Genomic DNA, 144,179 nt, shown 5'->3' on the forward strand with positions numbered 1-144,179 from the left:
ACAATTGATTTCCCCATGATTGTGGAGATGAGGCGTTTACAAGTAACCTCATAATCTGTTGATAAATAGAGGAAGGTAGGTTGAGTCGACCCCATTAGCCTGGCTAAGTGTTTGGGAGTATGTTGATTTGCTATCATTGACTGCATTGCCTTACTTATTCTTACTTGATACCGGATAAGTGGTGTGAGTCTAGTGTCCATTGCAGGCTGTGTGCTAATTAGGTCTAATCGTTGAACTACGAGTATGTTAATGTAAGGGGAAAAAGGTAAGAATTAGTGGTCCCACTGAGTGTCGGTGGATAGGGAGGTTGAGGTCTGTTCTTTATAGTTTGTCGGGGTTTCATTGGTTCAGGAGTTGTCTTGAATGTAACTGTTGTTTTCTGTGGGTCCTTAATTTCTTAGTGTTGTATTAACATGGTAATGGGATACGAGCATGTTTATGTCAGAACTGTTTAAGTATGGGTAGGATTTAAAAGGTGTTAAGACTGTACCCATCTGTTTATTCGGTTGATTTTATATCGTGTTGCATGAACTAATATTAGTTGGCCTATGATGCTTACCAGTACGTGTGGTGTACTGATACTACTCTTGCTACATTCCTTTTTGGGTTGTAGATATGTTTCAGGTTATTGCTTGAAAGTCTCACTTAGTTGCAGTGGCGAAGATCTTCCTACAACTTCTCGGTATCTCTTACTCCAATGCAGAAGTTTTGTAATTTTATTTTAAGCCTATTCCTCTATATGGTATAAGCTCTTGTACACGTCTAGACTAGATCCCGGGAAGTTGTAATTTTCTACAGTTTTAAAGAAAGGCATTTATGTTTTATACTTACTATGAATTATTGTCTGCTGTACTTTGTCAAATGATTTATTTAATGGGTTGGTGTGTAAGGGTTCACCTACCAGGAGGTAATCAGGTAGGCACCCGCACGATCCGTAATTCGGGTCGTCATAGATTTCCTCTCCTCTGCCACATCAAGGTAAGACCATTCCTATGATTCTTAATCAGTACTAGTACTAAATACATGATTCTTAAACAAAAACAAATTTCCAGGGTAATCCTTCTCATGCAATAAAAAGTTAGGGTTTTGGTTTTCTTCATCACCATAGAAAACTAGTTTCTTGAATCTGAGTATTTACAGGCATGTAGGATTTCTATCTACACGTGGGATCATCATTGTTCTTCGCCACGCCACGTTAATTCATGAAAATATTATTTCTCATCAGAGTTAGAGATTTATGTCTCATGTCACGATAAACCTCATATACAAGTCAGTTATATATATATATATATATATATATATATATATATATATATATATATATATATATATATATATATATATATATATATATATTATCATGCTCAATCATGTTTCAGTTATTTGTATTCATCAATATCATTATGGTTATCATGAATCTGTTCGTAATCTATTTATATCGTGTTTTCATTGCCATTGGTTCTCGGATACAAGTAATGATCCCATATTTTTCCATTTTATGAATTTACATGTTTCCGTGTTTCATGAAAGTTATATATATTTATACATATTTTCATGTTAAACTATTTACATATTATGTTTATGAAATTCATGGGCTTTCAAGCAAACCATGTTTATGTTAAGTCTTTTTGGGAGTAGCATAGATTTATCGAGTAGGTTTAAACACTTGACACTACATACGCCAACATAGGATAAGGATCACTTCACCCAGTTAGGATGATACCTTCATATTTATTGATTGGTTCCATTCATGCCATGTTCATATCTCATACCCCGGCAAGGTATGAGATTGTTTTGCTAGCCAGGCCAAAGACCAAACTCCACGTGCTCACATAGTGATTTCAGTTTGTTGGTTATACTAAGGCTCTCCCACTTAAAAATGTTTTACTCATGTTACAGTATCATTATGCCAGATCATGATCATTTCCAGGTTTTAGTTACAGTTTACAACTTCAGTTACAACTTACTTTTTTACAGCTTCAGTTGTAGTTTATAGTTACATTTTCAGTTTCATATTACTTCATGTATCCATGTTATTGATTTGGGTTTCCCATTCCCCGAGCACCCCACTTATTTCATGCAGTTGCTTTACATACAAGTACAATTCCAGTGTACTTACGTCCTTATTTTCCAGGGCATTCATTTCACGATACAAGTGCTGATTTTTAGGATGATAGATCTACTCATTAAGACATCATCATATCAGCTAGTTGGTGAGCCCCACTTACTTCGGGGAATTGTCTTTACTTTCCAATAATCATTCCATGTTAGGTAGTTAGGTATGCTGGGGGCCTGGTCCTAACAACAGTTCAGCATTCAGATTTATGTTTGAGGTTTCATAGACTAGTCAGTATGTCATGTTAGGTATTCAATTATGTTCAGCCTTGTGGGCTACACTATCATGTTTCCAGACTAGTTTCGCACTTATGTTTTAGAGCCCGTTTGGATTGGCTTATAAAGTTCCTTATAAGCTGTTTTCAACTTTTTTGAGTCTTTGGCTGGCCAGCTTAAAGTCATTTTGTGCTTAAAATAAGCTCAAAAAAGTAATTGGGCCCATTTGACTTAGCTTATCTAAAGCAGCTTATAAGCCAAAAAAATAAGTTAGACTACCCCAACTTATTTTTTTTAGCTTATAAGCTGTTTGCAGCTTATAGACATAAGCCCATCCAAACAGGCTCTTAAACGGTATTTTCAGTGTTATTATGATGTCACGTGTTTTATTCAGACTATTCATGTTTTAACTTATATTCCGCATTAGTACATGTGCCATGTTGATTTAGGAAGCCATGTTGTTGCTCGGTCACATGCAGTCAGGAATCGAATGTCGTGTTACATTCAGGCCTAGTTTCAGGGCGTGACAAAGCTTATATCAGAGCACTAAATTCAAGTGTCCTAGGGAGTCTATGAATTTGTGTCTAGGGAAGTCTCCTTCATGTGTGTGTGCATGCCACACATATAAATGGTTGACTATCAAGGCATTAAGGACTGTTTCACTTCTTTCTACTTTATATCGTGCCATGAAGCTTAGAGCAGTAAGTAACAAACGCTTCCTATCAAATTCCGTACATATAGAATGCGCAAGGGATGAGCAAGAAATTCAAGGTCCAAGTGAGGACGTTACCCAATGGGGAATGATTGTGAAGTGTGTTATAGTAACAAATGAGACTTGAGACGATATTAATTGTGAATAAAGTGCATGTCGCCCGAGAAGGGAATATGGTATAAAGGATTCGGAAGTTGAATAATAACGATGTACGTAAGGAAGAAGAATAAGAAAATTCTTGAAGAGAAAGACATAGATATAAGTAAAAGAGTTAAGTCGGCAGGTAACTTAAATCATGGAGGATCTCAGGGAGGTGGACGCAGACATTTTCTTAATAGGAAGTCATCACGACCTGCTCGTGCACCAATCCCGGGGTATAAATATAATTAGAAAGGTCAGTTTAGCCATAAACAGAGTTTTAGAGCACCAGGCTCTCAGTCAAAGGACGTTGTAGTGCAACAAGTGTGGTAAGAAACACCAAGAGGTGTGTCGTTCGGGCATAGATGGATGTCTTTGGTGTGGCCAACAGGGTCACTATCTGAGGGACTACCCATCAGTGAGACAAGGTACCAGATGTAATGTGGCTCCAGCTCCTCATAATTCTCACGCCCAAGCAGGGTGTGTTGTAGCTAAGTCTGGTAATACAGGCAGAGGTCAGACCGTTGGTATGCTTAAGCAGGTCATCAGGTTTCAGAGGCATCCCCAGATGTCACCCAGGTAAGATGAAGATAGATCTAATGTAAGACTTCATGGGTTAACATGTTACGTATTTAGCCCAGGGGGCATAAACTGCCCATTATAGTTTTGAACAGATAATAGACTAAGGGCAAAATACCTAGGTCAAAAATGTTTGATATTACAAAAGATATGTTTTTCATACGACTCATGCACAAGACTAAGAAGATTTGATGTACGAAATGAGAACCAAAAGTAGACAATATTGAATTTCAGGAATAATATTTTAATTCTTTAAAGTTTATTCAGATCAAAACTAGAAAGTATTGACCAAAAAAAGAACTACAAAGTATTACGTTTGTCAGTTATTGTAAGAAGTAGATTTTATTAGGAGATAAGAAAATGGAATGGTTGCCTCTTAGGTTATGTGAGTAAGTGGTTACCTCAGTTGTGTATAGTCTGATATGATTTTGATGTGTATTGAAAGTTCGGGGTTAGGTATTCCAATCTTTTGTTCAGGACAGACAAAAATTTCCCTAAGTGTGATCCATGTCTTTTCAGAAGACATAGTATATGACCGTAGAATAGGGCCGGATGATGAGGGAAGTTAGAAATAACCGTATGCTTTACTTTAGTTATTCAGAGCAGAATAAGAGAACATTATACTAGCAGGTAAGTTTTGAGTAGATAAAGTGAAATAAAAATATAAGCAGAGCTAGTAGAGGTACGAATTGATTTCCTTAATCAGGTTAACACTAGTGAGTGGGTAACAGTTTGAATACACCGAATGTGTGTTAGAAGCTGAAGAGTTTAAGTTAAACCCGAAGTACAGTGATAGTAGAAAAATAAAATCAGCTAGGTAGTAACAGCAAACTACAGAAGAATAGCCTTTAAGAGTTATCAAAAAGAGATATCCCTAAGACTGACAGTGTGAGCAAAGTTAAGTTGTTAAAACAAAATGTTCCAGCTATGAATACGTTAGCACCCCTTTCATTTAAGTAATTCAGTTTTTCCCAATAAGGAAGATTGCTCAGAAGTGAGTCATCATCAATGATGTGAAGTAAAAAAATTGTAAAAGATAAGAAAAGTTAATTAGATCCCAATGAAAGAGAAGGATTCGCAAGTATTAGACCTTAACCTCTAAGGGAGTGATGTGTACATCGTCAATAAGTCTAGTTGAATATTTGAAAGCTTGAAGGGTTAGCATGAGATATCAATAATCTCTGTTCAGTAATAAGGGCAAAATGAGATAGTCTTCATAAGGAATTTTCCACGCACGAGAAACACGAAGTGATTTAGAATGATCGTCGATCGACTTGTGTCAAGCTCAGTTATTTTAAACTAGGAGATCATAGAAAAACTATGAGATCATGCCAAGTCATTTGTTACAAGGATTGTGCCATTGCACGAGACTCCAATCTTCAGGGTGCTAGTGAAAGACTTAGCGCACAACAATACTATGAGTATTTTCAGTAAGTACCTCAAAAAAATCAAGTATGGGAAGTATAGCTCATGTTGAACAAGAAAATTAAGGTAAGGGAAGTACACTGCTTATCTAATCTTGGAGTTCGACTCTTGGACTCAAATGAAGGTGGAGGTGTTGTTTAAAACAGAGCTCAATCCTCCTCACGACTCAATTCAAGGGCTATGGTGGCACCTACACTGTCCCACCGATAGGCGAACCTGTCACGACCCGGTTAGGGGCCATGACGGGTACCCGATGTCACGACCCAACCCCGTAGGCCGTGACTAGTGCCCGATCTGGGCACCCAAACCCATCTATCAAATGCATTCAAGTATATAGCAGAAGCCGTCAAGGATATATTCTAAATTTAGATAATTTCCAGAAAAATTTCAGCAGAGTTTCCTTTGTTTTACAGACTATCCAAAATAACCCTGCGCACAGAAAATACCAACAAAGGCCACACCGGCCAACAAGGCAACATGTAAACATATGCGGACCGGCCGCCGCGGCGAATGGGGTCGCCCAAACACATCATATACACACATCTGTACAGAAAGACCCAACCCACAAACATGTCCACAGACCTCTAAACAGACCGACAGAATCATATGACAGGACAGGGCCCCGCCGTACCCAAATAATCAGATATACAGAAATATATACATAACAAAAGATGTATGTACCAAAAGTGGACTCCGGATCAAAAGGGAGTACTCCGAAATAGCAGAAAGTGGAGCCTACAGTGATGGATCACCTGTGTCTGTACCTGCGGGCATGAAACGCAGCCCCCGAAGAAAGGGGGTCAGTATGAAAGATGTACTGAGTATGACAAGCATAGAGTACAGAAATATGAGCCATAACTGAAAACAAACAGGATACAAAGGGGAAATACCGAACAGTATATCAAAATTTGTATCAAAACCATATATACGTAATGCAAACAAAATCATGCAAAGCTCAGGAACGTGGTCACCCCTCCGACGCTGGTGCCACACACAGCATAACACCGGAAGGTTCAAATCTCCATACATCCCCGAGCACACATATCAGCATAGCATATCACCAGCCATATCACAGCATAACTCCAAACGGAACCCGGCCCTATGGCGAGGTCTCGGGAACCGTAACACAGCATACGACCGAATTTATCATAACGCGCACGAATCATTACCGGCCCGGGAACCGGTGAACGAAGTCATAATAAGGGCACGAGCGGAGTCGTGAGCAAACAATGCAACTTATAAGTCAAAACACCTTTTTAAACTTGATAATATCATATGCTAACTCATTAATCAAATAGTTCGAATAACTAGTCACTACGGGGTTCGTTTCACAAAAGTATTTCCAACATAGTATTTATGGTTCAAAATATAGTTTAGAATATCGTGGCAGTCAAACATTATTTTATGATAACCAAATTCATAACCAAAAGTGTTTAGCCGACATTAGACAAGAATGGGCATAATAGAGCAAACAAAGAAGTCTCGATGCTAGCGGGCCCACCGCGGGTCAAGTCGAGGTGGCGGACATGAATCACAGATCTTTGGGGTCTATGGAATCATACATGGAAGTCTCGAGGCAACTTGATTACATTTACAATATAATATGAGTTTTATAATTCAATTCAATTGAATGAATAATACTAAATTTCCAATTCGGATTTCTAGGAACAGAATTTCCCTCGGGGCTCCAATATCAACCTAGTATACCTAAGACATGCCAAAAGAAGGAATGGGTAGCCTTACATACCTTATATGCGTCTTACGCTCGCCCGAAACTCAAGTCCCGTTTCGCTCAGAATCTGCAAATGGCCAAAGTTACCAATTAGGGATTTCAAGGCTTAAGAATTCACTTAACCTCATTTTTGTCTACCGAAATTTCGGCAGCATTTCCCCTATATATATAACACCCCGAGACTTAGCTCGGCTCCATATACAACAACAACAACAACCCACAATATCACAAACATCACAAGTCATAACAAAATCACTCTAACGTCAATATTCTTTCTTTCTACATAATTCAACAACTTCCATCCAAACTTCACAACATCAAACTAACATCCACATTATCATATTCTTTTACTCATTCAGAGTTATTCAAACACATTCCAATAATATCCCAAGCGATATACATGAATTTAACCAATCCGCTAATTTCCATATTCTATTCAAAACTTCTACGAATGCAACAAAACTTCCCAAATCACATTGTCTTCCTTCCAAATTTATTAACAACAACCATAATCCACATTTAATGTCTTACTTCCACAATTATATAAGAATATACCAAAAATCATATAATTTCCCATAAACACCCACAACCATTTTCAATACCAATTCAACTCGTTAAACGTTCATTTACGTCATAAATGCCACAACGACGCAATTAACAAACTAAATAAAATCAAATTCATCTCCTTCACCACAACATGGCTCACGACCACTTCATCACACACACACACACACACACGGTTTCACACACACACTCCAAAACTACGCAATTCTCATCTATTCCCAATCCTTATAATATTCATACAAGTTCCTTAACACAAAAGTGGCAAAATCCTTACCTTTTCTTGAAATTCCGACTTGCCGCAAACGTGATTCTTTCGCCAAACAAATTGTATCACGTCGGAGAGCGTCTTGAACTTACTACAAATATAAGAAGAACAAGATTTTTAGAATCAAAACAAGGCTAGGAAATTTTTTTTCTTTCTCTCTATGAGGTTCGGCCGAATAGGTTCAAGAACTCCAAGATGAGTTTTTTTTTTTGTTTCTTGATCCTTCTATAGATAAACATGGATATATGCATTGATTAAGTGGTCACATGTTGATCACTTGACCACTTAAAATGGGGCTTGGGCCAAGCCTCTTGGCCGGCTACCCCCTAAGGTTTTGGCCTCAATTTTCCTTCAAATTTTTCTTGGCCCAATTCGTTGAAATCTCGTTTTGTAATTCCCGAAACTAATTTCTGAAATTCCAAATTTGCCCTCGAACTTCCTCCATATTCCCACACCACTATTTTTCATAAACAACCTAGACATATTAACTAAAATCAAAATATTGCCTTATAACATACAAGTCTTAATTATTTTCACGATTTCCAATTATGCGAAAACACGGGACATAACATTCTCCCCCCCTTTAGAACATTCGTCCCCGAATGTTAAATTACTCTTATAAGGTCTTATGAGCATAACGGGGGAGTCCCTCTCTTGCAAGTAGTACACATAATTCATCCCTTGATTAATACAACAAGTTTAAAAAAAAAATTTAGATTACCTGTGGGCGTAGGAAACAAGTGGGGATATTTCCTCCTCATCTCCTCCTCCGACTCCCAGGTCATCTCTTCCCGGTTGTTGTTGCGCCATAGGACTTTAACAGAAGGCACTTCCTTTGTTATATCCCGATCCAGAATAGTTATAGGCTGTTCTTCATAAGACAAATGCTCCGTTACCTGAATGTCATTTACTGGGAATATTCTGGAAGGATCACCAATACATTTTCGCAGCATGGACACATGAAATACCGGGTGCACTGCCTCCAAATCGGATGGTAAGTCTAGCTCATAGGCGACCTCGCCTATCTTCTGAATGATCTGATACGGCCCGATATACCACTGGCTTAACTTACCCTTTTTACCGAATCTCATAACACCCTTCATAGGCGTCACCTTCTGAAATACCCCGTCGCCAATCTGGAACTCTAATGGTCGACGTCGTCTGTCTGCATATGCTCTCTGTCGACTATGTGCAACCAATAATCGCTCCCGAATAAGTTTTACTTTATCCACTGCTTCCTGGATCACATCTGGCCCAATTAATTTGGTTTCGCCCACATCGAACCACCCAATAGGAGATCTGCATTTCCTGCCATAAAGAGCTTCGTACGGTGCCATCTGAATGCTGGAGTGATAACTGTAATTATAGGCAAATTCAATAACCGGCAAATGATCATCCCAGCTGCCTCTGAAATCAATAACGCAGGCCCGCAACATATCTTCTAGCGTCTGAATAGTGCGCTCGGCCTGCCCGTCGGACTGAGGATGAAAAGCTGTACTGAGGCTCACCTGAGTCCCTAATCCCTCCTGAAATGACCTCCAGAAATTTGCCGTAAACTGGGCACCTCGGTCAGTAATAATAGATACAGGGACTCCGTGAAGTCTGACTATCTCTCTGATATATAATCTAGCATAATCCTCAGCCGAATAAGTAGTCCTGACGGGGAGGAAGTGGGCTGATTTCGTCAATCTGTCAACAATAACCCAAATAGAATCGTACCTGCGTGGAGTGCGTGGTAACCCAACAACGAAATCCATATTAATCATCTCCCATTTCCAGGCTGGAATTTCCATCTCCTGTAATAATCCACCGGGCTTCTGATGTTCAATTTTAACTTGCTGACAATTTGGGCACTGACCAACGAACGCTGCAATATCTTTCTTCATACCGTCGCACCAATACAAACTTCTGAGATCATGATACATTTTAGTGGAACCAGGATGAACAGAATACCGTGCATTATGCGCCTCGCCCATGATTTGTCGCCGTAAGCTTGCAACATCCGGTACACAGAATCTGCCTTCATATAATAATACCCCTTCAGGAAAAATTTCAAACGGAGTCTTTTATTTATTAAGAGCCACATCTCTGTACTGAACCAGAATAGGATCCTCAAACTGTCGCTGCTTTACTTCTTCTATAATAGATGATTCAGCAACTGCACGAACAGAAATCACAGAATCTCCAGAATCTGCCAAACGAACTCCAAGGCTGGCCAACTGATGAATTTCACGAACCAAATCTTTCTTACCAGGTGGTACATCAGCCAAGCTGCCCATAGACTTGCGGTTAAGTGCATCCGCTACCACATTGGCTTTCCCATGATGGTACAGAATATCAACGTCATAATCTTTCAATAATTCAAGCCATCTTCTCTGCCGCAAATTTAGTTCCATCTGCTTAAAAATATACTGGAGACTCTTATGGTGTGTATAAATATCAACATGGACCCCATATAAATAGTGCCGCCAAATCTTCAAAGCGTGAATCACCGCGGCCAACTCAAGATCATGAGTGGGATAATTCTTCTCGTGCGGTCTGAGCTGCCGGGAGGCATAGGCTATAACTCGACTGTGCTGCATCAACACACAGCCTATCCCAATACCAGAGGCATCACAATAGACAACATACCCGTCTGATCCTTCTGGAAGGGCTAAAACTGGAGCTGTAATTAATTTTTCTTTCAACATCTGAAAGCTGCGCTCGCAGGCATCAGTCCACTGAAAGTTTGCTCCTTTCTGAGTAACCTTCGTCAGTGGTGCCGCAATAGAAGAAAATTTTTCCACGAACCTCCGATAATATCTGGCTAACCCCAGAAAACTGCGAACCTCTGTCGGTGTAGTAGGCCTGGGCCAATTCTGTACAGCTTCAATTTTCTGCGTATCGACCCGAATACCATCTGCTCCGACAATATGCCCCAAGAATGCCACAGAAGTTAACCAGAATTCACATTTGGAAAATTTAGCATATAATTTTTGTTGCCGAAGAATACCAAGTACTGTTCTCAAATGATCTGAATGCTCCTCTGCTGATCGTGAATAAATCAGAATATCATCGATAAACACAATCACGAACATATCCAGGAAAGGCCGAAATACCCGATTCATCAGATCCATGAATACCGCTGGAGCATTAGTCAGCCCGAAAGACATCACTCTGAATTCATAATGCCCGTACCGGGTCCTGAAAGCAGTCTTCGGGATATCTGATTCTCGCACTCGCACCTGATGATAACCCGAGCGCAAATCTATCTTTGAAAAATATTTAGAACCCTGCAACTGATCAAACAAATCATCAATCCGGGGGAGGGGATATTTATTCTTTATAGTCACCTTACTTAATTGCCGATAATCGATACACATTCGCAGTGACCCATCTTTCTTTCTTACAAATAATACCGGCGCTCCCCAGGGTGATGTACTCGGTCTGATAAAGCCTTTATCTAACAGATCTTTCAGCTGCTCTTTCAATTCCTTCAATTCAGCCGGTGCCATTCTGTACGGAGGAATAGATATAGGCTGCGTATCCGGCAACAAGTCTATAGTGAAGTCTATCTCCCGTTCAGGCGGAAGACCCGGAAGCTCATCTGGAAACACATCTGGGAACTCACTAACAACCGGAACAGACTGAAGAGTAGGCTTCTCGGCTGTAGTATCGTGCACACGAACCAAATGATAGATGTAACCTTTCTGAATCATCTTCTTAGCCTTGAGGTACGAAATAAACTTACCCCTCGGCGATGCCGTAGACCCGAACCACTCTATAACTGGTTCCCCTGGAAACTGAAAACGGACTACCTTTTTCTGGCAGTCAACATTAGCATAACAGGAAGCCAACCAGTCCATACCCATAATGACATCAAATTCCAGCATATCTAATTCTATCAAATCAGCTTTAGTGCAGCGATCACATATAGTCACAGAACAATCCCTGTATACCTGCCTCGCTATAATACAATCCCCGACCGGGGTGGCTACCTCAAATAGCTCTATAGGCTCAGACACTATCCCAATTTTACTAGCAACGAGCGGGGAAATATATGATAAAGTAGAACCATGATCAATCAGTGCATATACAGATCTGGAGAAAATCAGTAATGTACCTGTGACGACATTTGGTGAAGCCTCCTGGTCTTGGCGACTGGCTAATGCATATATGCGGTTCGAGGGACCGCTAGAACCTGAAGCACTGCCACGACCTCGACCGCATCCCACCGGTGCAGGCATACCTCGCCCCGCAGGGCGTGCAACTGATGGAGCAGATGATGAACCAGCGGCTGATCCCGTCGGCTGAGCTACACTACCAGAACCGCTCACCAACGGACAATCTCGCATAATATGACCCTGACCACCGCATGAAAAACAGGCTCCAGTAAGTCGATAACACTCTCCCGGGTGCGATTTCCCACAATGGGAACAACGAGGCCTGGGTGGTCTGGGCTGGCTGGGACCTCTGGCTATCTGTGACCCTGATGCTCTGGAGCTCTGATCGGCCCCAGACTGTCCTGCACTGTCAAATCTCCTACCGGTTGGCTGTGTACTCCGGCCTGACGGAGGAGGATGTCTGCCTGACTGCTGCTGCTGAGGCTGTCCGCCTCGAGAATCTCCAAAATAACTTGCGGATCTGGCCCTCTTGGGCGGCCTCCTGTCCCGATCTCTGCTGGAATAATCAGCTGTATGTCGGTCCTCTATACCCAGGGCATAAGCCTGTAGTCGGGCAATATCCATGTCTGTCTGCAATGCCACCGCCATACAGCCATCAATCAAATAGCGGTCTAACCCCATCACGTATCTGTGCATCCGATCGGCCATATCTGCTACTATGGCTGGTGCATACCGGGCCAAAGAATCAAACTCCATATTATACTCACGGACACTCCGACCCCTTTGCTGCAGATGCAAAAATCGGTCAACCCGCGCCCGCCGTAACTCTGGGGGCAAAACGTGGTGAGTGAAAGCAGTCATGAACTCATCCCAAGTAGCTGGGGTAGCACCCTCACCCCTGGATAGTTCCCAGGACTCATACCAGTGAGCAGCAACATCCCGTAGTCTATGTGAAGCCAACTCAACAGACTCAGTCTCTGAAGCCCTGACCAAATCTAGTGAGCGCCGCATCCCCCGAATAAAGTCATGGGGGTCCTCGTCGGGTTTAGACCCGAAGAACTCTGGAGGGCCACATAATAGAAACTCTCGAACCCTCAGGCTGTCACGCCTGTCGTCATCATCATCATCTCTCCGCCCGCGTCTGCGAGCCTGTCCCGCTACCAGAGTGGTCAATAACTGCACAGCCTCTCTCAGTGTCCTGTCCTCCACCCCTGGCTGAGGAGCTGGAGGCTCGGCTGCAGGTACTCGGGCCCCTGGAGCTGCTGATGGACCTGCTCCAGGCCCCGCCGGTGGTGGTGTAGCGGATCCCTCTGAATGGGGCACAACCTCGGGAAAATCATAAACACGAGCCCGGGTAACTCGCTGTGCCTGACTAGTGCCTGCCATCCCTGCCTTGCCCTTCTGGGCCGCCGTTGCCTTCTTCGGAGGCATCACTGCAAACACAATAACGAATCAGATCAAAATCATCCTAATAGCACAGCTCTAACGCACGATCTAAGATTCCAAAGAAAGGTAACACCCTAAATGCCCTGTAGCCTCCTGTTTATAGATGTGGTGCACAACACACCGATAAACAAGACTCTACGAGACACGGCCTGTAGACATTCCGAGGACAGACTGCTCTGATACCATTTTTGTCACGACCCAACCCCGTAGGCCGTGACTAGTGCCCGATCTGGGCACCCAAACCCATCTATCAAATGCATTCAAGTATAAAGAAGAAGTCGTCAAGGCTATATTCTAAATTTAGATAATTTCCAGAAAAATTTCGGCAGAGTTTCCTTTGTTTTACAGACTATCCAAATTAACCCTGCGCACAGAAAATACCAACAAAGGCCACACCGGCCAACAAGGCAACATGTAAACATATGCGGACCGGCCGCCGCGGCGAATGGGGTCGCCCAAACACATCATATACACACATCCGTACAGAAAGACCCAACCCACAAACATGTCCACAGACCTCTAAACAGACCGACAGAATCATATGATAGGACAGGGCCCCGCCGTACCTAAATAATCAGATATACAGAAATATATACATAACAAAACATGTATGTACCAAAAGTGGACTCCGGATCAAAAGGGAGTACTCCGAAATAGCAGAAAGTGGAGCCTACAGTGATGGATCACCTGTGTCTGTACCTGCGGGCATGAAACGCAGCCCCCGAAGAAAGGGGGTCAGTACGAAAGATGTACTGAGTATGTAAAGCATAGAGTACAGAAATATGAGCCATAACTGAAAACAAACAGGATACAAAGGGGAAATACCGAACAGTATATCAAAATCTGTATCAAAACCATATATACGTAATGCAAACAACATCATGCAAAGCTCAGGAATGTGGTCACCACTCCGACGCTGGTGCCACACACAGCATAACACCGGAAGGTTCAAATCTCCGTACATCCCCGAGCACACATATCAGCATAGCATATCACCAGCCATATCACAGCATAACTCCAAACGGAACCCGACCCTATGGAGAGGTCTCGGGAACCGTAACACAGCATACGGCCGAATTTATCATAGCGCGCATGAATCATAACCGGCCCGGGAACCGGTGAACGAAGTCATAATAAGGGCACGAGCGGAGTCGTGAGCAAACAATGCAACTTATAAGTCAAAACACCTTTTTAAACTTGATAATATCATATGCTAACTCATTAATCAAATAGTTCGAATAACTAGTCACTACGGGGTTCGTTTCACAAAAGTATTTCCAACATAGTATTTATGGTTCAAAATATAGTTTAGAATATCGTGGCAGTCAAACATTATTTTATGATAACCAAATTCATAACCAAAAGTGTTTTGCCAACATTAGACAAGAATGGGCATAATAGAGCAAACAAAGAAGTCTCGATGCTAGCGGGCCCACCGCGGGTCAAGTCGAGGTGGCGGACATGAATCACAGATCTTTGGGGTCTATGGAATCATACATGGAAGTCTCGAGGCAACTTGATTACATTTACAATATAATATGAGTTTTATAATTCAATTCAATTGAATGAATAATACTAAATTTCCAATTCGGATTTCAAGGAACAGAATTGCCCTCGGGGCTCCAATATCGACCTAGTATACCTAAGACATGCCAAAAGAAGGAATGGGTAGCCTTACATACCTTATATGCGTCTTACGCTCGCCCGAAACTCAAGTCCCGTTTCGCTCAGAATCTGCAAATGGTCAAAGTTACCAATTAGGGATTTCAAGGCTTAAGAATTCACTTAACCTCATTTTTGTCTACCGAAATTTCGGCAGCATTTCCCCTATATATATAACACCCCGAGACTTAGCTCGGCTCCATATACAACAACAACAACAACCCACAATATCACAAACATCACAAGTCATAACAAAATCACTCTAACGTCAATATTCTTTCTTTCTACATAATTCAACAACTTCCATCCAAACTTCACAACATCAAACTAACATCCACATTATCATATTCTTTTACTCATTCAGAGTAATTCAAACACATTCCAATAATATCCCAAGCGATATACATGAATTTAACCAATCCGCTAATTTCCATATTCTATTCAAAACTTCTACGAATGCAACAAAACTTCCCAAATCACATTGTCTTCCTTCCAAATTTATTAACAACAACCATAATCCACATTTAAAGTCTTACTTCCACAATTATATAAGAATATACCAAAAATCATATAATTTCCCATAAACACCCACAACCATTTTCAATACCAATTCAACTCGTTAAACGTTCATTTACGTCATAAATGCCACAACGACGCAATTAACAAACTAAATAAAATCAAATTCATCTCCTTCACCACAACATGGCTCACGGCCACTTCATCACACACACACACACACACGATTTCACACACACACACACACTCCAAAACTACGTAATTCTCGTCTATTCCCAATCCTTATAATATTCATACAAGTTCCATAACACAAAAGTGGCAAAATCCTTACCTTTTCTTGAAATTCCGACTTGCCGCAAACGTGATTCTTTCGCCAAACAAAATGTATCACGTCAGAGAGCGTCTTGAACTTACTACGAATATGAGAAGAACAAGATTTTTAGAATCAAAACAAGGCTAGGAATTTTTTTTTCTTTCTCTCTATGGGGTTCGGCCGAATAGGTTCAAGAACTCCAAGATGAGTTTTTTTTTTTGTTTCTTGATCCTTCTATAGATAAACATGGATATATGCATTGATTAAGTGGTCACATGTTGATCACATGACCACTTAAAATGGGGCTTGGGCCAAGCCTCTTGGCCGGCCACCCCCTAAGGTTTGGGCCTCAATTTTCCTTCAAATTTTTCTTGGCCCAATTCGTTGAAATCTCGTTTTGTAATTCCCGAAACTAATTTCTGAAATTCCAAATTTACCCTCGAACTTCCTCCATATTCCCACACCACTATTTTTCATAAACAACCTAGACATATTAACTAAAATCAAAATATTGCCTTATAACATACAAGTCTTAATTATTTTCACGATTTCCAATTATGCGAAAACACGGGACATAACATTCTCCCCCCCTTTAGAACATTCGTCCCCGAATGTTAAATTACTCTTAAAAGGTCTTATGAGCATAACGGGGGAGTCCCTCTCTTGTAAGTAGTACACATAATTCATCCCTCGATTAATACAACAAGTTTTTTAAAAAAAATTAGATTACCTGTGGGCGTAGGAAACAAGTGGGGATATTTCCTCCTCATCTCCTCCTCCGACTCCCAGGTCATCTCTTCCCGGTTGTTGTTGCGCCATAGGACTTTAACAGAACGCACTTCCTTAGTGCTTAGTCTCCTGACCTGCCGATCCAGAATAGTTATAGGCTGCTCTTCATAAGACAAATGCTCCGTTACCTGAATGTCATTTACTGGGAATATTCTGGAAGGATCACCAATACATTTTCGCAGCATGGACACATGAAATACCGGGTGCACTACCTCCAAATCGGATGGTAAGTCTAGCTCATAGGCGACCTCGCCTATCTTCTGAATGATCTGATACTGCCCGATATACCGCGGGCTTAACTTACCCTTTTTACCGAATCTCATAACACCCTTCATAGGCGTCACCTTCTGAAATACCCCGTCGCTAATCTGGAACTCTAATGGTCGACGTCATCTGTCTGCATATGCATTCTGTTGACTCTGTGCAACCAATAATCGCTCCCGAATAAGTTTTACTTTATCCACTGCTTCCTGGATCACATCTAGCCCAATTAATTTGGTTTCGCCCACATCGAACCACCCAATAGGAGATCTGCATTTCCTGCCATAAAGAGCTTCGTACGGTGCCATCTGAATGCTGGAGTGATAACTATTATTATAGGCAATTTCAATAAGCGGCAAATGATCATCCCAGCTGCCTCTGAAATCAATAACGCAGGCCCGCAACATATCTTCCAGCGTCTGAATAGTGCGCTCGGCCTGCCCGTCGGACTGAGGATGAAAAGCTGTACTGAGGCTCACCTGAGTCCCTAATCCCTCCTGAAATGACCTCCAGAAATTTGCCGTAAACTGGGCACCTCGGTCAGTAATAATAGATACAGGGACTCCGTGAAGTCTGACTATCTCTCTGATATATAATCTAGCATAATCCTCAGCCGAATAAGTAGTCCGGACGGGGAGAAAGTGGGCTGATTTCGTCAATCTGTCAACAATAACCCAAATAGAATCGTACCTGCGTGGAGTGCGTGGTAACCCAACAACGAAATCCATATTAATCATCTCCCATTTCCAGGCTGGAATTTCCATCTCCTGTAATAATCCACCGGGCTTCTGATGTTCAATTTTAACTTGCTGACAATTTGGGCACTGACCAACGAACGCTGCAATATCTTTCTTCATACCGTCCCACCAATACAAACTTTTGAGATCATGATACATTTTAGTGGAACCAGGATGAACAGAATATCGTGCATTATGCGCCTCGCCCATGATTTGTCGCCGTAAGCTTGCAACATCCGGTACACAGAATCTGCCTTCATATAATAATACCCCTTCAGGAAAAATTTCAAACGGAGTCTTTTATTTATTAAGAGCCACATCTCTGTACTGAACCAGAATAGGATCCTCAAACTGTCGCTGCTTTACTTCTTCTATAATAGATGATTCAGCAACTGCACGAACAGAAATCACAGAATCTCCAGAATCTGCCAAACGAACTCCAAGGCTGGCCAACTGATGAATTTCACGAACCAAATCTTTCTTACCAGGTGGTACATCAGCCAAGCTGCCCATAGACTTGCGGCTAAGTGCATCCGCTACCACATTGGCTTTCCCAGGATGGTACAGAATATCAACGTCATAATCTTTCAATAATTCAAGCCATCTTCTCTGCCGCAAATTTAGTTCCATCTGCTTAAAAATATACTGGAGACTCTTATGGTGTGTATAAATATCAACATGGACCCCATATAAATAGTGCCGCCAAATCCTCAAAGCGTGAATCACCGCGGCCAACTCAAGATCATGAGTGGGATAATTCTTCTCGTGCGGTCTGAGCTGCCGGGAGGCATAGGCTATAACTCGACTGTGCTGCATCAACACACAGCCTATCCCAATACCAGAGGCATCACAATAGACAACATACCCGTCTGATCCTTCTGGAAGGGCTAAAACTGGAGCTGTAATTAATTTTTCTTTCAACATCTGAAAGCTGCGCTCGCAGGCATCAGTCCACTGAAAGTTTGCTCCTTTCTGAGTAACCTTCGTCAGTGGTGCCGCAATAGAAGAAAATTTTTCCACGAACCTCCGATAATATCTGGCTAACCCCAGAAAACTGCGAACCTCTGTCGGTGTAGTAGGCCTGGGCCAATTCTGTACAGCTTCAATTTTCTGCGTATCGACCCGAATACCATCTGCTCCGACAATATGCCCCAAGAATGCCACAGAAGTTAACCAGAATTCACATTTGGAAAATTTAGCATATAATTTTTGTTGCCGAAGAATACCAAGTACTGTTCTCAAATGATCTGAATGCTCCTCTGCTGATCGTGAATAAATCAAAATATCATCGATAAACACAATCACGAACATATCCAGGAAAGGCCGAAATACCCGATTCATCAGATCCATGAATACCGCTGGAGCATTAGTCAGCCCGAAAGACATCACTCTGAATTCATAATGCCCGTACCGGGTCCTGAAAGCCGTCTTCGGGATATCTGATTCTCGCACTCGCACCTGATGATAACCCGAGCGCAAATCTATCTTTGAAAAATATTTAGAACCCTGCAACTGATCAAACAAATCATCAATCCGGGGGAGGGGATATTTATTCTTTATAGTCACCTTACTTAATTGCCGATAATCGATACACATTCGCAGTGACCCATCTTTCTTTCTTACAAATAATACCGGCGCTCCCCAGGGTGATGTACTCGGTCTGATAAAGCCTTTATCTAACAGATCTTTCAGCTGCTCTTTCAATTCCTTCAATTCAGCCGGTGCCATTCTGTACGGAGGAATAGATATAGGCTGCGTATCCGGCAACAAGTCTATAGTGAAGTCTATCTCCCGTTCAGGCGGAAGACCCGGAAGCTCATCTGGAAACACATCTGGGCACTCACTAACAACCGGAACAGACTGAAGAGTAGGCTTCTCGGCTGTAGTATCGTGTACACGAACCAAATGATAGATGTAACCTTTCTGAATCATCTTCTTAGCCTTGAGGTACGAAATAAACTTACCCCTCGGCGATGCCGTAGACCCGAACCACTCTATAACTGGTTCCCCTGGAAACTGAAAACGGACTACCTTTTTCTGGCAGTCAACATTAGCATAACAGGAAGCCAACCAGTCCATACCCATAATGACATCAAATTCCAGCATATCTAATTCTATCAAATCAGCTTTAGTGCAGCGATCACATATAGTCACAGAACAATCCCTGTATACCTGCCTCGCTATAATACAATCCCCGACCGGGGTGGCTACCTCAAATGGCTCTATAGGCTCAGACACTATCCCAATTTTACTAGCAACGAGCGGGGAAATATATGATAAAGTATAAACATGATCAATCAGTGCATATACAGATCTGGAGAAAACCAGTAATGTACCTGTGACGACATTTGGTGAAGCCTCCTGGTCTTGGCGACTGGCTAATGCATATATGCGGTTCGAGGGACCGCTAGAACCTGAAGCACTGCCACGACCTCGACCGCGTCCTACCGGTGCAGGCATACCTCGCCCCGCAGGGCGTGCAACTGATGGAGCAGATGATGAACCAGCGGCTGATCCCGTCGGCTGAGCTACACTACCAGAACCGCTCACCAACGGACAATCTCGCATAATATGGCCCTGACCACCGCATGAAAAACAGGCTACAGTAAGTCGATAACACTCTCCCGGGTGCGATTTCCCGCAATGGGAACAACGAGGCCTGGGTGGTATGGGCTGGCTGGGACCTCTGGCTATCTGTGACCCTGATGCTCTGGAGCTCTGATCGGCCCCAGACTGTCCTGCACTGTCAAATCTCCTACCGGCTGGCTGTGCACTCTGGCCTGACGGAGGAGGATGTCTGCCTGACTGCTGCTGCTGAGGCTGTCCGCCTCGAGAATCTCCAGAATAACTTGCGGATCTGGCCCTCTTGGGCGGCCTCCTGTCCCGATCTCTGCTGGAATAATCAGCTGTATGTCGGTCCTCCATACCCAGGGCATAAGCCTGTAGTCGGGCAATATCCATGTCTGTCTGCAATGCCACCGCCATACAGCCATCAATCAAATAGCGGTCTAACCCCATCATGTATCTGTGCATCCGATCGGCCATATCTGCTACTATGGCTGGTGCATACCGGGCCAAAGAATCAAACTTCATATTATACTCACGGACACTCCGACCCCTTTGCTGCAGATGCAAAAATCGGTCAACCCGCGCCCGCCGTAACTCTGGGGGCAAAAAGTGGTGAGTGAAAGCAGTCACGAACTCGTCCCAAGTAGCTGGGGTAGCACCCTCACCCCTGGATAATTCCCAGGACTCATACCAGTGTGCAGCAACATCCCGTAGTCTATGTGAAGCCAACTCAACAGACTCAGTCTCTGAAGCCCTGACCAAATCTAGTGAGCGCCGCATCCCCCGAATAAAGTCATGGGGGTCCTCGTCGGGTTTAGACCCGAAGAACTCTGGAGGGCCACATAATAGAAACTCTCGAACCCTCAGGCTGTCACGCCTGTCGTCATCATCATCATCTCTCCGCCCGCGTCTGCGAGCCTGTCCTGCTACCAGAGTGGTCAATAACTGCACAGCCTCTCTCAGTGTCCTGTCCTCCACCCCTGGCTGAGGAGCTGGAGGCTCGGCTGCAGGTACTCGGGCCCCTGGAGCTGCTGATGGACCTGCTCCAGGCCCCGCCGGTGGTGGTGTAGCGGATCCCTCTGAATGGGGCACAACCTCGGGAAAATCATAAATACGAGCCCGGGTAACTCGCTGTGCCTGACTAGTGCCTGCCATCCCTGCCTTGCCCTTCTGGGCCGCCGTTGCCTTCTTCGGAGGCATCACTGCAAACACAATAACGAATCAGATCAAAATCATCCTAATAGCACAGCTCTAACGCACGATCTAAGATTCCAAAGAAAGGTAACACCCTAAATGCCCTGTAGCCTCCTGTTTATAGATGTGGTGCACAACACACCGATAAACAAGACTCTACGAGACACGGCCTGTAGACATTCCGAGGACAGACTGCTCTGATACCACTTTTGTCACGACCCAACCCCGTAGGCCGTGACTAGTGCCCGATCTGGGCACCCAAACCCATCTATCAAATGCATTCAAGTATAAAGAAGAATCCGTCAAGGCTATATTCTAAATTTAGATAATTTCCAGAAAAATTTCGGCAGAGTTTCCTTTGTTTTACAGACTATCCAAAATAACCCTGAGCACAGAAAATACCAACAAAGGCCACACCAGCCAACAAGGCTACATGTAAACATATGCGGACCGGCCGCCGCGGCGAATGGGGTCGCCCAAACACATCATATACACACATCCGTACAGAAAGACCCAACCCACAAACATGTCCACAGACCTCTAAACAGACCGACAGAATCATATGACAGGACAGGGCCCCGCCGTACCCAAATAATCAGATATACAGAAATATATACATAACAAAACATGTATGTACCAAAAGTGGACTCCGGATCAAAAGGGAGTACTCCGAAATAGCAGAAAGTGGAGCCTACAGTGATGGATCACCTGTGTCTGTACCTGCGGGCATGAAACGCAGCCCCCGAAGAAAGAGGGTCAGTACGAAAGATGTACTGAGTATGTAAACCATAGAGTACAGAAATATGAGCCATAACTGAAAACAAACAAGATACAAAGGGGAAATACCGAACAGTATATCAAAATCTGTATCAAAACCATATATACGTAATGCAAACAACATCATGCAATGCTTAGGAATGTGGTCACCACTCCGACGCTGGTGCCACATACAGCATAACACCGGAAGGTTCAAATCTCCGTACATCCCCGAGCACACATATCAGCATAGCATATCACCAGCCATATCACAGCATAACTCCAAACGGAACCCGACACTATGGAGAGGTCTCGGGAACCATAACACAGCATACGGCCGAATTTATCATAGCGCGAACGAATCATAACCGGCCCGGGAACCGGTGAACGAAGTCATAATAAGGGCACGAGCGGAGTCGTGAGCAAACAATGCAACTTATAAGTCAAAACACCTTTTTCAACTTGATGATATCATATGCTAACTCATTAATCAAATAGTTCGAATAACTAGTCACTACGGGGTTCGTTTCACAAAAGTATTTCCAACATAGTATTTATGGTTCAAAATATAGTTTAGAATATCGTGGCAGTCAAACATTATTTTATGATAACCAAATTCATAACCAAAAGTGTTTTGCCAACATTAGACAAGAATGGGCATAATAGAGCAAACAAAGAAGTCTCGATGCTAGCGGGCCCACCGCGGGTCAAGTCGAGGTGGCGGACATGAATCACAGATCTTTGGGGTCTATGGAATCATACATGGAAGTCTCGAGGCAACTTGATTACATTTACAATATAATATGAGTTTTATAATTCAATTCAATTGAATGAATAATACTAAATTTCCAATTCGGATTTCTAGGAACAGAATTGCCCTCGGGGCTCCAATATCGACCTAGTATACCTAAGACATGCCAAAAGAAGGAATGGGTAGCCTTACATACCTTATATGCGTCTTACGCTCGCCCGAAACTCAAGTCCCGTTTCGCTCAGAATCTGCAAATGGCCAAAGTTACCAATTAGGGATTTCAAGGCTTAAGAATTCACTTAACCTCATTTTTGTCTACCGAAATTTCGGCAGCATTTCCCCTATATATATAACACCCCGAGACTTATCTCGGCTCCATATACAACAACAACAACAACAACCCACAATATCACAAACATCACAAGTCATAACAAAATCACTCTAACGTCAATATTCTTTCTTTCTACATAATTCAACAACTTCCATCCAAACTTCACAACATCAAACTAACATCCACATTATCATATTCTTTTACTCATTCAGAGTTATTCAATCACATTCCAATAATATGCCAAGCGATATACATGAATTTAACCAATCCGCTAATTTCCATATTCTATTCAAAACTTCTACGAATGCAACAAAACTTCCCAAATCACATTGTCTTCCTTCCAAATCTATTAACAACAACCATAATCCACATTTAAAGTCTTACTTCCACAATTATATAAGAATATACCAAAAATCATATAATTTCCCATAAACACCCACAACCATTTTCAATACCAATTCAACTCGTTAAACGTTCATTTACGTCATAAATGCCACAACGACGCAATTAACAAACTAAATAAAATCAAATTCATCTCCTTCACCACAACATGGCTCACGGCCACTTCATCACACACACACACACACACGGTTTCACACACACACTCCAAAACTACGTAATTCTCGTCTATTCCCAATCCTTATAATATTCATACAAGTTCCATAACACAAAAGTGGCAAAATCCTTACCTTTTCTTGAAATTCCGACTTGCCGCAAACGTGATTCTTTCGCCAAACAAATTGTATCACGTCGGAGAGCGTCTTGAACTTACTACAAATATGAGAAGAACAAGATTTTTAGAATCAAAACAATTCTAGGAAAAAAAATTTCTTTCTCTCTATGGGGTTCGGCCGAATAGGTTCAAGAACTCCAAGATGAGTTTTTTTGTTTTGTTTCTTGATCCTTCTATAGATAAACATGGATATATGCATTGATTAAGTGGTCACATGTTGATCACATGACCACTTAAAATGGGGCTTGGGCCAAGCCTCTTGGCCGGCCACCCCCTAAGGTTTGGGCCTCAATTTTCTTTCAAATTTTTCTTGGCCCAATTCGTTGAAATCTCGTTTTGTAATTCCCGAAACTAATTTCTGAAATTCCAAATTTGCCCTCGAACTTCCTCCATATTCCCACACCACTATTTTTCATAAACAACCTAGACATATTAACTAAAATCAAAATATTGCCTTATAACATACAAGTCTTAATTATTTTCACGATTTCCAATTATGCGAAAACACGGGACATAACATTCTCCCCCCCTTTAGAACATTCGTCCCCGAATGTTAAATTACTCTTAAAAGGTCTTATGAGCATAACGGGGGAGTACCTCTCTTGTAAGTAGTACACATAATTCATCCCTCGATTAATACAACAAGTTTAAAAAAAAAATTTAGATTACCTGTGGGCGTAGGAAACAAGTGGGGATATTTCCTCCTCATCTCCTCCTCCGACTCCCAGGTCATCTCTTCCCGGTTGTTGTTGCGCCATAGGACTTTAACAGAAGGCACTTCCTTTGTTATATCCCGTATTTTTGAACCTCGGAGCATCTGCTGGGGTGGGGCCCACATACCGAGATTTTTTTTGGAACATCTGAAAAGTCATATGAATCACATATGTAAAGTTAAACACAACTCATGAAGTACCTTTGGACCAAATCAAAGTGGAAACCCTCCAAACGAATATTTTTAACAAAACGTTTTCGGGTGACCTGACTTTGGGGGGCAAAAACTGTATTGTAAGTTTGGAATTTCGAAAATACCTTGAAATAGAAGTTGTAGATAATTGAATTAGCTTTCCATCCATAGGTCGTGGGTTCCCAGGTGACGTCGATACAAGGAGATATGAACGTTTTAAGGTCGAAAGGTCAGTGGGCTAGGCCCAACTCGGGACCAACCGAGTTGGCCCAAAAAAATGAAAAAAAAATTCAGGCCCAAGTGAGGAGCCATTCGGACATGGTCCATAAAAAGGATCCAAGCCCATGGAATTAAGTCATGTGGTCAATGAATAAAAGACCACTTAATCATCCAAATTCCATAGAACTTTCAAGAGAAAGAATAGGAGGAAAAACAAGAACAAAAAGAGGGCATTTCGGGTTTGGCCATAGAAAAATCACCCCTCAAAATCTTGCCTCTAAAATTATTTTCTTGTTGAATTCCTACTAAATTAAGTGTCCTCTACAACTTGGTGTAATTGTTTTGGAAGAAGGAGCACTTATTTCTTCAAGTTGACAACTTGTTCAAGTGAAGAAGTTTGTAGAAAAAGGTAAGAATCAATTCCTTTTTCTTATGTTATGAAGGTTTGTTTATGTTGTGGTTTGTGGAAATGAGTAGAAATTATGGAAATAAGGAAGTTTGCAAAGTGGGTATGTATATATATATGTAGCCATGGGTGTATATATGTTGTATACATATATGAGTTGAATTTTATGTTGCATTCTAGTTGTGGTTATGATGGAAATTATATTGGGAATGAAAGTTGAATGAATTTTGGTTGAAGTTGGAATGTAGATGATTATGTCACTTTAGAATAATTTTGTGATATTATGGAAATGAAGTTGTTAAGCTGTGAATTATGATTATGGTTGATGAATTTGGAAGTTGGAAACTTGTTATGAAATTATATGCCAAAGATTTGATGTTTTGCATAAGTTATGCTTTTGGCGGAAAAGTGTATATCAAGTGTATATCCTAAGGGAAATGGTATGAGATGTCTTTAGATTTATATGGTGATGATCATGATGGTTGTTGAATATGAAATTATTGATCTTAGTTGAAAGTTGGGTTGAATTGAAGATTATGTCAACTTGTGAGAAAAATGACTAGTTGAAGGATATTTGTGTTTTTAATGTTCATTGTTGATATTGTTGTTGTCGTTTGGGTTGTTGTTGATGATTTATAGCCGAGTTGAATTCTCGGGGTGTCATATGTATAGGGGAAGTGCTGCCGAAATTTCGGTAGCCAAATATGCTTAAAGTTGAAATAATGGCATTAATAATTCACAATTGGTAAACTTGACCAATTGCAGTTTTTCGACGAAGCGGGAAGTGAGATTGGAAAGGCTTAAGGAGCGTGAAAGGTATGTAAAGTAAACCCAATTCTTCCCTTGGCATGCCCCTAGTGTGTTAGGGTCGGATCCGGGCCTCGAAGGACCTCTTGGCCCTCGGAATCCGCAAGACAAAATTTCAGTTTTTCCTTCAGTAGAATTGAACCATTTTGATACGTTTTTTTCTGAAATTATGCAATTTTGCTCTAAATTATTCAGAAAATCATAGAATGTTTGTATAACCTTTTTAGGTGATACTTATATGCTTAGAGGGCACAATTTGAGCCCGCCGCCTTGTTTGTCCCAAGGCGGGCCCGCTATTTACGGTTTTGCCCCTAATGTGTTAAAGCTTCCTTTTTAAGCGATTTTTGAAAGAAATGTTTTAATTACCCTACTAATCGCTCAACGAATATTATTTTAAATATTCTGTTAAATATTATAAATTATTTTGACACTCGGAATGACTTCGGGAAAGTTATACTTCTGTAATTTATTATGATATCCGAAATACATTTATTACGATTCCGTCCGACCCCATTGGATTTGTTTGTCTTCGATACGCTTCATCGAGTCTTTGAAAACATTTATTATATTTTTAAATTGCATTAGTCTCTCACTACTCCACTCGTGGATGTCCCAATGTTTCCCACACTGAGCCCGGGCCAGGATATGTTGTCAAGCGTAATTCTCTGCATTGTTCGCCGCGTCCCGGTGTGAGGGGGCAGGTATACGCGTACATGGGTCTGTGGAGTATGATGTGCCATGTCTGCCTATTCTGATCTGATCTGTATGGCCATTTTGATATGACATTATATGATACGGGGCCACGCCCCTTTTTCTGATTCCTCTGTATAGTGGCACCAGCGTCGGGAGGGTGGCCACATTCTGTCTGCCGTGTCCCGTGTCAGGGACCGGATATGATATGATATGACATATGTTTCTGTACGCATTCTATCTGTTTTGGAAATATGCATTTGACACTCTGGATTCTGTACTCATTTTCTGTAACCATTATGATTTGACTTCTGTGATTCCGCTTTACATATTCAGTACATATTTCGTACTGACCCCCTTTCTTCGGGGGCTGCGTTTTCATGTCGCGCAGGTACTGACGACAGGTTCGCTGATCCACACGTTTAGGATCCTATTTCTGCTATTTGGGGCGCTCTCTTCTACAGAGCCCATCTTTTGGTACAGTCTGTCACTGCTATCTGGATATGTACTTTGTTCAGGGTATGACGGGGCCCTGTCCCGTCTTATGATTATGATATGTTCGGTAGAGGTCTGTGGATACATCTGTGTGGGTTCTGTACATATGTTTGGGATATTCTGTTCTGTGATGGCCTTATTGGCCTATGTGTGCCAAGTCTGCTTTTCTGCTAAGTTCTGTAGCGACCACTAATATTATTATTATATTATTATTCTGTTAATATGCTAATTTGGGGTATCGGGTACGTATAGGTGCCCAGCTCGGGCACTGGTCGCGGCCCACGGGGTTGGGTCGTGACATCCTTAGTGCGTAGTCTCCTGACCTGCCGATCCAGAATAGTTATAGGCTGCTCTTCATAAGATAAATGCTCCGTTACCTGAATGTCATTTACTGGGAATATTCTGGAAGGATCACCAATACATTTTCGTAGCATGGACACATGAAATACTGGGTGCACTGCCTCCAAATCGGATGGTAAGTCTAGCTCATAGGCGACCTCGCCTATCTTCTGAATGATCTGATACGGCCCGATATACCGCGGGCTTAACTTACCCTTTTTACCGAATCTCATAAAACCCTTCATAGGCGTCACCTTCTGAAATACCCCATCGCTAATCTGGAACTCTAATGGTCGACGTCGTCTGTCTGCATATGCTTTCTGTCGACTCTGTGCAACCAATAATCGCTCCCGAATAAGTTTTACTTTATCCACTGCTTCCTGGATCACATCTGGCCCAATTAATTTGGTTTCGCCCACATCGAACCACCCAATAGGAGATCTGCATTTCCTGCCATAAAGAGCTTCGTACGGTGCCATCTGAATGCTGGAATGATAACTGTTATTATAGGCAAATTCAATAAGCGGCAAATGATCATCCCAGCTGCCTCTAAAATCAATAACGCAGGCACGCAACATATCTTCCAGCGTCTGAATAGTGCGCTCGGCCTGCCCGTCGGACTGAGGATGAAAAGCTGTACTAAGGCTCACCTGAGTCCCTAATCCCTCCTGAAATGACCTCCAGAAATTTGCCGTAAACTGGGCACCTCGGTCAGTAATAATAGATATAGGGACTCCGTGAAGTCTGACTATCTCTCTGATATGTAATCTAGCATAATCCTCAGCCGAATAAGTAGTCCGGACGGGGAGGAAGTGGGCTGATTTCGTCAATCTGTCAACAATAACCCAAATAGAATCGTACCTGCGTGGAGTGCGTGGTAACCCAACAACGAAATCCATATTAATCATCTCCCATTTCCAGGCTGGAATTTCCATCTCCTGTAATAATCCACCGGGCTTCTGATGTTCAATTTTAACTTGCTGACAATTTGGGCACTGACCAACGAACGCTGCAATATCTTTCTTCATACCGTCCCACCAATACAAACTTCTGAGATCATGATACATTTTAGTGGAACCAGGATGAACAGAATACTGTGCATTATGCGCCTCGCCCATGATTTGTCGCCGTAAGCCTGCAACATCCGGTACACAGAATCTGCCTTCATATAATAATACCCCTTCAGGAAAAATTTCAAACGGAGTCTTTTATTTATTAAGAGCCACATCTCTGTACTGAACCAGAATAGGATCCTCAAACTGTCGCTGCTTTACTTCTTCTATAATAGATGATTCAGCAACTGCACGAACAGAAATCACAGAATCTCCAGAATCTGCCAAACGAACTCCAAGGCTGGCCAACTGATGAATTTCACGAACCAAATCTTTCTTACCAGGTGGTACATCAGCCAAGCTGCCCATAGACTTGCAGCTAAGTGCATCCGCTACCACATTGGCTTTCCCAGGATGGTACAGAATATCAACGTCATAATCTTTCAATAATTCAAGCCATCTTCTCTGCCGCAAATTTAGTTCCTTCTGCTTAACAATATACTGGAGACTCTTATGGTCTGTATAAATATCAACATGGACCCCATATAAATAGTGTCGCCAAATCTTCAAAGCGTGAATCACCGCGGCCAACTCAAGATCATGAGTGGGATAATTCTTCTCGTGCAGTCTGAGCTGCCGGGAGGCATAGGCTATAACTCGACCGTGCTGCATCAACACACAGCCTATCCCAATACCAGAGGCATCACAATAGACAACATACCCGTCTGATCCTTCTGGAAGGGCTAAAACTGGAGCTGTAATTAATTTTTCTTTCAACATCTGAAAGCTGCGCTCACAGGCATCAGTCCACTGAAAGTTTGCTGCTTTCTGAGTAAGCTTCGTCAGTGGTGCCGCAATAGAAGAAAATTTTTCCACGAACCTCCGATAATATCTGGCTAACCCTAGAAAATTGCGAACCTCTGTCGGTGTAGTAGGCCTGGGCCAATTCTGTACAGCTTCAATTTTCTGCGTATCGACCCGAATACCATCTGCTCCGACAATATGCCCCAAGAATGCCACAGAAGTTAACCAGAATTCACATTTGGAAAATTTAGCATATAATTTTTGTTGCCGAAGAATACCAAGTACTATTCTCAAATGATCTGAATGCTCCTCTGCTGATCGTGAATAAATCAAAATATCATCGATAAACACAATCACGAACATATCCAGGAAAGGCCGAAATACCCGATTCATCAGATCCATGAATACCGCTGGAGCATTAGTCAGCCCGAAAGACATCACTCTGAATTCATAATGCCCGTACCGGGTCCTGAAAGCAGTCTTCGGGATATCTGATTCTCGCACTCGCACCTGATGATAACCCGAGCGCAAATCTATCTTTGAAAAATATTTAGAACCCTGCAACTGATCAAACAAATCATCAATCCGGGGGAGGGGATATTTATTCTTTATAGTCACCTTACTTAATTGCCGATAATCGATACACATTCGCAGTGACCCATCTTTCTTTCTTACAAATAATACCGGCGCTCCCCAGGGTGATGTACTCGGTCTGATAAAGCCTTTATCTAACAGATCTTTCAGCTGCTCTTTCAATTCCTTCAATTCAGCCGGTGCCATTCTGTACGGAGGAATAGATATAGGCTGCGTATCCGGCAACAAGTCTATAGTGAAGTCTATCTCCCGTTCAGGCGGAAGACCCGGAAGCTCATCTGGAAACACATCTGGGAACTCACTAACAACCGGAACAGACTGAAGATTAGGCGTCTCGGCTGTAGTATCGTGCACACGAACCAAATGATAGATGTAACCTTTCTGAATCATCTTCTTAGCCTTGAGGTACGAAATAAACTTACCCCTCGGCGATGCCGTAGACCCGAACCACTCTATAACTGGTTCCCCTGGAAACTGAAAACGGACTACCTTTTTCTGGCAGTCAACATTAGCATAACAGGAAGCCAACCAGTCCATACCCATAATGACATCAAATTCCAGCATATCTAATTCTATCAAATCAGCTTTAGTGCAGCGATCACATATAGTCACAGAACAATCCCTGTATACCTGCCTCGCTATAATACAATCCCCGACCGGGGTGGCTACCTCAAATAGCTCTATAGGCTCAGACACTATCCCAATTTTACTAGCAACGAGCGGGGAAATATATGATAAAGTAGAACCATGATCAATCAGTGCATATACAGATCTGGAGAAAATCAGTAATGTACCTGTGACGACATTTGGTGAAGCCTCCTGGTCTTGGCGACTGGCTAATGCATATATGCGGTTCGAGGGACCGCTAGAACCTGAAGCACTGCCACGACCTCGACCGCGTCCCACCGGTACAGGCATACCTCGCCCCGCAGGGCGTGCAACTGATGGAGCAGATGATGAACCAGCGGCTGATCCCGTCGGCTGAGCTACACTACCAGAACCGCTCACCAACGGACAATCTCGCATAATATGGCCCTGACCACCGCATGAAAAACAGGCTCCAGTAAGTCGATAACACTCTCCCGGGTGCGATTTCCCGCAATGGGAACAACGAGGCCTGGGTGGTCTGGGCTGGCTGGGACCTCTGGCAATCTGTGACCCTGATGCTCTGGAGCTCTGACCGGCCCCAGACAGTCCTGCACTGTCAAATCTCCTACCGGCTGGCTGTGTACTCTGGCCTGACGGAGGAGGATGTCTGCCTGACTGCTGCTGCTGAGGCTGTCCGCCTCGAGAATCTCCAGAATGACTTGCGGATCTGGCCCTCTTGGGCGGCCTCCTGTCCCGATCTCTGCTGGAATAATCAGCTCTATGTCGGTCCTCCATACCCAGGGCATAAGCCTGTAGTCGGGCAATATCCATGTCTGTCTGCAATGCCACCGCCATACAGCCATCAATCAAATAGCGGTCTAACCCCATCACGTATCTGTGCATCCGATCGGCCATATCTGCTACTATGGCTGGTGCATACCGGGCCAAAGAATCAAACTCCATATTATACTCACGGACACTCCGACCCTTCTGCTGCAGATGCAAAAATTGGTCAACCCGCGCCCGCCGTAACTCTGGGGGCAAAAAGTGGTGAGTGAAAGCAGTCACGAACTCGTCCCAAGTAGCTGGGGTAGCACCCTCACCCCTGGATAGTTCCCAGGACTCATACCAGTGAGCAGCAACATCCCGTAGTCTATGTGAAGCCAACTCAACAGACTCAGTCTCTGAAGCCCTGACCAAATCTAGTGAGCGCCGCATCCCCCGAATAAAGTCATGGGGGTCCTCGTCGGGTTTAGACCCGAAGAACTCTGGAGGGCCACATAATAGAAACTCTCGAACCCTCAGGCTGTCACGCCTGTCATCATCATCATCATCTCTCCGCCCGCGTCTGCGAGCCTGTCCCGCTACCAGAGTGGTCAATAACTGCACAGCCTCTCTCAGTGTCCTGTCCTCCACCCCTGGCTGAGGAGCTGGAGGCTCGGCTGCAGGTACTCGGGCCCCTGGAGCTGCTGATGGACCTGCTCCAGGCCCCGCCGGTGGTGGTGTAGCGGATCCCTCTGAATGGGGCACCACCTCGGGAAAATCATAAACACGAGCCCGGGTAACTCGCTGTGCCTGACTAGTGCCTGCCATCCCTGCCTTGCCCTTCTGGGCCGCCGTTGCCTTCTTCGGAGGCATCACTGCAAACACAATAACGAATCAGATCAAAATCATCCTAATAGCACAGCTCTAACGCACGATCTAAGATTCCAAAGAAAGGTAACACCCTAAATGCCCTGTAGCCTCCTGTTTATAGATGTGGTGCACAACACACCGATAAACAAGACTCTACGAGACACGGCCTGTAGACATTCCGAGGACAGACTGCTCTGATACCACTTTTGTCACGACCCAACCCCGTAGGCCGTGACTAGTGCCCGATCTGGGCACCCAAACCCATCTATCAAATGCATTCAAGTATAAAGAAGAAGCCGTCAAGGCTATATTCTAAATTTAGATAATTTCCAGAAAAATTTCGGCAGAGTTTCCTTTGTTTTACAGACTATCCAAAATAACCCTGCGCACAGAAAATACCAACAAAGGCCACACCGGCCAACAAGGCAACATGTAAACATATGCGGACCGGCAGAAAGACCCAACCCACAAACATGTCCACAGACCTCTAAACAGACCGACAGAATCATATGACAGGACAGGGCCCCGCCGTACCCAAATAATCAGATATACAGAAATATATACATAACAAAACATGTATGTACCAAAAGTGGACTCCGGATCAAAAGGGAGTACTCCGAAATAGCAGAAAGTGGAGCCTACAGTGATGGATCACCTGTGTCTGTACCTGCGGGCATGAAACGCAGCCCCCGAAGAAAGGGGGTCAGTACGAAAGATGTACTGAGTATGTAAACCATAGAGTACAGAAATATGAGCCATAACTGAAAACAAACAGGATACAAAGGGGAAATACCGAACAGTATATCAAAATCTGTATCAAAACCATATATACGTAATGCAAACAACATCATGCAAAGCTCAGGAATGTGGTCACCACTCCGACGCTGGTGCCACACACAGCATAACACCGGAAGGTTCAAATCTCCGTACATCCCCAAGCACACATATCAGCATAGCATATCACCAGCCATATCACAGCATAACTCCAAACGGAACCCGACCCTATGGAGAGGTCTCGGGAACCGTAACACAGCATACGGCCGAATTTATCATAGCGCGCACGAATCATAACCGGCTCGGGAACCGGTGAACGAAGTCATAATAAGGGCACGAGCGGAGTCGTGAGCAAACAATGCAACTTATAAGTCAAAACACCTTTTTAAACTTGATAATATCATATGCTAACTCATTAATCAAATAGTTCGAATAACTAGTCACTACGGGGTTCGTTTCACAAAAGTATTTCCAACATAGTATTTATGGTTCAAAATATAGTTTAGAATATCGTGGCAGTCAAACATTATTTTATGATAACCAAATTCATAACCAAAAGTGTTTTGCCAACATTAGACAAGAATGGGCATAATAGAGCAAACAAAGAAGTCTCGATGCTAGCGGGCCCACCGCGGGTCAAGTCGAGGTGGCGGACATGAATCACAGATCTTTGGGGTCTATGGAATCGTACATGGAAGTCTCGAGGCAACGTGATTACATTTACAATATAATATGAGTTTTATAATTCAATTCAATTGAATGAATAATACTAAATTTCCAATTCGGATTTCTAGGAACAGAATTGCCCTCGGGGCTCCAATATCGACCTAGTATACCTAAGACATGCCAAAAGAAGGAATGGGTAGCCTTACATACCTTATATGCGTCTTACGCTCGCCCGAAACTCAAGTCCCGTTTCGCTCAGAATCTGCAAATGGCCAAAGTTACCAATTAGGGATTTCAAGGCTTAAGAATTCACTTAACCTCATTTTTGTCTACCGAAATTTCGGCAGCATTTCCCCTATATATATAACACCCCGAGACTTAGCTCGGCTCCATATACAACAACAACAACAACCCACAATATCACAAACATCACAAGTCATAACAAAATCACTCTAACGTCAATATTCTTTCTTTCTACATAATTCAACAACTTCCATCCAAACTTCACAACATCAAACTAACATCCACATTATCATATTCTTTTACTCATTCAGAGTTATTCAATCACATTCCAATAATATCCCAAGCGATATACATGAATTTAACCAATCCGCTAATTTCCATATTCTATTCAAAACTTCTACGAATGCAACAAAACTTCCCAAATCACATTGTCTTCCTTCCAAATTTATTAACAACAACCATAATCCACATTTAAAGTCTTACTTCCACAATTATATAAGAATATACCAAAAATCATATAATTTCCCATAAACACCCACAACCATTTTCAATACCAATTCAACTCGTTAAACGTTCATTTACGTCATAAATGCCACAACGACGCAATTAACAAACTAAATAAAATCAAATTCATCTCCTTCACCACAACATGGCTCACGGCCACTTCATCACACACACACACACACACGGTTTCACACACACACACTCCAAAACTACGTAATTCTCGTCTATTCCCAATCCTTATAATATTCATACAAGTTCCATAACACAAAAGTGGCAAAATCCTTACCTTTTCTTGAAATTCCGACTTGCCGCAAACGTGATTCTTTCGCCAAACAAATTGTATCACGTCGGAGAGCGTCTTGAACTTACTACGAATATGAGAAGAACAAGATTTTTAGAATCAAAACAAGGCTAGGAATTTTTTTTTCTTTCTCTCTATGGGGTTCGGCCGAATAGGTTCAAGAACTCCAAGATGAGTTTTTTTTTTTGTTTCTTGATCCTTCTATAGATAAACATGGATATATGCATTGATTAAGTGGTCACATGTTGATCACATGACCACTTAAAATGGGGCTTGGGCCAAGCCTCTTGGCCGGCCACCCCCTAAGGTTTGGGCCTCAATTTTCCTTTAAATTTTTCTTGGCCCAATTCGTTGAAATCTCATTTTTGTAATTCCCGAAACTAATTTCTGAAATTCCAAATTTGCCCTCGGACTTCCTCCATATTCCCACACCACTGTTTTTCATAAACAACCTAGACATATTAACTAAAATCAAAATATTGCCTTATAACATACAAGTCTTAATTATTTTCACGATTTCCAATTATGCGAAAACACGGGACATAACACCCGAGGCTATCCACCGAGCACCACTCATTCTATTACTTATCATACTCATTAGGCGTACATTCATTAATATAATACCCAAATCATAGGAAAACAATTTTTCATTTGGAAACATAATTACTTTTATATGCATAAGCCCTTCGGCTAACAAAATAATAATATAGGTACATTAGTAACATTGTGAGACCATACTACCCACACATGCATATCTACGAGCCTCTACTAGAGTGCTAGACATAGGGACGGGACAGGACCCCATCGTACCCAAAATACACATATGTATACAAAAGAATAATCAAAGGAACCTCCGGAACAATGGAGTGCTCTCAAATCAGCTACTAGCTCCTACGAGTCTAGATCAAGATCACCTCCCTGTCTACCTGTGGGCACGAACACAGCGTCCAAAGAAAACGGACGTCAGTACGAACATTGTACTGAGTATGTAAGACATGAATGAAATGAGCATAATAGAAGAATCATAAGCCGTAGGAGAAAGATATAACCTGCATGAGTTTTATAGGTGAGTACATTTCATACGTATATCGTATATTTATATAGTCATAGTACAGGTATCATCATAGCACATATATCATCGCATGATCATCGTCATCATCATCGTTAGCCCGCGTCCGGGTAACCATCATATGCCGCCCACTAGTGGAGATCATGCCCGTCCCTCTAGGCACGGTGTAAACATAGCAGCCCGCCTTAGCGGTGACATGCCCGACCATTTAGGCACGGTGTAAACATAGCAGCCCGCCTTAGCGGTAACATGCCTGGCCATTTAGGCGCGGTGGAATCGTATCGTCGCATAATCATTCATAAACTTAACATTACTGCATATCTCATAGACATATCAGGACTTAGCATCACTATACATTTATCATCAAAATATACAATAGGACTTGGAGGCAACTATGGTTATGTCGGGGTGACATAAGGTCGTGAACCCCCGATTCTATTATGGAATAATCATCAACACCATAGCTCACCTTAGAGGAACTAACATTTTAAGGTGAGTGTACACAAGGAAAAGCATCAATCGGGCCCTACTTAGAATCTTTAGCTTCAAGGACATCTTACTTTACTCTAGGATTCTTTATACATAACTTATCATCACCATCATCTTGCTCGTCATATCTCTTTTCTTTATCTCATACATATATATAGCTCATTACAGTCATAGATGCATAGTTCCTCTATTTAGGAAGGTTATGGAAAATTTAGAAGATTCATACCATAGGAGTCATGCCTTAGAAAGAAGGGACGAGCCTTACATACGTCTTTTGTTTAACAGTTTTATCGCTTGATCGTTCTCCTTCGATGCTCGCGTTTCTACCTTCAAGAGGATTTACATTAACGTTAGTTAATCGATTAGAAGAACGTGTTACTATTTCTAGGGAAAATTGGGCAGCATTTCCTTTGTTTCTACTACTTTCCCCATATTCTATATCAACTCCCAAACATTGATAACAACATTCACAATATCACAAGCAACAATCATCATCCATCTATATTATCCACACTTCACAATTTCACTCCAATTTCTCCATAATCATGGTCATAGTTCATTATTGCATTTTCTCGCATATAATACTTATTCCATGTTCTCAATGTCATTTATAGCAGACTTATAATCACAACATACCAATATTCATAGTTCACCCCAAACTACTACTCAACAATGACACTATTCACACATCCATGATCCATTTCCTATATCTTTCTACAATCCAAGTGTTTCAACTTTTCAATACCTTAAATAACATGTAAATACCATAAAACTTACCTTTGACGGTGTAGGAATGGACTTTGGATGTAAATACTTCACATGGAGAAAACCCCACTTCAACACCAAAGAGATTCTTAGTGCCCACAAACCCTAAGGAGGTACTTTTGCACTAGATTCTACTAATTCTTGGTGTTTACTCCTTGATTTCCCTTGGATATATGTTGAAATGGTATGGAGAAGGTTCTAGAGGTTTGGAGAGAGTTGGAGAATGAGTGAAATGAAAAATGAGGACTTGGGGTCTCCTTTTTAAAAAAAATCAAAAGCTTCCCGATGAGGATTATGGGGTACGATCGACGAAGCTTTGATCAGGTTGACGGAACGTCGATCTGACCATCGAAGTCGTTAAATTTCCAGTGAGCAACCTTTCGTTTCCTGTCATTCTACAGTGAGAAGGACGATTCGTCGAACTGATCGACGAAGCGTCGATCTGCTCCGCCGAATGGTCTTTGTGCTAAATAAATTCTATGGCACAATCAATGAGGCATCGACCCGTCCGAGGGTACAAAGAACGATCGTCGAACCCCCCTTTCGAAGAACTATAGTGAAGTTTCATTTGACAAACTTTCCTCCCTTGCCTCAAATGTCTTTGGAATCTTAATTAGAATCATTAAGCATCCCTTCTTACTTGTAGAGACATGTACACCTTAACTTACGTTAGTCTATTCACCGCTCAGCAACCCAAAATTCCGAGGTGTAACAAAACCATCCCCCAAATTGTTAAATCATGTACAAGGAAAAGCGGAAAATAAATAATCCAAACATTATCCTATAGTCTAAATATAAATAAAAGGAAATACGGAGGTGTAACTTAGTCTTTACAACCCAAAATCTGGTCTAAATGATAAAAGAGCACTAATAAATCTGATACATGCCAATGCTAAATACAAACTGTCTGTACAAGATGAACAGAAAATAAATAAGAAGAGAAGTGTTGGGGCCATGAGTCAGCCATGTAGCTCGCCCTAAAACTCTCAGATGTTGTGCTCGGGATCAACCACGAGGTCTTAAACTCGAACACGGGTCTATATTTGTACTAGAAAAAGTGCAGCAAGTGTAGGTCAGTATAAACCACTAGCATGATGTATGGAATGAGAGAATGCACATGAAGGTTTCATAATATCAGCTCAATATCAAGGATGATTCCACTTTTATAACTTATAAGAAAACATGGAGTGTTGAATGCAAATGAATCAATGGGTACACGTATCAACCAAACATGACTATCATAGCCCATAGAAGCAACATTCAAACCAACCTAGTCGATTTATCCCCACAACCAATGCTTGTGGGCCTAACATGCTTTCCCCGTCACAATATCCTATCTTGCATAAATTTCCCAAACAAGTACACTGGTACCCACCAGGTGTTCGTCACTACCACCAAGGTGCGACCCCCTTTCACACCCAATACTCCTTCAACATTTATAAACTACATACGTTCTCTAATAAGAGTCTAAAGTGTGAACCATAACCTACCTCGATGTCGACTGGGAGCTACGAGCCCTTAAACCTGAGCCTTCCCCTTCCACAATTCCTCTAAACGTGCAAAGTCTATCAAGATATGAATTCTACATTAATACATGATTCTAAAGATAACCATAAAGCCATAAACAGATTCGGGTCCAAAAAAGGTCAATCAAAAACCCCGTCCCAAACCCCAAAGGTCAAACAATAATTTATCATGAGTTCAAGTTCAACAAGGTCAAAATAGCTCTACAAGGTCGCACGAATCCAACAATATGCATATTGTTATACTTCTAACCAAAACCCATAAACGAAACTAAAATAGCCAAACTCGAACCCCAGGGGAAAAACTGGAATTTTAGTTTAGAATTAGTTTACCATAGTATAATTAGTCTAAAATCAGAAAATCATGCAAAACTAACCATGGATTGGTCTCCAATTTGTCAAAATCTACAATTTCAACCTAGGGCCAAAACCCCCAAATTTTCCCTACTAAATCATGATTTCTAACATGGAATTTCATAATAATCGATGATATAAAGGTAGAAGGAGGATTAGAAACTTACCCACTAGAAGAATCTTGCCAAAATCCCTCAAATCTCCTTAAATTGAGGTCTCAAGCTCCAAATATATGAATGAGAAGTCAAAACTTGAATTAGGGAATTTAATACCTTCTGCCCAGCGATTTTCGTGGCCTAAACCCTTGCATATGCGGGCCATCTTTGGCGGCCTAAGCCTCGTAGATGCGAGGTCCACTTAAATCCAGAAGAGCCGCAATAACGGCCCAAAGAGCGCAGAAGCGCTTCCTCTCTTGCAGACTTCCCCTCGCACGAGCGGGCTTAGTCCCTCAGTCAAAACACCGTATTTTCAGCCCACCTTATGCAGGTGCGAGCCAAATCCCACAAAAGCTAGACACCATAACCAAAAAATCCAACTCAAGTCCAAACTTCGATCCAACACCCGAAACTCATCCGAGACCTTCTAGACATAAACCAAATATACAAGCCAGACCAAAAACATGCAATGAACATTTTCGCACACTGAAAACATTGATCCAACATCATTAAGACACATTTATTCTACAAAAAGGCTCTAACTTTCTCAAAAACCAAAACTTAGCAACCAAACACCCAAAATCTTTTCGACCCCCTCGAGACACAAACCAACTACTCTGCTGAGCCAAATATCATGTTCTGTACCTAATGGAACAATCAGAATTTGATTCCGGATACATTTACCCAAAAGTTAACTATTGGTCAAAGCTTTTCCCAAAATCAAAATTTAAGAATTCAAAACTTAGGTTTTCAGTTCGACACTAATCTTATTGCCTCGATAATCGCGCCACCTATCCCCACAAGTCAAATATGCCAAAATAAAGCTAAGGGAAGGGTTGTTTAGGGTAAAATAGGTAAAATCACCAAAATGACCTAATGGGTTGTTACACCTCCTTAATAGCCGAAGTGAAAGAAAAGTAGTTTAATGGTCCCCACTTATTGCAGTTGAAAGAGGGAATCTCAAACATAAAACAATTGCTTTCAAACAAGGGGGGATGATGGTACTTTAAGGTACCAAGTCTGGTTATGTGTTCCATATATGGATGGACTTAGAGAGAGGATCATGTCAGGGGCACACATATTCAGGTACTCTATTCACCCAGGTTCGACAAAGATGTATCATGATCTCAAGGAGATTTATTAGTGGAACGACATGAAAAACAATGTAGCAGATTTTGTGGTCAAGTGTCCAAACTATCAGAATATTAATATTCCCGTGTGGAAGTAGGAGGTGATAAACATGGAGTTTCAGATTAATGAATGTGTATTTCTTAAATTTTCACATATGAAAGGTGTTATGAGATTTAGAAAGAAAGGAAATCTTAGTCCTAGTTATATCGGACCTTACAGAATCTTATGAAGGATTGGTTAGGTAGCTTATGAGCTCAAGTTTTTGCTAGAGTTTGTTTCTGTGCACCTGTTGTTTTATGTGTCCATGCTAAAAAAGTGTATGGGACACCCATAATTAGTTGTTCTTATTGAAATGGTCACATTTAAAGATAGCCTAACTTATGAGGAGATTCCTGTGGCTATTCTTGATCGTCAGGTTCACAAATTGAGAACTATGTAAGTTGCCTCAATAAAGGTGCTATGGAGAAATCAGAAAGTCGAAGAGGCTACGTAGGAAGCTGAAGAGGACATGAAGTCCAAATATCCACAATTGTTCGAAGAACAAGCAGAAAATGTTGAAAATAACTAACTTTTACATTCAGACATCTTATTATAGCATTCACGTTTCAAGTATTCAGACCTCATGCTATAATCTTCATGTTACTAGTGTCCAAGCAGTTAAGTAATAAAATAGTTCAGTATTCATTCAGTTTAATACTCATTAAATTCAATATTATTTCAGTTTAGTATTCATTTAGTTCAGTATTCACTCAGTTCAGTTTTAATTCAGTTCAATGTTTATTCAGTTCAGTATTCATTCACTTCAGCATGTGCATTCAATCAGTATTCTTACAGTCTAGTATTCATTCATTTTAGTATCATTCAGTCCAGTATTCGTGCAACCCTAACCTTAATGCATGTAAGTTTGACCATGAGAACCATGGCCCATCATTCTAGGACGTATGATCCCAAAGGGTAGATATTGTAAAACTTCATACTTCCGAACAAAGATATAGAACCATGGAATCAGAAGAGTAAAATTTTTCTAAGTGTTATGAGGCAGAGGGAGCTCAAAAATGAGACAAATCCTTGCTCGATGGGGAGCAGTGTATCCAAAACGCGAAATCAGAAAATTGACTAAGTATGGGAAATCCAGGGGAGCTCACTGAGTGAAGCTCATAACGAGGATAGAGCTCGAATCCAGGCAACCCCTCGCTCACCGAGCCAACGCAGCCTAAACCCAGTCTTATAAATTCAACACTTAACCCAAAAATTTATTTTTCAACTTCATAGAAAAATCCTTGACATGAAATTTCCTCTCCTCTCAACCTCCCACATCAAGGTAAATCCATTCCTGTGATTCTTAATCAATACTAGCACTAACTACATGATTTATAACATGATTCTTAAAGAACATAGGATTTCCAATTTAATCCTTCTCAATCGATTCAAAGTTAGGGTTTTTGTATTCTTCGTTAGAGAAGCAAACTGGTTTGTTGAATTAGAGCTTTTATAGGTATGTAGGTATTCTATCTACGTATGGGAATATCATTGTTCTTTCCCACACCACTTTAAATCAAGAATACTGTTTCTCCGTAGAGTTAGAGAATTATATCTCAGTTCACAATAATTCTCAGATACATGTAAGTTATATATATATATATATTATCATGCTTAATTATGTTTCAGTTATTTGTATTCATGAATATCATAACTATTGTCATGAATCTATCTGTAATCCATGTATGCTCGTGTTTGCATTTCCATGAGTTCTTAGATACAGTTCATGAACCATATACATATATACATATGGCTGAAGTGGTGAAAACACCCCTAAACTTGGCAGGAATTATTACATTAGTCCCCAAAATATTGCCAGACTTAAAAACCCCCTTAATATTGGCAAACTGAATTTAAATTCACCCTATGTTGCCATTTGCACAGCAAGAAAATGCCAAGTGGATAGCGCGTTGATTCACGTTGCTAAGGTGTCCTAACACAGGGGTGAATTTAAATTGAGTTGGCCAAGATTAGGGGTGTTTTCACCACTTCTATATGTATATATATATATATATATATATATATATATATATATATATAACGATTTTCATGAATCTATCTGTAATCCATGTATGCTCGTGTTTTCATTTCTATGAGTTCTTACATACAAGTCATGAACCATATACATATATATATATATATATATATATATATATATATATATATATGTATACACACACATATCTTAATGTTAAACTATTTACAAATCATGTTTATGAAATCCATGGGTTTTTAAGCCAACCAGGTTCATGTTCGGTGTTTCTGGGAGTAGAATAGTTTTACTGAGAAGGTTTAAACACCTAAAACTACGTATGACAATGTAGGATGAGGTTCACTCCACCAAGTTAGGATGATACCTTCATGTTTCTTCCATTCATGCCATGTTCATGTCTTATACCCCGGCAAGATATTGGGTTGCTTTACTGGTCGGGCCAAAGACCAAACTTCACGTACTCACGTGGTGATTTCAAATTGTCGGTTATACTAAGGCTCTCACACTTAAAAATGTTTTACTCATGTTACAACATCATCATGCCAGATCGTGATCATGTCCAGGTTTCAAATATAGCTCACAACTTCAGAAACAGCTTACTGTTTATAGCTTTATTTACAGATTACAGTTATAGTTTCAGTTTCATTTTACTTCATGTATCCAGGATATTTATTTGGGTTGCCCATTCCCCGAGCACCCCACTTACTGTTATTTCATTCAGTTATTTTACATACAAGTACAATTCTAGTGTACTTATGTCCCTATTTCCCGGGTCCTGCATTTCACGATACAGAACTAATATTCGGGATGACGGATCTTCTTGTTAGTACATCATTGTATTAGCTAGTTGGTGAGCCACACTTACTTCGGGGCATTGTCTTTACTTTCTAGCAATCATGTCATGGTACATAGTAAGGTATGCTTAGGGCATTATCCCAACAACATTTCAGTATTCAGACTCATGTCAGACATTTCATAGACTAGTCAGTATGGCATGTTAGGTATTCAGTTATGTTCAACCTTGTAGGCTACACTATCATGTTTTAAAATTATTTCCGCACTTATGTTTTAAAACAGTATTTTTAGTATTGTTATGATGTCACATATTTTATTCAGACTTTTGATATTTTAACTTATGTTCTGCATCAGTACATGTCCTATTTTGATTCAATAAGCCATGTGATTTCCTCGGTCACATGCAGTCAGGCACCGAGTGTTGTGTTACATCCAGGCCTAGGTTCGGGGCGTGACAAGTTTGGAACAGTTGAGCGTTAAGATGGTACAGGTGGGGCTGTTTGGAACAGTTCCTTAGGTGTTGCAAGGGATGTTGTAATGCTTAAATTTGTTGGGCTCATTTAATGAAGAGTTCAGGAAAATTCCTATTGGGTAGGTCGTGGTGTTTCCTCCCTTGAGCAAGGAGCGATTCTACACTAAAATACTTGTGTTGATTTACTTTTCGGTTCTTTTGAGGCTAGGAATAAGGTCCAAGTGAATCTGGAGTAGTCATCTACTATAACAAACATGTACTTTTTTCCACTCCTTTTTTATACTCGCATAAGTCAACTTAGATCCATGTGTAGCAGTTCCAATAGTCTGTTAGTGTTAACCATCTTATTTTAGTTGAAGTAGGACTTAACGTATTTTCCTCTAGCATATGCATTACATACTTTTTCTTACTAGTTGGAGGTTGGTAATCCAAGAACCAATTTCTTTGCAATAAGTTTGTTTTGTTGTGAGAAACCTGCATGTCCAAGCCTCTTGTGCCATAACAGTGATCTGTCTCATATGCACTAAAACTGATGACAGCCTGTTTCCTGAAAAGACACATGATATCTGTTGTATATACATGCTTGTATCTCATTCCTCTAGGAACCAACTTTCTTATTTTTGTGTTTGAAACTGAGCAATATACTGATGTGAAAAGGACCTTATTTCCTTTATCACACATCTTGGAAACACTTAGCAGATTGTGTTTTAAACCTTTGACATAGCATAATTTCTCAATGGCGTGTGAGTGGGACCAATTTTTTAAATCCCAACTATGTTTCCTTTCTTTCCATTTCCAAACCTTACATTCTCTCCTTAACATGGTTCCAGAGAAAGGAAGTTCCTTTTGTCTCCTGTTATATGTCTGGAACAAGTGTTGTCCATATACCACACATTGTTGCTTTCCTTTATTTGTGATGCAGTGTCATTCACATTGTTGTCCAAGTCACTAGTGGTTATTAATGATAGTTTTTGATATGATGTGGGCTTCTGTTTGATCATTAAGTGCTGGTCCTCTTTTTCTGATGTGTCCTCGCTTGCTACTAGGGCCCTTTTTATAGTTTGAGTTACTTTCTTGGGAGTCATTATTTTCGCAGGTGCCCGTTCCATAACTTGTTTCTGACATAATTCAGAATTGCCTTTGTCTGCTGTTTTGGGAGTTATTTCTACTTTTTAGAGGCCTCTAAAGGGATTGGTTCTTCTTTCTCAGACTTCTGTCCTTTCTGAGTTTGGATCTTCATCCTCTTTTTGTTAGTGAAACATAGGGGCCTTGTAGTTGATAAATATTTTTGTACTACGGGAAATGCAGTCATCTTTCAAGGTTCTAGCTTTTGTAGAAAGATCTAGCTTTGATACCACTTGTTAGGATCGAGCTACTACCTATGCAATCAAAGAACCAAATTCTTTGAGCAACTATGCAAGAAGGTAAATTGTGGAATAAGTAAATCAACGCAAGGATTTTTTGGTGGAGAACTCCTTGCTCAAGCAAGGAAAAACCCACGACCTATATCGTGTAGGACTTCCTATACTCCACTAAATCACGAGCAGTTTAAGTTTACAATGACTTGTACACCTAAGGAATTGTTCCTAATAGTTCCGCCTCTACCCACTTAATAGTCAACACTTCAATGACTCTACCAGTCAAAGAAGTCCCTTACAAATTGATACAAACACCTATTACACAATACTAGCAAAGGTAAGTAGATGGAACCACAATTTGAACCTAACTATTACAAGCAAAGAACTGAAATATAAATCTTGATAAGCTCGGGTTCTTTGTTGTTGGTTCTGCTAAAGACTAGGATTTGACGCTGCTCACTCTTGCCTTACATTGGAATTGTATCTTGATTGTGGTTAAGCTCCAAATCTTGTTCGTGCTACACTTATATAGAAGTATCTTACTCCTTGACTTGTTGAATCCAACAAAGTATTGGTTTCATAATTGTGCCCGAAAACCAATCTTTATTTGACTTGGATCTTCCTTCTTTCCTTGTATGCGCGTCGGGTTCTCCTTTTCCTACTTTAGTGCTAATTCCATATATTGTGTCTATGGTAATATTTTTATAACTTATAATCCAACCTTTCATCGAATAGGAATGAGTCAATATTCCAGTTTCTCCCAGTTGACGTGAAATTGCTTTTCAACAGTCTCCGATGTTGCATGTTGAAGATCAGTTCCTTCGAGCAGTTCTCCTGGTATTGTGACTACTTCACTGAATCCTTTAGGGATCTGTTTGGACTTCTAGTTCTTCAATGCCTTCCTTATATCACCCTTGATTGTCTTTAAGTACATTGGTTGTCAAATTATCAAAAAGAATATTTTAATCTTAGCAACTATTATTAAGTCAGCAGCTACTCAACATTAGCAATGTCTTATTTACATTCCTAGCTGATTGTAGTAGGTGTTGCTTTGAGTCTATAAGGGACTTCATTGACTGGTAGAGTCATTGAAGTAGAGAGAGAGAGAGAGAGAGAGAGAGAGAGACAACAAATGTGAGAATTGGTAAGGATGAGAGAGTTGGGACTAGGATTGTTTGAAATAGTTCCTTAAGTCTACAAGGCATTGTAACATTAATAGTTGCGCGAGTTTAGTGGGGAGTTAATAAAATTCCTACAGAGGTAGATTGTGGTTCCTCCCTTAAGAAAAGAGTTTTCCATGCCAAATTCTTGTGTTCATTTACGTATTCTGCAACTTTACTTGTTGTATAGTTACTCAAACAACCTGGTTCTTTGAGTGCATAGGTCGTAGCCAAACTAACATGTATTATTTTGATTTTTCACCAGGTTGCTCTAGTTCTATTTGACCCGGGTTCCACTTATTCATACGTGTCCTCATATTCTGAACTGGTTATGTCATATAAGCTAGTTTATATTCTTGTATATGTTTCCACCCCTGTTGGTGATGTGATTATGGTAAACTGAGCCTATCGATCTTTTTTTATATCTACTCATGGTTGTTACTCAGCGGTTGATCTCTTATTGTTGGATATACTTGATTTCAAGGTGATCCTCAATATGAAATGGTTGTATTCTAGTTATGTGACCTTAGACTATCGTGCCAAAACTATGGGTTTGGCTATTACAAGTGTGCCTTGTGTGGTTTTGAGGGGGCATGTAATTTGCCTCCAATAATGTGATATCATTTATAAAGGCACATTGTATGGTGGGTAAAGGTTGTCTAGCCAATCTTGCTTATATTCAGGATTTTGATGTGGAGTCTCCCATTATTGACCCAATACCAATACTTAGAAAACTTCAAGATATATTCCCTACCATTTGCCTTGAATTCCATCTGATTGTGGTATCGATTTTCATATTGATTTTATAACGGACACACCCAATTTTCATTATTCCATATAGGACGGCACCTGCTTAGAAGGAATTTCAAAACCCTTACAAGAACTATTAAGCAAAAAACTTGTTAGACCAGGTGTCTCGCCTTAGGGTGTTCCTACCTTATTTTGTGAATAAGAAAGGATGCTCCTAGCTTTGTAGATCAACATTTCCCAAACCATGTTTGCAAACTTAATAAGGCCTTATATGATCTCCAACAAGGTCTTAGAGCTAGGTTTGAGAAATTAAGTTGAGAAACATTTGAAGAGGTATTTGTTGTTTTAAAATTAGATGATTCTCTATTTATCTCTCCAAAGGTGGTCACATTCATTGGTTCTTGTTTATCTTGATGATCTAGTTATCATATGGGAGTTCCATATTTTTTATTTAGGCTCTCTGTCATGTCCCGAACCATGGTCTGGGTGTAACACGGCACTCAATGCATGAATTCATGTGACCAAGTGAAACAACTGGCTGGCTGAACCAACATGAGGTATACACTGATGCGAAATATAACATATAAACAAAATGAGATAATGAAATGTGTAACGATAAATCATAAATGCGGAATACGTCTAAAATGTAAGAACGTAGCCAATATGGCAACCACAAAAGCCTGCTAAATACGGACTAACTGCAACTCTAGTTTATGAACCAGCTAAAAAGTAATGGAGTACTGACTGTTTCCTGGGACAACATCCCCGGCATACCTGACCATCTAAATATACTAAAAATACTGAAAATACAGTAAATAAGATAACGCCCTGAAAGAACTGGGGTTCACCAAGCAGCTGATACGAGAATCCTAGGGAGCAGATCCATCGTCCTATAAATCGTTACCTGCATCGCTAGATGCAGGCCACGAGAAAAAGGGAGGTCAGTACATTTGAATTGCACTAGTATGTGAAACTAACAGAAATAATAACTACTTGTGGTGTGCTCGGGAAAGGCAGTCCAAATCATTAAACATATACTGAAACTGAACATACTGATAACTTAACTGAACAAAAGAAGCAAAGTTATAAGCACTTCCCGTTCTTAATATGGAATCACCTGTTTAACTAAATTAATTATATGTGACCTCAGGCCCAATATAAGTGCACAAATCAGTGTCCTCGGGCCCAAGTATACGCTACATAAACTGTGACCTCGGGCCCAAAATACAAGTGTTCAACATTCGATAATTTATGATAATGAACAAAGAATTATACTATAATGCAAAACATTGGAATACTAAATATTATTATAATGAGACATGTATTCATGGATTGATTTTGGAGTTTAAAGCATTAACTGTTTGCATTAGCAGACTGAGTTCGTTACACCCCGGAACATTTCGCGTTACCAAGACTGTAGACAGCTTAGTATGAGCTCAAGGGAGAGCAAAGTTATACAGGGATCAGGGATGAAGATTATATGATCTGAGTATAAGAATATATATATATATATATATATATATATATATATATATATATATATATATATATATATATATATATATATATATATATATATATGACATTTGGAGACAGTATGGAGTAAATCAGTTAACACGTTACTTGATGAATAGCCCTCATAACCGTAAGATAAGGTGGGGCTCACATGTCGGAGTTTTATAAATGACATATGAAAAGTGATATGAGTAGTACATGGGAAGTTGAGCAAGTCTTAAGAAGGACCCTTAAGCCAAATATGTGCATACGCCCTCCAAAAGGATGATTTAAGGATACGTTTTCAGATAATCTGACTTGGACGGGCCAAAACGCTATTATAAGTTTGGAATTTAGAAACACACCAAAAATAAAAGTTGTATATAATTGAATTACCTTTCCAACCATAGGTCGTGGGCCTGCATAAGATATCCGGATCAAAGGTTATGGCTAGTTTAAGATAAAGACTCCAAGCTGCCAAATGGCTTCCGCGGGTCCCACTTGAGAATGTCGGTGAAACCGACTTAGGATGGGTATAAATACCCCTTTACCTCTATTTTTTTCAGCATTTTACATTCTCAATAGCCCTAGAAACTTCTCAACACAACCCCCAAACATATATAGCCCATTAAATCAAGAATTTAACAAGATTACACCAAACTAGTCCACGAAAGGGGATTTTTCTTGCTTCTACTTGATGTTGTGGTAAGTTTGGTCTTAAAGAAAGTTGTTTTGGCTGAATTTATTCAAGTATAAGGTATTTGCTTCATCCTATCACTTATGTTGAGTTGATTTGAAGGTTTAGCAAGTCTTAAAAGTGAAAATAGTTATGGAGGAAAGGTCATAAAGTATCGTGTTGTAGTTGTTCTGTTTATGGACTGTTTTGAGCATGTTGTGGCCATGTGGCTGGGATGATTTACATGAATAGAGATGATATCTAATATTTTTGGTGTGTGGTGAGATTATGCTCCTTGTTTGGGAAGAAAGGAAGTGTATATTGTTGTTGTATGTTGAAAACCATCGTGTGGGATGTTTTATAGAATATATTGGCATTGATAATATTGTTGTTGATGTTGGTATTGTTGTTGTTATTGTTTGTTGCTGAATTGTGATTTCGGGCTAAGCATATAAACAGGGGAGATACTGCCCGATTTTCGGCAAGATATAAAATAGTTTGATTTGAAACCTTAGCACAAGTGTACAACAATGAGTGTAATGATAGTCGAATCCACTTAAATATAGATCGACGAGCTTGGAAAGACAAGCGTGTAGTAATTAGAGTAAGGCGACCGAAATGGTATGTTAAGGCTCGTCCCTTTCTTTCAAAGGCATGATTCCTATATTATGATTCCATAAATTTTTCCATGACCTCCTTGTTTTTAAAAGTTATAAGTTCATGACTCATAAAGCTTCTTATGATGTTAAATAAAAAATGTTCTATGATGATTGTGACGCTGTGGCCTATGATGTGATGTTTACACATATAAGGCACAGTTGACATGGGGTGATGTTGTGGCCTATGATGTGATGTTTACATATATAAGGCACATTTGATAGAGGGTGACGTTGTGGCCTATGATGTGATGTACATATATATATAAGGCATAGTTGACAGGGGGTGACGCTGTGGCCTATGTGGTGATGTTTTAGAGGTGACGATGTGGATTATGTTGTGGCATTTCTATGATATATGTGTTTTCTTGATATAGCCATACTGATTCATTTATCTTGCACATTTATTGACATGTCTAAAATGTCTTCCATGATTTTATATACATGTTGATCTCATGCCTTACAAACTTAGTACATCGTTCGTACTGACGTCCCTTCTTGTGGATGCTGCGTTCATGCCCGCAGGTGTAGATAGACATGACGAGGATCTTTCATCGTAGGCTGCTTTCAGGTAGCAGTTCTGATTGGTGAACTCCACTTACTCCTGGAGCACTGCCGAATATGGATGTATATATGTTTGTATGATTTTTGTTCAGGGCATGTCGGGGGCCCTGTCCCGATTTGTATACTTCAGTCATGTTCATAGAGGCTTTGTAGATAGTTCCTGTGTATAGCTTAGTTATGTTCTGTCAGTCGTTATATTGGCGTCGTGGGTCCATTGGACATATATTTATACATGATATTACGTTCATATCTAGCCTTAGCCTTATTTTGTCATTCGAGACATAGAGAACACAAGTTATAAGTTGGTTCGCTCGGTTTTCGTAAGGTGTCGGGTGCCAATCACGCCTTACTAAGGGTGGGGTGTGACCAAGTGGTATCAGAGCAGTTCTATCCTAGGGTTGTCTGCAAGCCGTGTCTAGCAGACTCCTGTTTATGGGTGTGAAGCCGGCCACATTTATGAACAGGAGGGTGCAAGGCATTTAGGAATGATTGACCTTATTTTCTCATCTTAGATCGAGCGGGAGAGCCAAGTCACAGGAAATCAAATTCCTTGTACTAACCCTTGATTTCAGCGGAAGAATGGTGTTGATAAAGGAAGTGGATGATGATATTAGGATTACAGAGGTAAGTCACTTTGTTCAAATTTCATCATCAAGATATGCATCTTCTATGAGAATAAATTGGTCATAATCAAGATAAGCTGATTTTACAGTAATGCAGGGGGAATTAGTTACGTGTATAATTTAATAATAAGTTCAGTTGTAACATTGCAGACGACAGAAGTTGAAGGATACAGTACAGAGGTAAGTAATGGTAAAAAGGATTATAAGTCAGATGTGGTAAGAATGTTGCAAGTATTATTGAAATGTATAGCCAATGAATGGAAGAGAAAGTACCAGGGAAATATAAAAGGACGATTGATAAAAGTTCAAGTATATTTTGAGTTGTGACGTATGAGGTAAGTTTCGTCATCTTTGCATTTCTGTTCGATATTGAGAACCCTGTAAGGCTAAGGTGTGTTGTGCATGAATATATTTGACCCTGTGAAGCATTGCATGTATTTTCTGGGCTGCGTGCAGGTCTTGGATAGTAAGAAATATAAGGGACACTCTGCTTAAATTTTCCTAAAATTTAAGGACAAGGACCAAAGATTTAGGAGATCACAAAGATTATACGTCTATGATTGCTACAGATTGGTTAATGGGAAAGTATGGGACAAGATGATATTGAATGATAAGATGAAGATGACATGACAAGTGGACATTGCCCATTAGTTATTGCAATAAAAAGTACTCTTCCGGCTGGACAGATAGTTGGGTATATCATTATTTCGAGTATCCCTGGGATTATTATGGGCACGATTTGAGATTTAAAATTATATTTTTGGGTAATTACAAGTACGGAACTTGAAGGATTCGTAAGTTAAAGAACAAAAGCGATGAAATTTTAATTGAGAATGGCAATGGAATACAACACCATAAGGTAAAACCTTTAAAGGGGGAAGTGAGTAAGCTTGAGTACGAGCACAAGGACTGAAATAATATGCGGTAGATGTTGTATTGGGAATGGATTATAGAGAGAGTTTGAATTAAGAATTGTTGTGGAAATAAGATTAACAAAATTTGAAGGCAAGTCAGCAAATGAATAGAGTAACTAAAGAGTATCTTTTGAGACTGGACTGAAAATAATTCGTGGGGAAGAAAAGAAATTTAACGATATTCCAGTGGGGAACTTAATGTCCACAAAATGGGAAGGATATGACAAGCAAATAAAAGGTAATGCAAGGGAGTTTTAAGATGGTCTTGGTGTGAATGAAGAATGGTTTATGAGGAAGATGATTAGTAGTCAGAAGGATTAAAATGGGTTACATTCGAGGTTTTGTAGGAACAAGGTCTATTGGGGGATTCAGGGAAAGTCGACAAATGAGTTCTGATGTGGCTTAACATAAAGAAAAGGTTTTCACGACTAACTCAAAAGAAATGATTTGTAGAAAGGATTACAGAATTGATTATATGTTAAGGTTGAGTTAAAGAATGTCATAAAAATATGGGTCGTTCCTGTCATACTTTAGGATGCTGGACATATTAAGATGGTTTTATATAATTTAGATTAGTGAATTGGGGTTACTTAGTTCCTACAGATCGGGAGTTGTCGGTAAAACGAAGTATAGTCAAAACTTATGTTTTCCATTGATGCAGAGATGATTACGTTGAGCAGAGCTGTGACTAGTTAGAGAGTTAACACTATCGCAGAGCGAGGGTTACAAGAGTATAAAGAGGCAAGTTATGAGATTTAAAGGTCAGTACGATAAAAATGAGAAAGATATGAGCTATTGGAGTACATGAGGTCATAATTGGTTCAGACCACAGCTAAAAGGCCAGAAGCGCCGTGGTTCGGTATCCAGGTACGTTAGTGATTTCTTCATTGGCATGTTTTCCGACTTATGAGTTTCAAGAACAAAGATATTAGCTACAAGAGTAGACAAAGGTTTGTAAACCTATGGTGTTAGTAAATTCATTAGAAGGCTATGAAGGGTATGAGCGGATTTAAACACTTAAAGTCGGGGAATGGACGACAAGATTTTTGGAAGAACATAAGTAAATGTAGGAAAGAGCGAGTAAATAACCAATGGAGACATGTTATGGTGATGGTACGATTAAATGTGATTTGTTAATGGGAAGAATGACTCGATAAGGGGATGCACCAGAGAATTGGATCAGGGACAGAGTGCAAAACTAGTTTAAACATTTGAGGATGAATGTTTCTAAGGGCGGAGGGATGTTACACCCCGGAAAATTTCGCATTACCAAGACTGTAGACGGCTTAGTATAGGCTCAAGGGAGAGCAAAGTTATACAAGGATCAGGGATGAAGATTATATGATCTAAGTATAAGAAGATATATATATATATATATATATATATATATATATATATATATGTGTGTGTGTGTGTGTGTGTGTGTGTGTGTGTGTGAGACATTTGGAGACCGTATGGAGTAAATCAGTTAACACGTTACTTGATGAATAGCCCTCGTAACCGTAAGATAAGGTGGGGCTCACATGTCGGAGTTTTATAAAGGACATATGAAAAGTGATATGAGTAGTACATGGGAAGTTAAGCAAGTCTTAAGTAGGACCCTTAAGCCAAATATGTGCATAAGCCCTCCAAAAGGATGATTTAAGGATACGTTTTCAGATGATCTTAATTGGAGGGGCCAAAATGCTATTATAAGTTTGGAATTTGGAAACACACCAAAATTAAGTTTGGAATGAGCTTCCCAACCATAGGTCGTGGGCCCTCATACGATATCGGGATCAAGGATGATGACCATTTAAAGATAATGACTCTAAGCTGCCAAATGGCTTCCGCGGGTCCCACTTGTGAAGGTCGGTGGAACCGACTTAGGAGGGGTATAAATACCCCATTAACTTCATTTTTTCAGTATTTTACATTCTCAATAGTCCTAAAAACTTCTCAACACAACCTCCAAACATTTATAGCCCATTAAATCAAGAATTTAACAAGATTACACCAAACTAGTCCACGAAAGGTGATTGTTCTTGCTTCTACTTGATGTTGTGGTAGGTTTGGTCCTGAAAAATGTTGGTGTGGCTGAATTTATTAAAGTATAAGGTATGTTCTTCATCCTATCTCTTATGTTGAGTTAATTTGAAGGTTTAGCAAGTCTTAAAAGTGAAAATAGTTATGGAGGAAAGGTCATAAACTATCGTGTTGTAGTTGTTGTGTTTATAGCATTTGTGGCCGTGTGGCTGGGCTGATTTATAAGTATAGAGATGGTATCTAATGTTTTTGGTGTGTTGGTGAGATTATGCTCGTTGATTGGAAAGAAATGAAGTGTATATTGTTGTATGTTGAAAAACATCGCGTGGGATGTTTTACAGAATATATTGGCATTGATAATATCATTGTTGATGTTGGTATTCTTGTTGTTGTTGTTTTGTCACGAACCAACCTAGGGCCATGACGAGTGACCGAGCTTAACCTGCCCGATAACCCAACTTATGTTACCTGTACTCAAACATGGCATTCAATAGGGTTTATTTAACTAAGTCTGAAAGCTGTAAATAGAATACCAAAGTCGACCTGTAACTCAAAACATCCCAAAACATATTTATATATACATGTAACGTATCACAATGCAAGCTAACGAGGCCGCCGATACTTCTGTACAACAAAACAATGGCCGGCTAGGCCAAACAGTATCCATGACACTCACGTTGTCCGCAGACTACTAGAAGAGCATGACCGTGCATAAGTGATGGGACAGGGCCCCGTCATGTCCATAATGTATACACACAATTATACAAAAACATGAACAGTCTCCGAAGCGAGTGGAGCTGTCTGACTCTCGATGCTGACTCCTCCTAGGTGGCTGGATTGTCTGACCGCAACCCTGAACCTGCGGGCATGAAACGCAACCCCCCGAAGAAAGGGGGTCAGTACGGAATACGTACTGAGTATGTAAGGCAGTACTGAATCATAAAACAAGAAAAAGCGTACCAGTAAGCAAGTTTAGAAAGAAACTCGGGAGTAACCTAGAACATCATTCTGAACCATGCCATATGGTCCCTTACAGAAATTCTAGCATACACAATATAAATATAGAATATCCTACTCGTAGCCGCTTCCGGCTAATAACACAATAGTCCCTTCGGACGGCCGCTTCCGGCATAATAACACAATAGTCCCTTCGGACGGCCGCTTCCGGCATAATAACACAATAGTCCCTTCGGACGGCCGCTTCCGACATAATAATGATGGCCCCTTCGGGCAGCCTCTTCCGCCTTAATAATGATAGCCCCTTCAGGCAGCTGTTTCCGGCTTAGTAATGATGGCCCCTTCGGGCAACCGCTTCCGGCTTAATAATGATGGCCCCTTCGGGCAGCCGCTTCCGGCTTAATATCACAACCATGTCAACACAACTTAATCCACAAATACCCACACAAAGAGATGATGCTATGAAATGTAAACATAAATCGTAAATGAAATGAAATAGTAAAATCTCGCACCCCCTTCGGAGTGGTTTTGAAAATCAAACTTTATGTTTCCTTTAGTATAAAACTAATTTCCTCGAAATCATTAGTAAAACCATATACACAACTCAACTGGCACCTTATGGGTGTTCCCTTCGGAACAGAATAAGAGCGTATATATATATATCGACTATTATCCATCGTATAGGAAACTGAAGAGGGGAGCTCAATCACTTAAGAGTTCTAACATCAAGAAGTGAATAAGAATCATGAAACGCACTCAAGACTTATGAATAGGATTACCCCAAAGCTCATATCCTTCATCACTTAAATCTAAGACATGCTAAAAGAAAGAAGGGACAACTTTACATACCTGTTGACGACTAATCGCAAAACCATTCGCTTTGTCGCTCTTTTAGCCTAGTTAACATAAAGGTAACGTTATCGTCAGTAACTATACTTTCTAGTTCGTAAATCCGTAGCCCATCACTTTATAGAACTTGTTCTTTAACCTATACATTCTCGTTTAGGGTTTTCCATTAGTTAAGGGCTTAACGAAAATCGGGCAGCATTTCCCCTATATATTTGCCTAACCCGAATTTCCGATTGCCCTCCTGTTGACACAGAAATACCAACAACAACATAGGGACATAATCATATCTTCAATTCTTTCAATTCAACAAGAATAACAACATGTTCATATCAACACAACTTCAACCTTAACTTTCTAATTCTTTTCATTTCTTCACCATATAATCCATGACAACAACAACAACTATAATGCAACTTAAAATTAATTTACCACGCCTAATTAGAACATCCCCCTACACGGCTCAATTTACATTTCAACACCAACATCTACAACTTCTTATATTCACCACATATCTACCAATTTATACAAGTTTAAATTGTGTCCAAAATGTGTATAAAAAAAGATCAAATATTACCTTAATCAACTTGGCTTCTTAACCTTGCTAATCACTTGGATGCTACACAATTTCACACCTCAAATTCTTTTTTTCTTCAACCTCCCCCTCGGCTAGAAATCTCCCATGGCTGAGAGAGTTTTTTTTTTCTCTTCTTTTGCTTTGTTCTTGCTTCAACAACATGAATGATGTTTAGAAAGTCATTTGATGGTGTATATATGATGCTCTCCATCCCTACACGTGCCCCCCTTATGTGGCATGTATTTTTGTTTTTAATTTTTAAAAATCGGGTGGGGCCCACTTCATTAATTAATCTTATTTAATTTAATTAATTACAATTCCCCCTTACTAATATAATCACAATTAATTAATTCCTAATCTCCAATAATAATATTTTTACACTAAATAAAATTTATAAACAATTAATTCTAATTTAGAAATTAAAATTAAGGGTTTCTATTCCGTGTCCGAGAAGGGTTCCGTCTTTAACTCGCGTCGATCCTTTTGCGAATAACTCAACGTATAAAAATACGGGGTATAACATGTTTGTTGCTGAATTGTGATTTTGGGCTAAGCATATAAACAGGAAAGATGTTGCTCGATTTTCGGTAGGATATAAAATAGTTTGATTTGAAAACTTAGCACAAGTATATAACAATGAGTCTAACGATAGTCGAATCCTCTTAAATATAGAACGATGAGCTTGGAAAGACAAGAGTGCAGTAATTAGAGTAAGGCGACCGGAAAGGTAAAATTAAGGCTCATCACTTTCTTTCAAAGGCATGATTCCTATGTTATGATTCCATAAATGTTTCCATAACCTCCTTGTTTTCAAAAGCTAGAAGTTCATGACTCTTAAAGCTTCTTATGATGTTAAATGAAAAATGTTCTATGAAGATTGTGACGATGTGGCCTATGATGTGATGTTTACATATATAAGGCACAGTTGACATGGGGTATGATGTTTACATATATAAGGCACAGCTAACAGGGGGTGAGGCTGTGGCATATGATGTGATGTACACATATATATAAGGCATAGTTGACAGGTGGTGACGCTGTGGCCTATGTGGTGTTATTTTAGAGGTGACGATGTGGATTATGTTGTGGCATTTCTATAGATATGTGTGTTTTCTTGATATCGCCATGCTGATTCATTTATCTTGCACATTTATTGACATGTCTAAAATGTCTTCCATGATTTTATATACATGTTTATCTCATGCCTTACATACTTAACACATCGTTCGTACTGACGTCCCTTCATGTGGACGCTACGTTCATGCCTGCAGGTATAGATAGACAAGACGAGGATCTTTTATCGTAGGCTGCCTTCAGGTACCAGTTCTGATTGGTGAGCTCCACTTCTTCCTGGAGCACTGCTGAGCCTGGATGTATATATGTTTGTATGATTTTTGTTCAGGGCATGTTGGGGGCCCTGCCCCGACTTGTATACTTTAATCATGTTCATAGAGGCTTTGTAGACAGTTCCTGTGTATAGCTTAGTTATGTTCTGTCGGACGTTATATTGGCGTCGTGGGTCCACTGGACATATATTTATACATGATATTACGTTCATATCTAGCCTTAGCTTTATTTTGTCATTCGTGACATAGAGAAAACAAGTTATAAGTTGGTTCCCTCTGTTTTCGTAAGGTGTCGGGTGCCAATCACGCCTTACTAAGAGTGGGATGTAACAAAGTGGTATCAGAGCAGTTCTGTCCGGGGTTTGTCTGCAAGCCGTGTCTAGCAGAGGCCTGTTTATGGGTGTGAAGCCGGCCACATTTATGAACAGGAGACTGCAAGACATTTAGGAATGATTGACCTTATTTTCTCATCTTAGATCGTGCGGAAGAGCCAAGTCATAGGAAATTAAATTCCTTGTGCTAACCCTTGATTTCAGCGGAAGAATGGTGTTGATAAAAGAAGAGGATGATGATATTAGGATTACAGAGGTGAGTCACTTTGTTGAAATTACGTCATCAATTTGTGCATCTTCTATCAGAATAAATTGGTCATAATCAAGATAAGCTGATTTTACAGTAAAGCAGGGGGAATTAGTTACGTGTATAATTTAATAATAAGTTTAGTTGTAAGATTGCAGACGACAGAAGTTGAAGGAAACAGTACAGAGGTAAGTAATGGTAAAAAGGATTATAAGTCAGATATGGGAAGAATGTTGCAAGTATTATTGAAAAGTATAGCCAGTGAATGGAAGAGAAAGTGACCAGGGAAATATAGAAGAACGATTGATAAAAGTTCAAGTATATTCCTAGTTGTGACGCATGAGGTAAGTGTCGTCATCTTTGCATTTATGTTCGATATTGAGAACCCTGTGAGGCTAAGGTGTGTTACGCATGAATATATTTGACCTTGTGAGGCGTTGCATGTATTTTCTGGGCTGCGTGCAGGTCTTGGATAGTAAGAAATATAAGGGACACTCTGCTTAAATTTCCCTAAAATTTAAGGACAAGGACCAAAGATTTAGGAGATCACGAAGATTATACGTCTATGATTACTACAGATTGATTAATGGGAAAGTATGGGACAAGATGATATGGAATGATAAGATGAAGATGACACGACAAGTGGACATTGGGCATTTGTTATTGGAATAAAAAGTACTATTCCGGCTGTACAGATAGTTGGGTACATCATTATTTCGAGTATCCATGGGGATTAATATGGGCATGATTTGAGATTAAAAGTAATATTTTGGGGTAATGACATGTAGGGAACTTGAAGGATTCGTAAGTGAAAGAACAAAAGCGATGACAAAAGGATTATTATGGGATTAAATTTTGATTGAGAATGGCAATAGAATACAACACCATAAGGTAAAACCTTTAAAGGGGGAAGTGAGTAAGCTTGAGTACAAGCACAAGGACTAAAATAATATGCGGTAGATGTTGTATTGGGAATGGATTATAGAGATAGTTCGAAGTAAGAATTGTTGTGGAAATAAGATTAACAAAATCTGAAGGCAAGTCAGCAAATGAATAGAGTAAGTAAAGAGTATCTTTTGAGACTGGACTGAAAATAACTTGTAGGGAAGTAAAGAAATTAAACGATATTCCAGTGGGGAACTTAATGTCCACAAAATGGGAAAGGTATGACAAGAAAATAGAAGGGAATGCAAGGGAGTTTTAAGATGGTCTTGGTGTGCATGAAGAATGATTTATGAGGAAGATGATTAGTAGTCCGAAGGATTAAAATAGATTACATTCGAGGTTTTGTAGGAACAAGGTCTATTGAGGGATTCAGGGAAAGTCGACAAATGACTTCTATTGTGGCTTAACATAAAGAGAAGGTTTTCACGACTAACTCAAAAGAAATGATTTATAGAAAGGATTACAGAATTGATTATATTTTAAGGTTGAGTTATAAAATGTCATAAAGATATGGGCCGTTCCTGTCATACTTTAGGATGCTGGAGATATTAAGATGGTTTTATATAAGTTAGATTAGTGAATTGGGGTTACTTAGTTACTACAGATTGGGAGTTGTCAGTAAAACGAAGTATAGTCAGAACTTATGTTTTCCATTGATGCAGAGATGATTACGTTGAGCAGAGCTGTGACTAGTTAGAGAGTTAACACAATCGCAGAGCGAGAGTTACGAGAGTATCAAGAGGCCAGTTATGAGATTTAAAGGTCAGTATGGTAAAAATGAGGAAGATATAAGCTATTGGAGTACATGAAGTCATAATTGGTTCAGACCTCAGTTAAAAGGCTAGAAGCGTCGTGGTTCGGTATCCAGGTATGTTAGTGATTTCTTCAGAAGCATGTTTTCCGACTTATGAGTTTCAAGAGCAAAGAGATTAGCTACAAAAATAGACAAATTTTTGTAAACCTATGTTGTTAGTAAATTCATTAGAAGGCAATGAAGGGTATGAGCGGATTTAAAAAGGTTAAAAGTCGAGGAATGGACGACAAGATTTTAGGAAGGACAAAAGTAAGCGTAGGAAAGAGAGAGTAAATAACCAATGGAGACTTGTTATGGTGATGGTACGATTAAATGCGATATGTTAATGGGAGGAATGACTCGATAAGGGGATGTACTAGAGAATGGGATCAGGGACAGAGTACAAGACTAGTTTAAACATTCGAGGACGAATGTTTCTAAGGGGGGAGGGATGTTACACCCCGAAAAATTTCGCGTTACCAAGACTGTAGATGGCTTAGTATGAGCTCAAAGGAGAGCAAAGTTATACAACGATCAAGAATGTAGATTATATGGTTTGAGTATAAGAATATATATATATATATATATATATATATATATATATGACATTTGGAGACCGTATGCAGTAAATCAGTTAACACGTTACTTGATGAATAGCCCTCATAACCGTAAGATAAGGTGGGGTTCACATGTCGGAGTTTTATAAAGGACGTATGAAAAGTGATGTGAGTAGTACATGGGAAGTTGATCAAGTCTTAAGAAGGACCCTTAAGTCAAATATGTGCATAAGCCCTCCAAAAGGATGATTTAAGGATACGTTTTCGGATGATCCGACTTGGAGGGGCCAAAACGCTATTATAAGTTTGGAATTTGGAAACACACCAAAAATAAAAGTTATATATAATTGAATAATAATTCAAACCATAGGTCGTGGGCCCTCTTACGATAGCGGGATCAAGGGTTGTGGTAATTTTAAGATAAAGACTCCAAGTTGCCAAATGTCTTTCGCGGGTCCCACTTGAAAAGCTCGGTGGAGCCGACTTTGGAGGGGTATAAATACCCCCATTAACTCCATTGTTTAAGAATTTTACATTCTCAATAGTCCTAGAAATTTCTCACCACAACCCCCAAACATTTATAGCCCATTAAATCAAGAATTTAACAAGATTACACCAAACTAGCCCACGAAAGGTGATTGTTCTTGCTTCTACTTGATGTTGTGGTAAGTTTGGTCTTAAAGAAAGTTGGTTTGGTTGAATTTATTCAAGTATAAGGTATGTTCTTCATCCTATCTCTTATGTTGAGTTGATTTGAAGGTTTAGCAAGTCTTAAAAGTAAAAATAGTTCTGGAGGAAAGGTCATAAACTGTTGTGTTGTAGTTGTTGTGTTTATGGACTGTTTTGAGCATGTTGTGGCCGTGTGGCTGGGCTGATTTACATGTATAGAGATGGTATATATTGTTTTTGGTGTGTTGGTGAGATTATGCTCCTTGATTGGGAAGAAAGGGAGTGTATATTGTTGTTGTATGTTGAAAAACATTGTGTGGGATGTTTTATAGAATATATTGGCATTGAAAATATTGTTGTTGATATTGTTGTTGTTGTTGTTGTTTGTTGCTGAATTTTGATTTCGGGCTAGGCATATAAACAGGGAAGATGCTGCCCGATTTTCGACAGGATATAAAATAGTTTGATTTGAAAACTTAGCACAAGCATACAACAATGAGTCTAACGATAGTCGAATCCTCTTAAATATAGATTGATGAGCTTGGAAAGACAAGCGTGCAGTAATTAGAGTAAGGCGACCGGAAAGGTATGTTAAGGCTCGTCCCTTTCTTTCAAATGCATGATTCCTATGTTATGATTCCATAATGTTGCCATAACCTCCTTGTTTTCAAAAGCTAGAAGTTCATGACTCTTAAAGCTTCTTATGATGTTAAATGAAAAATGTTCTAGATTGTGACACTGTGGCCTATGATGTGATGTTTACTTATATAAGGCACAGTTGACAGGGGGTGACGTTGTGGCCTATGATGTGATGTACATATATATATAAGGCACAGTTGACAGGGGGTGACGCTGTGGCCTATGCGGTGATGTTTTAGAGGTGACGATGTGGATTATGTTGTGGCATTTCTATAGATATATGTGTTTTCTTGATATAGCCATACTGATTCATTTATCTTGCACATTTATTGACATGTCTAAAATGTCTACCATGATTTTATATACATGTTGATCTCATGCCTTACATACTTAGTACATCGTTCGTACTGACATCCCTTCTTGTGGACGTTACGTTCATGCACACAGGTGTAAATAGACAAGACGAGGATCTTTCATTGTAGGCTGCCTTCAGGTACAAGTTCTGATTGGTGAGACTCACTTCTTCCTGGAGCACTGCCGAGTCTGGATATATATATATATGTATGTATGATTTTTTTAGGTCATGTCGGGGGCCTTGTCCCGACTTGTATACTTCAGTCATGTTCATAGAGGCTTTGTAGACAGTTCCTGTATATAGCTTAGTTATGTTCTGTCGGTCATTATATTGGCGTCGTGGGTCCATTAAACATATTCTTATACATGATATTACGTGCATATCTAGCCTTAGCCTTATTTTGTCATTCGAGACATAGAGAACACAAGTTATAAGTTGGTTCGCTCGGTTTCCGTAAGGTGGCGGTTGCCAATCACGCCTTACTAAGGGTGGGGTGTGATAGAGTTTTCATGACTGAGACTCATGGGATATCGAATACGAGTGTAGATTGTATGATAGTTACGTACTGAGTTCACGATATTCCTATTGGTAATCATGAATGAATTATGAAACTATATCATTTAGAGAATAGAAGTTCAACAACTCTTCATGAAACTAAGGCATAATTATATTTCTGAGGCAATTCACAATAGTCGTAAAAGAACGTGGTGTGGGAAGAATCATTAACACTCCACACGTAGAGAGTTATCCTTACATACCTTAATTTTGGCCTTTAAGCGTAATACAACATTCTTCACCCCTTTCAACTTTAATCTATAGCAATATAAGTGAAAGGGGATCTTTTTTTAGTAAGAGTCCTTATGTTTTGGTCATCTAGGCATTTTATCAAACATCTTCTGGGCAGAAAGCTCCACAACCCTCATTAATGGAGTTTCTTCACCCAATTACCCATCCTCTTACCTCTAGGTGATCCTACTATCTCAATTCGATATAATTAACATCATTCTTCATCAACAACCCTAAGTCAACAATCCAAAGCATACAATAGTTCATACTCTTTCCTACCATCTCAATTAGATATAATTAACATCATTCTTCATCACCCATATGATTCAATAACCCTAAGTCAACAATCCAAACCATACAATAGTTCATATACTTTCTTCTATTAAACCCATCAACTTATAGTCAAAGAACTTAGAGTCTCATCATCAATACTAAGCTAGAATTGATTAGAGGGCGAGGGAATTACCTTATTGATGTTTTATCCTCTTGAACTCGGATTCTAGGGTTTTCTCTCCCAACAATGATGTCTCAATCGATTATCTATGAATTTGAAGGGTTTAATCATGTTAGTAAGGTACTAGGTACTTGAAATCAACTTAGAATCATCATTAAAACTTACCTTGAAGGGTTCTTGATGCTTGAGACTTGTCCTCTCTGTATTTAGGGTGTTTTTCATGTTTGGGGGAGTTAGGGAAATAAATCCCATTCTTAAATACTTGTTAAAATACAAAATCAGGGAAACCCTGACCCGTACTCCACATGCGCATCGCGTAGGGGCTTTGAGTGTCAGAGAGCTGCCTGACCCTTGTGTGCGGCTATGATCGGCTTCTGTGCAACATTTTTGTAACGCGCATAACTTCTTGCATAAGGTTCTGTTTGGCCTGATCCTTAAATGGATGGAAAGGAAACTTACTACAACTTTCATTAAGGAAGCTTTTCCAAATTCTCAACAAATCAAGGGGTTATGGTTGCTCGAAGTAGGCCCTCCACTCGAAATCTACTAACCTTATAAATTTCGTTAAACTCTCTTAGTACGAGTCAAGCATTAGTCAGAAGACCCGAGATGTTACACTCTCGTAACTAGATTTTCTAATGCCTTTCTTTTAAAAGTATTTTGGTTATTTTCACTATCTTCGGAGAATAGAAGTGCATCACTCCGTCGCTTCTTAGTGTTGAACCAAAGAAAATACATCTGAGATCTTCTTTTTTGAAGTAGTTAAGTTGTCTCCATATCAATGGTTACTGGTCTTTAATAATTTTGATAAGAAAGTCTTACCTTTACTGATCTAACTCTTTATCACAGCCTTGGTGAAGCATTACAATATCTCACCATCACATGGCTAGATGTTATTGTTGTGGTGAATAAATTATCTCATTACATGCACCAATCAGGGGAATCACATCGTGTTGTCATGAACATATTATTGATGTTACACCTCGAAAAAACTTTCCGCGTCACGTGCGTTGTGAGTAAACGAAGGTAGGCTCGAAGAGGTGATGAAACCTTATAAGGTTAATGAATACTCTTACCAATTGTTAAGCAAGCGTCTAAAGGTTCCGGGATCAAGCAAATCGAAGAAAATAAGTTTGTCGAAAAGTTGGACAAAAGTTGACAGAATTTTGGGTCAAATTTGGAGGGGTATACCTCCTAGTATATTGGGAGTTTTAAGGTGTTTCAAAAATCCTAAAATGAAGTTCGTCGAGTCTATTTTCCAATGCAACAAACCTCTCGTCGATACGATATCGGAGTAGAGAATTATGAACTTTACAAGTTAGGCTGACAGAGCAGAAAACGCGCGCTACAGTAGCCGCGCTGCTACAGTAATTGCTATAGTGCCACTGACTTTACCCACCTATAAAAGGGTCAAGACACCATGTTTCTGCACCAAAAACAGATCCTAAAGCCCAACACCCATATAGGGGTAAATATGTCATTAAAAGGGAGGGTTTGAAGTGATTTTTGGCTAATCAATGTTACATCCGGCATTTTGCTTATTCAAAAATTCGAAATAATTTGACTTGTAATGAATAAGGCCATATTTGGACCCTACTTGGACCTTACTTGGGATGAATGTGTCGGCTATGAATACGTTGGTGTGGAATTACGAAAGGAGGCCAAGGGCAAAAATTGGAATTTTAGAAATTTGCTCCATGAATTACAATTAATTAGGCAACAATTGGGCTAAAAACAAAATAAGAAATAAGGCCCAATTTGAGATAGGGTGGCCGGCCAAGAGGCCTTTGGCCCAAGCCCACCAATTAGTCATGTGACTAATTATATTAAGAGATAAGGCTTCAAGAAACTTCAAGAAAATTTAAGCAAAAACAAGAACAACAAAAGAGTGGGGCAATCGGCCAAAGAGGAGGAGAAAGAGAAAAACAAAAGAAAAATTCTTGGAGCTTAATTCTTGGTTCAAAAATCCATCTCTTTTAAAATTTCTACTAAGCTCAAGGTGCTCTTCAAGTTGGTATAATTATTGTGGCAAGAAACTACCAATTGTGGCAAGTGGAAGAGTTGGGAAAAGGTAAGAATCCATCCATTTTTATTATGTTATGGAGCTTTGTTCATGTTGTGGAATGTAGAAATGAATAGAATTTGTGAAAATATGGAAGTTTGCAAAGTGGGTGTGTTTGTTGGAAAGTGGCCGTGTGTGTGTGTGTTGATGTATTGATGTAATGAGTTGAATTTTTATGTTGTATTCTAGTTGTAGTTATGGTGAAAATTGTATTAGAAATGAAAGTTGAATGAATTCGACGGAAATTGGAAATATGGAATGTAGCCGTGTGGTGTTGTGTTGATGGTGGAAAATGAATTAAATTTTGTTTGGTATGTTAATTGTGTTGTTATGGTTTTGTGAAGTAGATGGAAGAATAAAGGGTTAAGCTAACGTGAAGAATTTGTTGTTAAGTTGTTGTCGGGAAGTATGTCGTTTAGTATGATCTTTTGAAATTAAGAAAATGAAGTGGTTAAGGTGCAAATGATGGTTAACGTTGATAAACTTGGAAGATGGAAATGTGTTATGAACTAGTATGTTAAAGATTAGGAGAATTGGATAGATTATGGCCTTGATGGAAAGTTGGCATGTTGGTATATCTTGTGTATATCTCGTGTATATATTGTAGAAATGTTATGATATGATTCCGAATGGTATTGTAATGACTTTGATTAGAATAAATGAAAGAATGCTGGTATTGATTTGGGAGCGTGAAGTCGAAATGAGGATTTTTGTATTATGTCGTAAAGTAGACTAATTGTGTATATTATGAATTATGATAATTGTTGATGTTGTTGATGTTGTTGTTGGGTTGTTGTTGGTTGTTTGGAGCCGAGTTGAATCTCGGGGAGGCTATATGTATAGGGGAGGTGCTGCCCAAATTCTTATAGACACGTATTGGTTAAGATTAGAAATGTTAAGTCTCATGAATAGTAACTGGTAAATGTGACCATTTGCAGTTTTTGAGCGAAACAGGAATCGAGTTTGGCCGAGCGTAGGATGCAACCAAGGTATGTAAAGCCTATCCCTTCGTTCTTAGGCATGTTCTGAACGTAATAGGCTCGGCCGCGAGCCTTAAGTACGACTCCGTTCCTCGGAATTCGAGATGGAAATCCGCTCCAATTCCTTCAGTAAGATTGAATCATTTTTCTTATAACTTGTCTTTAAAGTGAACTTTTGTATAAAACTTTCCTAAACGGAGTCGGAATACTTCCATATGATTACAAATGACCTCAAAAGGTCTATTAGCAATAATTTATGGATGTCGCCTCGAGTTAGTCCGAGGTGGGCCCACGAGGCCCGATACCTTCTGTATGATCTCAATTACTTTAGTTCTATCCGATTTCCCCAGAAAACATCTGGACTACTACTCTGATCATGATATGACTGTTTTTATACAAATCTCACAAAATAACTTTTGACATCTGGAAATCTGGTTCTGGGTATAATCTGTCGTGCCTCCCCAAGTGACGTGTAGGTGCGTAGTTTGAAGACTATCCGAATACTTTGGTTCGATCGGCGAGTTGGCCTACTTCCGTTCTGTTGATTCTGTATGACGATCTATATGTATGTGGTTTCTCATCAATCAGTTCGTGCACATGCTATGATTCCTTTCACCGGATCCCGGGCCGGTACGTATATCGTGCGGTGGGCCGCCGAGCCCCATATGTGAATTCTGAAGTATGATGTGTCCGGTTTCGGGGTACTGTGTTATATGTCCGTCCCCGGTTACCGAGGATATATTACGAAGTATGATGTGTCCGGGCTCGGGGTGCTGTGTTATCTGTCCGCCCCCGGGTACCGTGGTTATGTTATGATGTGTGACGGAGATCGGAGAAGAATTTCTGATATCTGACGTGTTGTGGTGCCAATGGCAGGAGTGGCGACCACGTTCCTGCACCCTATGTGTGATTCTTTCTGTCTGTATGACTTATGCTTCTGTATGTCCGTCTGGATTATCTGACCGACGGGTTATGCTTCTGTATGTCCGTCTGGATTATCTGACCGACTGGTTATGCTTCTGTATGTCCGTCCGGATTATCTGTCCGACTGGTTATGATTCTGTATGTTCGTCCGGCTTATGAGCCTGTCTATTATATTTCTGTGCTTCCGGTCCAGATCATGATTATGTTTGATGTATATCTGCTTTACATACTCGGTACATTCTTCGTACTGACCCCCGGTTCTTCGGGGGCTGCGTTACATGCCCGCAGGTACAGACGCACCTGGAGATACGCCACCAGTTTAGGGCATCGATTCTGCTGTTTTGGAAGAGCTCATTTGATCCGGAGCAAATACTTTTGGTATATATCTTCTGTTTTCCGTATGTTCTGTATGTATGGAAATTTTGGGTACGGCGGGGCCCTGTCCCGTCATATGATTTTGTATGTCTGTAGAGGCCTGTAAATAGATGTGTGGGTTACGGGTTTCGTCTGTATGTTAGCCTTATCGGCTTATCTGTAAATGTCTGCGTGTTCAGGTATATACATATATATGTTTGCGCGCGTGCCGTATCTGTATCGGCCTACTTCTGTAACATCTGTTTTAAAAAAAAAAAAAAAAAAAAAAATCTGTACGATACGAAATTCGGTCAGGTAGGTATGTACGGGTACCCAGTTAGGGTACCAGTCGCGGCCCACGGGGTTGGGTCGTGACAAAAGTGGTATCAGAGCGGTTAGTCCTCGGTATGTCTACAGGCCGTGTCTAGTAGAGTCTTGTTTATCGATGTGTTGTGCACCACATCTATAAACAGGAAGCTACAGGGCATTTAGGATGTTACCCTTCTTTGGATTCTTAGATCGTGCGATAAAGCAGTATGATTAGGATAATTCTCCCCTACGAATTGCTGTATCTACAGCGAGGCTCCAAAGGGCAGAAGTGTCGGTATTTGGGGAAAATGTTTCTGACCCTCTTCCTGCAGGTGATTGTAGGTTGATAAATAATGAAGAGGAGCGCTTCGGATGATGGGGATGGGGGTGCTAATAAGGCCCCTAGGACATCACCAGGACCGAGTAGGCAGATCCCCAGCTACTCGATTGAGACAGACCCTTCGGAGGATCCAGAGACAATTCCTCCAGAGTTTTTGATCCCCAGAGCAGAGGCTCCCAGGGAAGACAGTTATGACACCGACCCTTCGGAGGACCCAGCGACGATACCTCCAGAGTTTCTTACTCCCAGGGAGGAGGATAGCCCCGATGCTGAGCCACCAGAGCATCCCTCTGGGACGCCGGAGGAGGAGGTTCCCGAGGGTGTGCCAGAAGCTCTAGTAGTGGAGCAGTATGTTAGACAGGCTTCCCCAGAGAGTGTTACGCCCTACTCCAGCCCTTTGTCCTGGCCGTCGGTGAACCAGGAATTGCCAGGCTATCTACACTCCTCCGATTCAGATGCAGGTAATAGTGGGGGCCAGACAGATGACGATGATGAGGGACACAGTTCCCACGGCAGCTCCCCAGGTTAGACCCGAGTTTGATCAGTTATGAGTACGTAAGTTTCCTAAAATTCTCGGTATGTGTATGATATCTGTAAAACGTTGTTCAATGACGATAACGGAAATTTTAAAGGATTAGCGACCTAGTGATCGAAGGCAAGGGCGACTGAGATGTCCCCACCGTCAGTGTGAGTCTGGAAATCCTGGATGAAAGTAAACAGGAAAGTACCTCCGATGCCGTTTGAGATGGGCACGTGTGGTAAGTGTCGATGACGTTATAATTCTTATTTGAAGTTATCAGCCCCGTGTGGCTGCGATACGACATGATATGATATGTATGTGTGTGTGTATATGTGTTGGCCCTGTGAGGCATGATTGGTATTTCTGGTGTACAGGTTTTGGATAGTAAGAGAAACAGAGGAACCTCTGCCCAAATTTTTCCAGAGATATGGAAGTAAATATGTAGACTAAGTACAAAAAGGTCCCGCGATACTTGTCGGACTTTAGTTTTCTTCTGTTGGTGGCCGGAGAACACCTTACGGTGATATTTTATCAGATTCCACCGACTATTTGGAGGCGGAATTCGTGGGACGAAGACTTAAATCCGTGGGTTATCCGTAATCATATGTATATGTGTATGAAAGTGAATGTTGAAGATTCAGAAAGGCAGCACGGTAATTGTACGACTTAGCCGGGGGTGGGACCCGCTACAAAAATTTTCTGAAAATTTGCTAAGACCCCGATTTGCTCTAAAATTACGCGACAAAGGTCGTGCGGGGCGATCGATGAAATTACATCAGCCCTAACGCGTCGAAATGCATGAAAGTTTTGGAGTTAAGCGTGCTCAAGCCAGAGCAATTCTGGGATGGGTGACCCCCTGGGAAGTAATGCAAAGTTTTGCACAAGTGTAGGTATGATGGATATAAATGAAAAGTTTGGGGTAATCTAAAGGAAAAGAGAATGTGTGGAGTAATTAGTGCCTTTACAAAAGCCACACACACCGACGCGGAATTAAATGGGCAAAAAGAAAAAGGGTACAACCCCGCTCGGGAAATTGAGCGAATTCGAATAACAGTCAGAGACGCTCGCCAGTAAGATATTAGTACATATATCGGTATGTGTGTATGTGTGTGTGTATGATTTTCGTCTGGTGCCCATATGGATCAAGAGCCGAGTCCCGGCAACTAATGTTGTGATAGACGAAAGGTTTTACTAAACCGAATACATGAAGCGAAGCGGGGGCGACGATGCGATTGTTGTCAAGGGATAGAAAATCCCCGATTACATTATAATTTAGTCTGGTATGACGATGTCCGAAAAAGAAAAAGAGTATGGATAGTAGGAAAGGTGAAAGGTAAGAAGTGTGAATAAGCGGGATCTTTGAAGGAGTCGATAAGCGACACGCAAGACGATTTGTATGACAACTTGGCGAACAAGTTTACAAAAAAAAAGAGAAGAAGGGAAATTTTCCATAAATCACTGGAGCCTTACTAAGAGTGATCTGATTCGGCTTCAGATTCTATCTGTTATACTTCTGCACTTCCGATTCTGATAAGGCTCTGCCTATTACGTCTCTGTACTTCTAAATTCGATTATGTTCCCGCCTGATAAATCTTTGTACGTCTGGTTCTGAATACGTTTATGTCTGATATATCTCTGTACGATTAACTCTGATTACGAATTTGTCTGACACACCTCTGTATGTCTGACTCTGGATATGAATCCGTCTGATACGTCTCTGTACGTCTGATTTTGAGCACGCGTCTGTCTGATACATCCTCGTATGTCTGACTCTGATACGAATCTGTCTGATACATTTCTGTATGGCTGATTTTGACTACGAACCCGTCTGATAAATCTCTGCACATCTGACCCTGATCTCGGATCTGTCCGATACACTCCTAGATATCGTATTTTGACCACGGATCTGTCCGCCATAGCTCGGTATACTTGACTTGATTGCGAGTATATTCAATACGCTTTTGTGCGCCCGATTCCAGTTGTGAATCCGTTTGGAGTGAAGTGCTTGGTATGAAGTGGGATTATGATAACGTGGCAAGGAGCCGAGGAGTGTAACAAGAAATGATATTGATTATGATGTCTGAAAAGCCTTCGTCTGTTACGAAGATGTAGCTTATGGTCCGATGATTATGTGGGGTATGAGAAAATACATTATGAAGGCATTTGAACCAGTGACGCGAAGAATTACCCCATCATGTTGGTAAAGAATCCATATTGGAAAGTCAACAAAGGACAATTATAAAGAAAAAAAGGAACCCTCCCGAAGTAATATGAAGCCCCATGAGGTCAATTTAACATTCGAGGATGAAGGTTTTAAAGGGGGGGGGGGGGGGGGGGAGGATGTTACATCCGGCATTTTGCTTATTCAAAAATTCGAAATAATTTGACTTGTAATGAATAAGGCCATATTTGGACCCTACTTGGACCTTACTTGGGATGAATGTGTCGGCTATGAATACGTTGGTGTGGAATTACGAAAGGAGGCCAAGGGCAAAAATTGGAATTTTAGAAATTTGCTCCATGAATTACAATTAATTAGCCAACAATTGGGCTCAAAAAAAAAAAAAAGAAATAAGGCCCAATTTGAGATAGGGTGGCCGGCCAAGAGGCCTTTGGCCCAAGCCCACCAATTAGTCATGTGACTAATTATATTAAGAGATAAGGCTTCAAGAAACTTCTAGAAAATTTAAGCAAAAACAAGAACAACAAAAGAGAGGGGCAATCGGCCAAAGAGGAGGAGAAAGAGAAAAAGAAAAGAAAAATTCTTGGAGCTTAATTCTTGGTTCAAAAATCCATCTCTTTTAAAATTTCTACTAAGCTCAAGGTGCTCTTCAAGTTGGTATAATTATTGTGGCAAGAAACTACCAATTGTGGCAAGTGGAAGAGTTGGGAAAAGGTAAGAATCCATCCCTTTTTATTATGTTATGGAGCTTTGTTCATGTTGTGGAATGTAGAAATGAATAGAATTTGTGAATATATGGAAGTTTGCAAAGTGGGTGTGTTTGTTGGAAAGTGGCCGTGTGTGTGTGTGTTGATGTATTGATGTAATGAGTTGAATTTTTATGTTGTATTCTAGTTGTAGTTATGGTGAAAATTGTATTAGAAATGAAAGTTGAATGAATTCGACGGAAATTGGAAATATGGAATGTAGCCGTGTGGTGTTGTGTTGATGGTGGAAAATGAATTAAATTTTGTTTGGTATGTTAATTGTGTTGTTATGGTTTTGTGAAGTAAATGGAAGAATAAAGGGTTAAGCTAACGTGAAGAATTTGTTGTTAAGTTGTTGTCGGGAAGTATGTCGTTTAGTATGATCTTTTGAAATTAAGAAAATGAAGTGGTTAAGGTGCAAATGATGGTTAACGTTGATAAACTTGGAAGATGGAAATGTGTTATGAACTAGTATGTTAAAGATTAGGAGAATTGGATAGATTATGGCCTTGATGGAAAGTTGGCATGTTGGTATATCTTGTGTATATCTCGTGTATATATTGTAGAAATGTTATGATATGATTCCGAATGGTATTGTAATGACTTTGATTAGAATAAATGAAAGAATGCTAGTATTGATTTGGGAGCGTGAAGTCGAAATGAGGATTTTTGTATTATGTCGTAAAGTAGACTAATTGTGTATATTATGAATTATGATAATTGTTGATGTTGTTGATGTTGTTGTTGGGTTGTTGTTGGTTGTTTGGAGCCGAGTTGAATCTCGGGGAGGCTATATGTATAGGGGAGGTGCTGCCCAAATTCTTATAGACACGTATTGGTTAAGATTAGAAATGTTAAGTCTCATGAATAGTAACTGGTAAATGTGACCATTTGCAGTTTTTGAGCGAAACAGGAATCGAGTTTGGCCGAGCGTAGGACGCAACCAAGGTATGTAAAGCCTATCCCTTCGTTCTTAGGCATGTTCTGAACGTAATAGGCTCGGCCGCGAGCCTTAAGTACGACTCCGTTCCTCGGAATTCGAGATGGAAATCCGCTCCAATTCCTTCAGTAAGATTGAATCATTTTTCTTATAACTTGTCTTTAAAGTGAACTTTTGTATAAAACTTTCCTAAACGGAGTCGGAATACTTCCATATGATTACAAATGACCTCAAAAGGTCTATTAGCAATAATTTATGGATGTCGCCTCGAGTTAGTCCGAGGTGGGCCCACGAGGCCCGATACCTTCTGTATGATCTCAATTACTTTAGTTCTATCCGATTTCCCCAGAAAACATCTGGACTACTACTCTGATCATGATATGACTGTTTTTATACAAATCTCACAAAATAACTTTTGACATCTGGAAATCTGGTTCTGGGTATAATCTGTCGTGCCTCCCCAAGTGACGTGTAGGTGCGTAGTTTGAAGACTATCCGAATACTTTGGTTCGATCGGCCAGTTGGCCTACTTCCGTTCTGTTGATTCTGTATGACGATCTATATGTATGTGGTTTCTCATCAATCAGTTCGTGCACATGCTATGATTCCTTTCACCGGATCCCGGGCCGGTACGTATATCGTGCGGTGGGCCGCCGAGCCCCATATGTGAATTCTGAAGTATGATGTGTCCGGTTTCGGGGTACTGTGTTATATGTCCGTCCCCGGTTACCGAGGATATATTACGAAGTATGATGTGTCCGGGCTCGGGGTGCTGTGTTATCTGTCCGCCCCCGGGTACCGTGGTTATGTTATGATGTGTGACGGAGATCGGAGAAGAATTTCTGATATCTGACGTGTTGTGGTGCCAATGGCAGGAGTGGCGACCACGTTCCTGCACCCTATGTGTGATTCTTTCTGTCTGTATGACTTATGCTTCTGTATGTCCGTCTGGATTATCTGACCGACGGGTTATGCTTCTGTATGTCCGTCTGGATTATCTGACCGACTGGTTATGCTTCTGTATGTCTGTCTGGATTATCTGACCGACTTGTTATGCTTCTGTATGTCCGTCCGGATTATCTGTCCGACTGGTTATGATTCTGTATGTTCGTCCGGCTTATGAGCCTGTCTATTATATTTCTGTGCTTCCGGTCTAGATCATGATTATGTTTGATGTATATCTGCTTTACATACTCAGTACATTCTTCGTACTGACCCCCGGTTCTTCGGGGGCTGCGTTACATGCCCGCAGGTACAGACGCACCTGGAGATACGCCGCCGGTTTAGGACATCGATTCTGCTGTTTTGGAAGAGCTCCTTTGATCCGGAGCAAATACTTTTGGTATATATCTTCTGTTTTCCGTATGTTCTGTATGTATGGAAATTCTGGGTACGGCGGGGCCCTGTCCCGTCATATGATTCTGTATGTCTGTAGAGGCCTGTAAATAGATATGTGGGTTACGGGTTTCGTCTGTATGTTAGCCTTATCGGCTTATCTGTAAATGTCTGCGTGTTCAGGTATATACATATATATGTTTGCGCGCGTGCCGTATCTGTATCGGCCTACTTCTGTAACATCTATTTAAAAAAAAAAAAAAAAATCTATACGATACGAAATTCGGTCAGGTAGGTATGTACGGGTACCCAGTTAGGGTACCAGTCGCGGCCCACGGGCTTGGGTCGTGACAATCAAGGCTCGGGTAATGCATAGTTACGGTTATAGAATTGTTTTGCGGTGGATTTTGGGCTTGGATTCAAGGTATATATTGAAGATATTGTTGTTTTAACAAGAATAAGGTATGAATCTCTCCTTATTAATGTTACTTTTGGTTTATTTAAGAAGATAGTGTGATTAAAGGGTCGTATAATAAAGTTGGGGGTTGAGAAAATTGGATAAACATCTTGTGGGATGTTTTATGGCATATTTTGATGCTAATGATTATGTTGATGATGTTAGTATTGTTTTTCTTGTTGTTGGTTGTTGGTATTGTGATTTCGGGCTAGATTAAAAAACAGGGAAGATGTTGCTCGAATTTCGGCAGACTTTAAGGGATTTACTTTGAAGGTTTGAGGAAGCACATGACGATAAGCCTAATAGTAGTATGAATGATTTTATATGTAGATTACCAGACTACTAATCATCTTATGTAGGTTGCAAGACAAGAAGTAAGTTGGAAAGTCGAGAAATATGCTTCCAGGTATGTTAATACTTTCCCTTTCTTTCCTTTTGGTACAATCCCATGATATTAGCAGACGGTGAATACTCGAGTCTCTATATTACTTTACTCTTAGGAGTATTTGGAGTATCTCAGTTCTTGATGATCCTGTACCCCTCTATTATGATTATTCCTTTTGTTCATGGGTCCTAAACTTTGTATCATGATAATGTTAGTTTATGGTTATGCATTGCATTCATTTGCATACATGCATATTGACCCGTGACCAGAAGGCGTTATATACACGTATATATATATATATATATATATATATATATATATATATGGGAAAAGGGCGAGGCATTATATACGCATTACCATCTGATCAGCTGGTGCACAGTGATGAGATTATTATGCCCAAAGGGGCTGCCCGAAGGGGCCATTAGGCTATTATGCCTGAAAGGGCTACCCGAAGGGGCAATTATGCTATTATGCCCGAAAGGGCCTGTTTAATGATGGGATTGGATTGGGCCGTACGTTTCTTTGCACTATGACCTATGTATTGCTTATCATACGCCCTCAGAGGCATTTTCAATAAGCAGAGATATACATATATGTACAGATAGTCAGACATATAGATGCATTCATACATATATGTTCAGCTAGTCAGACATATAGATACATTCATACAGATATGTTCAGATAGTCAGACATATGGATGCATTCAAATAGATATGTTCAGACAGTTACACATAAACTGTGACTCTCCAGTTTATGACATCTATCAGTCAGCAAATCATGTTGTGAGCGCCCTCAGGTGGCCCAGAATAAGCAGGAGCAGATATGTTATGTATGTTTTGTGGAATCTAGGAGGTCAGCTTCTGGGTGTCCGTCATAGTCCTTCGGTTGGGCTGTGACAAAATTGGTATCAGAGCAGTTCGTCCTAGGGTTGTCTATGAGTCATATCCAGCAGAGTCTTGTCTATGGGTGTGTTGTGCACCACACTTATAGGCAGGAGGCTGTAGGATATTTAGGATGGTCATCTTTCTTTCTGATCATAGATCGTGCAGTAGAGCCAATGATAGGAAAGCTCGTTCTTCGTACGGTTTTTGTTAAATTGCAGGATTGTATTGGAGAAGAGGGAAAGTTTAGTTAATGGGAGCGTAAGTAAGGCTCCAAAGGTGGACACTAGACCCATATCACCGGTCGACTCAGAATCAAGGATGTCAAGAGGCATAAGAAAGAGCATCAGTTATTCCATTGAGACGTACCCATCGGAGGATGTGGCTCCAGTGGAAGGAGACCCAACTGAGAAATCATATGACAAGGACCTGTCTAAGGGTTCACGAGACTCTTGTGGACGAAGATGCAATTGAGGGAGTACAGAGCTTGGCACATCCAGGTTTTCCCTACGTTTCATCATTATGTTAGACCAGCTTCTGATGTTAGTATCACAAAGGTACCTAGTTCTCTATCTCGGGATTTAGTTAACCAGGAGTTACCCACAGATCGTGGGGAGTACGAGATAGAGGAAGAAGAGAGTCAATTAGGGAGCAGTGCCTTTAATAAGGACAAAGGGGCTTTATTTCCAGATATATCCGACCTAAGTTATCCAGTATCTTATTTACAGGTATGTGGCTCTTTCTGTCAGAACCAATTGTGTTTTATATTTATATGACCTAATCTCAGGACATCATCAATCATTCGTTACTCTGGGGCTTCATAAAGTTTGATTGTTCTTACGAATAATTATAATCAGGACATCCTTATTATGGACATGGATTTTGAAGTCAGAATTGAAATTTTAAGTCATATAAGTTTATATACTCTCAGAGGGTTTTCTCAAGGATGGATATAGAAGTTATAGTAGAACTAAGCAGATGAGGTGATATTTCATCCCCTACACTATTAGCAATATTATATTGAAGCACCCTGGGATTATAGTATATTGGCCTTTAAGAGGAAAGAAACAGAAAAGAAGCCGAATAAAGGAATAAGGCACCAATGATAGAAGGTGTAGCAGATACGAGTAGATGAGATTTGTTGATACCTATGGAAAAGGACTGCGGTATGTAATCAGAGAAAAGGATACTGGATGATTTGTATTAATCAGTGAATTTGAGGTCCTTGGCAAGGACTAGATTATAGAATATACAAAATTTTGATTAAGTATTACAAGATGGTTATAAGGTATCTTGTGGGATAAAGGTTAAGGTCAACGTCTTGAAAGATTGCGAGTTTTGTGATATGTAAAGAACCAAGTCATGGAAAGTCAAGGGGCGAGTCATGCGTTCTTCTAAGGGATATGCTCTAGGGCGGGATAGCGGATAAGATATTAAGTGGGACATTATATGAATATCTGTGAGTAGCTTATAAAGTATATAGTATGCTTTCCAAGGTATACGGACCAGAATGATATGGTCTATAGAAGAAATTGGGTGCAGACCTTCAAAGGCACTCAAGTCATGCAAAGTTGTAAAAGCACCAAGGAATAAGTTAATCTCCTGTCCTAAGATCGGGAAGATGAATCAGAAACAAGTATGCATCTCATAAGATTGTTCATATTATGAAAGTCAAGTTATCAACCTCCCAGTTTACCTTTATGGTTCATAAGTTTTAGGGATGTCTGAGGGAAACCCCAAGACTTCCTCTAAGTAAAGGATTAGTCTTGCTGAACAAAAGTATTGTCAAGTGCGTAGCCAATATTTACTTCGCCTTATACAAATGATCCCTATGAAGTTGAAGAAAATAAAGAGTATTTGATGGATCAGTTGAATCAGTTCGGGTTATAAGGTAGTAGGATAGCTCCTTGCATATGTACAAGTGATTGTAAGCAGTTAAATAAGATGATAGCTAAGGATGAGCAAGTACGATTAAGGGTTGACGGTTTGTTTTGCTAGCACAGAATGCTCCCTTAAAGATGGACATGAGCTCCAGTTATTCCCGGATAAAGGTCGGAGGAAAGGCGTCCCAAAGATAACTTTCAGGATCAGGTAAGTTACCTCGAGTTTTGAGCAACGTCATCTGGACTGACTAAGGCCCCAGCAGTATTATGGGCTTGATGAGTAAGTGTGTTTAGACTCCTCCGAAACCTATTCATAACAGTGTTCCTAGACGATCTTGGGGTTACTCTTGCTCAATGTTAGAGCATGTTGTTCCTTACATGGAGACCTATAGTTCTTAGGATCGGGAATTATCGGCTCAGAAGCTTTTCCAAATCAAACAGTATAGTACTTCTAAGGTTAGAATTAAGGAGAGTTGAAGCTATACAGAATTGCCCAAAGGCTAGAAAACTCATTGAAGTTGGTGATTCCTTGGACTTAGCAAGTTATTATTGGAATTTTGTGAAGGATTTTCCCCACGTTTTGTGCCACTGATAAACTGGCCAAGGAAACAGCCAGACTCCAGGGGACTGATAATTGTAGGCCTAAGTTTCCAGAAGATGAGTAACAAGTGAAGTTTCAGCATCAAGTGTAACATTCCCAAAGGGACCGGATAGCCATATCACGCGTTATGATGATTCAAGCATTGAGTTAAGTTATGGATTGATATAGCATGGTGAGATTATAGCTCATTCCTTAGGATAGCTGTGAATATACACGAAGAATCATTCGACCCATGCTCTTAAGGTAGTTATAGTTATGTGTACAGGAAAGGATATATTCGGATAGTGTCGCTATTAATTATATAAGTACTCTATGAGATTTTAGCGCACCCTTACTAAAGGTATTTGAATTTACAACATGGTCAATAAATAGAATGATGGAAAGACTCTGATGATTGTGAAAGTCAATGGAAGCAAAGAAAGTCGCTAATGTTCGAGCCACAGATCTAGAGTAACTCAGTTTATGTTAAGATAAAGAGGGAATGTTGAGGACTTGTAAGTTCAGCAGTTCGTCAGTATCAGAATTGATTAGTAAACTTAGATTATGGCATCTATCTGGGGCATATCCTTATTAAGTCAAAAAAAAAAAGAGAAAGGAGATTTTGTTGAATTTGATGTCAACTCATTATAGGATTACGGATCCTCAATGGAGGGGCTATCTTTATACATCCTATGGACTGGAATTATACTGAAGCAGAATATCCAACGTGATCAGATTGACGACTGATGAAAGGAAAAGCTTATTGCCTCATTATGCTAGGCAGTAGAAAACAGCAAGGACGTACATTAATACTACTAAGAAGGGAATGAGGAAAGACATACCAATCTTCATAGTGCAACGAAAGTTAGATATCAGAAGTTCAGTAAGTTATAGTAAGTCATTGATATTCCAAACCATCAATATAGATGACCATGTTTACCGCGAAAGTTTACCTCAGTTATGGAATTACCAGTAGGCCTATGGAATTAGCCTATTCCCTGTTCATCAAGACTACTTGTACAACAGGGGACTACGTAAATCCTATGTCAGGCAGGGATAGTATGATGTGTCCATTGCTTATGTCTGTCATTCAGATAAGAGAAGCGCAGATTATAGCTCACTCTAGAGGGATTTAGAGTACTGTAGATAAGTCTTTCTTAAGCTGAGCATACCATAAGATACTTAAGGATACGCCACAAGTTTGCGTGACAAATTTCAAAGGTATGACCCCTAACGCTTATTGAGATTATTATTTCGGTATTCAAATGAATCTATACAAGGCTTGGACCAGATTTATTTATTGTTAATAGCAAGCAGTAGAAGGATCTAAGATTCCCAGAACCGACAAGAGTTCCCTACCTATATCAGACTATGTACTCTGGGGAGTACCATCTGGGAAGAACGTGATGAAATTTAGAAAGAATAGCAAGCTTAGCCTTTGATATATTGAGCCTTACAGATTATACGCAAGACAAAGATTTAAATCCCTAGAGTCAGTGGCCAAGATTTATATATCAAACTAGAAATTCTTTCAGAATTATGCCAGTTAATGATAGACAGATTACAGGGCAGCTATGGGCAGTTACTGCATGAGAAAACTCCAGCGCTATACTTGATAGCCAACTCCAAAGATTTAGATTAATAACTAGAAAGTAAAGTTGAAGTCCTATAAAGAAGTTGAAGAGTAATGTATAAGGCTGAAGATTCCAGAATATGGACTGGAACAGTTGGACTATGTAAGGTTATTGAAGAGAAAATTCTGTGTTATTCTTAAGAGTCTGTGAATGGCCTATAGGTAACCGAGAGGCATGAAACACTCAAAGAGTTGTAAGGTCTCTAACAAATCGATGAGGGACATAGGTGAGTTATAAGTCTTGTGTAAAGGATAAGAGGTAAGATGAAGTGAACGATACATCTTGAAGGAATATCTTATAAAAGAAGAAGGAGTTGAGTTATGACTAAGTGTTCTAATATGAAAGATATAAGAGAAAGAGGATAACCGAAAGGAATTTAAGAAGCTGAGTTCATTGAAAGTTCACATTAACATCCCCTATAAGGTTTCTGATAAGGAATTGAGTTAAGTCGATATTCGAGGATGAATGTTCCCAAGGGGGGAGGATGTTACAGTTAGAAAAAATTTCCGCATCATGTGCGTTGTGAGTAAACTAACGTAAGGTCGAAGAGGTGATGGAACCCTTATAAGGTTAATTAATACTCTTACCAAGTGTTAAGCAAGCGTCTAAAGGTTCCGGGATCAAGCAAATCGAAGAAAATAAGTTTGTCAAAAATTTGAAAAAAAGTTGACAGAATTTTGGGTCAACTTTGGAGGGCTATATCTCCTTGTATATTGGGATTTTTAAGGTGTTTCAAAAGCCTAAAATGAATTTCGTTGAGTCTAGTTTCCAACGCAATAAACCGCTCATCGATATGACATTGGAGTAGAAAATTATGAATGTTACAAGTTAGGCTGATAGACCAGAAAACACGCGCTACAGTAGCCGCACTGCTACAGCAACTGATGTAGTGCCACCGACTTTACCCACCTATAAAAGGGTCAAGACCCCATTTATCTGCACCAAAAACATATCCTAAAGCCCAGCACCCATATAGGGGCAAATATGTCATAACAAGTGAGGGTTTGAAGTGATTTTTGGCTAATCAAGGCTCGGGGAACGCATAGTTACGGTTATAGAATTGTTTTACGGTGGATTTTGGGCTTGGATTCAAGGTATATATTCAAGATATTGTTGTTTTAACAAGAATAAGGTATGAATATCTCCTTATTAATGTTACTTTTGGTTTATTCAAGATGCTAGAGTGATTAAATGGTCGTACAATAAAGTTGTGGGTTGAGAAAATTTGATAAACATTGTGTGGGATGTTTTATGGAATATTTTGATGTTAATGATTATGTTGATGATGTTACTATTGTTGTTGTTGTTGTTGGTTGTTGTGTATTGTGATTTCGGGCTAGAGATATAAATAGGGGAGATGTTGCCCGAATTTCGGCTGACTTTAAGGGATTTACTTTGAAGGCTTGAGGAAGCACATGACGATAAGCCTAATGTTACACCTCGAAAATTTCATGTCGTCGTATGGTAGATAGACTAACACAGGTTGAAAAGTATACGATTTTTTTACAAGTAAGAAGTAGTACTTAGCGGTTCAAATTAAGATTCCAAAGACGTTTGAAGCAAGAGGAGAAAGTTCGTTGAAGAATGTCAAGTATAATTTATGTTTCGAATAAGGATTTGCACAGTACCAAACTAATGTTGACTTAATGATATCTTAAAGAAGAGTTATGAAGCCCCTTAGATTGTTATGGAAATTTTAAAGAAGTGCCAATAAGGTTTCATAAGGATTGGAGGCAAAACAGGTTGATGAGGACAAGTTTCGGAAACTGTGGATTGTACGGTCCTTTATACGGACCGTATAATTTATACGGCCCGTATATCTGTCCGTAGAACCCTTACAGAGGAGGATGAGATTTTGAAGGAAACATACAGTCCAATTATACGGACCGTATAAATTATACGGTCTGTATAATAGGCCATATATTTCGGGTCGGGCCAGATTTTCTTTTTCCATATATGCACGACCATTCTCCTTATTTCTCATTTCCCACTTCTTCCACACTCTCAAAAGTCCTAGAACCTTCTTCCAAGTATACCAAGACAAATCTAAGGTGAAATCAAAGATCTAACACCAAAAAGTAGTAGAATCAAGTGCAAGAATGCTAGCTAGGGTTGATGGAAGCAAGGAATCTCTTTGGAATTGAAACTAGGGTTTTCTTCAAGTGAACCATTTCCATCTAAAACTCATTTCTACATAATAAAAGGTAAGTTTTATGATCATTTCATATTATATAGAATATTGAGAGGTTGCAAGACTTGGATTATGGAAGGAAGTAGAAGATAGGTCACAAATATGAGAATAGTAGTGTTTTTGAGTAGTAGCATCACATGAATCATGATTCTTGACACGTTACGAGTATAAGTATGTTATAAATGATATTGAGAATATGGGATAAACATTATATAAGGATGAATGTGATGTTATGTTATAGCTATGGTTATGAATGACTTTGAGAGGGAATTGTGGGAATTGGATAATGTCGAACTTGTCAAGTTATTGGTTATGATATTATGAATGTTGTTATTGATGTTTGGGAGTTGTTATATCACATAGAGTAAGTTGCAGAAACAAAGGAAATTCTACCCAATTTTCGCTAGCTTTAGCTTAAGCTTAAGTACGTTCTGATTATCTAATCTTAGCACGAATTACTTTGAATGTAGAATTACGAACTTGCAAGGAAATGTATAGTCGGTAAGTTAGAAAGGCGAAAGGTATGTAAGGCTAGTCCCTTCTTTTTATAAGGCATGATCCATATGCCATGACTTTCTTTATCTTTCCTTGACCTTCTTACATTCCGGAAATTATGAGTCTATGTTTAAAAAGAGCTTCCTATGAGATAAAAATAAGAGTTATGCTACGAATAAGATAATGATGATGATGAGTTTAAGTCTAAAGATTCCAAAGCTCATGATATGATATTTCTACGAAGCTAATGATCTTTATATGATTCTTTGATGTTGCTCATCGTTGTTACGCTCACCTTATAATGCTAGTTCCTTCAAGGTGAGGCAGTATGATTATGACTACTCCATAATGGAATCGGGGGTTCTTGACCTTACGTCACCCTGATAGAGTTATAGCTTATCCTTGAGCTTTTATGCATGCTTTATGATAAGTATATGAAGATGAGATTACACCATGCCTATATGATCGGGTAGACACCGCTAAGGCGGGCGGTATATACACCATGTGTAGAGGGCACGGGCAGACACCACTAGTGGGCGACATGAGATGTTTACCCCGGACGTGGGAGGCCTGGAAGCGGGATAATGATGATCACACCACACCTATATGGTCGGGCAGCTTATATATGCATACATGATATGATGATGTTTATGATGTAAGTTAGCATGCATTATGCAGTCTAGGTGACATTCAGCTACTGGTTGTTTTCTTACTTGATGTTATCTTATCTCTTCGACATGTTACTATTGTTCATGTCTTACATACTCAGTACTATATTCGTACTCACATCCTTTTATTTTGGACACTATGTTCATGCCCACGGGTAGACAGGGAGGTGGCCCAGATTCATAGGAATTTATCAGCAGATTTACAGGAGCACTCCATTATTCCGGAGGTGCCATTTTTGATATATTATTTTATGTATATACACGGGCATAACGGGGTCCTGTCCCGTCCTTATGTCACAGTATTCTAGTAGAGGCTCGTATATGCGTATGTGTGGGCAGTAGATTCTCCATGATGACTACATTGTACATTTGTATATCATTTTTGCAGCAGTGAGGGCTTATATATATGCATGTGTTGCCTTTGAGATTATATGAGTTCAGGATAAGTATGATGATTGGCATGATGAGTGGTGCTCGGTGGTCAGCTCCGAGTACCCATCATGGCCCCCTAGTCGGGTCGTGAAAAAAGTGGTATCAGAGCAGTTCCGTCCTAAGGTGTGTCTACGAGCCGTGTCCGGCATAGTCTCGTTTATAGGTGTAGAGCGCGTCACACTTATAAACAAAAGGCTGTGGGGCATCTAAGATAAATGACCATTCTTCTTCTTATTAGATCGTGCCATAGAGCCATATTATAAGATTTTCTCCTCCCTAATATTGCGTTATGATTTCAGCGATGCCGGTAAAGAGAAAAAAACCAGTAGCCCAGAAGGGCAAAACTACGATAGAAAGGCGGATACAAAGGGAGCCGCCAACGAATGTAGAAGAGAGCGAATCTCATAATGAGGCTCCATCCAATACTTCTCACACTCCGCCTATTATAGAAGAACAAGAGGGGGCTTCAGCTCCGGCTCCTATGCCTCCGGTTCCTCCACCAGGTGCTTCGGGTCAACAAATAACCGAAGCTATTCAGCTATTGACACAGCTAGTTGCCACTCAGGCACAGCGCAGAGTACGGGTCCAGGTGACAGGGCAAATAGTGCTAGAGCCCGTGATTTCATGAGTTTAAATCCTCCAGAATTTTTCGGGTCAAAGCTGGACGAAGATCCACAAGGTTTTATTGATGAGATGCTAAGAACGTTGAGAATCATCCATGCCTTCGATACTGAATCTGTGGAGTTGGCATCTTATAGACTCCAGGATGTGGCAGTTCTTTGGTATAATAACTGGATATCTTCAAGAAAGGAAAATGCACCTTCCCCAGTTTGGCAAGAATTCGTAAATGCTTTCATCCGCCATTATTTTCCACCTGAGGTTTGAAGGGCCCGAGCTGACAGGTTTCTAAATTTAAAGCAAGGGAATATGAGTGCTCGGGAGTACAACCTCCACTTTAATTCATTGGCTAGGTATGCTCCAACTATGGTGGCAGACATAGGAGATAGAGTGCATAGATTTGTGAGTGGCTTAGGGCCACATTTGTTCAAAGATGGTTTGACAGCTTCATTGCAAGAGGGGATGGACATTTCCCATATTCAGGCTCACACCCAGAATTTAGAAGAGCAGCAACAACCACAGAGGGGTGAGCGTGACATTAATAGAGGATAGAGCAAGAGGGCCAGATCTGTCGGTGCTAGTAGTGAGTATAGAGGGGGTCAGCGGCAAAGATATTCCAGATAGTCGGGCCAGTCCACGATGAGTGCACCTCGTCGGTTTGCGGCAGGAGATTTGATCGCCCTATTTATTTTGGTTCGGGTCAGAGTTCGAGAGTCTCAGGTTCTCAATTTGGAGGTGATCCTAGCCAACGGAGACCACTGGTGCCGCGATGTAGTCAGTGCGGCAGATTACATTCCAGTCAGTGTTGGCGAGGTTCAGATCCTTGCTATATCTGTGGTCGGGTTAGGCATATGATGCAAGATTGTCCATCGATGAGTGGTAGAGTTGGGGCTCAGCCCACAGGATCTGCTGTCGGTTCTACCTCGTTTGTGCGCCCGATAGGGTAGACTCCCCAGATTCTAGCAGGCCATGGTAGAGGCCGAGGGGAAGCATCCAGTTTAGGTGGTACTGAGCCCCGTATTTATGCTCTAGCCGGACGACAGGATCTTGAGTCCTCCTCAGATGTGGTTACAGGCATACTATCCATATTCTCTCATGACGTTTATGCATTGATAGATATGAGTTCTACGTTGTCTTATATTACTCCGTATATTGCTGGCCGTTTTGGGGTAAAACCCGAACCAATTAAACCTTTCGAAGTATCTACTCCGGTTGGTGATCTAGTAATAGCGAGGCAGGTGTATAAATATTGTGTGCTTGTGGTATGTGATCACTAGACTACCACTGATTTTATTGAACTAGAAATCTTAGATTTTAATGTGATTATGAGCATGGATTTGTTGGCCTCTTGTTATGCTAATGTGGATTGTAGAACGAAAATAGTTCGATTTCAATTTCCAGGAGAACCAGTGCTTGAAGGGTTTGGTAATACAGCGACCACAAGAGGTAGGTTTATTTCCTACCTTAAGGCGAGGAAGATGATAGCTAAAGGCTATATTTATCACCTAGTCCGAGTTCATAACACCGAAACAAAGCCATCGACTTTTCAATCTGTCCTGGTAGTGAATGAATTTTCGGATGTATTTCCAGATGAACTTCCAGGCCTTCCTCCGAAAAGAGAGATTGACTTTGCTATTGATGTGTTGCCGGACACCAAGCCTATATCTATTCCTCCTTACCGGATGGCTCCTGCCGAATTAAAAGAGCTAAAGGCACAACTGAGAGACTTGCTTGAGAAGGGATTTATTAGGCCCAGTTCATCACCGTGGGGAGCACCTGTCCTATTTGTGAGAGAGAAAGATGGTTCCCTACGGATGTGTATTGATTATAGGCAGCTAAACAAGGTGACGATAAAGAATAAATATCCGCTTCCAAGGATCAATGATTTGTTTCATCAGCTGCAGGGTGCCAAATGGTTTTCCAAAATTGATCTGAGATCGGAGTATCACCAAGTGAGAGTTAGAGAAGAAGATATTCCCAAAACAGCTTTCAGAACGAGATATGGTCACTATGAATTTCGGGTGCTATCATTTGAGTTGACTAATGCTCCGGCGGTGTTTATGAATTTAATGAATAATGTATTCAAGACCTTTTGAGACATATTTGTGATCGTGTTCATCGATGACATCTTAGTATATTCTCGGATAGAAACGGAGCATGCAGATCACTTGCGTATTATCCTTGGGATTCTTCGGACTCGAGAGTTTTATGCAAAGTTTTCGAAATGTCAATTTTGGCTTAATTCTGTGACTTTTCTAGGCCATATTACTTTAGTTGATGGCATTCGAGTGGATGTGCAGAAAATTGAGGCTCTGAAGACATGGCTAAGGCCTACGACGCCTACAGAAGTCCGTAGCTTTCTGGGATTGGCAGGTTACTATAGAACATTTGTGGAAGGGTTTTCCTCTATTTCAGCACCATTGACGAAGCTAACTAAGAAATCAGCAAAATTTCAATGGACTGATGCTTGTGAACGTAGTTTCCAAGAATTAAAGGACAGATTAAATTCAGCCCCAGTCCTTACACTCCCAGAAGGGTCAGATGGTTATGTTGTGTATTGTGATGCCTCTGGTGTTGGGCTAGGCTGTGTGTTGATGTAGCATGGTAAAGTCATTTCCGATGCTTCAAGGCAGTTGCAGAAACATGAAAAGAAATATCCGACTCATGACCTCGAATTGGCTGCGGTTATTCATGCACTAAAGATGCGGAGACACTATTTGTATGGCGTTCAAGTTGATATTTATACAGATCACAAGAGTCTCTAATATATTTTCAAATAGAAGGACTTGAATCTTCGGCAGAGGCGGTGGTGAGAATTATTAAAGGATTATGATGTGAGTATTTTATATCATCCTGGAAAGGCAAATGTAGTAGTTGATGCACTTAGCCGCAAATCAATGGGAAGTCTCTGTGGGGTCCCTTCGAAGAAGAAAGAATTAATCCGTGAGCTTCACCAGCTAGCTAACTTCAGAGTTCGTCTAATTGATTCGGGTAATGCAAGAGTTAGTATTCACAACTCAACTATTTCATCCTTAGATATGGAGGTGAGAGAGCGCCAATATGAAGATCCCCAGTTGAGCCACTATAGAGATACACTTCATGAGAAAGAGAAGTCGCCATTTAAAGTTTCTACAAATGGAGTTCTTAGGTACCGACATAGGCTATGTGTTCCAAATGTTGTCGAACTACGTCATCGGATTCTAGAAGAAGCTCATTACTCTCGGTATTCTATTCACCCAGGAGCGACAAAGATGTATCATGATCTCAAGTTAATGTATTGGTGGGATGGAATGCAGAAAGACGTAGCAGAACTTTTAGCTCAATGTCCAAATTGCCAACAGGTGAAAATTGAGCATCAAAAGCCTGGAGGATTATTACAAACCATAGAAATCCCGGCCTGGAAATGGGAAGTGATTAACATAGATTTCATTTTAGGGTTGCCTCATTCCCGACACAAGTATGACTCCATATGGGTGATCATGGACAGACTCACGAAATCAGCTCATTTTCTTCCAGTTAGAACCACATATTCGGAAGAATATTATGCAAGGTTGTATCTTAAATAGATTGTGCTACTTCATGGCGTCCCGGTGTCCATTATTACTGATAGAGGAGCAAAATTTACAGCTAAATTTGGGAAGTCTTTCCAAGATGGTTTGGGTACTCAAGTGAGACTTAGCATAGCGTTTCATCCACAAACCAATGGGCAAGCCGAACGCACTATTCAGACCCTGGAAGATATGTTACGTGCATGTGTGCTAGATTTCTTTGGTAACTGGGATGATCACTTGCCTCATATTGATTTTGCATACAATAACAGTTATCATTCCAGTATTCATATGGCCCCGTACGAAGCTTTATATGGAAGGAAGTGTAGGTCCCTGTTTGGGTGGTTTGAAGTAGGAGAGGTACAGCTAATAGGCCCTGAGTTGATTCAACAAGCGGTGGAAAAGGTCAAGGATATCCGAGATCGATTAGTGACAGCCCAAAGTCACCAGAAATCTTATGCGGACAACCGTCGGCGAGACTTAGAATTTCAAGTTGATGAATTGGTATTCTTAAAGGTATCACCGATGAAAGGCATGATGAGATTTGGTAAGAAAGGAAAATTGAGTCCTCGATACATTGGACCTTATAATATTGTCCGTAAGATAGGCCAGGTAGCTTATGAACTGGACTTACCCCCAGAACTTGAAGCAGGCCATCCAGTTTTTCATGTGTCAATGCTCCGCAAATGTGTTGGAGATCCAACTAGAATCATGTCGGTAGAGGATGTCTAGATTACTGAGAAGTTGGCTTATGAAGAGGTGCCCATTGCCATACTAGATAGGCAAGTATGGAGACTTACAAACAAAGAAGTAGCTTCAGTCAAGGTCTTGTGGAGAAACAATAACCGAGAGGAAATGACTTGGGAAGCAGAAGAAAACATGAAGTCCAAGTACCCGCACTTATTTCAACCCCCGGAAGAGATCCAAGATGAGGCATCAACATTATGAGGTATGTATGCTTTCTTTTCAAGCTTTTGGTCGTTTGTGGCCATAATGTATTACTATCGTGTTGTAGCCCTGTGAGGCGTTGTAATTGTGGGCTGTTGTGATAGGATGGTAGCGTCATATTACAAGGGAAACTCTGCCGAAATTTTTGTAGAATTCCCGAAAACTTAACATTCGAGGATGAATGTTTTTAAAGGAGGGAAGAATGTTACACCTTGAAAATTTTCATGTCATTGTATGACAGATAGAATAACGCAGGGTGAAAAGTATATGATGTTTTTACAAGTAAAAAGTAGTACTTAGCGGTTCTAATTCAGATTCCAAAGACATTTGAGGCAAGAGGAGAAAGTTCGTTGAAGAATGTCAAGTATAAGTTGTGTTTCGAATAAGGATTTGCAAAGTACTGAACTAATGTTGACTTAATGATGTCTTAAAGAAGAGTTATGATGCCCCTTAGATAGTCATGGAAGTGTTAAACAAGTGCCAATAAGGTTTCATAAGGATTGGTGGTAAAACGGGTTGATGAGGACAAGTTTCGGAAACTTTGGATTGTCCGATCCTTTATACGGACTGTATAATTTATACGGACCGTATATCTGTCCGTAGAACCCTTCCACAGGAGGATGAGATTCTGGAGGAAACATACGGTCCAATTGTACGGACCGTATAATTTATACGGTCCTTATAATAGGCCATAGATTTCGAGTCGGGCCAGATTTTCTTTTTCCATATATGCACGACCCTTCTCCTTATTTCTCATTTCCCACTTCTTCCACACTCTCAAAAGTACTAGAACCTTCTTCCAAGTATACCAAGACAAATCTAAGGTGAAATCAAATATCAAACACCAAAAAGTAGTAGAATCAAGTGCAAGAATGCTAGCTAGGGTTGATGGAAGCAAGGAATCTCTTTGGAATTGAAACTAGGGTTTTCTTCAAGTGAACCATTTCCATCTAAAACTAGTTTCTACATAATCAAAGGTAAGTTTTATGATAATTTCATATAATTAAGTATATTGAGAGGCTGAAAGACTTGGATTATGGAAGGAAGTAGAAGATGGGTTATAAATATGAGAATAGTAGTGTTTTTGAGTAGTAGCTTCACATGAATCATGATTCTTGACATGTTACGAGTATAAGTATGTTATAAATGATATTGAGAGTATGGGAGAAACATTGTATGAGGTTGAATGTGATGTTATGTTATGGCTATAGTTATGAATGACTTTGAAAGGGAATTGTGGGAATTGGACAATGTCGAACTTGTCAAGTTATTGACTATGATATTATGAATGTTGTTATTGATGTTTGGGAGTTGTTATATCACATAGAGGAAGTTGTAGAAATAAAGGAAATGCTGCACAATTTTCGTTAGCTTTAGCTTAAGCTTAAGTACGTTTCCGATTATCTAATCTTTGCACGAATTACTTTGAATGTAGAATTACGAACTTGGAAGGAAGCGTATAGTCGGCAAGTTAGAAAGGTGAACGGTATGTAAGGCTAGTCCTTGTTTTTCTAAGGCATGATCCATATGACATGACTCTATTTATCTTCCATGCCCTTCTTACATTCCGGAAACTATGAGTCTATGTTTAAAAGGAGCTTCCCATGAGATAAAAATAAGAGTTATGCTATGAATAAGATAATGATGATGATGAGTTTAAGTCTAAAGATTCCAAAGCTCATGATATGATATTTCTACGAAGCTAATGATCTTTATATGATTCTTTGATATCACTCATCGTTGTTACACTCACCTTATAATGCTAGTTCCTTCTAGGTGAGGGAGGATGATTATGACTACTCTATAATGAAATCAGGAGTTCTCGACCTTACATCACCCCGATAGAGTTATAGCTTATCCTTAAGCTTTTATGCATACTTTATGATAAGTATATGATGATGAGATTACACACTGTGCCTATATGGCCGGGTAGACACCGCTAAGGCGGGCGGCATATACACCATGTCTAGAGGGCATGGGCAGACACTACTAGTAGGCGGCATGAGATGTTTACCCCGGACGAGGGAGACCTGGACTCGATCTGATGATGATCACACCGCACTTATATGGTCGGGCAGCTTATATATGCATACATGATATGATGATGTTTATGATGTAAGTTAGCATGCATTATGCAGTCTAGGTGACATTCAGCTACTGGTTGTTTTCTTACTTGATGTTATCTTATCTCTTCGACATGTTATTATTGTTCATGCCTTACATACTCAGTAAAATATTCGTACTCACATCCTTTTCTTTTGGACACTATGTTCATGCCCACAGGTAGACAGGGAGGTGGCCCAGATTCATAGGACTTTATCAGCAGATTTACAGGAGCACTCCATTATTCCGGAGGTGCCATTTTTGATATATTATTTTGTATATATACACGGGCATGACGGGGTCCTGTCCCATCCTTATGTCACAGTATTTTAGTAGAGGCTCGTAGATGCGTATGTGTGGGTAGTAGATGCTCCATGATGACTACATTGTACATTTGTATATCATTTTTGTAGCCGTGAGGGCTTATATACATGCATGTTTTGCCTTTGAGATTATATGAATTCAGGATAAGTATGATGATTGGCATGATGAGTGGTGCTCGGTAGTCCGCTCTGGGTACTCGTCTTGGCCCCCTAGTCGGGTCGTGACACCTAATAATAGTATGAATGATTTTATATGTATATTATGAGACTATGAATGATCTTATGTAGATATCAAGACAACAAGTAAGTTGGAAAGTCGAGAAGTAAGCTTCCTGGTATGTTAAGACTTTCCCTTTCTTTCTTTTTGGCATGATCCCATAATATCAGTAGATAGTCAATACTCGAGTCTCTATATTACTCCACTCTTAGGAGTATTAGGAGTATCTCAGTTCTTGATGATCATGTACGCTTCTATTATGATTATGCCTTCTGTTCATGGGTCCTAAACTTTGTATCATGATAATGTTAGTTTATGGTTATGCATTGCATTCATTTGCATACATGTATATCGACCCGTGACCAGAAGGCGTTATATACGCGTATATTATGTATATTATATATATATATATATAGGGTATAGGAAAAAGGCGAGGCATTATATACTCATTACCACCTGATCAGCTGGTGCACACTAACGATGATTATTATGCCTGAAGGGGCCATTAGGCTGTTATGCTCGAAGGGGACATTATGCTATTATGCCCGAAGGGACCTGTTTGATGATCGTATATGGATCGGGTTGTACGTTCCTTGGCACTATGACCTATGCATTGTATATCACACGCCCTCAGAGGCATTTTCAGTAAGCAGAGATATGCAGATATGTTCATATAGTCAGACATATAGATGCATTCATGCAGATTTGTTCAGATAGTCAGACATATAGATGCATTCATACAGATATGTTGAGATAGTCAGACATATAGATGTATTCATACAAATATGTTCAGACAATCAGACATACAAATGTATTCAGTCAGTCAATTTAGTTTATGACTTTCAGATTGTCTTCACGACTCCTATGTGTATGTTACTCTTATGCCTTACATACTCAGTATATTATCCATACTGACTCCCCTATTGTTCGGGGGGCTGCGTTTATACCCGCAGGTTCAGATAGCTAGGAAGACAGATCGCATCCTTAGGCTGCTTCTTCAGCTTGATAGTGGAGCACTCCTCTCTTGTCGGAGTTGCCGTCTAGACTGGGTATATGTCCTGATATTATGGGTAGGGCGGAGGCTCTGTCCCGTCCACTGCATGTCCAGTATGTCAATAGAGGCTCATAGACGCTTGTACTCAGTCAGACAGTATGGCCCGCTCAGTGCCTGTTTAGTTACATAGTTTTATCGGGTAGCCTTGTCGGCTCGTACCCCGGTTCAGTTTAGTGATGCATGTGTGTATATATATATATATATATATATATATATATATATATATATATATATATATACATATCTTTTTGAGGACTGTGACTCTCGTTTAGGATATCTATCAGTCAGTAAATCATGTTGTGAGCGCCCTCAGGTGGCCCAGAATAAGCAGGAGCAGGTATGTTATGTATGTTTTGTGGCATCTAGGAGGTCAGCTTCTGGGTGTCCATCATAGCCCTCCGATTGGGATGTGACAGTTGAGATAATTGAAGGGCACTCCAGACTTAAATTTACATATTCAGTGTGCGTCTAACCTTTCTATAAATGGTTTGTCTGATACAGATTGGGTAGGTCGTCCTGATAATAAAATATCCACTCATAGTTATTGTATTTTCTTTGGACCTAAATCTTGTTAGGTGGAACTCTATGAAGCAAAATGCAGTAACCAGGTCAAGCACTGAGGCCGAATATAGAGCTCTTGTTATTGCCACAGACCATCTTCATAAAGAGTTGCATGTTATTTTGCCTAATGCTCCAAAGTTGTGGTAAAATAACTTGTTTGTAAGCTACCACACTACTAACCCTATTTTTCATGCTCGCATATAAACTATATCGAACTTGAGTTCCACTTTTGCTGGGAGATCATGCACGCCAAGGATCTTAAAGTTCGATATAATAGTACTCTTGATCAAATAACATATATTTTTACAAAAATTATTTAACCCAAAGGTTTTAATTTTCTATAAATAAAAGTTTATCATGATTCGCACAGTTGCGCTTGGCGGGGTATGTTATGGATAAGGATAAGAGTCCAAGTAAATCTCTTATAATTCGAACATATATGTTAGTTAAGATATACCTTTAGCTAAGTCATATCACACTTGGAATATATTGTATATTCTGTACATAGTATACCGATAAGAATAGGCTTCTACAGTATATGTACACCGATAAGAATAGGCTTCCACAATAAATACAGCGGGTAAGTTGAACCATATAATTCTGTCTATTTTATCCTTGACATTTTCAATCCTCTATCTATGTACATAATATAGTTTCATATATATATATTTAATTTCGTAATCTATGTATTTATAAATATTTATTTAATAAGTGCAATAATCCTTTTTATGAGTTTGTCACAAAATCTAATGTTAGTTTTATGATTGCTATTTTAATATAACATGCATTAATAATGTATATATGTATGTACATTCATGTTTGTGCGTGTGTATCGAAGTTTTATTTCTCACTTATTCTCTCTTATCTATATAGCTAAACCAGTTTTGAATGTTAATAATGGAAAATTTTCTAAAGTATAATATAAAAATTATTTTTAATATAAATAGATAATATTTTAGAAATCTATATATGTTACACCTCGGAAAAATCCTCCATTGTTGTCCAAGTGAATGGACCCGCGAGGAGTACGAGTATCCGATGTTTTCATGAGTAAGAAATAACATTTGACGGCCCTAAGTAAGATTCCAAAGGCAATTGCAATAAGAGATAGGTTATGCTCCATAATGAATAATTATAGGTTCTAAAAATGTGGAAAGTTGCAGATCTGCATTTTGGCCAGTTGCACGTAAAATGAACAACGGACCATAAAGTGGTATACGGCCCGTAAACTGCCATGTCGTATTTTGGCTTCCAAAACATCAACTTTCTGCCAAATGATCAAATGGTTAAATACGACCTGAAATACGGACCGTAAAGTGGTTTACGGCCCGTAAACTGTGTCCGTAAATCACCACGTCTCAGCCTGAGTTTCTGGTTCTGTTATGATTAAATACGACCACGAAGGACGGTCCGTAAACTGGAATACGGACCGTAAACCAAGTTTACGACCACTGTATTGTTCACTCCAGACCAGATTTTAAGTCATTAAATAAGGGATCCAAGTTTATTATTTCATTTCCACATTTCATCCCTTCTCTCTAAAACATCTCTCTACATTTATTCCACAAGATTTCAAGGATTATTAGTCATCAACAACACAAATCAAGTGAATCAAGTGTAAGGAAACCCATTAAGATTATTCAAGTCAAGAAAATCTTATTGAAGGAAAACTAGGGTTTTTGCTCAAGTGAAGTATTTCGACCAAGGCTCGTTCCTACAACCTCTAAGGTAAGATTTATGGTATTTATATGTGGTTCAAGGTAGTTGAGAGTTAAAATGCTTGGACATTAGATGAGTATAGAAAATTGGGTCATGAATGATGAATAGTGACATTTTGAGAGATAGTTTGAATTGAACCATGATTCTTGTTGTGTTGTGATATGAATGTGTTATAAATGATGTTAAGATCATGAAAATGGACATTCTATATGAATGGACAAAGTCGGGTGATATGACCATGAATATGGGTGAATTGGGGGCGAATTGAGAAACCTAGATAATGTGGTTAATGTAAATGATTAATGGTCATTGTTATGGTATTGTGAATGTATTGTTGACGTTTGGGAGTTGAATTACGATATGGAGGAATGTTGTATAAATAAAGGAGATGCTGTTCGATTTTCTCTAGCTTTAGCCATGTGTGCTAGTTGTCGATTCTAATGATAGTATGACTTTAATGAAGGTAGAAACGTGAGCTTCGGAGGAGAACGTGCAAGTGGTAAATAGTTGAACGGAAAGGTATGTAAGGCTACCCCTTCTCTCAAAAGGCATGGTTCTTTGGCCAAATATCTAAATCTTCTATGAGACTATGATATCCTTCAAATGATTTGATCTTCCGAGCTAGTAAGCTCACGATTCGTGATACGCCACGATTGCACTAAATCCCTCGTATGACGAGTAAGCCTATAAAGATAAATGTGATGAATCACGATAATAGTAATAACGATGTTGATGACGATTATGATAATGATGTAAATAGTAAAGATGCTTATGAGCTATTATGTATATGTGTCTATGTATGACTACTATGGAACCCCGAGCTTATGAGGCCGAGTAAGAAATGTAAATAAGTATGTATATGATTACGTAACGCGCGCACACCTCTGCAGATGGTACGGACAACCCTGACGCCTTGGTAGGGCTAGGTAGATGTAACCATGAAGCCTTGGTAGGGCCAGGTATGAGCAACCTTGAGCCTTGGTTGGCCAAGTATGTATGAAACACCGATCCTGCATGGTCGGGTATGCTATATAAATGCTACGTATATGATATGATTATGTATATGATATGGATACGAGTATGAATACGAATATGATACGATATGAATGTGAATAAAGGTATGTATATGAATACGAGTACAAATACGGAACGGAAAGATCCTATGCACGACAAGTAAGTGCCTATGACGATGATATTACTATCTCCCATCTTGTGCTATTTATCATGTTGCTTATTATGCTTCTATATTGACATTCATCATGCTTTACATACTCAGTACATTCTTCGTACTGACGTCCTTTTGTTTGTGAACGCTGCGTCATGCCCGCAGGTGCACAGGGAGACAGGCTTGATCCATAGCGGTATTCTTAGAGACTACCTAGCAGAGCTCCATTTCATTCGGAGCCATAGCTTTTGGGTACTTATTCTTTTGTGTACATAATTATGGGCATAGCAGGGTCCCGTCCCGCTTATGTGATATGCTATACTCTTCTTAGAGGCTCGTAGACATGTGTATGTGGTTAGAGATGTCTGGTCCTGTCGGCCTATATTTTGTATATCATTTTGATAGCCTTGTCGGCTCATGTACATTGACGTGGTATAGATGCCAACCGTGATATGAAAGCATTGTCGTCCGATGGGACTAGCATGAATGATGAATAGAAATGTATGTTTAATTATGTGGCTCACCTAGATGTAAGTATAAGTGTAAGCCAAGGGTGCCCGGTGGGCTAGCACCAGGCGCTCGTCGCGGCTCCCTAGACAGGTCGTGACAATATATATATATATATATATATATATATATATATATATATATATATATATATATATATAGGAGAGGTGCAAGCAATATGATTAACCAAGTGGCAAGCTAATAACAAACCACTTGGAAATTTTAGGACAATATTAGTCTTTATTGTAATAACGTGTAATTTAAACTAAAATTTAGAGGATTTGGAATTTGAAATTGGAAGATAAATTCTTTTAAATTTAAATTAAATGATAAATATGAATCAATATCCATTAGATTTGAGCATGATATCGCTTAATTAAGGTAAGTTATCCGCCGTAGCTCATTAATATCTTTTTAAGTATATAAAATTGAGCTTATTATGAAAAGATAAAATTACGTATTTGAATTTGGAAATATTAGACTTTTGGAGTAAACTAAGATTTCCATTAGTTTTAGAATAGAAACCCATGGCTGAAGAGTTCTAAATGAAAAATAAATCTTTTATGAATTTAAGTTGAAGATACATATCCTTTTAATTATTTCACATTATCGTAATAATTCATAAAGCAATTTAAATTTAAGATGAATATCTTTTTAGTTCCTTATCATTATTGTTATGCTTATCTATAATTTGAAATTTGATTTGAAAATAAAATTTTTATCCTTAAACGTACTGATATTTGGCACAAATATCATGATTTGTGTCGTATTACAACTTCTTCTTATGACTTTTATCACTTAAATTCATGACGTAACCGTCATATTTGGACTTATGTCATTATATTTCATGTGTATAGGTACGATGACGACAAACGATGGAAACTGCGCTTGAAATGATTGGAATTCGTAGCATATGTCGATTGGCTGAGTTGACGAGTCGAAGACCGCAAAGGATGACCTAAAAGGAGATTTAATCGACTGAAGAGACCTCGCTTTCCTTCCGCATCGCGGAAGCATCGCGAGAAGCCTCAGAACTTCAGGCCATCGAGGCGCATCGCGTGAAGAAAGCGGAACAACCAACTCAGACATCAGTATCTCGCGATCCCTCCGCATCGCGGAAGGAAAGCGAGAACCTGCAGTACATTGTGCGATCGCGGAAGGAAAGCGAGGACCTGCGGATGTTTTCCCGATTAGACTAGGATTTGGATTCCTTATTTATTATTTTTACCCTAGCCTATATATAGACGTTTTGATAGCTGAGAACGGTGTTCTGGGGATTGTTCAAGGATTTGTAAGCCACCGTTCTCCTTTTTCTCTCTCTAGGTTATTTAATTTTTCATCTTTTTCAACCCTAGCTTATTCATGGCTTCTTTTGTCTATGATCGAATCATAAGTAGCTAAATCTCCTAATTCTAGGGTTGTAGCGAAAGACTTGAAAGTTGATTTGATGACAATTATTATCTATTGATTTTCCATATTTTGGGTTCCTTATTTATTCTTGATTTTAATTGTTTGATTATCTGGCCAATAGTTAGACACTATCTGTGGTGCGTGAATTGAACTTGAGAAAGGGAATTCACGTACGTAATAAGAATAAATAGAGTTTGTTCGATTTAATCGTTTCGCTAATGAGGATATAGATATACCCTTTAGCCCTACTTAGTTGAATACGAAGGAATAAATGCGTTCTTGTTACTGATAACCATAGAGATATAGGCGTTATAGTAACATCTACAGGCTTGTGAGTAGTTCGAGAGAATATCATAAAGCATAATTAACGCGTTAACTAGTAACCCAGGAAATAAAATAGGTGGAATTGTTTGAAGATCAACTGGATTGTCGAAAGCGATAACCCTAGATCTTTCTCTCATCTGAAAATTCTTACAATCTTTGTCAACATAGTCCCAGTCATAAAAACACCCATCACAAATTGTTTATTTTTCAGTTTTAGTTGAGTACAACAAACAATCTGGGTTTTCACTTTCTTGAATAGTTTCATTCGAATTTGAATTAGCTTAACAGTAGAATCTAAGTCTCTGTGGGATCGATATCTGGACTTGACAGTCTATATTACTTGTACGACCACATATACTTGCGTGTGCGTTTGGGAGCAACACGTACTTTTTCTGCTACTATTTTAAGATTCAATTACGTCTTCATTCTTAAACACTTTTTTTGAAAACTATCTGAAAAAATTATTCAACTACACCAACTTTGTCGATGTGAGTACGTATTATGTTTTGAGCCAATGCTTTAACAACTCAATATTTGGCCCTGTTGTGATTTAGTCAAATTTGTTTTGTAAAAAGGTGTCAAATTCTTTTTTAGTGGGTCATTCATGTTGCAAAGCTATTGTATATAGTGCCTGACTTGTGAGAAAATATATGTAGCTGTTACAATGAACTATATGTTTTCTGTTTGGTTGCAGGAATTAGCTGAAACTATGAAGAGAATGAAGAAAAAAATACTACACATTGAATCAAGTATGTACAAAGTACAATCTTCTTTTGATTTTGACCTAAAATTTAGAATATTGCATAAGCTACATTCTCCTACATAAAGAGTACGATTTACGGTTACTACTTTAATGTCCATCCATGGTTGTAGGTATATATTACTGTACATAGATAATTTGAATATTCTTTTTCATTCAATTAGTGTTTACATATAAATGAAATTTGCAGGATTTAATTTACATTATGTACAAAATTTAGCTTTGGAGTTGGTAAAGACTACGATTCTTTACCCATCGAAGATGTGTGGAGCTAGATCCTAACCGCCCTGTTTGTCTTCAAGTTTCAACCAAGCAATCAACCGCATAAGCTGGGAATTATAGTGAGACCATCGTTTCTCTACGTATTTTATTTTTTAACATGTATTATAAAAACATAGTTATTTTAAATTAATCACCTTAACCGATTTATCATTATTCTTGTGAGAAAGAAAAAAATAAGTTGAAAACATATTTTAAGTTTATCACCTTAATTGATCTATTTAATTTTTGTGTGGAAACATGTATAAGATGATAAACGCAACTCTTTCACACAGATAATAATCTTCTTCGATATACCTTTAGGAATAAACATTTTCCAGGCCTAAATACATATTTAATGAGCTTTGTAGTAAAATTAATTTAAATTAAGTGCTGTTAGTTTTCTAAATTAAATTGAAAGATAAAAAGAATTTGAATTGAGTGCGGTTAATTTAGATAATTTATCTTTAGGTTCAATGACCAATTTTGATTTTTTCCTCTATGTGTTTTTACTTCTTTTTCAAATATAAGATATGATAAGTATTCCTATTCTGAAAGTTTGTTGAGCTTGATTTAAATAATGGATTATCTATTTTTAAATGAAAACAATAATCTTTTATAAGAGAATTGTTTGGTTCATTATACTTTTAAAAGTTTTTAACATTTATATTACAATGATATGATACATGCGTATTACTGTGAATTAGATTTTTTGAAGTTTAAACATTCAATTGTCACGACCCAAATTACAGATCGTGCGAGCACCTACCTGATTATCTCCTAGTAGGCGAACCCTTACAAACCAACCCCTTTTGTAAAGTGTTTTGAAAACAAATGCAACCAACAACAGTAAATAAAATAAAACTTACGAAAACATTCTTTAATTAATTTGAACAATTCAACTTTCCCAAGGATCTAGTCTAGACCGGTACAAGAGCTTCTAAATTAAGAGAGATAACATAATTAAAAGGACACAGCTTCCGCCTTCGGAATGAGATGTATAGAAGTTGTAGGAAGATATCTGCCACTGCAACTAGTGAAACCTTCAAGCAAAACCTGAAACACATCTACACCCAAAAAGGACGTAGCAAGAGTAGTATCAGTACACCACACATACTGGTAAGCATCATAGGTCGACTAAGATTAGTTCAAGCAACACGATATAAAATCAAACAGAATAGACATATAAGTACAGTTGTAACACCTCTTTATATCCTACTCATAATTAAACCGTTTCGACCTGACATGCTTATAACTCATTACCACGCCAAGCAACATTAGGGAGTCAAGGAGGACTCCTAAGCCAATTAAACCACATCATTTTGTACAGAACAGAACTCAAGCTCCCTACCAACCGACACTCAGTGGGACCACTACTTCTTACCTTATTCCCCATACTTTAACATACTAGTAATTCAACAATTAGACTCTATCAAACACATAACCCACAATGGACACCAGACTCAAGCCACTTATCAAGTATCAAGTAAGAACAGTAAATCAATGCGGTCAATGATAGCAAATTCATATACTTCCCAAACACTTATCCACGCTAACGGGGTCAACTCAACCTACCTTCCTTTTTTATCAACTGATTCTAAGGTTAATTTTAAATGCCTGATTTTCACAATCATAAGGAAATCAATTGTAACTTAAAAGAATGAATCATAACTATATGTTATCCAATCGGATCAGCTCTACCACCGACACAAAATGTAAAACCACCAGTATAATGCAATCAATGTTAGTATCGTATTCGTACACACATGCTAAATGGTAATGCTTGACCCATTAGCCATGATCTTCAGGGGACCCATGGTGTCAATGCTCCACTCGCTCCGGAACTAACAGTTACACCCCGAAAAATTTTGCGCTACCTAGACTGTAGACAGCTTATTGTGAGCCCGAACAAGAGTAAAGTCATGCGAGGATTAAGGAGAAAGGTTATACTATAAGAGTGAATAATGGCATATGTATGACATGTGGAGACCATATAGGGTGAATCGGTTCATATGTCACTCGCTGAAAAGCCCTCGTTGCTGTAAGCCAAGTGGGGCCCACACGCCGGAGTTTCATGAAGGACATGTAAAGAGACATATGAGTAGTATATGGAAAGTTTTCGAAAGTCCTAAGAAGGACCCATAAGCCAAATATGGGCATAAGCCCTCCAAAAGGACGAGTTAAGGAAACATTTTCGGATGATCTGACTTGGAGGATCCAAAACGACATTATAAGTTTGGAATTTGAACAAACACCAAGAATGAAAGTTGTATATAATTGAAAGAGCTTTCCAACAATAGGTCGTGGGCCCTCACACGACATCGGGATCAAAAGTTATGACCCTTTTACTGAACGAACGCGCAGGCAGTGGAATAAGCCAGAGCGAACGCGCCAGGAAGCTGCGCGAATGCGCTGACCATTTCCTAGGTCGGTGCAACCCGAGCGTAGAAGCTTATAAAAGGGGCCTTACCCCCTTAAACAGAAACCAAACACCCTCTAAGCTTCCCAAAACCAGTGGAAACTTCCACTCATCAATTTTCACGCAAATCAAAGTATAATTTCCAAATCCCGGTCCAGACGGCGTATAGTTACGATTACAAAAATTGTGCATTGAGGCGTTGTGTCTTAAACTCAAGGTGGAGGAGTGAAGATATAGCATTATTATCGAGATAAAGGTATGAATCTCTTGTTATTAACGTTAATCTTGGTTGAATTACGGAGAAGGAGTTATTAAATTGTTGTAAATAAATTCTGTTGGTAGAAATATGGGACAAACACCATATGGGATGTTATATGGAATAATTTGATATGGGAAATGATGTTATTAATGTTGGTATTGTTATTGTTGTGTTGGTTGTTGAATTGAGAATTCGGGCTAGGCATATAAACAGGGGAGATGCTGCCCGATTTTCGGCAGAATATAGAATAGTATGATTTGAAACTTGGAAAAAGTGTGCGATAAAGAGGCTAACGTTAGTGTAAATCCTCTTAAATGTAGACTTGTGAGCTCGGACGAATAAACGTAGCTAATAAGAGGTGGAACAGGTATGTTAAGGCTCGTCCCTTTCTTTCAAAGGCATGATTCCTTTGTTATGATTCCATAATTGTTTCCATAACCGCCTTGTTTTCAAAAGCTCGAAGTTCGTGACTCTTAAAGCCTCTTATGATGTTAAATGGAATATGTTCTATGATGATTGTGACGATGATGATTCTCTTATTTTGAAACTCCGAAGCTATGATTTGAAGGCATTATGAGATTATTGTGCCATTCCATGAATCCCTTAACCGTACTTATTGTTGATGGTCTCACCTCATGTTACTCATTCCTTCGAGGTGAGATATAGTGATGATAACGATTCTATTCCCAGTGCTACCTAAGTTCATGATTCTGATTCTTGAGACTCCCATGACGTCGTCGACTTCACCTTAAGATGGTTGATCCTTCAAGGACTGATATGATGATAATAGTAATGCTAATGATGACGTTGATTTTATTTATGTATTTTTATGTATATGTATGTTTGTATGTATGTAGGCATTGCATCCCACTGATCAGTTTGGTATATCATCGAGTCCCGCAAGGGCCGAGTACGGATAACATCGAGTCCCGCAAAGGCCGAGTACGGTTAACATCGAGTCCCACAAAGGCCGAGTACGGATAACACCGAGTCCCGAAAGGGCCGGGTACAGATATGACAGATGTATGTATAGTAAGTGTATATGAATGCATATGTATGCATGTTGTGTATGGATGTGTATGACATGTTTTTCCTATATACGAGTAGTTTACATGACAGAGATCTTAAGAAGAGTACGAGGTATAATTACTTACTTTATCTTATGTTATCTTCACTCTGATATCATACTTCTATTCATGCCTTACATACTCAGTACATTGTTCGTACTGACGTCCCTTCTTGTGGACACTGCATTCATGCCCGCAGGTATAGATAGACGAGAAAAGGATCTTCCATAGTAGGCTGCCTGCAGGCACCAGTTCTGATTGGTGAGCTCCATTTCTTCCTGGAGCACTGCCTAGTCTAGATATGTATATATATATATGTATGATTTTGTTCAGGGTATGTCGGGGACCCTGTCCCGACTTGTATACTTCAATCATGTTCATAAAGGCTTTGCAGACAGTTCCTATGTACAACTTAGTCATAGTGTGACGATAGTAATGTTGGCATCATGGGTCCAATGTACATAAACTTATGCCTGATATTATGTTCGTATTTAGCCTCTCGATCCTATTGTTTCCATTTGAGACACGAAGGATGTAAGTTATAAGTTGGTTCGCTCGGTTTCCGTAAGGTGCCGGTGCCAATCACGTCCTACCATGGGTGGGGTGTGACAAATTGGTATCAGAGCAGTTCTGTCCTAAGGTTGTTTGCAAGCCGTGTCTAACAGAGTCCTGTTTATGGGTGTGAAACCGACCATATTTATAAACAGGAGGTTGCAGGGCATCTAGGAATCATTGACCTTTCTTTCCATCTTAGATCGTGCGATAGAGCCAGAGTATAGGAAAGATCGCTTCTGATCCTTTTCCTGTAGGTAAGTCCAGACTGACGAGAGATGAAGAGATCAGCTTCAGACAGTGGGGGTGCTAAGAAGGCCCCTAGAGTATATCCAAGACCCCAGGCTCCAGGACCGAGTCGGAGGAGCCTCGGTTATTCCATTGAGACTGATCCCTCGGAGGACCCAATGACGATTCCTCTAGAGTTTTTGACTCCCAGAGAGGAGGACCCCCCTGAGGGCAGTTATGACACAGATCCGTCCGAGTATTCGTTTAGGATACCAGAAGAGAAGATTCTCGAGGCCGTACCAGCTGCTCCTATGGTAGAGCACTACGTCAAACTAGCCTCCCCGATGAGTGTTACGAATTACTCTAGCCCTCTATCCTGGTCGTTGGTAAACCAGGAGTTACCCGGTTATCTATATCCTTCGGACTCAGATGAGAGAGATGATGAAGGCCAGACGAGCAGATGGTGGGTAGACGATGACGAGGAGCACACTTCACCTTATAGTCCACCGGATCAGACTAAAGACCGATCGGCTACAGGTATATGAGCCTTTGTTGGAATTTTCTATGTATGTGTAATTGTTGTAGACTTGCACATAACAGCGGCGACCAAGGTGTTTTCGCCACCAATGGGAATCTGGATATATAGGACGAAAGGTAGTCATACACATAGGCGAAAGATGAATATTGAGGATTAAAAAGGCCAAGGTAGTAATTGTGTAGTTGGAAGAGTAAGAGATCCTTTCTAATTCGGAGGGAGACGCATTACGAGTATATTTTGGAATCTGTTAAGACTTCAAATTGCTCTATATTATGTGATGAAGGTCATACGGTGAGGCGGATGCGATCATACCAGAACTAACGCGTCAGATTTTATCAGAGTTTCAAGGTTAAAGCGTGCTGGAGTGAGAGAAATATCAGGATGCGTGACTCTCTGGGAAGTGTACTAAAGGTTTTTTAAATTCAGACATAAGAGACAAATGAGAAGCTAGAGTATCCCAAGGGAGATTGGAGTATGCAGAGTGGTTAGGAAACTTAGGAGGTCGCATAGGACGAGGTAGACTAGACTGGTTAAGAGAAAGAAGGTGCATCACAGCTCTAGAACTAGGGAGAGTCTGAATAGCGTTTGGGAATACTTTGTAAGCGAGGTGTTAGTAATTATATATATATATATATATATATATATATATATATATATATATATATATATATATATATATATATATATGAATGTGTATGATATCCTATATCTGGCTGTATCAACAGGTATGTGTATCCCAGCAATCGGCGTTGTGGTATATTGAGAGCATTGATCTAACAGGGTAATAACGTTCAAGTGACAAACGTTACCATGTAAACTGATGTTATTTTCACTTCAGGTTAGGTTTGGAGAGTTCTAATGCAATGACATTTGGAAAAGAAAGAAAGTGAATGTATGGAAGGTGAGGAGATCAAAATGTCAAAAGTAAGAAATATGAGTGAGTGAAGCCTCCGAGAGAGACGACGGGTAAAACACGAGACTATTTGGGTAAAATTTCGAAGGTAGGCATGTGAAAGGGGAAAAGTGTGATAGTATGGAACAAAAAAGAAATGTGTGGAGTTAGAGAACAGATTTCGATAAGTGGGGCTAAAAGGATAGTGACCACGACGAGGAATGTGAAGTAAGAAAAAGAATGATTAGGCCTTGCTATGATGCTAAAAGATTTCCAACTCTCGAGAGATATATATAAAGGGATAAATGTGTAGTCATATTGATATGGTTGCCTCGGACATGGGGAAGCTTTCCTAAAGGATGACTTAAGAATAGAACGGATTTGCACGTTTAAAGGAATATTTCACGAACTTAAGAGAAGATACTATAAATAACAAGAGAAGAAGGGCGCTCAAGGAGGAAGGAACTCAAGGAAGGTTAAGGATGAAAATAGGGAAGGTATACCAATAGGCTGATCGAAAAATGGAGGAGAGCATTTAGCAGCAAAGTAATTGGAAATCTTTAACCATAGGAGTAAGAAGGATACTTTAACGAGTTAGCGGTAGGAAACAGATCAATCACCGTGATAAGAACGAGGATGATGGGGTGACACATGTGATTAGAAAATTAATGACATGGGACAAGAATTCCTGTAAAGACCGAGAGATGCGATCATAGAGGAAATAGAATGAAATGTGAGGAACTTGCGTGGAAGATAACCCGGTCATAGCATCAGAAAGATAGATGAAGGCTTGATGAACATGGATGGAGAGAGTGTAAATTGTAAGAATCCCGTGCTAAGAGCAAGAAGTAGCAGGACACTAGGAAAACCTTGAGGCACAGTGGCAATGTAAACGCGTAGTTAAGAAGAATTATGAGTAAGTGAACTAGATGGGCGAAAGGACTAGTAGTTGATCGAAAGGTATGGAATATTGACAAAATGATATGGTATAGACATAAAGGGAAGAAGAACTCAGGGTAAGAAGTCCTAGAGATGTTATAAGCAAGGTCAGGAAGAAAGACGAGGAGTAAGGTATAATCGAAGACTTCATAAAGGACGTGGTGAATCTCGATGTCCCCATTAACTTGTGGGTCCAGAAAATCGTTAGTTATCAAAGACAGAGGTGTGAAAATACGGAAAAGAAGGCATCGGAATTGGATGTAACCCTTATATGTATTCCAATTGAGTACAAGAGTGTAACCAGAAAAAAGATAGATAAGTCAGACCATACGATGACGGAACCCCAACCTTAAGAAGGTCGTGAAGGGCGGCAGATAATTATCGAAGACGATGGATACTCGAAAGATATTAGTGTATTAGGACCTCCTTAATAATGGGGGAAGAACATATTAGACTTGAAAGGAATTATGACGTTCTCAAGTTCCAGAAGAAGAAATTTATTAACTCAGGGCCAAAGTTGAAGGCGTATCGGCAGATCAGGAAGGTATCAGAAAGAAGCTGAAACGAATTGACAGTAAGTGTACCATGAGGCAGACATAGGAAGAAAGTATGGAAGACACCTTAAGAGAATACTTCACGCCGACATGAGCTAAGATATTTCTAGACCATGGTTTGAAACCCCCGTATCAGGCAAAAATAGCGCCGTACCAAAGTATACAGCGACACGTCCAAAAAGGGTATTTTAGCATCGGAAGTGATAACAATTGTAGCAAAAAGGACAATGATTGGTAGTTTGGTAATTTTCAGAAGAGAGGAAGAACGCTGCTCTTATGAATGGAAATAAAAGAGTTCACTGGATATTAGAAAACATTTCAGGGATTACTAATTATACTGAACATAAGAGCATATGCTATGGAATTATATGAACCGTCAATGTGCAGCTATGCCCAACTATCATTGCAAAAAGGTCATATTAGAAAGCCAATAAGGAATAACGACAGATGAAGTGACCGCTAGTATAATGAAATCAAAGCTAGATATATATATGTTGTAAGAGAGTCGTAATGGAGTAAGAATTGCTGTAGCCCTATGGTTTTGGATTGTATTGCGAGTTTGAAGGAAGGAGGTTAATGAAACAGTTGTGGCAGGAGCTAAAAAGTATGGCGAGCTACAAATTTAGTTGAACTCGGATTATGAGTTTCCCATAAGTGTAACTGTAATGCGAAGGGTAATAATGGCGAAGAAACATTACGTATTTCGGATATCGATATAACTGGCCTTGGAAAGGAACACAACCATTATGCACATTAGCGACAAAGTAATGATGAATAAGCAATTGGAATGTAAGGATAAGAGAGACAGTGACAGAAATGTAAGGGAATAGGGAGTCTGACTAACGAGCTGCCAGAAGTCGGTACAGTGCATACTTAAAAATCAACGACTATAAAAGGATAGCCTGAGATGGTACCGAAGGAGTAAACGCAAAGTGGACGCCATATATGAGAAAGGTAATTTCCCACTAACAAGGAAACAAGAAGCGAGAAAAAGAGACTACTTATAGGATGATGAATAGTTACGCACGGCAAGTCAAGGCTACAATAATGAGGACAGAGTGAGAGAGAGATACTAGTTAAATTTCGATCATGTACATGAGGGAAAAGAAGTGAAAGAAGTTGACTGAAGGCAATAAAAAGGTTAAGGAAGAATGGGATGAGACTGACCCAAGTTCTAGTTTAAGCAACTAGTAATCGGGCCCTAAAGAAATAATAATTGTTCTAAGGAATCAAAGATGATGTCGTGGGTTGGCAATACTGCAACATTCGAGGACGAATGTTCCTAAGGGGGGAAGAATGTTACACCTCGGAAAATTTTGCGCTATCTAGACTGTAGACAGCTTAGTGTGAGCCCGACCAAGAGTAAAGTCATGCGAGGATTAAGGAGAAAGGTTATACTATAAGAGTGAATAATGGCATATGTATGACATGTGGAGACCATATAGGGTGAATCGGTACATATGTCACTCGCCAAAAAGCCCTCGTTGTTGTAAGCCAAGTGGGGCCCCCAAGTCAGAATTTCATGAAAGACATGTGAAGAGACATATGAGTATTATATGGAAAGTTGAGCAAGTTCTAAGAAGGACCCATAAGCCAAATATGGGCATAAGCCCTCCAAAAGGACTATTTAAGGAAACATTTTCGGACGATCTGACTTGGAGGGGCCAAAACGACATTATAAGTTTGGAATTTGGAAAATGACCAAGAATGAAAGTTGTATATAATTGAAAGAGCTTTCGAACCATAGGTCGTGCGCCCTCACACGACATCGGGATCAAAAGTTATGACCCTTTTACTGAACGAACACACATGCAGTGGAATAAGCCAATGCGAACGCGCCAGGAAGCTGCGCGAACGCGCTGACCATTTTCTAGGTCGGTGCAAACCGAGCCTAGAAGCTTATAAAAGGGGCCTTACCCCCTTAAACAGCAACCAAACACCCTCTAAGCTTCCCCAAAACCTCTGGAAACTTCCACCAACTTTCACTCATCAATTTTCACGCAAATAAAAGTAGAATTTCCAAATCCTTGTCCAGACGACGTATAGTTGCGATTACAAAAATTGTGTATTGAGGCGTTGTGGCTTAAGCTCAAGGTGGAGGAGTGCAGATATAGCATTATTATCGAGATAAAGGTATGAATCTCTTGTTATTAACGTTAATCTTGGTTTAATTACGGAGAAGGAGTTATTAAATTATTGTAAATAAACTCTGTTGGTAGAAATATGCGACAAACACCATATGGGCTGTTCTATGGAATAATTTGATATGGGAAATGATGTTATTAGTGTTGGTATTGTTATTGTTGTGTTGGTTGTTGAATTGAGAATTCGGGCTAGGCATATAAACAGGGGAGATGCTGCCTGATTTTTGGCAGAATATAGAATAGTATGATTTGAAACTTGGAAAATGTGTGCAATAAAGAGGCTAACATAAGTGTAAATCCTCTTAAATGTATACTTGTGAGCTCGGACGAATAAGCGTAGCTAATAAGAGGTGGAACAGGTATGTTAAGGCTCGTCCCATTCTTTCAAAGGCATGATTCCTATGTTATGATTCCATAAATGTTTCCATAGCCGCCTTGTTTTCAAAAGCTCGAAGTTCATGACTCTTAAAGCTTCTTATGATGTTAAATGGAATATGTTCCATGATGATTGTGACGATGATGATGATTCTCTTTTTTTGAAACTCCGAAGCTATGATTTGAGGGCATTATGAGATTATTGAGTCATTCCATGAATCCCTTAACCGTACTTATTGTTGATGGTCTCAACTCATGTTACTCGTTCCTTCGAGGTGAGATATAGCGATGATAACGATTATATTTCCAGTGCTACCTAAGTTCATGATTCTCGAGACTCCCATGACGTCGTCGACTTCACCTTAAGATGGTTGATCCTTCAAGGATTGATATGATGATAATGGTAATGCTAATGATGACGTTGATTTCATTTATGTATTTTTATGTATATGCATGTATGTATGTATGTATGCATTGCATCCCACTGATCTGTTGGGTATAACATCGAGTCCCGTAAGGACCGAGTTCAGATAACATCGAGTCCCGCAAGGGCCGAGTACGGATAACATCGAGTCCCGCAAGGGCTGAGTACGGATAACATCGAGTCCCGCAAGGGCCGAGTACGAATAACATCGAGTCCCGCAAGGGTCGAGTACGGATAACACCGAGTCCCGAAAGGGTCGGGTACGGATATGACAGATGTATGTATAGTAAGTGTATATAAATTCATATGTATGTATGTTGTGTATGGATGTGTATGACATGTTTTTCCTATAGACGAGTAGTTTATATGACAGAGATCTTAAGAAGAGTACGAGGTATAATTACTTACTTTATCTTATGTTATCTTCACTATGATCTCATACTACTATTCATGCCTTACATACTCAGTACATTGTTCGTACTGACGTCCCTTCTTGTGGACACTGCGTTCATGCCAGCAGGTGTAGATAGACGAGAAAAGGTTCTTCCATAGTAGGCTGCCTACAGGCAGCAGTTCTGATTGGTGTGCTCCATTTCCTCCTAGAGGACTGCAAAGCCTCTATGAACATGATTGAAGTATACAAGTCGGGACAGGGCCCCCGACATACCCTGAACAAAATCATACACATCTATATATATATAGGGCCCCCGACATACCCTGAACAAAATCATACACATCTATATATATATATATTGTTTAGCCTTGTATACTTCAATCATGTTCATAGAGGCTTTGCAGACAGTTCCTGTGTACAGCTTAGTCATAGTGTGATGATAGTAATGTTCGCATCATGGGTCCAATGTACATATACTTATGCATTATATTATGTTCGTATTTAGCCTCTCGATCCTATTGTTTCCATTTGAGACACGAAGGATGTAAGTTATAAGTTGGTTCGCTCGGTTTCCGTTAGGTGCCGAGTGCCAATCACGCCCTACCAAGGGTGGGGTGAGAGACTAACCTCGGATCACGAGCCCATAACTAGGCCACATCCTCACTCCCTGTCAAATGTGCCTTTTCATATTCATATTATCTTTATCATCACAATGTATTTCCATTCCACAATCAATAAGGAATGTAAACCATCAATAATAAATATCAACAGACATAAGTCACAATGCCACAAGTTATATGCTCACGAATCAATTTACAAATATCAAGAATACGAGTCACCCTATCACGACTCCCTACAAGACATAAGAAGTCACCCATCAATTAAATGCGGATACTCTATGAAGATGCATATAGTAAGAATACACGTCATCGTGCAACAGCCATACCCAGACTCAGACTCGACTCATCAATAATATGAATAAGGAATCACTCTGAAATCCACAACGAAGTAAATATTGATGATTCCCGCATGCTCAGTAAATAGAATAATGACAACATGAATACTTAATGGGGACACCTACAATTTAGGAACAGGTCACTCCCACCCTTGGTACAACAAGACTCTGTTATGGCCAACTCGTTAATTGCACATACCCACCCTCTCACTGGATTAATAACAAATCATAACTACTAGTTTGTTTCCCTTTTCGGCATATCAACTACGCATATTGTTTCCTTATTTACTTAATGGTATGATGCCCACAGAAATCAGCATTCATCTTACCCTACACACTATCCATCGGAACTCCGTGTCCGAAGACCTAATCATGCTTTCTCCCGTCAATTATAAACATATATATGATTTACTAATCAAAGTCTAACTCAAGTACACCATAACCTACCTCGTTTCCGAGAAGCTTTCATGATCGGTCATGGGATATCCACCATCCCGTCTTGGAGCCGGAAACCGTGATGGAAAAATCTTTAAGGAAGATAACGTGAAGGATGTTTGGAGGGCTAATCCTCCCTAGTCACCAAGTGTTTTACCCAGGGAATACCCTAATGACGGCTTAGAAGAGGGGTTTTGTAGGAAAGAGGGGTTAAGTCTAGAAATAAGTCTTTAAATTCTGGTCTGCGTATACCGCTGCAGTGACCTGAACCTTTGCTACAGCGGGCTTGCTATAGCGGCCATTTACCCATTGCAGCGAGAACATATCCCCCGAGCCCACAACTCTTTAACTCCTGTCTAATTTCAACTATGAGTAAATATTACACTAAAAATTCCCCTGTGGACCAATCTTATAATGCTACACTTGGTTTTCGTACACGGGTTGCGGAAGGTCAAATAACGACCAGGTAGGTCATTATATCAATTTAGACTTAACAACTATTTGTCCCCGAACGACATCGGGCGGATTGGGGTCACCAGGCTATATTATACTGGACGCTACGCATTTATGCACCTCATACCAAATTGTAAGTTTCAAATCCTTACTCGAGTTCACTTGCCACTGGGCATTAATATCTCGACCAAACGGGACACGCGTGGTTAGAACGGACGTACTAACAAGGGGATGAGGCACCGGACTCTAAAAATTTTAGTTTGCGAAATCGAAACAACCGGAGACCTAGAACTCATGCGTGATTAAAATCCCTATGATGGGAAAGGGCGGGACCACGAGTCGTTGTCGATAATCGAGGACTGAAGGAAAATGTGGGCCGCTACAGCGATTGGGTTCCCCGATACAGTGGTACCATTGCAGCGAATCAAGGACCGTTACAGCGAAACTACCCTGGCAGAATTAAAAACAGGGGAGGTGATATTTCACCTTCCCACTTCATACCTCCCCCTTTCCCGAAAACCTCTCCACTCCCCATGATTTTTCTTCCCCCCCATTCACTCCCTTAGACTCCTAATATTCCCCCTCTTCCTTTTTAAACTCCCCACATCCTACATTCAACTCCTACACTTCCAAACACATATGAAAAAGGTAGAAAAATTGGGGAAAACATGAAGGGTAAATTTTCTAGAGCAAAATGTTGCAATCCTTTTCAAACTTAAGGTATGTAATCTCCTCTACTTCTCTATTAGACTGTTAGTCCCCATTCTTATGAAAATTTCCATGCTAAAGTTGTTGGGTAGTGTTGAAATGTCGAGATTTTGGGACAGGGGTTTTTGATTCCTTGGGGAAGGGAGGTTTCAAATGATGGCGTGTTATTCGACGTCCAGAAAGTCTTAGCACCACTGATTACTTAAGATCTTCTAAAAAATGAGGGTAAAACAGTGTTGGGGTAGTGGGTGCAATTGGTAGAAGTGTCTTTGATAATGCTTGAGATTTTGGGCTATTTGTTGTTAAAAGGATCTTTCATGGAGTGTAAACAACATGAATGCTAACATATTACTCGATCTATGTCGAAATCTGCAGTTATTTAGTCAAAATTTTGGGCCACCATTTTTGTTGAACAGGGATTTTTGTCGCTGAGGAACTTTGCTGACGCGGCCTCGCTGCAACGGTTATACTACCGCTGTAGCCAAGGATGCTCGGGCAGAACCTATGTTTTGGCTGTTTCCTCACCTGGGTTGAGTTTTGTTGGTTTTCCTTGGTTATACATGCTTTATAGTTAACTGAACTTGGTGCAACATCGAACTAACGTGGTCTCTTTTTATAGGTACACAGTCTTACTAAGTCATACCCAAACAACAACAACAAGCAGCCCAAGTTTATGCCCGGTTTATCATCCCCCAGTGCCGAAGACGCTATATGGAACAGCAAAGAAAAGAGTTATTGCACGAGAGGGGCTTCATTATAGACCGGATTAATGAGCTTGCCCCAGAATCGTTTACAGGAGATTGGGTGGAACAAGTTGGTCGAGGACCCCGGCAATTGCAATGCCAACTGGGTCAGGGAGTTTTATGCCATGCTCCCCACTGTTGATTGGACCTCTCCCGACCCGGAGATCACAATTTTGGGCGTCTAAGTGAAAGTCGAGGCAGAGGTGATCAATGAAGTTTATGGGCTGCCTAATCCTCCCGAGGATGCGATGCTTGCTAGGGACCATGACGGTAATAGCCCTTGGTTCGTGAATATGCTGGTAAAGGAGAACAAGAGGCGTAAGGTCACTTGGGTTGTTAGCCAGATCGGGGTCAAGAGTACCTACTCCACCGTTGATGCTCGAAGGTGGCTGAACCTAGTTTCTCGAAGGGTTCGCCCTTCGAGTAACACTACTAATGTCACCTACCCCTGAGACCTTATGATTACTTGCATCATAGATGGAGTGCTAGTAAATATGAGTAAGCAGATGATCGAGGAGTGGAGGAGTTTCACGGTTAAAGCTGGTCCGAGTCTGATATTTCCCTCTCTTATTACAAGCTTGTGCCGGTGGGCAAATGTGCCTTCAGAGCCTGCGGACCGAATAGTTGAGTGCGATGTTGAGTTTGACCAGTTGAGGGTGAAGGGTTCGCGGACTCAGAGCAAAAAGAGGAATATATGCTCGGATAACGAGGAGAGTGAGGGTCAGGAGGGAGAGGGTAATGGTGCTAGCCCTTCGTAGCCCCAAGGCCCCTTAGAGCAGATGACGGCCGAGTTGGCAGCCATGATGTTATAGCCCGTATCTTGTGTGTTTGGAAATTCCAAAGTCGTCGTGGAAAGTTAAGGGCGAGACCATTTTCAAAAATTATTTTAATGTACAAGTTGGTTATGGATATTATTTATGAATATTATTGTATGGAAATATTGAGAAAGGTTAAGGGTAAAAAGAGAAACTCACAAAATGGTAAAATGGTAATTTCACAAGTATTCAAGTAAATGGAAGAATTCCCTAGGAAATAAAAAAAAAAGGAGCATGTGGCCATTTTATAAGTGAAGGGGGCAAAGTGTAAATATGGATGGACTAAAGTGTAAAAGGGAAGACTCTTGGTCTTCTTTGACCAAGTGAGAAAAGTCAAGCAAAGAAAAGAAAAATCAAGAAAAAAGAAGAAAATTCTAGAGAGGGACCTAAGTGCAAATATAAAGGTGGTGGAGGATATATATATATATATATATGAGAGTTTATCTTCTAATTGAAGACAAAAAGAAGAACAAAAAAAAATGTGGAGAGTGGAGAAAAAAGAGAGGGTTCGGCCATGGCTAGGGGGTTTTTGACCCCTTGAAATCTTGTTCCAAAAATTAGTTTCTTCAAGTATTCCTACTAATTTGAAGGCCCTCTTTAACATGGAAGAGTTGTTGGAGCAAGAAACCCCCTCTTTGTTGCAAGTTCATGATCATAATTAAAGGAGAAGTTGAAGGAAAAAGGTAAGAATCCAATCTTCTTATATGTATTATGGATGGTTATGCATGTTGTGATGTATAGGAATGAATGAAAAGTATGGAAATGTTATGTGTTGTGTTGGCCGAATGATGAGTTGTTATGTAGAAAAGATGAAATGATTTTATTTACTAGTTTGATGGTTGTGTTGTGAATTCCATAATGTAAAATGGATGAGGAACATGAGACCATGCATGTTGAAGTGTGGCTATGTGTGTGGTGTGGTGGCCGAATGACATAGTGTTGTGTAGAGATGGTGAGTTAATTTTTATTTAGTAATTTAATTGTTGTGTTATGGATTTCATGATGAAAAATGAGAATTTAAGGGGTTAAAAATGAAGTTGTGCTTGTTTGTGGATTATGGAAGGAGTTAGTGTGACTTTGGTGTGGTTCCTTATAATTGCATGAATAATATTGTTGATGTGTGGTGGTTATATTTCATGAATATGGAAGAAAGGAAATGTCGTTGGATTATGTAAAAAGAGCTACTAATGTTGGAATGTATGTTGAATGGAATGTTAATGTTGTTGATAAGAATTGTTGGTATTGTTGATAGTTTGGCCGGGTTGAATTCCCGGGATTGTTGTTGATTAGAATTGACCAAGTTGAACTTGGTGGGATGGAGTATTTACAGGGGAAATGCTGCCGAAATTTCGTAGACAAATGTCATCTTAAGATTCAACTTCGAAATGCTCTAATTAAGTTTTGGTAAATGTGACCAATTTGTAGATTTTGGCGGATTTGGAACTTGAATTTGGGGCCGCATAAGAAGCAGAAAAGGTATGTAAGGTCTTATCCTTCCTTCTTTGGCATGTCTTAGATGTAATAGGATTGGATACGGGCCTCGGGGACGATCCTATCCCTAGAAATCCGAAATTGAATTTGGCCCTTTTTCATTCAATAAGATTGAATTCAAAATGTTATCAAATGTTGGGAAACTACCTAAACAACTAGAAATGGCACCAATGAGATCCGACTACCTTAAAACCCTTACAAGTGACATCATGAGATGTAATGTACGTAAATTTGGTACGCCGCCTCATTTGACCCGAGGTGGGCCCATGGTCCCCGGATTTTCCTTATTGTTCCGTTTGATCTATTTTGAAGCAAAATCCAAAGAAAACTTTTGATCCTTATTCCGTTCACCGAATGACAAGTACTGTAACTATGCTAACGAGGATATTTCTATGATGACAATGATAATGATGATGTTAAGAAAGAGAATATGCCTATGATAAGTACGATAAGAATGATTCCATGACCAAAAGTCTTGAGCTAAGAATTTAATGTGAATGTGAAAGTGTTATACTAGTTCTTGAACCTCAATTCTATTCCTTAGCTATGACACTAGTTTCTAAAAGACTTCAAAGCATATGAATTGGCGGTTATAATGCCCATGATTTCATTCTATGCTCTCTCATAAGGCTATTTTCCGTTGGTAGTCTCACCTTAAAATACTCGTTCCTTCAAGGTGAGACAAAGTGACCATGATTATTCCATAATGTAATCGGAGGTCACCGACCTTATGTCACTCCGATGGACACATGACTTTCTTTGGGCTCTCATGCATGCCAATTGTATGACACATGCATATGAATGTGAATATGTATACGTATATGTATATGGGGAAAGGGGAAGGGCCACTGTTATATCACCACCTGATTCAGCTGGATTTTTTCCCGGACGCGGGATATGGGAGAGCCGGATACGGCATCTGTATATGTGATATATATATATATATATATATATATATATATATATATATATATATATATATATATATATATAATATGTTGGGACACTGTTAGGGAGGGGGGTGGGAGAGCCGATGTACTCGGCGTCTGTGAATGTAAATAAAGGACACCGTTTTCTGAAATGTTCTATTTTCTGTATATGTAAATAAGAAGCACCGTTTTTCTAAATAAGAAACTAAGCATGCATGGCATCCGCAGAAAGGCATTCATATGTACAGGTTACTTCTGTCCCAAGAGAAGCTCCATATGTCTATTCTGTTATTATTCATACTATATATTCCTTTATTATATTACTATTCATGCCTTACATACTCAGTACATTACTCGTACTGACCCCTCTTCTTCGGAGGCTGCGTTCATGCCGCGCAGGTACACCAGATGAGCCACAGCTATCATAGAAGATGTTCCAGCGGAGTTGGCAGGCTCCACTTGTTCTGGAATGCTGCCGAGTCAGAGTATCTGAGCCATGATGTTTGTTTGATGTTAGAGACTTTGCAGACAGAGTCGTAGGTATTGGGTTGTCAGTAAGCGGCTCCAGCAACCGACATGTTATTATGTTTCACGTCACGAGTCTTATATGATGTCAGATTTTACTTATGAAAAAGAATATATGGGAGAGCTTACTATGTACTTCTTTCTTAATTGATTCAAGAGTTTCTATATGTAACAAGAGTCAGCGGGTTCGCTCGACTCCAGACATGGGGTCGGGTGCCCATCACACCCTAGTAAATTCGGGGTGTGACACATGAGGAGTAGGGTGAAGGGGTTTCCATGACCTTCCATAGAGGTCGGTTCATCTCGTGTCACTGCTGGTGCTGATGTTGTTTATTTCACCCAAGACAGGGTGAAAGGGTACATGGAGACACCGACCAAAATAAAGGAGTCCGTGGACACCTTGCAGGATGTGTATGGTTCTCTGGCCCGGGCCCATGTAGAGCTCCGGGAGGATTTGGACAAGGAGAAGAAAAAGAGGCTAGCCTAGGACAAATTGTTTGCGAAGATATGGAAGGGTATCAAGGGCATCCTGAAGACCGTGAACCTCAAGGGGAAGCTACCCAAGGTGGCCAAGCGTGATGCCCAGTAATTCTCCTTTCTGAGCGGATTCGGGCTCGACAGTGATGACTCCAGCAGTTCCATTACTGGAAGAAACGGGGCGACCAGCAAAAGAGTGGCCCAGTGTCCTCCCCCCTCCCCCATTCAGTATGATTTCTCTTTCCTTTGTAGGGCCTAGTTTTAAGACAATGGTTTATTTCGTTTTGGTTGTTTTGGTTGGATATTTCAGATAATTTCTTTTATTTTTCTGCATTGGTTTTTGGATAACGATATTTTGGTACTGAATGGCTATTACACCTCATCCTCCCAGGAGCTAAGGACATTCCTTACCTATGGTGTATTTGCGGAGAAAGAATTTATGGAAGGTTAACGTCGTGAGCATACGCGGGATATAAGTCATGATAGATGGGTGTTACACCTTGGAAGAATTTCGTATCGTTAGTACCGTTACTAAACGAACTTAAGCCCGGAGAGGCCATGGAACTCTTATAAGGCTAAAAAAAACTTCTAACAAGTAATAAGAGAATAGCTAAAGATTCCGAGGTCAATCGGATTGAAGAAAGTTAGTTGTTAAAGCTTTGGGAAGAACTTGGCAAAATTTCAAAAGAAATTTCTGGTCCAAATTGAGCAGGATGTATCTCCTACCATGTGAGGAGTTATGGAGTAAATAAATTATCCAAATTGAAGTTCATTGAGTCTAGTTTCCAACACATCAAACCGTTCATCGATACAACATCGGAGTAGGGAGTTATGGGCATTTTAAAACAGACTGCCAGAAGCCCGCGAACCTACGCGAAATTTCTAGAAACTACTTAAAAGCCCACTAAATTGGCCCACTCGGCCCAAACCCGACTTGGAGCTGTATAAATAGCCCTCCAACTTCATTTTTCACCTATTTTCACACATCCTTACACACTAGAAACCCCTAGAAACATCTCTCCTACATTCCTTATCCTTAAACACAAGAAATTGTGAAGAAGCTTTGTGATCAAGGCTTCGGAAACTCGCGCAACTTCGTATCATTGAAATAGTGTCGTAATTGCTGATTGGATTACGGAAGAGGATGGCACAATCTGGAGTTTTGATTTACCAAGGATCCATGCAAGCTTAGAAAGGTAAGGTCCAATCTTCATTATCATGGGTTTTGTTGATTCGAAATCGTATTCGTTAAATTTTAGCTTATCTGGTTAAATTGAGGACAAGGGGAGTATAATCTATATGGGAATTGTTGCTTGGATAAGTTGGGTGTTGAATTAAACTAAATGGGTTATTGGTGTTGGTTTTTTTGTCATGATTATCATGGAAACGGAGTATAAGCTGGGGAAATGCTGCCCGAATTTCTATAACTTCAGATAATTGGGAAAATTAGCACCAAAATATTTGCATACAAGTCGAAGAGGACTAACCCAGGATTTGCATGTCCTCGGTGAAGAGGAAAGGACAAGCTCGGGATAGGAAATCCCTTCAGGCGGCAAGTTAGAGAATAAGGTATGTAAGGTTTTCGCTATCGTTTTCCTTGGTACGAATCAATAGAACCCCTAGCGTGCATTATCAATCCATTCGAGTCTATTCCAGATTTCCTACATTTTACAGAATATATATATATATATATATATATATATATATATATATATATATATATATATATATTACGAAAAATACGGATTATATGAGAAGTACATATATTTTTATGAAAGATGCATATTTTGTTCCCAAAAAACTCTATTTTTACGGAATTTCTGATATTCTACGAAATTAAGTAAACGTCCCCAGCTATTATCATTTGAGTCTTTCCTTGTCCTCGCTTCGGAGGTATAACGACCTTACGCCACTCGGAAAGGCCCAATGTCACTTCTTTGACCTCTCATGTATTTATATAGATAAGTATGCACTATTTTACTCCACCGAGCCGCGCTATAGTCGGCCGGATACAGGACGTGGATGTACAACCACTAATCAGTTGGGTATTCACACCGAGTACCATTAGGGCCGGGTACGTTATGATATAATGATATTTTCCTGGACGCAGGGAGGATGATGAAATGATGATGATGATGATGATGATATACACACCGAGTCCTGAAAAGGCCAGTTACGTTTCACACCGAGTCCCGAAAGGGTCGGGTACGCTTCACACCGAGTCCCACTAAAGCTGGGTACATTATATTTATATATATATTATGTATATTTACTTGCATATGGAAAATGATTTTCTGATGCATGGAATATTGTATGGTTTCAGATGTCAGAGGTTACCAGTTATCACTATTCTTCGATGTTTACAATTATGTTTTACTGATGTCATTACTTCCCTGCCTTACATACTCAGTACTTTTATCCGTACTGACCGTCGCACTTCTTGGGGCGCTGCATTTTGTGCTGCAGGTCCTGACAGGCAGAGCAGAAGGACCTTCTCAATAGGATCGCCAGCTTCAGCGGGACGTCAAAAAGTGTTGACACCCAATTTTTGCCCTCCAAAAATTCAAATTAACTAGTCAAGCTTCTTGAATTTCAAATAGAGTAGAATAGTTACTCAGAAAATCAAAAATTTCTTTCAAAAAGGTTTTTGGTGTTATTTTGCCATTTCATTCTTCAAAATGCCCTACTATATATATTTATATTTTACATATAACCTTAAGTATAAATTATGTCGATTTTATCAATTCAAAAATCAATTTTCAGAAAGAAAAAAAACAAGTGTTTAATTAAGTACACATTTTAATTGTCAACATAAAGGCATATTTTACTTTGTTAAAATCAAGAAGCTTGTTTAATTGAATAGTTATTTCATCTCAATTTTACTTCAATAATTTTTATTTTAAAAGGTTGGTTTGATTTCTAGAAAAGCTTTTGGTTACAATTGAAATGCAAGGGGATACAATTTAAATTCAATGTGGCCACTCTTCTAAGCCCCAAAAATCAATTCTTGTTAAACCTAAATTGTGCCCGACCCGACCCGTCTATAATTTATTCCCCAAAAAGATTTTCAATCCTATTTTTTTAGCAAAAAAAAAAAAAAAACAGATCAACACCCCTAATCACCTTCACTCCAGTGAATTCCTAGCTGGCTATAGACATTTTGGGTTAAGTTTCAACACGCTTTCTTCTTGTATCAGTCCTTGTCCGTCTAATTCGATTAATGAATTTATTATTCTTGTTTCTTTGTTCCAGCAAATCGATTTCAAATGGAAAATATTGCTATTTTCAATTGATTTTGTTTTATTTCTCTTGTAAGATTCGAATTTCAAATCCTTTTCAAAAGTCAAGTGAATTTCAGAGTTGAGATTTGTGCCACATCGGTTTCATAACCTCAAACCCTAGGTTTTGGGGTCCTATAAATAGAACCCCATTTCTCATTTCAAAGGGTTGGTTTTTTCATAACCACAATAGGTTTTCACACCCCAAGGTTCTGAAACTCTGAATACTTAGCTTTAAACAAGAGTTTTTCCTCGTCTAAGATGAGTTCTTGAAGTATACTAACTCTCGTCGGCCCCATCGCTGCTCGACAAAAAGGTAAAATTCTTAAAAAAAAAAATCTGTTCTATTTAGATTTGTAGAATTTGTGTTTGTGTGCTTAACTAAGTTTTAGTTTTGTGGTAGTTCTTCAAAAATGCTCGTTTGTTGTTTGTGTTTGTTTAAGTCACTAGTAATTAGCTATTTGATTATCTTATAGTGATCAACTTACGACTTATTAGCATGATGTTAGTTATCAATAATATGTTCTTACTTGTTCTTCCATTAGCTTGATTATATCATTTGTTGTTAACTAGTTTGTATTGTTGGGCTAAGTTGATTACCATTAACTAAGGATGAAGATTAAGATAGGTGTTTAAGTTTGTAATGTTTGGTGTAACAGTTGAATGGTATTTAATTTCCATCCCCCTTTATGTGATTAGTTCTAGATTGGCTTGAGGTAGAGTTAAGTTTGGACCTTGGATGTGTTCTAGTTTGAAATTCTTTTCTTTCCTTTTTGAAAAAGCTACTGCTTTAAACCTCAACACTGTTAACTAAGTGGTATACTCGAGTTCTTGATAACTTTATTCTGTATGTGTTGGATTCAAATGTTGGTATAAACTTAAGACATGCTGCCTCTTGAAGTTACTTCAAGGCTGTTAGGTTTGAGTATAGAGTGTGAAGGCTCATTTTAGCTTTCCCTACTTTCAGTTCTTGAAAGCCTAGATTTTTAAATCCTTAGTTTATGTGCATGCAATTTAACTCAATATGCTATCCTGAATCTGTGTGATATTGTATGTGGCTTAGCTATTTTATATAATGATTCTGCCATGGGATAAGTATTGGTAAGTGTGTCCCTAATGCCCCAATCTACTGCCTATGTTCCTTCATCAGATTAGCTTAAATAAAAAAGAATAGATCACTGTTTGATGTATGTTTATGTCCATAATTAAAAGCATCATTATGTTAGTGTTACACCTTGGAAAATTCCCCGTTAACGTACAGAATAGTCTAGCGAAGGGCACGACGTATACCATGAGTTGATAAGTAAGACATAGCATTTTATGATCCTAATCGAAATTCAAAGACATTAGACGTAAAGGTTGTCAAGGAAAGCAAAGAATATGTCGTGTGTCGGGTAAGAATTATGAGCGACAAGTTAATGATGGCTTAAAGATGTTTCGGGGATGAGTGATAACATCCCTTAGATTGGTATTGAAGTGTTAAACAAGTGCTAAGAAGGTTCTATAAGGATTGGAGATCAAACGAGTCGACCAGAACGAAATCCGAACAGCTGGCATTATACGGCCCAACATACTGGTCGTATAAATTATACTAGCCGTATGTTAGGCCGTATATTTATCCAAGAGGGGCATCATTCACTGGACCAAATATACGGCCATACATACAACCCGTATAAAATGTACGGACCTTATGTTGGTCCGTATATCTTGGTCGGGACTGATTTCATGATTTAATATAAGGACCCCTCTCTCATTTTATTTCATTTCATCTCCACTCTCCACTCTTCAAGAAACCTCTAGAACACTCTTCATTATTCATCCACAAGAAACCAAGGGGAAATCCATGATCAACTACATCAAAACCACGAAATCAAGTGTATGAAACCTAACAAAAGTTCATCTACACCAAGAAAACTCAAGGGAAGTGAGTTAGGGTTTTGGTGCAAGAAGAAACGTTCCCCTAAAGGGTTGTTCATCCATCATCTAAGTTGAGTTTTATGATCATTCTTGGTTGTTTAAGGTGTTGAAATTTAAAAGCACTTGGATTGTAGAAAGATATGGAAAATGGGTCATGAATGAGTGAATAGTGCCATTGTTGAGAAATAGTTTGGGGTGAATTATTAATATTGGTATGTTGTGATTGTAAGTATGTTATGAATGACATTTAGAATATGGAATAAGTATTATATATGAGAAAACGCGATAGTGAACTATAATTACAATTATGGAGAAATTGAAGAGAAATTGTGAAATCCGGATAGTGTAGATGAATGATGATTATTGTCTATTATATTGTGAATGTTGTTATGAATGTGTGGGAGTTGATATAGAATATCGGAAAAGTTGTATAAACAAAGGAAATGCTTCCCAATTTTCGTTAGCTTTAGTAAGTGCGTTTAAGTAATCGATTAGCTAATGTTCATGCGACTTCTCTTGAAGGTAGAAACGTGGGCCTCGAAGGAGAACAAGAAAGCGATAGATTAGTTAAACGAAAAAGGTATGTGAGGCTAGTCCTTTCTTTCTATGGCATGAATCCGATGGTATGATCTTTCCTTCTTCTCCTTGAATCCTCTATAGCTCGGAAAACTAATAGCCTATGTTCATGAATAGCCATATGAGATGAGAGATGCATTACGAGTTCAATAATGATGATGATGAGTTAAGTATAAAGATTCTAGAGTTCATGATATGATGTTCCTATAACGCTAATGATGTTGTATGTTGTATACACTCACCTCATAGATTATTTCCTTCAAGGTGAGGCAGAATTCCATTAAGTTAATGATGTCATTCATTGTATCCACTCACCTTATTTATTATTTCCTTCAAGGTGAGGCAGAGTACCATAAATTTAGTGATGTCGTTTACTGTACACACTCACCTTATATACTACTTCCTTCAAGGTGAGACAGAATACTTATAAATGTTCCATAATGGAATCGGGGGTTCACGACTTTATGTCACCTCGACAAAGCATAGCTATCTTTGAGTTATTATACATGCATGATGATGAGTTTATGTTGATGATATTACACCGTGCCTATATGGCACGGGCAGACACACCACTGCAGTGGGCAGCTTATACCCCGGACGCGGGAGGCCTAGATGCAGGTTAATTATTAACACACCATACCTATATGGACGGGCAGCTTATACATTTATGCATATATGACATGACGACGATTATGAAGTAAGCCAGTATTATTTCTTTTGTAAGTGACCGTCAGATATAGTTGCCCTTTATTTGATGCCTCATTTATCTCATTGACGTATTATTATTGTTTATGCCTCTCATACTCAGTACAATGTTCGTACTGACGTCCGTTTTCTTTGGACGCTGTGTTCATTCCCACAGGTAGACTGGGAGGTGATCTTGATCCAGACTCGTAGGAGCAAGTAGCTGATTTGAGAGCACTCTATTGTTCCGGAGGTGCCTTTGATTATTCTTTTGTGTACATGTGTATATTTTGGGCACGACGGGGTCCTGTCTCGTCCCTATGTCTAGTACGCTAGTAGAGGCTCGTAGATACACAGTGTGGGTTATATGGTCTCACGAGGTTTCTATCATGTATATACATATATTATTTTGTTAGCCGAAAGGCTTATGTATATAAAAGCATGTATGCTTTCAAACAATAAATGATTTTTCTTATCAATTGAGTATGAATTTTGTAAAGGAGCGTTTAATAAGTATGATGAGTAGTAGAATGAGTGGTGCTCGGTGGTTAGCCCCGGGTACCCGTCGCGACCCCTAGCTGGGTCGTGACATTCAAGCTCCGAAGGAAAATCCAATTCATAGGCTACCTGAACCACCTTGCGGATGATTTTGTAGGGTCCAATGTATCTGGGACTTAGCTTCCCTTTCTTACCAAATCTCATCACCCCTTTCATTGGCGACACTTTCAAGAACACCCAATCACCGGCTTGAAATTCCAAGTCTCGTAAGCGGTTGTCCGCATAGGACTTTTGGCGACTTTGGAATGTCAACAACCGATCTTGGATCACCTTGACTTTTTCTATTGCTTGTTGGATCAATTCGGGGCCTACTAGCTGTACTTCTCCTATTTCGAACCATCCAATTGAAGATCTACATTTCCTTCCGTATAAAGTTTCATATGGGGCCATTTGAATACTGGAATGATAGTTGTTGTTATATGCAAATTCAATTAGCGGCAAATGATCTTCCCAACTTCCACCAAAATCTAGCACACATGCCCGTAACATATCTTCCAAGGTTTGAATGGTACGCTCGGCTTGCCCATCCGTCTGCGGATGAAACGCCGTGCTAAGCTTCACTTGAGTGCCTAGACCTTCTTGAAAGGATTTCCAAAACTTGGCTGTAAATTGTGCTCCTCTGTCTGTGATGATGGATAATGGAACACCATGAAGTCGCACAATCTCCTTGAGATACAGCCTTGCATAATCTTCCGCTGAGTATGTAGTCCTAACTGGGAGGAAATGGGATGCCTTCGTCAATCTGTCCACGATCAGCCATACGGAATCATACTTTCCACGGGAACGAGGTAATCCCACTATAAAATACATGTTTATCACTTCCCATTTCCAAGTAGGGATTTCTATTGCCTGTAACAAGCCCCCTGGCTTTTGAAGTTCAACTTTTACTTGTTGGCAATTTGGACACTGTGCCACAAACTCGGCTATGTCTCTCTTCATGCCATCCCACCAATACATCATCTTGAGATCATGATACATTTTGGTTGCACCTGGGTGTATAGAATACCGAGAACAATGTGCTTCTTCTAAAATTTGTCGGTGCAACTCTGCTACATTCGGCACACATAACCTGCCTCGGTAGCTAAGAATTCCATCCTTAGAGACTTCAAACGGAGACTTTTCCTTTCCATGAGACGTGTCTCTGTAATGACACAATGGAGGATCTCCATATTGCCGTTCTTTCACTTCCATGTCCAAGGACGAAATTGTGGGGTCATTGATGCCAATCCCTGCATTACCCGAATCAATCACCCGCACTCCAAGATTAGCTAATTGGCGGAGCCCATGAACCATCTCTTTCTTTTTCGGAGGGACTTCGCATAAACTGCCCATTGATCAGCGGCTAAGTGCATCGGCTACTACATTCGCTTTCCCGGGATGGTACAAAATATTGACATCATAATCTTTCAACAATTCTAACCATCGCCTCTACTGCAGATTTAACTCCTTTTACTTGAAAATGTACTGAAGACTTTTGTGATCTGTAAAAATATCAACATGTACACCATACAAATAATGCCTTCATATTTTTAAGGCATGAATAACCGCAGCCAATTCGAGATCATGAGTCAGATAATTCTTTTCATGCTTCCGTAATTATCTCTAAGCATATGTAATAACTTTACCATGCGGCATCAATACGCACCCTAGTCCAACACCGGAAGTGTCACAATACACCACATAGCCATCTGACCCTTTTGGAAGTGTTAGGATCGGAGCTGAGGTCAACCTGTCTTTTAACTCTTGGAAGCTGCGTTCGCAAGCATCATTCCATTGAAATTTGGCTGACTTCTGGGTTAGCTTTGTCAATGGGGTTGAAATAGATGAAAAGTCCTCTACCAATCTTCGATAATAACCTGCCAACCCCAGAAAACTACGAACTTCTGTAGGCGTTGTAGGCCTTGGCCAAGTCTTCACCGCTTCAATTTTCTGAGTGTCGACTCGAATGCCATCATTGGAAATAACATGGCCCAGAAATGTTACAGAATTTAGCCAAAACTCGCACTTTGAAAATTTTGCATAATTTTTTCGGGCTCGAAGAATGCCAAGTACAATTCTCAAATGATTTGCATGTTCTGATTCTGTGCGAGAATATACTAGAATGTCATCAATAAATACTATGACAAACAAATCCAAGAGCGGCCTTAATACATTATTCATCAGATTCATGAACACGGCCGGAGCGTTAGTTAGCCCAAACGACATCACTCGGAATTCATAGTTTTCATATCTCATTCTTAAGGCTGTTTTGGGAATATCCGCTTCTCTAACCCTTACTTGATGATAACCCGACCTCAAGTCTATTTTAGAAAACCACTTGGCACCTTGCAATTGGTCGAATAAGTCATCAATCCTTGGAAGAGGATATTTGTTCTTTATCGTCACTTTGTTCAATTGCCTGTAGTCGATACACATTTGTAAGGATCTGTCTTTCTTTCTCACGAACAAGACTGGTGCTCCCCACGGCGATGAGCTGGGTTTGACAAACCCCTTGTCAAGCAGATCTTTCAGCTGTGCTTTTAGCTCTTTCAATTCCGCCGGGGCCATTCGATAAGGAGGAATAGAAATAGGCTTGGTGTCCAGCAACACATCTATGGCGAAGTCAATCTCTCTTTCTGGTGGAAGACCTGGAAGTTCGTCCGGAAACACATCTGGGATTTCATTCACTACCGGAACTGACCTGAAAGTTGGCGGCTTTGCCTCTGTGTCATGAACCCAAACTAAGTGATAAATATAACCCTTGGCTATCATCTTCCTTGCCTTGAGATAGGAAATAAACCTACCCTTTGTCGATGCTGCATTACCTTTCCATTCAAGCACGGGCTCTCCCGGAAATTGGAATCGAAACACTTTTTTTCGGCAATCGAAATTAGCATAGCATGATGCCAACCAATCCATACCCATAATTACATCGAAGTCTACCATTTCCAGCTCAATCAAATCAGCTTTTGTCTGGCGATCACGTATCACAACTACACAATTTTTATACACTTCCCTTGCTATCACGGGATCACTAACCGGAGTAGACACCTCAAAAGGTTTGATCGGCTCAGGTTTCACCCTAATACAACCAGCAACATATGGAGTAATATAGGAAAGAGTAGAACCCAGATCTATCAGTGTATATACATCACGGGAGAATATAGACAATGTACCTGTAACAACGTCCGGGGAGGACTCAAGGTCCTGTCGTCCCGCTAAAGCATATACACGGGGCTGAGTGGCACCTGAAGTAGATGCTGCCCCTCTGCCTCTACCTCAGCTTGCTGACATCTGGGGAGCCTGCCCTACCGGGCGCGCTAAGGAAGAGCCAGCTGCTGAACTTGTAGGCTGAACTCCAACTCTGCCACTCATCGACGGGCAATCCCTCATCATATGCCCCACCTGCCCACAAGTATAACAAGCGTCCGAACCCTGGCGACACTGTCAGGAATGCAATCTACCGCACTGGCTGCATCGCGGTACTGGAGGTCTCCTCTGACTATAGTCTTCCCTGAAATGGAAATCTGAGGCCCTCGAACTCTGGCCCTGTCCTGAACGGAAAGAGCGATCAAATCTCCTACCTGTGAATCGAGGAGGTGCACTTGTCCCTGACTGGCCTGAGTACCCAGAATATATCTGCCTTGATCCCCCTCTATGTTCACTGGTAGCTCCCATGGATATGGCCCTCTTGCCTTGTCTTCTATCGACATCACAGTCGCCACTTTGTTGTTGTTGTCGCCCCTCCAAATTCTGTGTGTAGGCCTGTATTCGGGAAATATCCATCCCGTCTTGCAAGGACGCCGTCAAACAATCTCTGAATAAATGTAGCCCTAGGCCACTCATAAATCTATGTACTCAATCTCCCATGTCGGCCATGATAGCCGGTGCATACCTAGCCAAAGAATTAAATTGCATGCTATACTCCCGGGCACTCATATTTCCTTGCCTCAGATTTAGAAACCTGTCCGCTCTAGCTCGGCGGACCTCGAGTGGCAAATAGTGACGAATAAATGCATCCACGAATTCTTGCCAAACCGGAGGAGGCGCATTCTCTCCTCGTGACATTACCCAGTTGTTATACCACAAAATATCCACATCCCTGAGTCTATAAGATGCCAACTCCACTGATTCAGTTTCGGAGGCATGGACAATTTTCAATGTCCTCAACACCTCATCTATGAAACCTTGCGGTTCTTCATCCGGCTTTGACCCGAAAAACTCCGGAGGATTTAGGCTCATAAAATCACGAGCTTTGGTACTTGTTGCCCGGTCACTGCAACCCTCGCTTTGTCGTTGTGCATGTGCGGCAACCAATTGTGTCAATAACTGGATGGCCTCGGTCATTTGTTGACCCGAAGCAACCGGTGGAGGAATTGGGGCTGGAGCTCCCCCTTGTTCTTCTACATTGGGCGGGGTAGAGGAAGCATTAGATAAGGCCTCATTATGTGATTCGCCTTCTTCGATATTCATCGGAGGCTCTCTTTCTACCCGCCTCTTTGTCGTAGTCTTGCCCTTCTGGGCGACTGTAGCCTTCCCCTTTGGCGGCATTCTGAAATCACAACACACTATTAGGGAGGATAAAATCTTATACACGACTCTATTGCACGATCTCATGAGAAGAAGGATGGTCATTTTTCCTAAATGCCCTGTAGCCTCTTGTTTATTGATGTGGCACACAACACACCATAAACAAGACTCTACTACACGGCTCGTAGACACTTCCTAGGACTGAACTGCTCTGATACCACTTTTGTCACGACCCAGCTAGGGGCCGCGATGGGTACCCTGGGCTAACCACCGAGCACCGCTCGTTCTGTCGCTCATTTTACTCATTTTGTACCCTTTTTATCATCTTTATACTCATAGCGTAGGAAAAATCATATCTCGTATGGAAACATAAAATACTTTCGTGTACATGTGCCCTTGGGCTAGCAAAATAATATATATAGGTATAGATATACAGCAGCGATCTCGTGAGACCATCTAACCCGCACTGCGTATCTACGAGCCTCTACTGGGGAACTGAACATACGGACGGGACAAGACCCCATCGTGCCCAAAATACATATACAAGGCTATATATATACACAAAAGAATAGCCATAAACACTTCCGGGATAATGGAGGGATTCCAATCAGCTGACAGCTACTACGGATCTGGATCAAGTTCTCCTCCCTGTCTACATGTGGACATGAACACAGAATCCAAAGAAAATGGACGCCAGTACGAATATTGTACTGAGTATGAGAGACATACACAATGAAGTAAGACAATTATATAAGGAAGATACTCATATGGAACATCCGAATCTAACTGCCAAGTATAAGAAAACAAATCATGCTGTCTTACTCATGCTCATCACCATATCATATCATATATGCATCATGTATAAACTGCCCATCCGTATCGGATCGGTGTGATAATCATAACATGAGCCCGCGTCCAGGGTAACATCTCATGCCGCCCTCTAGTGGTGTCTGCCCATGCCATCTGGCCATGGTATATCGCATAGCTGCCCGCCTTGGTCGTGACTGCCCGGCCAAATAGGCGCGGTGTAATAGTAATATCATCATATGCTCATCACAATATCCTGAGCTTATCAGAATACATACTCTATCAGGGTGACGTAAGGTCGTGATCCCCCGATTGCATTATGGAACAATCATGGACATTCTGTCTCACCTTGAAGGAATTAGCATATAAGGTGAGTGTAAGCGATAATTAAAATCATTAGACTTTCTATACTTTAACACATTACCTTGTGTAGCTAATTATAGACATAGGCTCATGGATAAGAAACAAGTTGCGATGTAGGATTCATGCCATTAGAAAGAAGGGACTAGCCTCACATCCCTTTGACGTTTAACTAAACGATCGCTTGATTGTCCTCCTTCGATATCTCGTTTCTACCTTTAAGAGAGAATTCGCACCATCGTTAGTTAATCGACTATAAGAACGCACTACTATTTCTAGAGACAATTCGCCAACACTTCCTTTGTTTACACTACTTTTCCCATATTTCATGTCAACTTCCAACATCCACAACAGCAATTACAATATAGCAATCAACAATCATCATTCATATACAATGACCACGATCCACCATTTCTCTTCATTTTTCCCACATTTATGGTTTTGGGCTCACTATCGTATTTTCTCATGTATCACACTTATCTTATGGTTTACATGTCATTTATGACGTATTCATACTCACAACACACTAACATTCATGATTCAATACAACTACCATTCACTCATGGCACTATTCACTCATTTATGACCCATTTGCTATGCTTTTCTACAATTCGGGTGTCTTACCCTTCCAATACCTTAAACAACATGAAATGGTCATGAAACTTACCTTAGATTATTGGGCAACATCTCCTTTGTTTCTATTACGTTTTTATTTCTAGGGAAAATTGGGCAGCATCTCCTTTGTTTCTATTACGTTTCTCGTATTCTATTTCAGCTCCCAAACATTCACAACAATAATCACAATATAGAAACCAACAATCATCGCTTATATACATTTAGCAAAATCCACCAATTTTCTCCAATTTCTCCACATTTAGTGGTTTTAGCCTATCATCACATCTCCTCATAAGTCACACTTATCCCATGGTCTAAACATTACTTATAATGTATTCATGATCACAACATATCAACATTCATGATTTCCATCCAACTACCATTCAATTGTGACACTACTCATCCTTTTAAAAACTCATTTTCCATGTTTTTATACAATCCAAGCATCTTAGCCTTCCAATACCTTAAGCAACATAGTAAAATCATGAAACATACCTTAGATGATGGTGGAACAAGCTTTGAATGGAATTCTTCCTCTTGTACCAAAGTTTCACTTCACCTCCTTAGGGTTTTCTTGAAGAAGATGAATCCTACTTGAGTTTCATATGCTTTCCTCCATGGGTTTTATGTTGTTGATCTTCAATTCCCCTTGAATTTTTCTTATGGATGAATGTTAGAGTATTCTCTAGAGGGTTCTTGAAGTGAAGAGTGGAAATGAAATGAAAATAAAATGGAAGGGGTCCCTTATATTTAAAATTGAAATCTGGCCGACCTACTTTATACGGACCAACATACGGTCCGTATAATTTTTACTGACCGTATGTTGGACCGTATGTTTGGTCCAGTGAGCTATATTGTGCTGGGCCAAATCCACGGTTGGACATACGGTCCGTGGATTTTATACGGCCAGTATGTCTGACCGTATGTTTGCCCAATTTTTCGAGACTTGTTCTCGTCGACTCGTTTGATCTCCGATCCTTATGGAACCTTCTTAGTACTTGCTTAACACCTCAATACCAATCTTAGGGACGTTATAACATGTCTCTAACCATCATTATGCCATCACAGAATCGTTACCTATTATTTTCATCTGATACACAACATATGGTTTGCTTTTCCTTACTAACTTTCTTTCCTCACCTCGGATGTCCTTGAGAATCTTAATTAGGGCCATTTACACCCTTATTGCTTGCCAAAACATCGCATATGTTATATCCTTCGCTCACCCACTCACTCTACATGTACAGAGGATTTCCAAGGTGTAACAGGAAAACATTCATAATACCTTATACATATATAGGGTTTGTTACACTCTAGGTTTAATGTGGGCTCGTCCCCTCACGCACATTATCCATTAATTAAAGCATGTAATAGATTTCAAGAATGTAAAACCAATTCATCATATTATTCAAAACATGTTTTTATAAAGAATCAATCTTTCAAGAGAGTTTGTAAAAAAGACATATGAATTACCTTTATATTCAAAAAGGATTTTATTTTTAAAGAGACATACCTTAATCCCGCTAAAAAGCTACTAAATTGAATTCCCAAGGTTCAACAATCGCAGACGAATTTCACACGCCCCTATCTTCTTCTTCTTGAAAATACAAGAACTTAGGGTTTTAGAGAGATGATTTACTATCAAGAGTGGATGGATATGGTGTGGGAATGATCAATATTGAGTGAGAACTCACCTTAGGGTTAGACAGACTTTTCTAGGGTTCTTTTCCTCAGAAATATTGATTTGAAACGAAGTGGGAAATAACACAACGAAGTAGGACTTAAAGACAATTCGGAATCAGAAAATAATTATCGATCCGTACTGAGTCTACGTCGCGGGTTCAGCACCTGATCATGTTTTTATTTTGGTCCGCAGCTGAGTTCTTCCGTGCTGGGTCCATGATGCGGGCCCAGCACATTTTTTTCTTTTCCGATAATTGACCTTCGCTCAGTAAAACGATCATAACTCTTTGTCCATAACTTTAGTAGGTACCATTGAAAATATATTTCAAAGAGCTGCAACTTTCGTCAAAGACGTTTTTCCAAATTCGCAACACATTTACATGAAAATTTTCCAGAAGACAGACCTACCAAAACTTAGGCGAATTTAAGAGCCCTTAAGAACTTCAATTGTTGGTTTGACTTCAAAACGACCATCTTCCACCCGAATTCATCAAGAATGGATTCATATAGGTATAATATCATCTTAACACTAGATTTTTACATATTCACACCTAACTCGAAATTACAGGATGTTACACATACGCATCTATGAGCCTCTACTAGAGTACTGTGACATAGGGACGGGACAGGACCCTGTCATGCCCATATATGTACACAAAAGAATACATCAATAACTGGCACCTCCGGAAAAGTGGGGTGCTCCTGTGTAGCTGCTGATAACTCCTATGAATCTGGGCGACCTCCCTGCCTACCTGTGGGCATGAACACAGCGTCCAAAAAGAAAAGACGTCAGTACGAACATTGTACTGAGTAAGTAAGGCATGAACAATAATAACATATCAAAGAAATAAGGGACATCAAGTAAGGAAACAACCTGTACTGAAGATCACTTAAAATTGAACAATGCATGCTACATCATCATATCAAGTATGCATATATAAGCCGCCCGACCATATAGGTATGGTGTAATCATCATTAGCCTGCGTCCAGGCCTCCTGCGTCCGGGGTAAACATCTCATGCCGCCCACTAGTGGTGTCTGCCCATGCCCTCTAGACATGGTGTATATGTCGCCCGCCTTAGAGGTATTTGCTCGTCCATCTAAGCACGGTGTAATCTCATCATCATGTACTTATTGTAATGCATGCATAAGAACTAAAGGATAAGCTATAACTCTATCGGGGTGACGTAAAGTCGAGAATCCCCGATTCCATTATGGAGTAGTCATAATCATCCTGCCTCACCTTGAAGGAACTAGCATCATTAGGTGAGTGTAACAACAATGAATATCATCAAAGAATCATTGACTTCATAAGAATATCATATCATAGGCTTTGGAATCTTTACACAGACTCATCGTCATCATTATCGTATTCATAACATGTCTCTTATCTTTATCTCATGAGAAGCTCTTTATAAACAGACTCATAGTTTTCGGAATGTAAGAAGGTCATGGAAAGATAAAGGGAATCGTGTCATAGGAATCATGCCTTAGAAAAGAAGGGACTAGCCTCAAATACATTTGCGCCTTTCTAACTTGCCGACTATATGCTTCCTTCCATGTTCGTAATTCTACCTTCAAAGGAATTCGTACTTGAATTAGATAATCGGAAACATGCTCAAGCATAAGCTAAAGCTACCGAAAATTGGGCAGTATTTCTTCTGTTTCTACAACTTTCTCCACATAATATAACAACCTCCAAACATCAATAACAATATTCATAATATCGTAATCAACAACTCCAACAATTTAGACATCATCTAATTCCCACAATTCCCTCTCAAAGTCATTCATAACCATAGCTATGATATAACATCACATTTATCCTCATATAATGTTTCTCCTATATTTTCAATATCATTTATAACATAATTATTCTCGTAGCGTGTCAGGAATCATGATGCATGTGAAGCTACTACCCAAAAACACTGCTATTCTCATGTTTGTAACCCATTTTCTACTTCCTTCTATAATCCGAATCTTTCAACCTCTCAATATTCTAAATAACATGAAATAATCATAAAACTCACCTTTGATGTGTAGAAATAAGTTTTGGATGGAAATGCTTCACTTGAAGAAAAACCCTAGCTCCAATCCAAAGAGATTTCTTGACTCCAAGCAACCCTAGAGACTCCCTTACACTTGATTTTCTTGGATTAATGAAGTTGATCTTTGATTTCCCTTGGATATGTGTTGGTATGATGTGGAAAGAGTTCTAGAGGTTTTTTGAGGTGAGGAGAGAAAATGGGAAATGAAAGAATTGAACTTGGGCCTCCTCATATAAAACTTAAAAGTTGTCCTGACGGTATTATACAGACACTCATACAGTCCGTATAACTTATACGGTCCGTATATGTGACTGTATAATGCTTCCATGTCAGGCCCCAAAACGCACCCTAGATGTGACCGGCATCCGACGTCATGAACAACATCGGAAGAACCTAAACGATACAATAATAACACTTGAACCCGCTAGGTTCAACATTCGCCTCCAACGGTTTATAAAATAAAGGTAAACAAATCATGCATATAAGAATTAAATCAGTGGAAATCTTTAGTTATCTATACTTGTTAAACATAAAAATGTGCCCAAGAGTTAGTCAATAACTCAACTACTACCCACAAATGTATGCTAGGGAGCTTCTAAGATAAAGGAGTAATAGTCTGACTCATCGGGACGCAGCCCGGAAAACTAATGTAATGAATAAATAAATCAATAGGGTGTCCAACGAACGAATGTGTGGGCTCACCAAATTAGCCGCAACAACAAGTCCTTCCTAAACACCTGGAGTATCAAGAACCTGCTCTTCTCCATTACCTAACATACCATCAAAAATAACAATGGTATGCTTGAGTACTTCGTACTCAGTCAGTGCCTCGGGGACAACAATTAATACGAAAATAAAGTAAAATAATACATAAAGAAATCAGTCCTGAAAATCATGTGAAACTAATGTAGGAGCAGTTAATCAGTTTGCGTATCTCAATAAGAATTATTAAAACCGATTATAAGGCCTCTTGTCAAGGTACAACTTCAAATATGCCTTTCAATTGACCATAATTAACGACAACAAGTCCATGAGAAAATGAGAATATCACACATGCCAATACAGGCCCAAGAATCAAGCACATAGAAGGGTGACCGTAGAGGTTCCCTTGTCATAGCGCGCCACACCAGAATATGGAATTCGCGGTGGCTATCCTTCCTCCCGAATAGCTAGGCATTAACCACACTCCGGGTAGCGAACCCGGTAGTGGCCACTCTTCCTCCCGAATGGCTAGGCAATTACCACACTAGGATCCATAGTGGCTACCCTTCCTTCCGAGTAGCTAGGCCAAACACAACAACAAAGTTCATAGCATAGAAGCTGATTCACAATTTGTATCAAGGTATGTCACACCATCAATTAACATTAAGGTTCATTATGCCATATCGTAAAGATTAAGTCATTTCAATCAATGTTTTAAAAACGTATAACCTCTTTACAAAAGATTTCTATGTCCCAATTCATCAACTCTTAACCATCATTATTAAGCATCTCTTATAGAGGAAAATATTCACAATATCTTATACATATATAGGATTTGTTACAATATAGGTTTAATGTGGGTTTGTCCCCTCACACACATTAACCACTATTTAGACATGAATTAGAGTTCAAGAAACATGAAAAGATTACTTTTCCTTTCATTCATTAAAGAATCTTGAATAAAATTTATACTTCCAACAATAGGTTCAAAAGTGATTTTCATTCAAAATAACTTTTCAAAAAGAGAGACATACAAATCATCCTTATAGTCAAAAATGATTTTTTTAAAAGAGACGTACCTTAATATGTTAAACAAAGTTTAACAATTCACTTTTCTAATGAAGAACACCCAAACCCTAGCTTGAATCACTTTAGGAATAATTATGTTGCAAACCCTAGGTTTTGGTCACAAGAATCATGTTAAGAATCATGGGTTTGATGTTAGAATGGATTAGTAATGTTAAGGGTGTTCTTACCTTTGATTTGAAGACTTGGAGGAATGATTTTCGTCCTTAGGGTTTGGGAGGATGAAAAAAATGGGAACAAAATAAGACCATACTCATTTTAAACCCAATTGTTCTGGCAGAAACGGAAGAAGTACGTCCTAAAAGGACGTCCCGTACTTTCCGGGCATACTTTGGGCAAAATCTCCGTCTTTTGTGCCCTTCAGTAAAGCGACATAACTTTTTGTACGTAGCTTTGCTCGAGCTGGGCGACCTACCGTTGGAAAGCTATTGCAAAGATATACAACTTTCATCAAGGAAGCTTTTCCAAATTTGCAATACATTTTCATAAAAATCGCCCAGAAGACAGACCTACTAAAACTTAGGTGAAGTTAAGAGCCCTTAAGAACTTCAATTGTTGGTTTGACTTCAAAACGACCATCTTCCAGCCGAATTCATCAAGAATGGATTCATATAGATATAATATCATGATAACACTATATTTTTACACATTCACACCTAACTCGGATTTACGGGATGTTACATTATCCCCCCCTTAAGATCATTCTTCCCCGAATGAAAGTCAAGGCCTAGGATTCTTTACCAAACCTCAAATTTCAGAATTTCAAGAGTTCTTCTAGCATGGTGTAACATCCTCAGAGATAAAATACGACTAAACATGTAATGAATGCATCATTCAAGCCTAAACACAATTGTGAGACTTATACTTCACTCTAAACTTTTATAGGTTCAACACATACCTGTAGTAGGGAACACGTGAGGATATATTTTCTTCATGTCCTCCTCCGCTTCCCAAGTAGCTTCCTCAGTGTTATGGTTTCGCCATAACACCTTAACCGACGCTACATCCTTTGTTCTCAACCTTCTAATTTGACGATCTAAAATTCGAACTGGCTCTTCTTCATAAGACAATGCCCCATTAATTTCAATCTGTTCATGATTCAACACATGGGAAGGATCAGGTTTGTACAATCTCAACATCGAAATGTGAAACATTGGATGAACCATGGACATCTCAGCCGGTAATCTCAACTCGTACGCTACCTTCCCAACCCTTTTCGTAATCTCGTAAGGACCAATATAGCGAGGACCAAGCTTGCCCTTTCTGCCAAAACGCAATACCCCCTTCATAGGTGACACTTTCAAGAAAACTTTCACCAATGTCCGTATAATACTTTTGTCTACTCTGTGCGGTCTTCAATCACTGCACAATAAGATTTACCTTCTCGATCACCTCATGAACTGAATCAGGGCCCAACAACTCTACTTCCATTGGTTCAAACCAACCAATTGGAGACCGACAATGCCTCCCATAAAGAGCCACATAAGGAGCCATCTGAATACTCGTTTGATAGCTATTGTTGTAAGTGAATTCCACCAAAGGTAAGTGTTCATCCCAACTTCCTCCAAAATCGATTGCACAGGCTCGTAGCATATCTTCCAGTCTGAATAGTTCTCTCCGCCTGCCCGTCAATTTGAGGATGAAAGGCAGTGCTCAATTTCACTCTAGTTCCCAACCCTTCCTGAAAAGATGTCCAAAAATGAGCAGTAAATTGCGTACCTCCGTCAGATATAACCCATGTCGAAACACCATGAAATCTAACTATCTCCTTTAGATATAACTTGGAATACTCCGCCACGGTATATGACGTCTTCACAGGGATAAAATGGGAAGACTTTGTGAGTCTATCCACGATAACCCAAATCAAGTCAAACTTGGCCTTTGTGCGGGGTAAACCAACAACGAAATCCATGTTGATCTCTTCCCACTTCCACTGCGGAATCTCAATATTCTGAGCCAGGCCTCCAGGCCTTTGATGTTCAGCCTTCACCTGTTGACAGTTCAAACACTTGGCCACAAAGTTAGAAATGTCAACTTTCATGCTCTTCCACCAGTAGTGTTGTTTCAAATCCTTATACATTTTGGTGGATCCCGGATGAACCGAATGCTTGGAACTATGAGCTTTCATCATTAATTCTTGTTGAAGACCATCAACATCAGGAACACACAATCGTCCTTGAAACCGCAGAATGCTATCACCAGTACCGACAGTAAATGAAGTGTACTCACCCGTTTCCACTCCATCTCTTAGCTTTGCCAAAAGTTCATCATCATATTGCTTGGATTTAATCCTTTCTACAATGTTAAACCGTGATGGAGTGATTCCCACTAACTCTCCATCTTCAGTTTCATCAAGCCTAACCCCAAGACTGGCAAGCCTTCGAATCTCCTTTCCCATGGGCATGTCATGAGCACGCAAATAAGCCAACGTGCCCATAGATTTCCTACTTAAAGCATCAGCAACCACATTAGCCTTACCAGGATGATACAGAATATTCAAGTCGTAGTCTTTTAACAACTCCAACCACCTCCTCTTCCTGAGGTTCAACTCTCGCTGCTTGAAGATATATTGCATACTCTTATGATCAGTAAAAACATCACAATGCTCACCATACAGATAATGACGCCAAATTTTTAAAGCAAATACCACAGCAGCCAACTCTAAGTCATAAGTTGGATAATTCTTCTCATGCTTCTTCAACTGACGCGAAGCATAAGCAATCACCTTACCGTTCTGCATCAACACACAACCCAATCCAATTCTAGAAGCATCACAATACACCGCATATCCACCAGACCCAGAAGGTAACGTCAAAATAAGAGTCGAAGTCAACCTTGTCTTAAGCTCTTGGAAACTCTTTTCGCAAGCTTCGGACCACTGAAACTTAGCAGTTTTCTGTGTCAATTTAGTCAGTGGAGAGGTTATTGACGAAAACCTTCTACAAACTTTCGGTAATAATTTGTCAAACCCAAGAAACTTCGAATTTCAGTCGCACTAGTGGGTCTAGGCCAATCCTTCACCGCTGAAATTTTCTGAGGGTCTACTTTAATGTCGTCACCAGTCACCGCATGACCCAAGAAAGCCACAGAATCAAGCCAGAATTCACACTTAGATAATTTTGCATACAGCTCGTTCTCCTCAAGTGTTATCAAAGTTATCCTCAAATGGTTAGCATGATCCTCACGATTCTTAGAGTACACCAAAATGTCATCAATAAACACAATAATGAAGCGGTCTAGATACGGCTTAAACACACGGTTCATCAAATCCATGAATGCAGCAGGCGCATTAGTCAACCCAAAGGACATGACTAGAAACTCAAAGTGCCCATAACGCTTACGGAAAGCAGTTTTCGGGATATCCTCCTCTTTTATCTTCAATTGATGATACCCAGACCTCAGGTCAATCTTTGAAAAGAACTTAGCACCATGAAGTTGGTGAAATAGATCATCTATCCTAGGCAAGGGATACTTACTTTTAATGCCCATTTTATTAAGCTGACGGTAGTCAACACACATTCTAAGGGAACCATCCTTCTTCCTCACAAACAAGACAGGAGCACCCCAAGGTGAGGAACTTGGTCGGATGAAACCCTTATCCAACAAGTCCTTCAATTGATCCTTTAATTCCCTTAGTTCCGCTGGAGCCATATGATAAGGTCGAATAGAAATAGGTTAGGTGTCAGGGATAACATCAATCCCAAAATCAATAACTCTATCATGAAGAATACCAAGAAGATCTTCGGGAAATACTTTAGGATAATCACTGACTATGGGAACAGATGCAAATTCGAGTACTATAGCTTTTGTATCATTGACAACAACCAAATGGTAAATACACCACTTAGTTATCATCTTATGAGCCTTAAGATAGGAAATAAATCTACCCTTTGGCTTAGTAATTTTCCCCTCCCATACAATAACAGGCTCATCGGGAAAGGCGAAACGAACTAACTTATGGCGACAATCCACATTAGCATAACACGCAGACAACCAGTCCATCCCCATAATTACATCAAAATCCACCATTTCAAGTTCATAAAAATCAGCCACGGTCTCAGGTCCCTTAATCACGACAACACAAGTTCTATACACTCTAGAAGCAATAACAGGAACACCAGAAGGTATATCGATAGCAAAAGGTTCCAACAAAGGTTCGGGTTTCATACCCATATCAAGAGAAAAATAAGGAGTCACATAGGATAAATTTGAACTCGGATCAATCAATGAGTAAGCATTATAAGAACAGATGGTAAGGATACCTGTAACCACAGCGTCAGAAGCCTCAGCTGCCTCCCTACGAGTCAGCCCATAAAGTCGAGTTGTCCCTTCACCAGAAGTATTAGTAACTTCCTTTCCTTTGCCATTATTACGAGCGTTCTGATAATTATTGATAGCATTACCAGCAGGAGGATTTTTAGCAGATGCAGAAGTAGGCGAATCATTCTTTTGATTAGACATAGCAGCCATCTCGCGTAGCCACTTTCTGCATTCCCTCTTAAGATGCCCCCTACTACCACAGTGATGACAGATACGGTCCTTCCACACAGCGAACCGACTACTACCTTTGGAGAACCTGCTTTGGTTGTTATTCTTCTGACCTTGCCTACCAGAAGGTACACTAGCATTTGAATATGCGCCAGACTGAGTAGGTGCCGAATACCCTTCACTCTGACCTCCCTTATAATTATTACCACTAAAACCACCTGCCAATCGGGCCCTCTTGTTCTGATCTCGATCTACCCTCTCCTCAATTTTTCAACTCTCTTGTTGTTCAGCAAACCCAACCAGAGATGAGAAACTGCAAGTAGGAGACATAGCAATAGCACCACATGCAGACTTGATACGTGGTACCAAGCCTTTCACAAAACGAGTCAACTTATGCTTTTCAGTCGGGATCATGTATAAAGCATACCTTGACAGACGGGTGAACTCGAAACTATACTCATGAACAGACTTGTTACCTTGCTCTAGCTTTTCAAACTTCGTAGCCATAGTAATTCTTTCCTCGTCAAACAAGAACCTTCCCATGAATGCCTCTTCAAATTCAACCCATGTCGGAGCTAAAGCAGTGTCACCCCTCTCCGATTCCCACATCTCAAACCATACGTGAGAAACATCCTTCAACTGATAAGAAGCAAGCCTTACAGCTTCGGAATCTCGGGCATCCATTGCCCTCAATGCCTTGAAGGTCTCATTTAAAAAGTGTTGGGGGTCATCCATCTCTTGTGACCCAAAGAACTTTGGTGACTTCAAGTCGAGGAATTGCTTAAGTCTGCCTCCACCGTGAGGTCCCACACCTCCACGCTGCTGCTGAGCAGCAACCAATGCAGTCAACATTTGAATAGCCTTTTGCATAGTACCAATCTCAGGTGCACCCGCAACAGGAACAGCAGGAGCAGGCGGTGCTGGAGGTGGTGCTTGATTTCCTTCATTATTTCCATTAACAGCATTCGCGCCCCCAAGATTTTGGTTATCTCTCACAGGTTATGCTCGGTTACCATTTTTGGATTGCGTCAAAGCCATTTCTGCAAGGCACGAATTAACGAGTGAATTAAAACGATCCTAAAATTTCTTAAAGCTCTATAGCACAATCTAGAATCAAGAAGAATAGGAAACACCTATAAATGTCCTGGGAGTTTCCCAATCATGTAGGTGATTAGGCTGCATAAGAAAAACTCCACTAGACACAGCTCCACAGACACTTACAATAATCCTAGGTCGTATTTAAACCTAGGCTCTGATACCAAGCTTGTCACGCCCCAAAACCCACCCTAGACGTGGCCGGCATCCGACGTAATGAACAACATCGAAAGAACCTAAACGATACAATAATAACACTTGAACCCGCCAAGTTCAACATTCGCCTCCAACAGTTTATAAAATAAAGGTAAAAAAATCATTCATATAAGAATTAAATCAATGGAAGTCTTTAGTTATCTATACTTGTCAAACATAACAACGTGCCCAATAGTTAGTCAATAACTCAACAACTACCCACAAATGTATGCGAGGGAGCTTCTAAGATAAAGGAATAATAGTCTGACTCATCGGGACGCAGCCCGGAAAACTAATGTAATGAATAAATAAATCAATAGGGTGTCCCACGAACGAATGTGTGGGCTCACCAAATTAGCCGCAACAGCAAGTCCTTCCTAAACGCCTGGAGTATCAAGAACCTGCTCTTCTCCGTTACCTAACATACCATCAAAAACAACAATGGTATGCCTGAGTACTTCGTACTCAGTGAGTGCCTCGGGGACAACAATTAATGCGAAAATAAAGTAAAATAATACATAAAGAAATCAGTCCTGAAAATTATGTGAAACCAATGTAAAAGCAATTAATCAATTTGTGTGTCTCAATAAGAATTATTAAAACCGATTATAAGTCCTCTTGTCAAGGTACAACTTCAAATATGCCTTTCAATTGATCATAATTAATGACAACAAGTTCATGAGAAAATAAAAATATCACACATGCCAATACAGGCCCATGAATCAAGCAAATTGAAGGGTGACCGTAGAGGTTCCCTTGTCACAGCGCACCATACCGGAATATGGAATTCGCGGTGGCTATCCTTCCTCCCGAATAGCTAGGCATTAATCTCACTCCGAGCAGCGAACCCGGTAGTGGCCACTCTTCCTCCCGAATGGCTAGGCAATTACCACACTAGGATCCATATAGGCTACCCTTCCTCTCGAGTAGCTAGGTCAAACACAACAACAAAGTTCATAGCATAGAAGTTGATTCACAATTTTCCTCAAGGTATGTCACACCATCAATTAACATTAAGGTTCATTATGCCATATCGTAAAGATTAAGTCATTTCAATCAATGTTTTAAAAACGTATAAGCATCTCTCATAGAGGAAAACATTCACAATATCTTATACATATATAGGGTTTGTTACAATCTAGGTTTAATGTGGGTTAGTCCCTCACACACATTAACCACTATTTATACATGAATTAGATTTCAAGAAACATGAAAAGATTACTTTTCCTTTCATTCATTAAAGAATCTTGAATAAAATTTATACTTCCAACAATAGGTTCAAAAGTGATTTTCATTCAAAACAACTTTTCAAAAAGAGAGACATACAAATCATCCTTATAGTCAAAAATGATTTTTTTTTAAAAGAGACATACCTTAATATGTTAAACAAAGTTTAACAATTCACTTTCCTAAGGAAGAACACCCAAACCCTAGCTTGAATCACTTTAGGAAGAATTATGCTGCAAACCCTAGGTTTTGATCACAAGAATAATGGTAAGAATCATGGGTTTGATGTTAGAATAGATTAGTAATGTTAAGGGTGTTCTTACCTTTGATTTGAAGACTTGGAGGGCTGACTTTCATCCTTAGGTTTTGGAAGGATGAAAAAAAATGGGAACAAAATAAGAGCACACCCATTTTAAACTCAATTTTTCTGTCAGAAAATGGTGAAAGTACGGCCTACAAGTGTGTCCCGTACTTGTAGCCCGTACTTAGGCCTCCAAGACTAGTGAAGAACGGAAGATGTACATCCAAAAGGATGTCCCGTACTTTAAAGTACGGCCCGTACTTTCTGGGCGTACTTTGGGCGAAATCTCCAGCTTTTGTGCCCTTCAGTAAAATGGACATAACTTTTTTGTACATGGCTTTGCTCGGGCTGGGCGACCTACCGTTGGAAAGCTATTGCAAAGATATACAACTTTCATCAAGAAAGTCTTTCCAAATTCGCAACAAATTTTCATGAAAATATCCTGGAAGACAGACCTATCAAAACTTAGGCGAAGTTAAGAGCCCTT

Source organism: Lycium barbarum, chromosome 1 (assembly GCF_019175385.1).
Source record: "Lycium barbarum isolate Lr01 chromosome 1, ASM1917538v2, whole genome shotgun sequence".
NCBI classification, from domain to species: Eukaryota; Viridiplantae; Streptophyta; class Magnoliopsida; order Solanales; family Solanaceae; genus Lycium; species Lycium barbarum.